This window comes from Neofelis nebulosa, chromosome 10, assembly GCF_028018385.1.
Source record: "Neofelis nebulosa isolate mNeoNeb1 chromosome 10, mNeoNeb1.pri, whole genome shotgun sequence".
Taxonomy (NCBI): domain Eukaryota; kingdom Metazoa; phylum Chordata; class Mammalia; order Carnivora; family Felidae; genus Neofelis; species Neofelis nebulosa.
The window spans coordinates 39,768,798-39,912,584 of NC_080791.1; the positions used below are offsets into that span (position 1 = coordinate 39,768,798).

The 143,787-nt window shown below is 40.6% G+C and overlaps 3 protein-coding genes and 10 non-coding genes across 41 annotated transcripts; 9 read left to right on the forward strand and 4 right to left on the reverse strand.

Moving 5' to 3' along the window:
- Positions 1–2,979: 2,979 nt before the first annotated feature.
- Positions 2,980–25,100, reverse strand: C10H11orf54 (chromosome 10 C11orf54 homolog). Of its 6 annotated transcripts, none has more exons than XM_058687472.1 (9): positions 24,988–25,100; positions 20,070–20,216; positions 17,079–17,177; positions 13,849–13,922; positions 13,568–13,669; positions 12,437–12,613; positions 11,304–11,453; positions 5,159–5,275; positions 2,980–4,191 (listed from the first exon to the last, which is right to left on the reverse strand). In XM_058687472.1, the coding sequence occupies exons 2-9, from the start codon at positions 20,122–20,124 to the stop codon at positions 4,018–4,020; spliced, it is 948 nt and encodes a 315-aa protein (XP_058543455.1). In that variant the 5' UTR covers positions 20,125–20,216; positions 24,988–25,100; the 3' UTR covers positions 2,980–4,017. The 6 variants fall into 6 exon arrangements, with proteins under 6 accessions (XP_058543455.1, XP_058543454.1, XP_058543452.1 ...); XM_058687471.1 differs by lacking the exon at positions 24,988–25,100 and adding an exon at positions 24,836–24,924; XM_058687469.1 differs by lacking the exon at positions 24,988–25,100 and adding an exon at positions 24,673–24,886.
- Positions 24,956–36,272, forward strand: TAF1D (TATA-box binding protein associated factor, RNA polymerase I subunit D). 14 transcript variants are annotated; one of them, XM_058687476.1, is made up of 13 exons: positions 24,956–25,089; positions 26,818–26,999; positions 27,707–28,085; positions 29,971–30,143; positions 30,440–30,500; positions 30,832–31,004; positions 31,822–31,857; positions 32,856–32,904; positions 33,148–33,182; positions 34,186–34,234; positions 34,635–34,677; positions 35,466–35,922; positions 36,162–36,272. In XM_058687476.1, the coding sequence occupies exons 2-6, from the start codon at positions 26,941–26,943 to the stop codon at positions 30,994–30,996; spliced, it is 837 nt and encodes a 278-aa protein (XP_058543459.1). In that variant the 5' UTR covers positions 24,956–25,089; positions 26,818–26,940; the 3' UTR covers positions 30,997–31,004; positions 31,822–31,857; positions 32,856–32,904; positions 33,148–33,182; positions 34,186–34,234; positions 34,635–34,677; positions 35,466–35,922; positions 36,162–36,272. The 14 variants fall into 14 exon arrangements, with proteins under 14 accessions (XP_058543459.1, XP_058543458.1, XP_058543461.1 ...); XM_058687475.1 differs by lacking the exon at positions 24,956–25,089 and adding an exon at positions 25,110–25,247; XM_058687478.1 differs by lacking the exons at positions 24,956–25,089; positions 31,822–31,857 and adding an exon at positions 25,110–25,247 and having other exon boundaries at positions 30,832–31,763.
- On the forward strand, positions 31,527–31,655 carry LOC131488977 (small nucleolar RNA SNORA40). The gene has a single exon (XR_009250353.1). It is a non-coding gene; the product is annotated as a small nucleolar RNA SNORA40 (small nucleolar RNA).
- Positions 32,676–32,806, forward strand: LOC131488973 (small nucleolar RNA SNORA18). Its single transcript, XR_009250349.1, has one exon. It is a non-coding gene; the product is annotated as a small nucleolar RNA SNORA18 (small nucleolar RNA).
- LOC131488984 (small nucleolar RNA SNORD5) lies at positions 32,950–33,022 on the forward strand. Its single transcript, XR_009250359.1, has one exon. It is a non-coding gene; the product is annotated as a small nucleolar RNA SNORD5 (small nucleolar RNA).
- Positions 33,976–34,113, forward strand: LOC131488964 (small nucleolar RNA SNORA8). Its single transcript, XR_009250340.1, has one exon. It is a non-coding gene; the product is annotated as a small nucleolar RNA SNORA8 (small nucleolar RNA).
- LOC131488967 (small nucleolar RNA SNORA1) lies at positions 34,358–34,497 on the forward strand. Its single transcript, XR_009250343.1, has one exon. It is a non-coding gene; the product is annotated as a small nucleolar RNA SNORA1 (small nucleolar RNA).
- On the forward strand, positions 34,874–34,946 carry LOC131488963 (small nucleolar RNA Z40). The gene has a single exon (XR_009250339.1). It is a non-coding gene; the product is annotated as a small nucleolar RNA Z40 (small nucleolar RNA).
- LOC131488972 (small nucleolar RNA SNORA32) lies at positions 35,569–35,692 on the forward strand. The gene has a single exon (XR_009250348.1). It is a non-coding gene; the product is annotated as a small nucleolar RNA SNORA32 (small nucleolar RNA).
- Positions 35,962–36,088, forward strand: LOC131488965 (small nucleolar RNA SNORA25). Its single transcript, XR_009250341.1, has one exon. It is a non-coding gene; the product is annotated as a small nucleolar RNA SNORA25 (small nucleolar RNA).
- CEP295 (centrosomal protein 295) lies at positions 36,230–92,452 on the reverse strand. Of its 11 annotated transcripts, XM_058687456.1 has the most exons (30): positions 91,975–92,133; positions 87,714–87,841; positions 86,464–86,664; positions 79,786–79,910; positions 78,817–78,910; positions 76,307–76,402; positions 70,649–70,789; positions 67,921–68,104; positions 67,532–67,699; positions 64,710–64,931; positions 60,396–60,488; positions 60,147–60,250; positions 58,404–58,541; positions 57,878–57,975; positions 54,253–57,601; positions 53,059–53,224; positions 52,778–52,921; positions 48,443–48,586; positions 44,604–44,701; positions 43,964–44,066; positions 43,307–43,558; positions 42,031–42,170; positions 40,959–41,133; positions 39,469–40,109; positions 38,475–38,615; positions 37,100–37,199; positions 36,812–36,976; positions 36,630–36,729; positions 36,440–36,539; positions 36,230–36,362 (listed from the first exon to the last, which is right to left on the reverse strand). In XM_058687456.1, exons 2-30 carry the CDS (start codon positions 87,819–87,821, stop codon positions 36,324–36,326), a joined length of 7,629 nt encoding a protein of 2,542 aa, XP_058543439.1. In that variant the 5' UTR covers positions 87,822–87,841; positions 91,975–92,133; the 3' UTR covers positions 36,230–36,323. The 11 variants fall into 11 exon arrangements, 10 of the variants coding, with proteins under 10 accessions (XP_058543439.1, XP_058543440.1, XP_058543442.1 ...); XM_058687457.1 differs by lacking the exon at positions 91,975–92,133 and adding an exon at positions 92,301–92,452 and having other exon boundaries at positions 36,230–36,539; XM_058687459.1 differs by lacking the exon at positions 91,975–92,133 and adding an exon at positions 92,233–92,443 and having other exon boundaries at positions 36,230–36,539.
- On the reverse strand, positions 44,162–44,233 carry LOC131488975 (small nucleolar RNA U2-30). Its single transcript, XR_009250351.1, has one exon. It is a non-coding gene; the product is annotated as a small nucleolar RNA U2-30 (small nucleolar RNA).
- On the reverse strand, positions 44,401–44,480 carry LOC131488976 (small nucleolar RNA U2-19). The gene has a single exon (XR_009250352.1). It is a non-coding gene; the product is annotated as a small nucleolar RNA U2-19 (small nucleolar RNA).
- Positions 92,453–143,787: the final 51,335 nt, after the last annotated feature.

Genomic DNA, 143,787 nt, shown 5'->3' on the forward strand with positions numbered 1-143,787 from the left:
CACGGTTCATGGGATTGAGCCCCATCCATGTCAGGCTCCACCCTGACAGCTCGGAATCTGCTTGGGATTCTCTCTCTCCCTCTCTCTCTCTGCCCCTCCCTCGCTCACGGGTACTCTAAGTAAATAAATAAACTTAAAAAAGTAAAATGCAGCCCTACCCTATTCTAGCTCAGTCTCTGATTACACTGAGGAAATGGGTCTCTCACTTTATCTACCTAACAAAAGAAAGATGGAAACCCTCACCGTGGAAGATACCTGAACACACAATAACCAGCATATAATAGCAGTAAATGTAAAAAGGCAGGCAAGAGTGACTGATAATAAAAACCTAAAACAATAGGAACATATCCATGGATGATCAAAACATTGGAGATGGTAGGCAAGAACTTTAAAATAACTGAACAATAATGTTAGATGAAAATGGAGAAAATGGAGAAAATGGATGAAAGGTTTCAACAGAAACTGGAAATGATTTTCTAGGCTATTGGTTTGATTGTCATCACTGTGCCAAAACCACACTCTTACTTTCACAAGTTTAAATTTTTTTTTTTTTTTCAACGTTTTTTATTTATTTTTGGGACAGAGAGAGACACAGAGCATGAACGGGGGAGGGGCAGAGAGAGAGGGAGACACAGAATCGGAAACAGGCTCCAGGCTCCGAGCCATCAGCCCAGAGCCTGATGCGGGGCTCGAACTCACGGACCGCGAGATCGTGACCTGGCTGAAGTCGGACGCTTAACCGACTGCGCCACCCAGGCGCCCCTTTTTTTAAATTTTTTTTTTTTTCAACGTTTTTTATTTATTTTTGGGACAGAGAGAGACACAGAGCATGAACGGGGGAGGGGCAGAGAGAGAGGGAGACACAGAATCGGAAACAGGCTCCAGGCTCCGAGCCATCAGCCCAGAGCCTGATTTACTTTCACAAGTTTAAAAATAAATTTTGATATCAAATGCCCTTGACCTTGTTGTCTTGAAAATCACCTTTGTTTATCTTGGCCCTTTGCTATCCCATACATTTTCCAATCAACTGGTTCTATGGAAAGGCCCACTGGCATTCGACTGGCATTGAATTGAATTTATAGATTTGACAAGAAAGGCTTCTGATGCTTCTATGATATTGCATTTTCCTAGATAGAAGTATTTATTTTTCATGTTTTTAGGTTTTCAGCAGTTTTATAATGTTCCCCATGATGGTTATATATAATTTTTGGTAAATGAAAATATTGCTATGTACTTTTGAGAGCATTGTAATTGATATCTTTTTCAAATTTACATTTTTAACTATTTCTTATTGGTATGAAGAAATGTAACGCATTATTATACATTGATTTTATATTTTGGAATCTTCTTGAATACAGTCTAGTAATTTCACTAGAAACTCTCTTGGGTTTTCTAAGAATCAATCATGCTTTCTGCCAAAAATGTTTGTCTTCCTTTTCAGTCATTATTCTTTCTTGTTTGCTTTTCCTGGCTAGAACCTCCAATAGTTGATGATATTGGACATACTTGTCACGTTTCGAATTTTAAAGTAAACATGGCATTAACATAAAACTTTCTAAATACATGTATAGCATTTACAAAACTACATTTACATGCTTCTCAGAGCATACACTAGATGTTTGCTGCCCAGTCAGGTGATTCTATTTTGTTCACAACAGCCTCTTACTGCTTTTTTTTTTTTTAATTTTTTTTTAATGTTTATTTATTTTTGAGAGAGACAGTGACAGAATGCGAGTGGGTTAGGGGCAGAGAGAGAGGGAGACACAGAAGCAGAAGCAGAAGCAGGCTCCAGGCTCTGAGCTGTCAACACAGAGTCCGACACAGGGCTCAAACTCATGAGCTGTGAGATCATGACCTGAGCCGAAGTTGGATGCTCAACCGACTGAGCCACCCAGGCGCCCCAGCCTCTTACTGCTTCTTAAATATACCAAATCCCCTCCTGTTCCTGGACCTTTGAATCTGCCAAGAAGGATGTTTCCCCAAATAACTTCATAGCTCACTTTCTCATTTCTTTCAGGTCTTTGCTCAAGTGTCTCTTTATCAGAGTCTTTTTCTGATCTCCCTATATAAAATGTGTAATAAGGAACCTAATTCCACTTTTTATGTTTGACTGCTGACAGCTGTTAGGCCTCACTCCCCTCTCTTCCCATTCTGCTCCATATTTGAGCAAGCCTGGCTGCTCCTTCTTTAACACTTGTGGGAAATTTAAACTGCATTGGAACTATCACCTTGGCCCTAACTGTTCATTACCACAGAAACCCCAAATCAGGCTCCTTTCTCTGTTCTCTCAGCCATTTTGGGGAGCTGTCCTGCTTTCCCCAGAAAGCCTCATTATGCAAGCGGCAAATCCTTTCATACCCTGTTGGGGTGTATGTGACTTTATCAGTCTTGACACCCAAACCTAATTTGGGGTGATGAGTCCATCCTGTCTCATGTGGGATGGACTCAACAAAATAGCATCCTCCTTGGGGGCGCCTGTGTGGCTCTGTCGGTTAAGCGTCCAACTCTTGATTTTGGCTCAGGTCATGGCTCAGGTCATGATCTCATGGTTTGTGAGATTGAGTCCCACCTCGGGCTCTGCAATGACAGCATGGCTCGGGATTCTTTCTCCCTTTCCCTCTGCCCCTCCCCTGCCCACGTTGTCTCTGTCTGTCTCTCAAAAATAAATTGACTTTAAAAAAAATAGCCTACTCTTTTACAATCCATCCTGTGTTTTATTTTTCTTCATAGGACTTAACACTACCTGTCATATAACACATTTGTTTACTGTTAGTTCCCCCCCACCCCATATAAACGATTGAATGATAGAGGCCCGCATCTGGTGAAGTGTCTGACATAATCTTCTGTACACTCATTCATTCAACAAATATTTATTGAGTGCCTGTTTTGGCCAGGCACTATTAAAGGCATTAGTGCTACACTGGTAAACAAAGCTCTTTTTTTTTCTGTCTGGAGGCAAGATATTAAAAAGAAACATCATATTGTGAATATACACTTTTTATTCATTTTTTGCTTCAAACTAGTGCTTCTTGTAAAAATAACATTTACAAATTTCTACTCACAGGACAGGTTATAGGTAACATCCAAAGAAGACAATCAAAAAATATTTTTTGAAGATTTAGTATGTGTTTGCTATGAAAGAGCTCCTAAATCTGCACATGCTTAGCATTAGCAAGATTACGATTAGACAGTTGATTTCTGGCTAATGATTATTAAAGAAGAATACTGAGGATAATGTCAACAATTTCAATCAGTAAAAGAGTATAATTTTTTTATTTCACAAAGGACAGTGTCATGTGTACCAACGGCCTCACTTATAAATTAAAGTATACCCACTTCAGTGTTGTATTTGGATGTTTCTTTTCCCTTTCCTTCTGGCAAATAGCCAGCAAGATACAAACTGCTTCCAACTGGCAACCCAAACAAAGGAGGCATCATGGCTAACCACCTAGTTGCCAATGTTTGTGAAAGTCAAATTGCGAACTCCTGAGTATGGTTCAACCCCACCAAAAGGGGGAAACTTGCTTCCTCTGCCCACCTTATTCCACGAAAATAAAAAAGTATACTCTGATTTCTGAAATGGATTTTTAAAATTTAATACTATAGATTCAATAACTATCAGCATTTGAAACACTGATTTTTCTAATACCCAGAAACATCCACTTAGGACTTGTGAGAGTATTTTGAAAAATTTAATAATGTTATACAAATATAAGTTATTACCGGTAGATAGTAGGTATAATCACGTGATTCCTGATCATGTTATATTTAAGGTATAAACATAAGACTGATTTTGCTGTGAATAAAGAAAAAAAAAATGAACATTTTCATTATGTATGTTGGTTCCCAATAATCTCTAAGATATATCAGATTATACAGAGTACAGAGGTCAACATACCTTTCAGTTAATGGCCAAAACAATGGGATTTAAGTCGTGAGATCATTTCTATTGGATTTTATACTAGTATCAATTAATGAGTTGATTACTTAACCTTAATTATTTCTTTTTCATTTGATTTAATCTCGCCCAATTGAATGGGTCTCTTTTGGCTGATCAATGCGATACAGAAACTCTGCAGGCAAGAAGTATCCAAGATATTCCACTGTGTCTGGGGTAGTGTCATAATGGTAGTGTCCACCTTCTCCATGATGACTGAAACAATGGGTGTGCTCCAATCGCAAATCAAACCCCTAGGACAACAGACAAGCTATCTGTCAGTATTTAAATTATCTTGGATAGGAATTGTTTAAGGGGCAGGGAGACCTTTTTATTTGTTATAATAGTTTTTATTTTATTTTTTAAGTAAGCAATATATATACTTAATTCAAAATTCAAAGAGTGAAAAAGGATATATTCCATAAAGCGTGTGTCTTTCCATCTTCTGCCTTTACTACTTCCTTCCTTCCTTTCCTTGCAGGCACCCGGTGTAAGGAGTTTCTTATATATCCTTCCAGAAATATTAACTTTTGTAATTTTTACTCCAATTTGCACTCTGTACATACTGTGATGAGTATTGCTTTTCTTCATTTAAAAATATAGCTTGAGATCTTAGCATATTGGATCATAAAAGAGCTTCTGCTTTCTTTTATACCTACATGGCATTCTATTGTACACACATACCAATTCCACCATTCTCAACTAACATTTAGATTATGTCCAATTCTGCTATTATAGTAATGCTATTATGGATAACCTTTTAACTAATAATTTTAAATACTTACACGTATATTTAAGGATACATTCCTAGACACGTAATCGCTGGATCAAAAGTCAGTACTGCGGTAGCTACTTTCTCTGAATTGGTCTCTCTCATATCTTTTTCTAGTGTCTAGTGTTAGAATATAAGGAATGGTATGATGAGCAACAAATAAGGTGATAGGAGACCCGAATCATGGTCTTGATTCTACTATTTAATAACATGACTTTGGGTGTCATGTAAAATACCTGTGCCTTGATTTGCTCGAAGGTAAAATCTGCCCTGCCTAACTAACTCATAGGGGCGTTAGCCACCTGCTCCCTCATCTTTCAAGATAATTCTGGAGACTATCCTAGTTCTTAAATGACAACTCCGAAAGTGCCTAATTTTAAAAGAATATCCTAAAACCTAAGCATAATCACTGTATTATACTGCAATATAAAAGACAGACATAAACTTACTGGGTCTCTGGAGACAAAAACTGGCAGACAAACCAAAGGAGCTTTCATCTCATAAAAGTGCAACCATTTATTCACCTCCTCATCAGAGTTCAAAGGGCAGGAAGAAAATTCTGTGGGCTACAATAAAAGATCCTTCTAAATATATAGAATATTATTGAGAATTAAAATGTAAATTATATCTAACTTCATTACATTAGAAATGTAAGCCTTCTTATACATTTGACTATTTTTAGAATCAAAACAAATTATATACCATAGTTTTCAAAAGGATCACCAATCAAGTGTATAAGCTAAAATGCATGAATGAATAAATGAAAGAATGAGCCTACTACTATCTTTTTATTTTTCATAGCTTCTCAGTTTTCCTGGAAATGTATCCTCGTCCTAATTTTAAATCTCATTACTGCTACCAGTACATCGAGGGGTGTGTGGGTGGGGAACAAGGCATTAGAAGTTGGTAGAAGCATCAAAACGAATAAAATAAACTTATTCAAGGAAGCAAAAACAAAACAAACAAAAACTTGTACTACAAAGCACTGCTAAAAGAAATTTGGGAAGACTCCGTGAGTTTGAGCCCTGCGTTGGGCTCGGCGCTGACGGCTCAGAGCCTGGAGCCTGCTTCGGATTCTGTGTCTCCCTCTCTCTCTGTCCCTCCCCTGCTGGCACTCTGTCTCTCTCTCTCTCTCTCTCAAAAATAAAGCATTTAAAAAAAAAAAGAAATTTAAAAAGACTCCAATAAATGGAGAAATATCCTGTGTTCGTGAATCGAACAATATTGTTAAAATATTAATACTACCAAAAGCAATCTAAAGATTTAATGCCACCCCTGTTAAAATCCCAATAAAGTTTTTTGCTGAAATAGAAGAATCGATTGTAAAATTCATGTGGAATCTCAAGGGACCCTGAAGAGCCAAACCAATCTTCGGGGAAAAGAGAAAAGTTGGAGGCCTAGCACTTCCTGCTATCAAACTTACTACAAGTAATCAAAACGGTGTAACATTGGCATAAAGGCAGACATACAAATCAGTGGAATAGCACAGAGATCCCAGAAATAAACCCTTGCGTATATGGTCAAATAATTTTCTTTTTTTTTTTTAATTTTTTTTTAACATTTTTATTTATTTTTGAGACAGAGAGAGACAGAGCATGAGCAGGGGAGGGACAGAGAGAGAGGGAGACACAGAATCCGAAACAGGCTCTGGGCTCTGAGCTGTCAGCACAGAGCCTGACACAGGGCTCGAACTCACAGACTGTGAGATCATGACCTGAGCTGAAGTCGGATGCTAACCAACTGAGCCACCCAGGTGCCCCATGGTCAAATAATTTTCAGTAAGGGTGTCAAAACCATTCAATGGAAAATGGACTATCTTTTCAAAAAATGGTGCTGGGAAAACTGGATATTCATGTGCAAAAGAGTGAAGTCGGCCCCTTAATTTATACATGTACAAAAAAAGAACTCAAAATGGATCAAAGACCTAGCTGTAAGAGCTAAAATATAAAACTTAGAAGAAAGTTTAAGGGAAAAGTTTCAGAACGTGGGATTTTCACCATAATTTCTTGCATATGACATAAAAACTACAGGCAACAAAAGGAATAATAAACAAGTGGGACTATATCAAATTACAAACGTCTGCACTGTAAAGGAAACAAGCCGCAAAATGAAAAGGCAATCTATGGAACGGGAAAAAATATTTATCCAATAAGGGGTTAATATGCACAATATACAAGGAACTCCTACAACTCAATAGCAAAAAACAACCAACTTAAAAAATGGGCAAAGGAACTAAATTAGACATTTCTCCAAACAAGACATACAAATGGCCAGCAGGTATATGAAAAAGTGCTCAATATCATCAGGGAAGGGAAATGCAAGTCAAAACCATGAGATATCACCTCATTCCTGAGGATGGTTGCTATCAAAAAAGCAAGGGATAACAAGTGTTGACAAGGATGTGGAGAAAAAGGGACACTTGTATGCTGCTAGTAGGTATGTAAACCGGTGCAATCATTATGGAAAACAGTATGAAGGTTCCTCAAAAAATAGAACCATATGATCCAGTAATCCCACTTCTGGGTCTATCAATGGATGAATGGATAAAGAAACTGTTGTATATATAAATAAATGTGTGATTTGATTATATATGAGTGTGTGTAAATATGCAAAATTATGACATATGTATACACACACATATACAAGGAATGTTATCCAGGCTTAGGAAGGAAGGAAATCCTGCAACATGGATGTAACAACATGGATGAACTTGAAGGACATTATGCTAAAATGAAATAAGCCACACACAAATATTGCATGGTATCACTTACTGGAATCTAAAGAGTCCAATTTAGAGAAACAGACACATAAAGTGGTGGTTGCCAGGAGCTGGGGAATGGGGAAAATGAGGTGAAGGTCAAAGGGTACAAACATTTTTCAGTTACAAGACGGGTAAGTTTTAGAGATATAATGCGCATTATGGTTAACTACAGGCATACCTTGGAGATATTGTGGGTTTAGTTCCAGACCACTGCAATAAAATAGGGGCAAGTCAAATGAATTTTTTAGTTTCCCATTGCATGTAAAAGTGATGTTTGCATTATACTGTGGTCTATCAAGGGTGCATTATATCTTACAAAATGTACATACCTAAATTTAAAAATACTTTATTGCCAAAAAACGCTGACAATCACTTGAGCTTTCAGCAAGTCATAAACTTGTTTTTTCAAGGCATAAACTCTTGCCTCAGTGTTGATGGCTCAGGGTTGAGTGATCAGGGTGCTACAGTGGTGAACAGTGCTGTTCTGTAGCATTTTACCCACAGAACTTTCAAAACTGGAGTCAATCCTCTCAAAACCCTCCAGCTGCTTTAGCAACTTAGTTCATGTAATGTTCTAAATCCCTTGTTGCCATTTCCACAATGTTCACAGCGTCTTCACCAGCAGATTCCATCTCAAGAAGCCACTTTTTTTGTTCATCCCTAAGAAGCAACTCCTCATCTGGTCAAGTTTGATCATGAGATTGCAGTAATTTAGCCCCACCTTCAGGCTCCACTTCTAGTTCTCTTGCTGTTTCTACCACTTCTGCAGTTACTTCCTCCACTTACGTCTCGAACCCCTCGAAGTCATCTATGGGAATTGTAATCAACTTCTTCCAAACTCCTATTTATGCTGACATTTTGACCCCTTCTCATGAATCACAAATGTTGTTAATAGTATCTAGAATGGTGAATCCTTTCTAGGTTTTCAACTGACTTTGCCCTGAGCTGCCATATGTCTATGGAAGCTATAATTTTATGAAATGTATTGTTTTTAATTTTTTAATGTTTACTTATTTCTAAGAGAGAGATAAGAGTGCCTGCAGGGGAGAGGCAGAGAGAGAGGAAGACACAGAATCCGAAGCAGGCTCCAGGCTCCGAGCTATCAGCACAGAGCATGACATGGGGCTTGAACACACGAACCATGAGATCATGACCTGGGCCAAAGTCAGATGGTTAGCCGACTGAGCCACCCAGGTGCCCCTGAAATGTATTTCTCATATAGTAAAACTTGAAAGCTGAAATTACTCCTTGATCCATGGGTTGCAGAATGGATGCAATGTTAGCAGGCATGAAAGCATGAATCTCATTGTACATCTCCATCAGACCTCTTGGGTGACCAGGTGCATTGTCAATGAGCAGTAATATTTTGCAAGGAATATGTTTTTCTGAGCAGTTGGTGTCAAAAGCATGCTAAAAATATTCGGTAACCCATTTTGTAAACGGATGTGCTATCGTCCAGGCTCTGCTGTTCCATTGATAGAGCACAGGCAGAGTAGATTTAGCATAATTCATAAGGACCCTAGGATTTTCAGGATGGTAAATGAGCACTGGCTTCAACTTAAAGCCACAAGCTGCATTAGCCCTTAACAGAAGAGTCAGCCTGTCCTTTGCAGCTTTGGAGCAAAGCATTGACTTCTCTATGGGTGTGAAAATCCTAGACGGTATCTTCTTCCAATAGAAGGCTGTTTTGTCTAGCTTGAAAATCTGTTGTTTCGTGTAGCCACCTTCATTAATTACCTTAGCTAGATCTCTGGAGGATAACTTGCTGCAGCTTCTACGTCAGCATTTGCTGCTTCACCTTGCATTGCTATGTTATGGAGATGGCTTCTTTTCTTAAACCTCATGAACCAACCTCTGCTAGTTTCGAACTTTTCTTCTGCAGCTCCCTCACCCGTTTCGGCCTTCATAGAATTGAAGAAGGGCTTTGCTCTGGATTAGGCTTTGGCTTAAGGGAATGTTAGGGCTTGTTTGATCTTCCATCCAGACCACTAAAACTTTCTCCATATCAGCAATAAGGGTATTTTTGCTTTCTTACCATTTGTGGATTCACTGGAGTAACACTTCTAATTTTCCATCAAGGACTCTTCCTTTACGTTCACACCTTGGCTATTTGGATGGGAGGTCCAGCTTTTGGTCTTCCTTGGCTTTTGACATGCCTGCCTCGCTAAGCTTAATCATGTCTAGCTTTTAATTTAAAGTGAGAGACATGTGATTCTTCCTTTCACTTGAACACTGAGAGGCCACTGTAGGGTTAGTAACTGGCCTAAATTTAATATTGTTGTGTCTCAGGGAATAGGGAGGCCTGAGGAGAGGGAGAGACACAGGGCTGGTTGCTGGAAAAGTCAAAACAGACCAACATTTATTAAGGTGACCATCTTACATGGGTGCCGTTTGTAGCATCCCAAAGCAAGTACAATCATTACTTCAAAGATCACTGATGACAGACTGCCATAACAAATATAATAAGAACAATGAAGAAGTTTGCAATATTGCGAGAATTACCAAAATGTGACACAGAGAGGGGAAGTGAGCAAATGCTGTTGGAAATCTGGTGCCAAAAGACTTGCTTGATGCAGTGCTGCCACAAACTAATGTATGAAAAATGCAGTATTTGCGAATGCAATAATGTGAAACACAATAAAATGAGATATGCCCGTAGTTAATAATAAAGTATCGTGTACTTGAGTTTTAAAAATTCCTGTAATTATTTGGTATTTGCAATTAGATTTATCTACAATTCTGTTTTTAACAATTTGGAAAATTAAGTAGTTTCGTAAATGTGTCTTTCTTTGCAAAATCAGCTGACTTGCTGTTTAAAATTATCAGGATAAAAAACATTAAAACCAAACATTTTTGATGAGTTTAGTGACAGAATGAAAATGAAATTAAGTTGTAATTACTTTTACACTTGATTCATTCATTCACCCACAAAACATTATTTTAAAACCTCGGGGTGCCTGTGTGGCTCAGTTGGTTAAACGTCTGACTTCAGCTCGGGTCATAATCTCATGGTTTGTGGGTTCGAGCCCCACATTGGGCCCTGTGCTGACAGCTCAGAGCCTGGGGCCTGCTTCAGATTCTGTGTCTCCCTCTCTCTCTGCCCCTCCCCCACTCATGCGCGTGTGCACGCGTGCTCTCTCTCTCTCTCTCTCAAGAATAAACATTAAAAAAAATAAAAATTAAAAAAAAAATGCCCTGGGTCTTGCTTCATACGGTATTCCATCCTTATTGTCTTATAAACTTATATAATTAGCCCATAAGATTATAATTTTCATAATGACTCCTTTCCCCAAAACCACAACCATCTAGATAGCAAAGTCAACATATGCAGTTTGGGATTCTGGCAATAAAAATGATAATCCAAAAAAAATTGATAATCTATTTCTAAGGCTTATACTATTTCTAATACTTATACTTAGACATTATCTTACAGTACGATTTACAGTATTGTTTGTCATTTAAGTTTTAAAGTAATACATGGGGCACCTGGGTGGCTCAGTCAGGTAAGCGTCCAACTGTTGATTTCCACTCAGGTCATAATTTCACGGTTTGCGAGATCGAGCCCTGTGTCGGGCTCTGCACTGAGCGTGGAGCTGGCTTGGGATTCTCAATTCTCCCTCTCTCTCTCTGCCCCTCCCCTGCTCTCTCTTTCTCTCAAAATAAAATAAACTTAAAGGATTAAATAAATAAATAAATAAGTAAAATTAATACAATCATAGTAAAAGCATTCAGGGTGTTTTAAGGGTAGAATTCTCAATGTATATTAAAAAATCTCAAGATCTTAAGTATGTGCACATACATACCCATATATACATGTACACAAAGACTCTTACCATTATGTGAGTCTTCGCTTTTCCCTTCTGAATTACGAAAGTACCTCCCATCCCTACAGGCTTATCTCCATAATGTTTTTCAAGAGTCTGTCTCATACAAGTCACAAAGTTAAGTTTTCCAGTTCTTCTTTTGGCTTTCACCTCAATGACCTAGAGAGGACATAAATATGCATTCCATCGCTCTAAGCTGCAAAATTTTATGTGAATAACTATCAAAATGAAACATATAATCTAATGCCATGAAGCAGTCACTTGTTTGCTTGGAGCACACACATAGGAGTTGAGCGAGATGTCTCAATCCTGTCTTGATCAACAATACATAGTGTGCGTGCGTGCGTGCGTGTGTGTGTATGATGAGTTATCATTTACTCTAATAAGTCTTATTCATGTTTTCTTGGACAGAGAGAGTTATAGCCAAGTCTTCTACTGAGCTCTAGAGATTCTTATCATTTACATGTCAAGGCGGCAAAAGGTTGAGAATTCCTGGCTCAAAGGGGTTAACCTCTGGTAATTCAGAAGGGAGGAGAAAGCGATTACATCTTTTCCTTTCCCTTAAAATTCTGGACTTGTGTTACCTCCACTTAATTAGGTCTTTTTACTTCACTACCTGGCTTCTCAAAGTAGCCGAAGTAGCTCCCTCTATTTAAAAATCTGAGAGTTCTCACAACTGCTAACATTGAGGTGATCTTTTCGTGTTCTAACAGGAAGTAAATACGAGGTGAGGCATTAATTTTTTTTACCTCTTTCTTGATGTAATATTTTGCTACCACAATTTCTGTCTAGCTCAATCCATGTCTGATCAAAATCAGCAATGAACAAATTACCTACATAGTAACTGCAGGTAGGTAGTATCTGTCTATTTCAGCTGCGTGGTTCATCTATTTGACTCACTCCGCACATGAATAGCATTACCTTTTATTCCTCAGAAAACAAGGTATTGCTTACTAAGTACTCTTCACCTCAGTTTTAAATAAGACTTTCACCTTACTTGTAGTACTCTCTGAATCTGTAATAAAATTTGGCTCAGCTGGTTTTGACTTTTAAGAAGACCGTACTTGTGGCAGTTAAAGTTCAAATTTTTAGCTATCTGAGAACTTCTGGAGAATACTGTGTTTTTGTGAACAAAAAATCACCTTTCCAGGTTGGCCCTCACTGGCAAAAAGATTAGCCAGTAATGCACACCCAAAATCGTGATATTTCTCACTGTATTTCTCGAGCAGGCACCCTCCATCTGCAGGGTTAACATGGGCAAAGTAACTTCCATTTACTGGAGATTTGTGTTCACTTTCTGTTTGAATAATTGGCATAAACTGAAAAGAAATGTAAATAAGAAAAGTAAATTAGTCAATCCTGGCATCAATATCCGAAGAGAAGATCTTGAGGATCCTTGACTTAAGATATTTTATTTCAGGACCTATTAAGAAAACATGAAGTATGAAATATTTAATTTTAGATTCAAAATGTTGAAGATTTACAAACATCAAAAAGTTGAAAAAACATTTTATAAAATGTCTAGTATTTCTTACAGTGTTTCAAAAACCTTGTAAACTGGGGTTTAAATTTTAGACTTTTTTTCTATCTTGAACACTAGGTAAATTATATTACTCTTTCTACAAAAGAACCTTGTATGACTATCGAGTAATGGTCACACCTGAAGAGATGAGGGAATGGGCAGACTTAAGAGGTCTTTTACTTTTCTGGTCCAGAGATGGGAAGAGACCGTGGTGTTTTTATGTTGTAAATATCCTAACACACACAGGAATCGATAGTATCCTTTCTAAATAATCATTATACCACTGGGGTAGGTCCTTGCTATTTAGTCTGAAAGAGGGAATTGATGAGATCATTAAATATTCCATTCATCTTCTCATCAAAAGCTGCTTTCATATCAAAAGGAAAGATTTACAGTGAAGGCAGCAATTCTCTGATGGATAAAGGATTAAAATCTTGCACAATCCAGGGACCTCAGCAGACCACATTAGGATGTTAGACTCATCTAACACGGAGTGCATACCCTAGAAAATCTGAAATTAGGGGCTGGTGCTCCATTAGAGTGGAGCATAGGCTATAGTCCAAATCGGTACCAAACAATATCAAATCCATAAAGAAAGAGGATACCAATTCATTCAGAAAGCAGACTTTCGGGTAGGGCAATAAAAGAAAAATAGGTAGACTAAACGTCAAATCAATAAAATAAAATAGTAAAATAATAAAACAATTAAAAAAATAATAAAATAAAGTAAAATAATTATATGTATGCTGACCTCACAGTTGAACCCAACAGTCTGAAATGGGCCTGCTCCTGCTCCAAGAATAAAAGCTCCAGGAAGCTTCATTTCTTTTGCAATCTTATTTACATCATAAACCTATACAAGAAGAAAAAATATTATTTAAATCACAACTTATACAAATCTGTACTTTTTTTCACTGAGTCCATTAATACTTCCATGCCACATTGGTCAATGGGTCTTCTAATAATAAAAAGAGGAATCAACTCAACTTCTAATAATCTTCATGTGAATGTGAAGAGTAAAAGTACACTTACTTTTTCTTTATTTGCAAGAGGCAATAAGTAAGGCACACCTCCTACTTCTGCAATTCTAGTTTTCCCACAGATGCCTAAAAAAAAAAAGTAACTTTAAAAATAGGCAAACCTCTAACTTAAGTGTAAAATGCCAAAAGGCACTAACTTATTTATTATTTAAAGGGTACATAACTCTTCCATTCTTATAGTTTTACAAATAGTAGGGATTGAAAGACAAAAATAGCTATGATCCCTATCCTATTCTAACTACTTATATATCTAATACTGTCATTACCAAGCATAAAGGCAACGGAAAGTTGATAATAGAGCAAGGGCTAGAATTGAAGCCGAAGTTCAGATAGGATGAGAATTCTACAATTAGTCTGTAATGACCTATTCCTTTAAAAATCTGTGCTTTGGGGGCACCTGGGTGGCTCAGTCGGTTAAGCATCTGACTTTGGCTCAGGTCATGATCTCACTGCTGGTGGGATCGAGCCCTGCGTCAGGCTCTGTGCTGACAGCTTGTGGCTCAGAGTCTGGAGCCTGCTTAGGATTCTGTCTCCCTCTCTCTGCCCTTCCCCCTCTTGTGCTCTGTCTCTGTCTCTCTCTCAAATATAAATAAACATTTAAAAAAATGAAAGAAAAATCTGTGCTTTTGGTAGAGGGGGAGTTGACTAAAATTGTACTTTAGTAATAACATATTTTGCTCCAGGAGAATATTAGTTCTTTAAGAAATCCATATTGGGTGGGTCACCTGGGTGGCTCAGTCCCCCACTCACGCTCTGTCTCTCTCTCTGGGTCAAAAATAAATAAACATTAAAAAAAATTTTTAAACAAATCCATATTGGGAGATCCTCTTGTCAAAGTTGTTTATTCCCAAGGTTGTTTATAGAAATGCAAGTAATTAGAGATAACTTCAGACGTTGGGAACTTCCTACTCACACTTTTTTTTTTTTTTTTTTTTTTTTACACTGACACTTTTAATTAACATCACAGGTACAGCTAGACACAACTTGGGAAAGGCACCTTCTTTTTTTTTTAATGTAAAGTAGAAAATAATTACTTTTTGTTTGAAAAAAAAGTAGTCTTGTCAGTTTTATACTAACAATATCACAAAATAAAGTATACACATATGTCGCTATTTCTTTAGCTATGCAGAAGGAAGATGTACAGGATTTTTATACATCCCACTTATAATTAGGGATTTTAGAAATTTCTTCCATGGGATCAGCAGAAATTACTCATGGATAAGAGTCTTTCTCATAAGTGATAGTAATACTGAAATTTAAAGAAACCATTAGAGGACTATTTTAGTAGTCCTGGGAAAAGACAAGTAATGTGCTAAAAATGGGGACTGTAGAGATGGAGAAGAGTAGATTAAGAAAGAGGACAAGGGAGAATAGACAACTATGGTGAAGGATTGAGCTAAATTTTAGACATGCTGACCTCAAGTTGTCCTTAGCTTATATAGTTGGGGATGTCCTGTGGACAGCTGGAATTATTCAAATATAGCCAAGAAAAAGACAGACCTACCTAGGTGAGATGTGCAGATTTCAAGTTCTTGTATCCACCCAGCAATTTAAAATCACAGGAGTAAATGGAAAAATGCAGAGAGACTGTACAGAATAAGAAGAGGTTGAGGAAAGAATTCCAGAAAATGTCAGGATTTAAGAGCCTGCCAGAAAGAGAAAGGAGCTAGGAAAAATGAGGAAGAAAGAACATCATGGAAGTCGGAAAGGTACCAAGGAAGAGAAGGCAAAAGAATCAAGGAAAAAGGAGAGAGAACTAAGGGGAGACAGAATGTCAGGCAGCCATGGCCGAATACTATGAAATATGTGAGAAACCAAATAATACTAGTAAACATATCAAAGTCATTGGTGACTTCAGTCAGACCAGGTAGAAAGTACCTAACACTTGTAAAAGATAAGATACATATAAACGTACATCTCTAGCTTCCGTAGTGTTGCAATTTAAAGGCTTACAAGTTATCATCTAGAAACCTCTTTGGATGACAGAATTAAGATGAATCATTTTTCCTTTTCCTTGTACTCTTCTGTGTTTTCTGATTTTTTAATTTTACTTTCATTGACTACTTATTTACTGGGGAGAATATATTACCTCTGGTACACAAAACTTCCAGAATTTACAAGTATACTTAATGCTTGTTTGTTTATTTATTTTGAGACACAGAGAGAGACTGCATGAGTGGGAGAGGGCAGAGGGGGGGGGGGGACCCAGAATATGAAATATGAAGCAGGCTCCAGGCTCTGAGCTGTCAGCACAGAGCCCAACGTGGGGCTCGAACTCACGAGCCGTGAGATCATGTAGAATTTACAAGAATACTTAAAATTAGAGACTGTTGAAGCTGGAAAGACCCAGAAAGAAAATGAAAGCCAAATCTCTCCATTTTAATATATCTGAAGCCCAAATATATTATTTGGCTTCCTTAGGGTAATGAAATCTGTGCATGGCCGAGAAAAAAGCAGAGTCTAGAACTTCTGTGTAAAATTACTTTTTAACAAAAAATTATAATTATGTCAGTAACATAATCAAAGAGGAAGTGTGAGTGTTTATCTCCAAATTCCTCATCACAATAGGACATAATGGGAGAAGGTCAGACTTTCAGAACAGATAGACTTGGATTTGAATCCTGATTATGATTACTGTTGATCTTGCCTAGCCTCTCTGAGCTTCAGTCTTCTCATCCCTAGACTGGGGCGAGCACTTACTTTGCAGGGTTATTGTCAAAATTAAGTCACCAAATATAGGTGTTTATCTATCATACAAATTATATTTACTCAACCAATATTTTTTCCCTTCCTTCTTACTTTAAACATCGGCTGGATGATCACTTGGCAAATAAGAATTTAACAGACGACTCAAATACAAGGCTTTCAGGATTCCTTCTGGTCTTGAATAAATAAATATAAACAGCGAAATTGACATTTCCTTAACAGTCGCTCCAACAGTTAAAAAACAAAACTCTCATGTGATATCAAGGATTCTAGCCTACTGAATATCGATGATAGAACCTGTGAAAATAACATATGTGCATAAAACAGCATTTTCCCACAAAGGAATAAAACGAAATTTGCTCAATTTAAGAAAACTGCACAGAAATTCAGCACAATTTAGTCTAAAATTTGGGACAATATCCTTTATTTGTAGGTAATTTAAGACAATCCTTCATAATAATTTTAGTTTCAGAAGAAGATGGGGACTGAAAAAAGTGAATTGCAAAAACTGTTTACCTTTTACAGGAAAGGTAAATGGCTCCTTAGTCAAATCAGGGCAATCGACCACAGACACCTGGACATCAGCAAAGTTATCTTTGAGGCCCTTCTGCAGAACTGACAGAAAAGGAAAAGGGTTAACATCAGGTAAAAATTTGCCACCATATAGCAAACCTTCCCTCAACATTTTGGGTATCACGCTCTCAGTCTAAATTTGTATAATTAAAAGGCGGGGGAGGGAGAGGGCAAGGGGAGGGGCCTGGTTCAGTTGGTAGAGCAAGGGACTCTTCATCTTGGGGTCATGAGTTCAAGCCCCATGTTGGGCAGGGCTTACTTTAATTAAAAAAAAAAGAGAGGGAGAGAGAGGAGCGCTTGGGTGGCTCAGTTGGCTAAGCGTCCGACTTGGGCTCAAGTCATGATTTCACGGTTCTTGGGTTTGAGCCCCACATTGGGCTCTGTGCTGACAGCTTGGAGCCTGGAACCTGCTTCGGATTCTGTGTCTCCCTCTCTCTTTTCCCTTCCCCCACCTGCGTTTTTTCTCTCTCTCTCAAAAATAAATAAGCATTAAAAAAAAGAGGGAAATGGTCTTACTAATGAATATAACTAGACATTAGACACACAATCACAAGGTCTTATTAATTAATACAATTAGACACCAACACACAATTAATCACAAGACAGAATTAAACACAAATAATCCCCATCAAAATCACTCTAGATCTGTAGAGATTTAAACACTGCACTAAGGTGAGGACTACTTTTCTTTTGCAGACAGAATTCCAAAGACCTATTGAAATGTCTAGATTTAAATTGTTAGACAGTAAGCAATTACATGTAACAACTTCATGGACACTTGAAGAGAAAACGTTGAGCAAAAGGAGTAAGACACAAAAGACTTTATAGGACTTCACTTACACATACTTCAAAATCGGGCAACTCATCTAAGGTGACAGAAGTCAGAACGGTGGTTACCTCTTTGGGTAGAGATAGTGACTGGCTAAATACCTGAAGGAGTCTTCTGGAATGCCGAAGTATTTTATATCTCAGTCTGGGTGGTAGTGACATGAGTGTAAGCATGTTAAAATTCATCAAGATGAACACTTAAGATTAGTGCACTTTACTGCAGACATATTATAACTCAATACAAAAAGGGAAAAAAGAAACATATTTCAAACTTATAATGCTAGGAGCAATGTACTTCTAAGGATGGAAAGTTTCCATAAAAACTTCTCTGATTAGTGTCAGTTTAAGTTTTGGAGAATCAACCTCTCCAAAACATGAAGTCACATGAAATCTAGCCACATAGACATTCCATACCAGATCTTTTATCCATATGAAAACAGAAACCAAATTGCCTGGAAAATTCCCCTAGCTAAACTAATGACAGCAGACTTATCAATATGTAAATTATAGTATTTCAGCATGTGGAAATACAGTCAAATCTATTTTTTACCGATTTCAAAGAGACCAAATTCTTGCTGTAGGACTTTATGTAAAATTAGAAATCAATTGCAAGCCAAAAAACTTAGATTCCAATCTATTTTGTACTGAAAATATCCTGTACATATAGAAAGAACATATAGAAACACAGACACACAAGCGAAGATAGATGTAGAAAGGCCCTCAAAGAAAAGATTCCTAGCTGTCCTCTCCTAACAGGGAAGACAGAAAGACTGACAGAAAGAAAATACAGGCAAAGAATACTAGTCATACAGATGATTTGTTAGCCGCCATCCAACTGACGAAAAACTAGGAAGGTCAGAAGAAGAGAGTCACAACCAAGCAAAACCCGAGTACGCTTCTTGACTTCAACCTTAACCAGGAAGACAGATGAACTGTCAGGATGGGTGCACTTTGAAAAGTAAGGGTAGGTTTTATTTATTATTTATTTATTTATTTAAACTTTTTTTTTTTTAATGTTTTATTTATTTTTGAGACAGGGAGAGACAGAGCATGAACAGGGGAGGGTCAGAGAGAGAGGGAGACACAGAATCTGAAACAGGCTCCAGGATCTGAGCGGTCAGCACAGAGCCCGACGTGGGACTCGAACTCAAGACCGCGAGATCGTGACCTGAGCCAAAGTCGGCCGCTTAACCGACTGAGCCACCCAGGCGCCCCAGTAAGGGTAGGTTTTATTCTCGCCGTCAGAATACAAGCTAGAGGCCATCAATCAAATGTTAGCTTTCTGACAGGCTATACGGTTTTGGCTTAGTACTATTGCTGGCTTCATTTCATAGTCCTATTTTTACTTTCTTTTTCTTATCTGTCACCCCACCTAATTCATCTTGCAAAGCTGCCTTAAATTCCTATTTGAACAAGGGGAAATGCAGAAAAATATATACAGAAATCTAAGCGAGTTCATTGGCAGTCTATCATATCAGGAGAAGGGGAAAAAGTAGTAATGTTAGGAACATGATTAATATACCACAGATTTTATACTTAAAGAATATTGTAACTGGTAAAAAGCTAAAACAGTGTGACTTTTCGGGCATCACACATACTTAAATATTGGATTACTATATTCATTTTCATTCTGTAAAGTTGGTATCTTAACAAGAATCTTCAAGTGGTGAGTTTACTTTTTTTTTTTTTTTTTTTTGGAGGGGCATAATTTTGGACTTTCTCAATAAAAATAGTACAGGAGATGGGGCGCCTGGGTGGCTCAGTCGGCTAAGCGTCCGACTTCGGCTCAGGTCATGATCTCATTGTCCGTGGGTTCCAGCCCCGCGTCGGGCTCTGTGCTGAGGGCTCAGAGCCTGGAGCCTGTTTCGGATTCTGTGTCTCCCTCCCTCTGACCCTCCCCCGTTCATGCTCTGTCTCTCTCTGTCTCAAAAATAAATAAATGTTAAAAAATTAAAAAAAAAAAAAAAAAGTACAGGAGAGACACCGAAAAGGAAAATGAGCTCTGCATTGAAAACACTATCACATAAATTATGTCTTACAGTATTTTTATTTTTAATTGCTTTCCTTAGAATGATTTAAAAACCCTTCAGGTACTATTGTATTTACCTCCAACAAGCTCCTCAAGACTTGGCATGTGAAAAGAATACTCAGCGCAAGCCATTTCTTCTTGAGGTGCAAGGATGTACGTGTAAAGCTATGGGAGGCTAATGGTCACAAGAGTTCCCCGTAAACGAAGCATGAACAGCTGTTGTTCTGGAAAGAAACACTAAGAGTTCAGTTATATAAAAAGGGCAGAAGGGCATTTGGGTTTCTATCCTCATAGAAAGGCAATCACAACTTCTGGTATTTAATATTCCAAGCGAGAAATGCACAAGTAACCTTTTTTAATACTGATTCTTTAAACAGTCAACACTTAAAATAGACAAGAGGAAATGCCAAACCAAGAAGGCACATGATTCTTTAGTCATATATGTGAATTTAACACGTAGTTTTCTAATGGTTGATCTAAGGAATATAGGTCCTGAGGCAAAAAGTAGGTTTTAAGGTTTATAGATAACTGTTTAAACGGTTAGAGATAACAGTATAAGATGCTCAAGGAATTAATTCTCTCATAGATAATTTGTGTCTTCTATATTTGACATATAGGCTAAAAATTAAACAAGTTTCTTAGACTACCACTTTTACAAAAGAAAATTTAAATTACTAAGAAAAGTGCAAAATTCTGCAAACGAGTAGCTACTGAAATTCAAAGTATTACTTTTACTTACAAATAAACATACTTTCTTGGTAAGCAGCTTTAACGTTCAATTATTCTAACCTGATTATAGTTTGATGTTTTAAAAATATATGCTAAGTATATTTTACAATAGGGAAACATATATACACAGAGATTAGTATCTTACCTTAAGAGTTCAGGTGAGGTGATGAAGCGTGCAAGCAGAGGGAGGTAAATAAAATGAAGGGGAAAAAAAAAAACCCCTAAAACCCAAGCAAAAATAATGTAAGGTGGGCAGGGGATCCCGCTCTAGGCCAACTGCAACAAAGAATGCTGGTAACATTCTTAAGGGTGTTTCTAAGAGCACTATTCAGATTCTCATTAAAATTGTTAATGGAACATCTCATTAATTATTAATCTGAACAGTCTCCGATACAGGCTTGCTTAGTAAGTGGAAGGTGGTCTTTCAACATCACTTGAAAAATTCTCCCTCCCCCCCATTTTTTTTTTTTTTTTTTTTTTAAATTTTCCAAAGTTTCGCAGGTTTCTTAGAAACTGGGCTTCTGGTTTTGGTGGTGATTTCAAACAACATATCCTCAACAAACATGCTAGTGCATACATGTAGGACTTAACGTTCACATAAGTACTTCATCAAATACCAACTTTTATTACCCTTTAATGATATGCATAATCTAGTCTCCCAAATAAAATATAAACTGTTGATTATGGGCCCTGAGTCCTATATAATCATATTTCAATGATCTCAAGCATGTTTTTCAGTTGAACAATTTATAATTGTTCAGGAATGAGACATTTTAACTTTTTCTCTGGAAATTAATTTCAGATGGACAGAAAACACACACAGATATTCCTGTATACCTTCACCTAGATTTTCCAAATGTTAACATCTTACGTTTTTTCAGAAAGCAGCAAGTAATAATCAAGAACATGTCAAAATCTGCTCAATACTATATTTATAATGAGGAAAGTAAAAGCACTCTAGATATTTTTATTTATAGTAGGAATAATAAAGACAAGTTTAAATTCAAATATAATCCTGATTTTATACTTTGTGCTACCTTGAAAAGGTCAGGGTTTTTTTTTTGTTGTCGTTTTTTTTGTTTGTTTGTTTTTCTTTCCTCACCAAAACAGAAACAAAGTCCAAACCCAGGAGGCTACAGCTGAATAATTGGTTTGGAAATGTAGAACTTCAGGTTAGCCAACAGCCCAGAAGGCAGTGGCAGTGTGTGTGTAAGTGTTTATGTGGGAGGTAGGGCTGGAGGTTGGAGTTGGGAGTGATGAGAGAAAGGGGTTAGAAAAGGTTTTTTTTTTAATGTTTATTTTTGAGAAAGAGACAGAGTGTGAGCAGGGGAGGGGCAGAGAGAGAGGGGGACAGAATCTGAAGCAGGCTCCAGGCTCTGAACTGTCAGCACAGAGCCTGACGTGGGGCTTGAGCTCACGAACTGAGCGATCATGACCTGAGCAGAAGTCAGAAGCTTAACTCACTGAGCCACCCAGGAACCCCAGAAAAGTTTTAATACAGGGGCACCCGGGGGGCTCATTTCGCTAAGCATTCGACTTTGGCTCAGGTAATGATCTCATGGTTTGTGAGTTCGAGCTCTGCTTTCCACACAGAGCCCACTTCAGATCTCTGTTTCTCTCTCAAAAACAAATAAACATTAAAAAAAAAAAAAAAAAAAGGTTCTGATACAAACTCAAGAGTGGCTCTAGGAGGACAGCTTTGGAAGCACAGGATATTTACCCTCCAGATTCCATTGCTGGGAGTCAGTGGCCCAGCAGTAGGGCCTGGAGATGGAAAAAATATAAATAGAAGGCAGTTGGGTAAGTGGAACTGCAGAGACAATGCCTAACAGGGTAGAACTGTAGCAACCAAGCTGATAACTTTTTATTGAGTGCATGCTATATTAACAGGTACGTACGATATGCCACTTTACATTCTCTCAAAGCCTCTCACTCCAAAGAGATAATACATTTCTCATTCTACAAAAGAGGAATAGGCCAGAGAGAATGTATTATTTGAGATCACCCAGCTATTAAAAGAAAGATTAAAAAAAAATAATTGAAAATCAAATGTAGCCCACTGTAAAGCCAGAACTCCGAGGTTAACCTGAGATAGAATGACACAGCTCAGCTCACAGACGGAGGAATTTGCATACAGTCATCTTGAGAGCACTCAGAGGTGTCATCTGTTTGCTTTGTCTCTTCCGGCTAGGCAGCGATCTTTTTGAAGATAGGACTAGGGCTCTCTTATCCGTCTTCCGAGTGGGCACCATTTCAGCCTTAACTATTTATTGAACGTTACAACGTGTCAGACACATAAGTCTCTGGGATAGGGCTGGCTTGTGGGTGTGCAACCAGTATAATTGCACAGGGCCATGTATTCAGAATGGCACTTGGTTTAGTGCTCTGCTGTCCACCACCCTGCAATTCTTAACTTTATATTTGAACTTTTAGGACCACTAGGACAATGGAGCACGTGCAGGATCAGAGGCCGGAGGTGCATCGGGCATGTCCACCACCACCATTCCTTGCTACTTCACTCCCATAATGCATTTGTGAAGCCCCAAGAACACAGAAATCTAGTGGACCCACCACCTGTGGGAGTTCAGGGAGACAAGACTTAAGGTCCCCAGATTCCATAGTGTTGGTGTTGCATACATCAAGAAGTAAAAAAAATATAGGTTAGTTTTGTGCAGTTTCCACTGTTCTGGTAAGAACAAAATACATGTTTGTATGAGCTACAAAATACATATTGTGAAATTTAAGCAATTCTGCATACGAGTTGACTTATTTCATCTGTATTTAAAACTGGCATTGCACGATAGAAGAAGTAAAACATGCTAATAATTTAAATTAAAAAAATTTTTAATGTTTATTTATTTTTGAGAGAGCCACCGAGCGCAAATGGGGGTGGGGGTGGGGGGTGGGCAGAGAAAGACAGACAGAGACACAGAATCTGAAGCAGGCTCCAGGCTCCAAACCGTCAGCAACAGAGCCCAATGCATCGGGCTTGAACTCACAAACTGGGAGATCATAACCTGAGCCGAAGTCCGATGCTTAACGGACTGAGTCACCCAGGCGCCCCCAAATTTTTATTTTGACATTAAATAGCAAATTTCTATTAACAAATGAATACTAACATGCTGTTATAATTAATAGAAAGTTGATGCTATTAGTTGAAACACTGTGACAAGCCAAAGGAGATACTACAGAAGAAAGGAGAGAGCTTAATTTTTAGTACCTTCAGTGGCGCTTCGCCCTGTTTGAACAAGGGAGCCTGTATTTTTATTTTGTACTGAGTCTCACAAATTACATGGCCAGGGCTGCTCTCAAATATAACAGCGAGTAACACGACCATACCTGTCGTGGCGTTTCCAAGTAATTCATAGACTTGTGGAAATGCCCGCCTACCTAAGGGATTCGACTTTTATGCCTGGAATTTTTCAGTATGTAGAGAGAAACTGTGTAAAGAGATCAGTTTACCTTCAAGGTCTGTTCAATCCTGAGATCACACTGACTCTACGGGACTAGGCAACTTTACGGGTCTATCATATGATACAAGAGATCTGAAAGTGGACACACCAAACCAGCTCATTCCTTTTTGTAACTCCTTTAGGAGAAAAAAAACCCCCACCCAAACTAGACTAGTTGAAACTGTTTTAACACTCAGTAGCCGTTCGGGGAACGAAGTCAAAAACCCAGAAGAAAAAAACAATCCACCGCTGGTGTCTCTTGGCGATACGCTGCCCAGCTCCAGGAGGCTGACCCTCAGTTTGGAGGGAAAGAGTGAGCTAACAAAACAAGTCCAAAGGTGGAGAGGGGAACCGGGTGTGCAATGGAGTAACACCGGCTTCCAGTACAAAGGTTACACATTTTGAGTCACGGTCAAGGCAGGGATCTGTCACAGTTGCACACAGGAGAGATTTCTGAAGACAGAAGTAGATCTAACAACACAGCCGGCACCACACTCACCTCCACGCACACACCCCCGACCAGGCTTTAGGAAATCAGACGGCGGCTCAGCAAATGTGAGACACCGGAAACAGATCAGGCTGAGTGGCTGCCTCCTGGCAGTTCACACCCACTCCGAAAAGTTGACCCCATTTGCCGAAAAGTTCTTGGCTATTCCATTTACCTATTCAGTTAGCCGAGCCGACTCCCGAACGCCGAGAAATGCGTCTGTCAACCCCGCCTCCTCCGCGTTAGGGAGCTCAGGCACCGCCCACCCCAATCGCCCCGCCCCTCGCGGCGATCAAAATGGCGCTCCCGCGTCTTGCTGCTTCCCACCTTTCACGTTCCGCGTGGCGTAAAGTGTTCTCGCGAGATTTTGGGCCCACTATTAGCTGGGTGGTGCGATGGGCCATTCTTTTCTTTCGAGAGGCCGTGGAGGTAGGTGGTCCTCGGCGCGTTGGGGTGCTGCGGTCAGGAGGTTGCTGGATGCGGACCTCCGAGGCCTGGGTTGCTCATCCCGTGCCGAGCCGGCGCTCTTGGTGCAAGCCATTTGCCAGTTTGCGTGGGTAGGAAGAGGACGTGATCGTCCGGGCCTGGTGAGCGAGGGAGGAGCTAGGTTTCCCCGGGATCCTCGCGTTGCTCGGCAGGTTGCAGCCACAGCGCAGAAGGCAGGCCCTGAGCGTGGTGGGCTCGCGGCTGTGGGCCTAGTGGCTGGATGGCGGCCCACATCTACGCGTTTGTAGGCGTGCTCCGTTGTATGTTAGTGAAGTTGTTGAAATTAAGTATTATGGGCGAGCACACGTTTTGTTAATCTTCGTAAGTTGCGAGGTAACCATTTCTGACGCCATTTTCCTTGCATGAGGTTGGGTGCTTCCTGGAGACATTCTGCTCGAAGGTCAGGCATAGTGAGTGGTTGAAGGGGTTGTTACCACCACGCAAGAGCGCCGGATCGTGGGACGGAAGCGACACTTAGGAGTGCTTTCTTTAAAAATTTATTTTAATGGTTATTTATTTTTGAGAGAGAGTGTCGAGTAGGGGAGTGGCAGAGTCGGGAGACAGGATGGGGCTCGAGCTCAGGAACGGTGAGATTATGACCTGAGCTGCCTGAGCTGAAGTGTACAACCGACTGAGCCCCTCAGGGGCCCCAGGAATGCTTTCTAAACCGTTTCCGAAAAAGTGGTTTTTGAGTTAATGCCACTGTGATATTTAAAAGGCAGATTTAACCTCCGGTATATCCCATCAGTGCCATTGGACCCAATTTTTGTTAAATTGCTGTTTTTGAGCAATTCATGAATTCGTAGATTTTGCATTTTGAAAATGCAAGCTGCAACAAGACATATCCTGAAAATTACCACGAGTCCGTTGGGTATTTTGCAGATACAAGATCTGTGTGACTTTAAGGATTTCCTGAGTTGAGATATTTTGCCATTTAATTCTAGGATTCCTTTCTTCCTTACTCAGTTGTCCTTCCCAAGTAAAGACTAAACACAAGAGCGGAAGAATGTAGGCATCACCTATGGGGGAGATGAGGTAGTTAACTAATAAGACAGTTTTTGCTTTGTTATTGTAAGAGCTTCCAAGGAGATTAAAACAAGAGAGATGAAGGGCTCCATTGTGTAGTCTGTTAGCCTTGAAAAGTTTGAGAATTCAGGATTTATCAGGAAATCCTATATGCCGAGGTAGAAATTTCACAGTGACTTGGAATCACAGTATGAATGAGAAGAGGCTACAAATAAAAAAATGAGGCCAGCGGTTTGGATTGACAGAGTAAATCGCGGGGATTATTTCTCCTGATACGCTGAGGCAGCATTGCCTCTTGCCTTCGTATGTAGTTTTTCCTGGGAGTGCTCATCTGCTCTTAACAAGTGGCTTTTTGGCTATTAATGGTGTGTTAATACTTGCACACAATACGGCTAGTGAATTTACATTCTGTATTACGGGAAGATATTTAATACTTTTTTTTGGAAATATACTATAATCTTACTCCACTTGGATAGATTGAGAAGACACAACTGAAAGATGGAAACCATGAATTCACTTTCCAGATTTTAGAATTTTTGATTTGAAATGGATAGTTCCTATATAAAAATATTAAAGGCTTTGTATTTGATTTTTTCCTTAATTTACATAAAATGGCATTATCTGACTACATGAAATTTTGTTTAGGTAATAGCTGTTTATGTTAGCATTCGTTCGGAGAAGCCACATGTTTGCCGAGTTGTCAGAAATCTGAAGCAAGTAATAAGTGATGAATAATTTGGAGAGGGGCTTGGAGAATACATAACAGGAATGAATTCTCTGAACCCTATAATGGCATCTGATTCAGCTGTGGAAATTGAAAATCACAGGTAAGTGCTTAAGTTTTTTAATTAGCCATTACTAGATTTTTATCGCAAAGCTGACTAAATTTGATGGCAATGTTTACTGTATTTGAATTACCTAGTAAGCAGTAAAGGCAATTTTCAAGAATTAGAAAAGAAAAGGAAAACCTGTTACAGGTCTTCGGCTTGTTTATATAATTAACAGTGGGACACATTCTTAACCAGGGAAGCAATACTCTTGGCCAGTTTGGTGTCTCTTCCTGACGAAATTACTCCTAGAAACGGGCAATGGACATCAGTGGGTGATCTTGCTTAAAAATTACTTTGTGATACTGCACATTATCGAGAATGCTGGCATGTATATGTATATATATGATGGAAATATCTAGTTAACAGGGAAATGAAATGGGCATTTATACTGTATTCAAGTCAAATGTTTACTTTGTTCCTCTAGTTTTATTTAGAGCAAGTTATAGCAGTAAACAAGACCGTCTTTGGAAATTAATATTCTTTCTTTTGGAAGATCATTTTTTGGTAAATGCTATGAGATCATGGCACTATAGGCCATTTTCAGTAGTTAGAACTAAATAGTTGGCTTAGTTATGAGCCCATCTTTTTAAAAATTATTCTGAACATGTTTTCCTGCTTTTGGTCTGTGGAAGAAAAGTACATTACAGTAATCAGTATTCAGTAATATAAGAGGGTGTGATGAATTTCCCCCTTTTTTTTTCCAGTGATAATTCTTCATCTGGTAGCAGCTTATTTAAAACTCAGTGTGTCCCTTCCTCACCTAAACCGAGGCAAAGAAACCCTATCAGAAAATTTGTTTATTCACCTGAAAGTGTTCAAGCAAAGGATTCCTCTAGTGACTCATCTTTAGAACCAAGACCATTGACTTTAAAAGCTATTTTTGAAAGATTCAAAAAAAAGAAACGTAAAAAGAGGAAATACAAGCCAACAGGAAGACCAAGGGGAAGACCAAAAGGAAGAAAAAATACTAGACGCTCCCAAATAAATAGGAAACAAGTTAGAGACAAAGGATCTGGGTTCCCATTTGTAGAATCAGAGAATGGAAGAAAACCACTACCTTGGAGGAAGATTTTAACCTTTGAGGTCAGTATTTTATAAATGTGGATACATATAGCCAAAATGCCTGAAATGATTTGTTGGCCACTTTTAAGTGCCCCCCCCCCCCCTTTTTTGTAAAGTTTATTTTTTTAAATGTTTACTTTTGAGACAGAGCATGAGTGGGGGAGGGACAAAGAGAGAGGGAGACGTAGAATCTGAAGCAGGCTCCATCCAGGCTCTGAGCTGTCAGCACAGAGCCCTACGCAGGGCTCGAACTCATCAACTGTGAGATCATGACCTGAACTGAAGTCAACTGCTCAACCAACTGAGCCACCCAGGTGCCCCTGTAAAGTTTATTTTTGAGTGAAGGAGCCCACAAGCGAGCTGGGGAGAGGTATAGAGAGGAGGAGAGAGAATCCCAAGCAGTCTCTGCTGTCAGTGGTGAGCCGGAAAAATGTGGGGCTCAATCTCAACGTTTGCCAGCCCCGTTCCAGGGAGTTTGACACAAGCATTCCAGGAGATGTCTGGATTTAAATTTCTCTAGAACTTAGCCCTGCTTGATTTAGGATAAATAAGGTCAGACAATACTTTGCTTTCAACTGTATCTCTTTATTCTTTTGGTAGTCTCTTCCAGAGTTAACTACTTGTGTTTGTAGGTGACGAAATGTGTAAGGAATTCATGTCTAATATTGGCACAGCTATAAGCATGGTCTTTCTTGAACAGAGTTAAGACTTGTGGTTCTTGTTTTTTATATTCCATTCCCAGAAGTAGTTTTCACCGTAGAAGTTATCTGCAGTCGGTCTTAGGCTTTCTAGCAGTAATCTACAGCCAGTCTCCCATGACCTGAGCCTAAATCCAGAATTAGATTCTCAACCAACTGAGCCACCCAGGCTCCCCTTGATGGCCACTTTTAGAATTGAGATGTACCTGGAACATAAAATCTGCAACTTTGTTAATACTCTTCTGTACTAACTGCCACTTCAAGACCACAACCCATCCTTCAGCACAAATACCACTTGGGTTCCTGGGTGGATTCTTCACTGGTCTGTCCAGTGAACATATCCATATATGAGGTGTTTCAAGGCTGTTTATATAAAATCACTTGATTTAATCAGGCCTTTAAACATTCCTAAAACTGAAATGATTCCCAGTGGTTTTATGGTAACCTAAGCCAAACCTATCCACACCTTCCATGTGCAGTGGCTTTAGAATAGGCCATTTTCTTCTGATACCAAATACTCAATTTCTGATAGAACTGCCCAACAATTACTTAGCAGTAAACTCTCAAATATTTTAGTTAAATGACTGCATAATTCATAAGTCTCTTGCTCTAGAGTTGATGATATATTTGAAAGAATATTCTCTAAGCTTTTGTTTTAAGCTAATTCTCTTATAGAGATTTGTTTCTTTGGGAGCTTCTAAAGACATTTTTTAATGGAAACAAGATTTGTGCTTAGGTTTTCTTGGTATACCAACGTAGGTAAATTTGATAATGTGCTAGGTAGACCATGAATTCCTTTTAAAAAATTTTTTTTTTTCAACATTTTTTATTTATTTTTGGGACAGAGAGAGACAGAGCATGAACGGGGGAGGGGCAGAGAGAGAGGGAGACACAGAATCAGAAACAGGCTCCAGGCTCCGAGCCATCAGCCCAGAGCCTGACGCGGGGCTCGAACTCACGGACCGCGAGATCGTGACCTGGCTGAAGTCGGACGCCTAACCGACTGCGCCACCCAGGAGCCCCATGAATTCCTTTTAAAACCAGCATCTGGCATATGTGGTCCACATATGGCAGAGTAACTAAATCAAGATCATATAAGAGTTTTTAGCAGAGGGATCCTTTCTATTTTGGAACATAAGGCATCTGCTGAGTCAGGAAAGTTTTTTATTTTGTGAGGCCATTACTTACAATACAGCGTTTTTATGTAGCAAGCAGTGGCAAGAGGATTTTTCAACTACCTTGAAAAGCTGAAGTATGAATACTACCTCAAGGAATCCTTGAAACAAATGAATGTTGGTGAAGATTTAGAAAAAGAAGATTTTGACAGTCGTAGATATAAATACTTGGATGATGATGGATCTCTCTCTCCTATTGAGTCAGAGTAAGTTTACTCACGTGAAATAATTTTGGTCATAGGTTTTGTCGAATTAAATGTTTTTGAACTTTAATGTTCCATATCATGCTATCAATTTGTTTATATTTTACAGTAAATCATTTGGGTTGGTAGTTGAGCTATGAGTTTGGCACATGAGACATCCATTTTGGGGTGTTACACATGATAGCGTAAATTTTCTTTTTAATTAGTATTGATGTTTCAGTTGTACATCATGATAGTATACTACTAATGGGTTCTAGAAGTTTTTGTCACCTGAGTGAGGATATATTTTAATGTTACAGAGCAGAGGATGATCTTGCAACAAATCTTGAACATGATGACGAATGTGATATCAAATTGGTGGTAAGTGACATTTTTGTCTCATTTCGTCTTAGAATAGCAGTTGGTACAGGAAGAATTTATTCTAGTTAACTATCTTAGATTCTGAATTTAGTTTTTGAAAAGCTCAATAGATTTGGTGCAGGAAATAAAAATAGGGATTATTTGGATACTTACCTTGTGAGAACATGGGCTTTTCAGTAATTGCTATTAGGATGTCTAGTGAGGAAAAGAAGCTGAATTTGGATTTTTAACATTTAGACCGTCTCCAGGTTTTTTCAGTAACCTAGAGTTATGTGGGATAACAAAAGCAGTAAAATTTAGTTGTTGCTCAATATGGATGTTTTTTATGCAGGACCATAATTATTTCATAGTAAGTTCTGAAGTACCAAAGAAGAAGAATGTGTATTTAGAACAAGAGGAATATACTGAAGAAGCAGCTGTGTCTAAAAGGAGAACATCAAGGTCCAAAAACATTGGACAGAGGATAGAATGGCCTGAAAAGGAGATAGGAATATGAATGTTAAGGTAAACAGCACAGAGAAAAACAGCTTTTCGTAGAAGATAAAGATGATAAATGCAAATATATATGTCAGTGATAAAAATGAATCTAAGAAAATAAAAAGAACCTGAACAAATTAGTGAAACTCTGAATTATCAGGAAAAGCATTTTAAAGCTGTGGAATAGTTTACATGTAGAAGAGAATTAAGGCTTGCATAGCAAAAATAATCACCTGATAAATAATAAACCAGGATCCTACTGTTTTTGCCCATACTTTGTTTCAGAGCAAGAGCTTAAAGGTGTCATTTTGAGCAAAGAAGTATGGAGATTATCTCCTGAAAACCTTTATTATAAATGTAATCACTAATGATTGACATCTCAGGATACCTGAAGCCGTTTTTATCCCAGTTTTATTCAAACAAAGACCTTTAGTGTCAAACGTGTTACTGTAATAAGAACTTCCTAACTACCTAGACTGTGTCAACTACAATTTTCTTCTCATCACCACTGTATATTGCTGATTATGCCACTAAATACACTGTATTGATTGCACTTGTGCTTGTTTTTGTTCAGTTTTGTGGACAAAGACTTAGACCTAAGTGCAGAAAATAAATCCTCTTTTGCAACCCAGAACTCATGGCTCAATATGAGTTTTGATACATGTAAGAAGGAACAAGATCCCTACAACCAACTAAAGTGATGGTGGGGGGTTTGATAAACTTGAAAGTTGGTTTCAGGACTGTAGAATGACTAAAGCACAAGACAAAAGGGAATTCTCAACTATGGTGAATTAGTATTACAATTTTAATGTTGACATAAAACAAAGATGCCTTCTTGTTGTAGGCTTTTCATTTGAGAGCACAATGTCTGGACTTAAAGGTATGTCTTCTGCTTTCAGTGAAGGAATGTCTTTTGGTGAATTTTTGGATCAGATTTGTTTAAATGTACTTTATCAGATAATATAAACCTCTACGGGTTTCATTGTGGAAAGACATTTGCCCAGTTTTGTCTATGACGTGATTTCAGAAAAAGATTTTAGAGTTCATACATTTTATAGTGACAAATGCAAGCTTTACTTCACTTGCAGGAAGGGGTCCCCAAACTGTAACTTAGGCTAGGCAATAATCAGAATACAGGATATTCCCACTTTAAGCATCTGCGTTAGCTTAAACTAATGCATAATCTAAAATGAGGTTTAGGACTTATTAGTGTAATGTTAGAAATGATTACACGAGATTTCCTAAATCTGAATGATGGAAAGGTTAATTCACAATCATCCAATTTGTTTTATTATCTTCCAGGGATTCCTAAATGGGAAGAACATAAGTACAGCCATATTAATATTTTCCTGAAATTTTTTAAGTCAAATAACTGTAGTTCTTAAAATGAGGCAGAATCTTAAACATTTTGCTGTAATCCTGGGAATTTCATTGGAGTTTGTAAAAATCAAGACTTTAGACATGGAAATCTTTTTCCTTTGGTGGTTCTAGAATAGCTACTTGGTACTTTGCATGTCTATCTCAGTATACACTCTTGTAACCAACCATTCAGAAAATCCTTATACGATTAAATTATGGAATAAGTTTGTTGTAAATAGGATGTTTGGCTTTTTGCACAATTTTGAACTCAGATTTAGAGCAGATCACAGGTCTAATTGTTTTCTTGTGGAATCTTCAGTTTTAAAATTGTAAACAGTGGTTGAGGTCTATCCCGATGGGGCTTTTTCTGTAGACCTACATCGTTGGAAACGCCTCATAGAGTATATGTGTGGTTTCCTTTATTCACAGAACTATGTGTTAGATCTGTGGGAAAGAACTACAAGACATATATCTGCTAAAACATTGAAAGACCTAATGGTCATATATTTTAAATCTTAGGTATTGGAGTATCCCAAGAATCTGTATAGTTCAGGGCGTGCTAGTTTAGGTAAGTTTTTGTTGGGGACAGTGTAATCTTGGGGGCACCGTTACAGTTCACATGATGAATTTAACTGTTCAACTGCTGAATGATTACAGACATGAACTAAAACTTGATTCTGATGGAGCTGACAATAGCTTAAAAAAAAAACAAAAAACCCATGGTTGTCAATTTGGATGCTAAGCACCTGTTTTAGATTTTAATCACACATTTAAATTGTTCTTAATCTTTTATTTGGTATTTTATCTGTAGGGGTGAATATGATTTGAACTCATTTACGTTTAGAGGTAGGTGGAATGTTTAATTTTTGTTGAAATTTATTAAGAATTCAAAAGTACTGAAAAAATGTGAGTTGTGAGTACGGTATCCCATTACTGTTGTGCCTCGTAGTTATTTGGGTATGCCACAGAAGTATTAGATCTTAGGGTGCCTAGGTGGTTCAGTCAGTTGAGCAGTCCGACTCAATTTTGGCTCAGGTCATGATCCCAGGGTCATAGGATTGAGCCTTGTGTCAGGCTCTGCGCTGAGCGTGGAGCCTGCTTGAGGTTTTCTTTTCTCTCTCTCCCTCTGCCCATCTCCCCCACTTGTGTGTTCTCTAAAATTAAAAAGGTATCGAGATCTTGGCAAAGGTACTTGCCATGATATTTATACACCGAATTGGACAAACTGAGGAGACTGCATGTCTAGGGAATAACATGAAAATGCCCCCTCCCGTCTTGTATCCTTATGAAACCATTGCTATGGTTCATCCTAATAACCTGTGTATTTGGATATGTTACAGTACAGATATTGAATTTAAATTCTGCCTAATAGCAATCTGAGAAGCCACAACCTTGATTTCTAATGCATCATTTCTTTTAGTATTTGACTTAATAGTTCTGTATGTATAGTATAGAGACAGGATAAAGATAATGGGGACTAGATTTATAATTTCAGATGCAGTTAATGTAGTTGCCTCATTGGAATGATAAATTAGGAATAAAAGTCAAATTACATATTACAGGAACTTAAATCTCTAGAGGTAAGTTTCTCAGTGGTATTGCAACCTTGAAGTACAGGGGTTTACAATTCAGTCATGATTGCACTGCATGGTATCTGCATTCAGCAGCTTGTTCCTGCTGGGTGTTCAAAGGACAGTGCAATATCAATTCAGTATCTGGCATCGTTGGTTTTCTTGGCTTCGTGCATGTTAAACCTGGTATTTTTATTGAAACAGTATTCCTATAGTTTTTCATATTACTGAATTTGAGATCATCTTTGATAGGAACTAACGTTTCTCTTTTTTTCTAGGGTGTTTGAAATTGAGAACCAGGGGTCCATCTAGTCTGACCCTAAACATGTAAGGCTTTCTATTTCGGTTGCTTCTGGTGGGTGCTTTTATTGCTAGCAAACAGTAGGACTTCTATACGGAATCAGAAACCTTTGTATAGCTTATACATAAGCTTGAGAGGAAATTTTTAAAAGCCTCATTCATTCTAAGGTGGAAATGGGCACTATCATTCATGGTGTCCAGGAATTGTTAATGTGGCTACATTGAGACACAGGTAATGCTTGCATCACAGCAAGTTTATTGCAGTGGTGACAATGAGACCTGTAACATTTTCTGCTAGGCCTGTGGGAATAACAAGTGGAGTGGAAATAACAAGACTTTCCCATATTGGAAGCAATTAAGGGATAACAATTTTATAGATCATTTGCCAAAACAGCAATCAGTGTAATTCTTAAAACTTGATTTCTAGGGCCCTAAAGTAAAAAAAAAAAACTGGATCCCAAAGATTGCAGGTAAGATTTCCCCTCAAGTGCCCAATCTTACAGAAGTTGAAAGCTTTTTCTTTCCTAACACTTCCTTAATGCTCCTAATGCTTTGGTTTACCTAATTTTGGCAACAGCTAATCCTGGTGGTTTATTGTATCCTAATTAAAAAAAAAAAAAAACCCCTAGATATTAACGTGTGTTTATACAACTTGCCAGTGATTTGTGATGTTATGATGATGGGCAAAATGTTCAACTGCTCTGACTGGGCTGAATGAAAGTAGCCTTTCTGAACATCCATCTAAATGAAATCTGGGGGACACTGGATGGCTCTGTCAGTTCAGTGACTTCAGCTCATGACCTCATGGTTGGTGTATTTGAGTTCGGGCTCTGGGCTGATAAGTGCTGAGCCTGCTTGGGATCCTCTATCCCTCTCTCTCGTGCCCCTCCCGCACTGGCATGTTCTTTCTTCCCAAAATAAATACAATATTTAAAAAATAAGTGGGGGCGCCTGGGTGGCTCAGTCAGTTGAGTGTCCAACTTTGGTTCAGGTCATGATCTTGTGGTTCATGAGTTTGAGCTCCGCGTTGGGCTCTGTGCTGACAGATCAGAGCTTGAAGTGTGTCTCCCTCCTCTTGCCTCCCCCCCCCCAAAACATAAAAAAAGGAATGGGTTGAAAAATTAATAATTCCAACTCTGCATTTTTAAGCCTGGAAATTTCAATACGTATTAGTTCAGAACTGGGTATCCGGCTACTTTGGAACCTAATTAAAACCACATTTTGAGAAATTTAGTCTAAACTTTAAAATCGTCCATAGGTGGGGAATTCCTGAAGTATGTCCATATTCAAGTGGAGATTAAAGAAGCCCAAGGGAAAGAACTCTGGCAAGTTAGTTCTTTATCTTATCTTTAATGGTATAATGGTCATTACCAAGGCTTTGAGAATGTAGTTTCTCATTTGCTGTGGACATGACCATAAAAAATTTTCCACTAGGTTTGCTTTCTTTATGCTACTTTGCTAGCGTTCAGCCTATTGGGAACATTTACAACAGCTATATTTCAAATTCTCATCTGACCGTACATAGTATTTTGAATGGTGCATGCCTAGATCTCTGTTGTTACTAGTAACTGGGCAACTTGTAATATTATAATAGATCTAATAGAGGGAGACTGGCTTTATTTACAGGATCATCTCTGGAAATGGAGTTTTACTTTTCTATTCCTTTTCTACAGGATGGTGACAACTGTGGATTGAACAAAAGCTCCTTTTAAAAGGTATGTACACATTTGAAAAAATTTAAAAGTCTAATTTATAGGTCATTTCAAAGAGGGCTTGTGGGGCTAAAACCAAGAGCCCTTAACGCTGTGACCAGATATCGAAGTTCTCCATAGGATATAATAGTTACTCAGTGTTGCTATGTTTTCCTGAGGAGATACAAGATTTAGCTCCTTTACAGCTACATGTGGGAAAGAAATGTCTCCCAAATTTAACCAATGTATACTCTCGTTCTCAGGGCTATTTTGAAGAATGTGATTCTGACTTGGAGGAACGACGGTGCTTGGGAGTGGAAGGAATCCCATGTTAAAATTCTTAAATAAAAATTTATTGACTTTAAATAACTTCACCTATGTTACACATAATTTAAACAAAGAATCTTTACACATTTTGTAGAAAGTCAGCATGTATTTTTGGCTCGAAGTTTCTCTAGTGTTTTCTGTGGAGGGAATAGAAAAATTAAATTAACAGTTGCAGTGCCCTGGACCTGGAAAGATTATAGGGGGCCTCACTCACCTTATGAAATTCTTTTGCCCTTGCTCGGTTTTGGGCATATGCATCTTGCTTTGCTTTCTCTTCCCTTTGCTGTTTCACTTCAGCTAACTGATTGTATAATCTGTAAGAAATTTATTCTTACATATTCTTCGTACTCTGAGTAATACTTAAGGAATGTGAGTAACCACACACAACACAGAAACATACATACCTTAAAGCCCTTTGACGCATGAGGGTTTGTGCAGTCTTTCTGTCTTCAGGAAGTGACACTCTGACCTTATTCACACCCTTCAGGCGACTCACAGATGAGCCTGAGCAGAGAATAAGTGATCTGGCAAATATTACCCTGCTATATGCTCTTTGTGAGAATTGATGCAGATGTGGGGAACATACCTGTTGGTTTCTCCTTAGCTGTTTTGATCTGAGATTTCTCAGAAAGGTAAATCTTATTCTTTATTTCTTTCTGTCTCTGGGAAGATCTCTCTATAAATGATTTTTTCCTCTTTACAAATGCTTCTTGTAAGCTCCCAGGTATAGCTGTAAATTTCGGCAGGGTTTCTGTTTAAAGATGAGACTTATTTTTAGCTTATTGACACTTTTGTGCTGGCAGTCTACGAGATTGTGGGGAATGTGAAGGCTGAGAGGTTGAGCAGGGGACCCTTTCAGATGCTCAAGGCATACCTGCCGAAACTGCCACTGGTTCCTCCACACAGTGTTCTGATACAACTGGATAATCTGAGGTTTCTTTTTCTGATATGACATGAGGCAGAAATTCATTCACCTAATTGCAAGTAAATCATAGATAAAATCATAGGTAAATGATCTTCCACTAACCTTAACAGTTTCTAAACCCCTGGTTCCCTTTGGTAAAGGGAGATTTGCTGTTTGGGGGAGATGGGAAGTTGAATGCCTATTCTCAATCCCCAAATACAGTGTAGGAATCTGCGTCCAGTGAATTTAGCTCCTATTCTGCTTTCGCCGCTTTGTGTGGTTTCTCACATCTAAATGGCAGGGCTGGAGTTTTCTGGGAAGGGAAAGTCCTTAATAAATGGTTCTATTCCTATTAAAATGCTTTACTCTCCAGCTCTGTTAGAGAATGGCTTTTGCCCAGCCTCCTCTAGCCCAAAGCTTTTTTCCTCACCTGATTCTTGTCAAGGGCTTCTATACCCCTTCTGCATCTGCACTTCTTGTCTGCTGCCTCCCCATTACCCTTCTCAGTAATCATGGAAACAAATACCAGGTGTGGAACCATTTTTTTAAGATGAATTCTCGGGGCGCCTGGGTGGCGCAGCCGGTTAAGCGTCCGACTTCAGCCAGGTCACGATCTCGCGGTCCGTGAGTTCGAGCCCCGTGTCAGGCTCTGGGCTGATGGCTCGGAGCCTGGAGCCTGTTTCCGATTCTGTGTCTCCCTCTCTCTCTGCCCCTCCCCCGTTCAGCTCTGTCTCTCTCTGTCCCAAAAATAAATTAAAAACGTTGAAAAAAAAAAAAAAGAATTCTCTAAGTCAGCATCAGGCTACAAAAACATTAGTCCTGCCACAGTAGCAGCACGTACAACCTGGGACTCTGGTAACAGGGCAACTTAATACACTGAAACAGTTGATGGGTGGTGACTTAGACTTGCTCAGTTTCCAACTGTAGTTCTGTTGTAATCCATGAATTCATCTATTATAACCTTTACAGCAGGATTTCCTCCAATGACTACCTTCTAAGAATTGAAGTGAGCCCCGTAGGAATGGTCCGCTTGTAGTGGAGAAAAGTACAAGGAACCTGCAGCTAATAGGACTATAAATCTGTTGTACTCAAGTTGATAATTTGAAAATAAACTTGCAATAGCACTTACTCTGTATCCCCATTAGGTCTGATTTCCTTATGTATCTTCTAGAGCTTCTCTGTGCCTCAGAGCTTCCTACATTTTTTATTGGGGGATGGAAGGCATGAGTTTCAACCCTTCTAAGCCCTAATGAAATCTACAGCATCATAAATAATTCCTTATTCTCAGCTGTGTGCTGCTGTATAAATGAAGTGTATTCACATTAAAGGGAGCTATGACCTTTACCTGAAAGCTGCTTTTTGCCTCATTTTCTTTCTTTTCTTCTAGGGTTAAGTTTGCAAACTCCATTTCAGCAATACTGATATCACTGGTGCTTACTAATGTAAGCTCTGGCTCTTCCATTATACCATGTCCAGACTCTGTCAACTGTGTGATAAAATTGAAAAAGAAATCATATTCAAAGTAACAGCCTTGAAATAGTAAAAATGTAAAAGTGATGTACATTGACAATGTAGTGCCTCCCCCATCCCAACCCACTTTTAGAAATACCGAAGACTTTGGGGATGGGCAAAATGTCTGAAGATAGCTACTGCAAGAATTATAAGCCCAGTGTTTATATTATAGGGCTGATGCAGGTTGACAGGCAGCCGTGCAGAACCTGAGAGTGTAACTGACCTATCTAAAGGAGCAGGAGCTAGTGGACTGTTCTCAAACTACATCTTTAGAGGGAAGTATCCAACTACTGAGTAAGAATCTGCAAAAGAACACCCCAAAAGGAGCAAAATATCTGTGACCTAGATGTCACTCTTGCTCTCAATCTGTATTACATGTTCATCTGTGGAAGGACGATACTGAAAGGTAATACTCAGGTGACCAGAGTTGAAACCAAGCAGATTAATACAATGCAGTGCCAAGAAATTCCACACTGAAAGTGCTGAAGCATAGGCCAAGCTATTCCTCAGGGAAATGAGAGGGGATATGTCGATTGGGAGCAGACCGGTTGTAAAATTTAAAGGTCAGCTTAAAACTTGAGCTCAGAACCTGCTTGGAATGCTCTGTCGTCTTCCTCTCTGCCCCTCCCCCTATGTGCCCTCTCACTCTCAAACTTCAAAAAAAAAAAAAACTTGAAATTTGGGAGTTTGCTCATTTCATTGGAAATTTCCAATGATTACACGATTGACTAGCTCAGGAATGTTAAGTAGCTTTGTTGCTTCTAAATTTGTTTCAAAAGTCTTACTTGGAAATGAATTTATTTCCACACAACACAGATTTCACTTACCCACATTGGAATAGAGCTCTGTAATGATCCAGAACTTAAAAAGAGCTCTGACTGTGCTAGTTGAGAGAGGTTTCTTAGGATTTCTGGAGTTTCTGCTTTAGCTGAATTCTCAAAATACTTTTCATTCTGAACAGAATATGGTGCTTGAACTGAAGTTCCCATCCCCACTGTTCTCAGACACAACTGTGAATCGATTTCCTCTACTTGTGAATTTATATTTAAAACCCCACAGGTTTCCTTTTTGTCTCCATTGAGTCCTTGACTTTGTAACATTGTATCAATCCCTCTTTCTGATAGTTTTTCAGAGCCCAGTGTTTCTTCTCTGCCTTCTGGTTGGGCTTTTATTGAGCATTCACTAGAGGTAGAACCACAGGGAGCGCTATGCTGTAGATTTAAGTGATGAAATACATTCGCCTCATCAGATGACCTGAAGCCTGAATTTTGTAAATTTCCTACAGAGAGCTGGAAAGGAACACTTTTTTTCCTATTTTGTAATTCAGCCTGTGCACAGTAGTTCTGATTTTCCATGCTTTGGAAAGAATCTCTTGCTTCAATGCTAAAAATACTTGGTAGATCAACATGCTGGCTCCCCTCCTGTGAAGAAAATTCTGGCAGAAGCTGTTGAAAAGACTGTTCAGAGCCTGTAAGAAATAAGTTAACCATAATTACATGTTGTAAAACCTGGATAACGGTTTGAGTAAATAATGAATTCAGCTTACTTCCTACTACTTGGGGAGTGAAAGCTGATGTATGTATACATGAATAGAGAACGAAAGGATGGTCACAGTGATTTTTAATAACTCCACTGCTCATACCATGTAATTTTCTCCTAGTCTAATAAAGAAAATATGGTTATTAGATACGCTGAGGACTTTTCCCTCATTAAGAGAGAATACCGATTTTAATAACAGACTAAATGCGCACATATGTACCTCATATATTAAAAGGTGTGCATATGTGTGTATACACAAAATTTGTACAAGAAGTATTTTTTTTTTTGAAAGACCAAAAGCGTGAGCAGGGAAGAGGGGCAAAGGGAAAGAGGGAAGGAGAAGAGACCGACAGAGACAGAAAGAGCGAGAATCTTAAGCAGGCTCCACACAGGGCTCTATCTCATGACCGTAAGGTCATGACCTGAGCTGAAATTAAGGGTAAGACACTTAACCGGGAAGCTTTACTGGCCTGTATAAAAAGTTTTATAAGGATACTTAAACTGTTAACTGGAAGGGCTGAGGTAAGGAAGTTGAGGAACAAGAGGCAGTGCTTTTGCTTTTATCAAATTCCGTACTGTAAAAATGCAAACTGAGCATTATTACTCCTGTTACTTAAACGGACACACAGAGAAACAGAAGTTGTAACACTGGGGATTGGCGAGCGCAGGAGTGGAGACATACCAAGACCTGCCAGGCACAGTTTCCAAAGAAAATGGATGTAAACCATGGAAAAAGCATTGGAGTTTCTTTAACTTTTTCTAACTTAATCATACACACCCTCAGTAATGTTTTCTGTAGCAAAAATCTGAGCTGCAGCATGAACCAAGTGAGGGTCAGGTTGCTGGTTCGGGCTTGTGTTAGAAGGATTCAGGCTGGTTCTCAGCGCTGTAAAGGAAGCTGTACTTTTGGAAGAAACGGTAGTACGGTGGCTTTCCCATGAAGAATCAGAGTTCTGACGGAAAATAAGAGAAAGGCTGAAATACTGATTATGTATTACCAACCGAATCAATAATCATGTTCTTATGATACTACTCTTCCTTATTACCACTTCTCTTTCACACCAGTAATTTGACTATTTAAATCCATTCTTCCATTTCAGTCAATATGAAAGAGGCTTTTTAAAAAAAGGTTATTTAGAAAAGAAACTGCAAATTAGCCAGATAAGAGTTTAGAATATGATGAGATCGTCTTCTAAAAGCAGGAACTATTATGTAAGGACAGCCGGGGAGGTCAGGGAGCAAAAGACCTGATTTGAATCTCAGCTGCTGAACTATGTAGGAAGAGGCATTCATTTTGAAAAATCAAAAAAATAAAATAATAGGGACACCTGGGTGGCTCAGGGAGTTAAGCATCCGACTCTTGATTTTGTCTCAAGTCATGATCTCATGAACCGTGAGATGGAGCCCTGCATTGGGCTCTACACTGACAGTGAGGAGCCTGCTTGGGATTCTTTCTCCCTCCCTCTCTTTCCTCCCCTGCTCTTTCTCTCAAAGTAAATAAACTTAAAAATATTAATAACAAATGACAATAAAAATGTTCTTGAGCATCTTATGGATTATAATCCTTAGCTGGAGATAAGGCTCACAGGACAAAATTCTAGTGCAGCTGGTTTTCAATCTTGGTTCCACATTAGAATCACTTGGGGAGCCTAAAAAAAAAATCCTGATAATCTAAAGCACTCCTGGAGATTCTGATTTAACTGTTCTGGGCACAGTCCAAGCACTGGGGTTTTTAAAGACTTTCCACAGGATTCTAATCAGCAGCCAAGGCTAAGAACCACTGTTCTGCTCTAACAGAAGAAAAACTGTTTTTGGAAACTCACAGCAATGAAGCATCTACATTACTTTACCTGGTAAAAGTCTCTGCTGTCTTGAGAAATCCCAGAGTATGATGATAACATATCAAAATCTGGATGTGGTTCCAAGGGTTTAAATAGCTGATGATGCAGATTTGGAAAAGTGTGTTCTAATTCCGGAAAGTCAAGGTCAACTGTTAGAATTTTGAGAAAAAAAGATAAAAGTTTTAGGTAACTCCCAATTCAACAAAATTCTTTCCATTTTTTTTTCATTACCAGTAGATGCTTTCAAATTAAGTCCTATCATCATGTCCAACATACAAAACATGAGAATACTCAATGACCAAAACCTTTTGACAACATTTCCATTTTTACTAGCTCTAAAGTAAGAGGTTAATAATTAGGAGTAAGAAGCCATTATGATCCCTGTTTTGCTATAAGCTTTGTTATTCTCAGTTCATTTTAGGATCAATGATTTTAAAAAAGAAAAAAAGTGTCCAACTTTGGCTACGGCCACAATCTCACAGTTCGTGAGTTTGAGTCCTGCACTGGGCTATCCGCTGTCAGCAAAGAGCTCACTTCGGATCCTCTGTCGCCCCCTTCTCTCTGCTCCTCCCCTGCTCGGGCTCTCTCTCAAAAATAAACATTAGAAAAAAATAAAAAGAAAAAAATCCTTGTTCACTGTTCTGGGTGTTACTATGGGTCAGGCATTGTCCTTCATGTGTATCATTTTGTTTAGTCTCCCAACATCCCTCTTTTAGAGAAGATGAAAGAATAACAAGCAGCCTGCCCATGGTGTCACAGCTAAAAACGATCACACTAGGACTCAATGGTCTCATCTGTGAACTCCTTTCTCAATACTGGCAATAGGGCCTCAGCTGTTAGAGCTAACTTTGCAATGGTAACGGAAGATTTGTTGATCTCTTCTGTATGTTCTTCAGTCTGATTTGTCCCAGATCCCCTCTTGCACTAAATGCCCTGTTTGCCATGTCCATGTCATAACTGCTGCAGCAGTCCATAAAAACATAAAGCTCAGGGCGCCTGGGTGGCTCAGTCGGCTAAACGTCTTGACTTTGGCTGAGGTCACGATCTCGGTCACGATCTCACGGCTCGTGGGTTTGAGCCCCACATCAGGCTCTGTGCTGACAGCGCAGAGCCTGAAGCCTGCTTTGGATTCTGTGTCTCCTTCTCTCTCTCTGCCCCTCCCCTGCTCGGTCTCCCTCTCTCAAAAAATGAATTAACATTAAAAAACAGAAACACAAAGCTCAATCACTCCTTCAAACTAAAAGGATGAAAGGTTATATACAAGTATTGTTCAAAATCATTTTACCCCGCAAGTCTGTCTTCTCAGTCATCAAATTTGCTTCATTTATGTGCTTTTCCATCATCTGCTGAAGGTGTGTCTGACCAGATGTGAATTTTTCCACTGCAGGCAACACAGGTTTATGAACTTCCCCAGGGTCCTGCCTTTGATAACTGACTTGTGATGCAGGAACTACAGAACTTAATACATTTGTTTCCTCTTCTTTAGCAGTGGTAGGTTCTTGTTCCCTGTGGTCCGATGCATGCTCTGAAAATGACCCTGAAAATTGAGTATAGGGAAAATATTTAATGGCTGGGCACTTCCTTAGAGACACATTTTGGGAGGCCCAACAATATATGTTGATAAGGGAGCAGGGCAATGAAGAAATCTGCTCAGATAGATTCCCACTGAATGGGAAAATATGACCATAGCAGATAATTGTCAAAATGTAGTTGGAGATCCACAGAGCATCTCTGTGGGTCTGCAGGCCTGTGACTTCCAATCATGGTTAGAGTATCATACTGTCCAATATTCTGTCAGGCATGAATAGTTTACTCCTGAGATTTAAAGAAACAATCCCTCTCAGCACATTGGGATGATCTCTCAATGTTTGCTCTCACCAATCTATCAAACTCCACTGATGCTGGTCCTTCAATTTATTTACAAACATTTTGACATTATTACCTGCATCTGTAAGGCTCAAATCTGTGTTTTCATAACTTAAAAAGCTCCCAGTAGAAAGAGTTATTGATGATAATGGCTCATGATAAATCTCTTCTGTTTCAGCCTAAAAATTAAGGGGAACATTAGACTACAATGTAGGAAGTAATAGCTAGAAAAAACTCAAATCAGTAACAATTCTCTTTTAGCAGTTATCAATTCTGAGCTCAGATCAAGTGTAGAAACCTTCATAGCTGTAAAGGTCAGTACTAAAAAACCTTTTCATCATTGCTCAGAACTGATTAGACTTTCATACACACACGTATCTCCTCCACCCCATCCCTATCTCATTCATCAAGTTCTCGGTTATATACTATCACCTTTACACACACACACACGCACACGCACACACACACACACATGCCAGACATAGGCCCTTACTGTTTGAAATTACTTTTGCTTCTCAGAACTACAGAGATCATGCATCAGATAGACTGGAAAGTCTTCTGATGCTCAGATTTGGCTATTTTCATCATTGATCCACTTCAGGAAGAGTAGATCTCAGAGAACACAGACCTTTTAACATTTCACAACTTGTACAAACTAAAGACAACGTAAAACCAAACAGGTCTAACAATGGGGTACACATTAAGACATTACTAACATTATGTGGCTTCACAGGTGGACTCAGATATGTATGTTCTTCCTCCACAGCATAACTTAATATTGCGTCATTCTCAGTCACAGCCTCCTTGACCTTGACTGAAATGGAGGGGAGGGGAGAGAATTTAGACTATTACAAATCAAGTTCTTAGCACCAAAGGACATCATTTCTGTTTTCCGACAATTTTCTTTCATATTTTGCTTTGTAAGATTGCCTTATCTTAGACCAAAAAGAAACAAAAACATTCATTTTATTATTCATTAAAAACATTTCCTAGTCATCTTTTCCCTGGAAAACTGTACTTGTTATTACTCTATGAAAAATAGAAAACTGCTAGTATGATGGGAAATGCTTTTGTTATTAGGTGAAGAATATTCTATCATGAATACAAGATGATCTCAAAGTTGAGGAAAATGCATATAAAAAAAGACAAAAACATCAAAGTGCAACAAGTGGTAGGAAAAAGAGGAATTTTACTTTTGGTGCTTTCTGAAATCACAATGAGCACATACTGCTTTTATTATGAATGCTTCTTAATTATATTTGATGTATTAAAAATATATAAACATTATTTTGCCTCACTTGATAATTCAGGTATTCTGAGTTAATTTCTCCCTTACTCCAAAAGAGTTTATGAGAAAACTGGCCAAAGCGTATAGTCATCTGTGGCTCTAAAACAGAATAAAATTAAAACTGTGCCACCAAATACATAAACTTTGCGTCTCATTATCATCGTGATTTTATTACAAGATATCATACACATTAACAGTATGTTTCTTAAAATGTTTGTGTGAGAAGTGTGTTCTAAAAGATAACCCAGGCCACACATGCATATTACTCATATATTCATAATATTTATATTATGGATAATGAAGCAGAAGCAAAGCTAATACCAAATATTATAGTAAGTACAATCTGTTCTTAAACACTTTTTTATTCTCTTCTAGTTCATTAAAAAATATATCATTGTGACCTAACTGTTCTAACCAATAAACTGTTACTCGGTTTCTTCAATACACACTACAATTTTCAGTAAAGAAACTAAGATATGGTGAATTGCAGGGTAAGTTGTTATTTTTTTCTTAGGCAGCTCATTTCAAAAGCTAGCTGGGAGATAGGAAATTAATCTGCAGTTTTTCAATTCATAATCACAACTCTATACGGATACCAAGAAGACTCTCCCAGAGGGAGGATTTGGGTACTGGTAAGAGGTGAAAAATAAAAATGAGAAAGGAACAAGGTCAGAGTAATTAACGATGTTTAAGAATTCAATGGACAGGTCCCCGACAGCAGTTGGCAGAGAAAAAAGGGTCACTGGTTTGTCCCCGATAGAAGGGGCCCATGATGAGATTACTCAAAAAGGGAAGTAGCATCACGAAAGCAGAGTAATGCCTTAAGCAGAGTAATCTTCCCATGCTACCCAAGAATTTCCTGCTTTCCTTCAGAAGCAAAGCCCCGTTTCCTGCTTTCCTACAAAAGCAAAGGCTACAGAGCTTGAAGTTAGTGATCCCACTTAACCTACTAAGAAACTAAGGCAAGGTGATGAAGACCTGGATAAAGAGGAAGGGAGGGAACAGAGAAGAAGTAGAAAGCTAGGACGTTCTTTTCTAAGACAGAAAAGATCTGAATCCAGGGATGATTATAAGAGAAAAGCAGTCCCTGAGAGCCAGGAGCTGACCCAGCACTATCACTGAGGCCTTGGTGTTCTGTTAAACGCGAGGAATTTCACGGTACCAACAGAAAAGGCCATTCTGTGACTATGATGGATCAAGACAAAAATCAGGCCACTGGTATGCATGTCTAAACATAAACAAAACCATGAGTATTATCCAAACCATAAAAATGATCAAGCATCTCTTTGCCATGGCCTGAATTATTGAGACAGAAAGTGTAATTTTTATATATGTTTAATCTGTCAGACATAGTTAAGAATGATAATTTAGAGGGCTGTCTGGGTGACTCAGTTGGTTAAGCGTTTTGGCTTAAGAGTCTTAACTTTGACTCTTGATTTCGGCTCAGGTCACAATCTCACTGTTCATGGGCTAGAGCTCCCGTGTCGGGCTCTACAGTGACACTGTGGATCCTGCTTGGGATTCTCTCTCTCTCCCTTTCTCTCTGCCTCTCCCGCGCATTCTCTCTCTCTCAAAACGAAAAACCTTGGATAATTTATAATAAAGGCAATAGATGCTCGTTACGATTTCAAAAGTTATGAAGAAATAAAATTCTTCCTTTTCCTACCATTCACAAGCAACCACTTACTGCACTTTGGTGTTTTCTCTCTTGCCTTTTTTTACCTGAGTAACTGCTGCTTCTTTACTAAGTGTAGTTTTCATAAGCCTTGCACCATCATTCCTACCTCCTGGATAAGTTTTTATGGTACCCAATAGTGGAATTGCCCCTGCTTCCTGATAACATCCAATACTCATAAGCAAGGCCCATTTCCTTAAAGCCTCCCCCAGATCACCAAATACAGGCCCGAATCTTACGCTAAGTCCTTTCTAATACCTGTCCTGAAACACCTCACAGCTCCCTGTGCTGGGCATTCTACCTCACTTCAACAAGTCAGAACATTCCACTTTGTTCAACTATGGCTATGTTCCTGGTCCTCTTTGGCTAGAGGATGCTTGCGGGTAGAATAAAAAGGAAATACAAGTATTCTTTGGCTAAATTTAAAAGAATGGTAACAGTTTCATTTTAAAATGTCAAAAACTAAGGGCACCTTGGTGGCTCAGTTGGTTGAGCATCCAACTTTCAGTTTTGGCTCAGGTCATGATCTCACATTTTGTGAGTTCAAGCCCCACATGGGGCCCTAAGCTGACAGCACGGAGCCTGCTTGGATTTCTCTCTCCCCCTTCCCCACTTGTGCTGTCTCTGTCTCTCTCAAAAATAAGTAAATACATTTTTTTAAAAAGTAAATAAATAAATAAAATATCAAAAACTCTAATTCACTGGAAATTATATCCTTTGCAGGTATTTCAATCTCCAATTAAAAAGAGATGTAAAATGCTCTATAAACCCTCAAAAAGAGAATGGCTCTCTCTCATCTCTCATTCTATTAAACTACAGTGATGGCTAAAATTAAAAGAAATCTGCTTGGAAAAGGTAACTGCTGAAAAGTATTGGCACTAATGAAGCAGCACTGGAACTATGCTTTGTAGGGCAAGCAATATTATACCTATAAAACAGAAATTCATAAGTGAAGAAATTAATCTGGTTGTGTTTTGGTGGCAGGATTAAGTACTTTAAAATTTTTCCCTTGCAACTCTATTTTCCAAATATTTAAAAGTGAACATAAAGCACGTCATTTAGAATACCACAGAATTTTTTAAAGATAATATTTAACAGTATTCAGTTAAATGTGGATTGTTACAAATAAGCTTAAACACAAAATTTGCAGAGGTTGCCAACTGTGAAAACTTTATATTCTCATAAGCTTCCCATCAGCATTTATTTAGTGAAACAATTTAAAAGCAAAATTACCATTCTCTAAATAAATTCCACTTCCCTCATTCAACTTTTTGTGTAAAAAGTACATGCTTTTTGTAAAACAAAACAAAACAAACAACCCTACAATACATAAGAATATAAAATAGAAAGTGAAACCTGGCCTCCAACAAAGGTAAACCTGTACCAACACTTTGGTGATGATAATTCCATACAATTTTTACACCATAAAGACAGGTTTTACCCCCTTTATTTAACAAGTACACAGAACTGCACATTACGGATGCACCATAAGGATTCTATTCCCAACCTTCATTAAAGTTATCTACCACTTGTCATTATAAATTACACTACAATAAATATCTCTGTGCACGGGAATTCCACTGGTCTCTCACCTGCTTCACTGGAGTTAGCACCACAGACGTTCTCCTGGGCAACCGGGTAAAGACAACCAAATGGTTCACAGTCCAGTGGGCTCCCAAAGAAACTTTGTTCTCGGCTTATTGAGACCCTCAGGGGATCCCTGTCTTGACAAGAATCTGCAAGGAAAAAAAAAAGATGGACTCATTACATTTCCACTTACATTTCCACAGTTAGTTAAAACAAAAATGGCAATTTAGGGGCGCCTGGGTGGCTCAGTTGGTTAAGGTGCCTGACTCTTGGTTTTGGCTCGGGTCATGATCTCATGGTTCACGAGTTCAAGCCTTGTGTCGGGCTCTGTGCTGACAGCATGCAGCCTGCTTGGGATTCTCTGTCTCCTTCTCTCTCTGCCCCTCCCCTGTGCCATCTCTCTCTCAAAATAAATAAATAAACTTAAAAAAATTAAAAATTAAAATTTAAAAAAACCCCAAAAACAAACAAAAAAGGCAATAGAGATTACAGATAAAAATCTGAAATTTTACACACCTGATATATGTAGCAAGGAAATAATAACCGCTTAAGTTTTTCACACAGGCCTTTAAATTACTTCACTTCCATTTCCCTAACTTTAAGGCTGCTCCTAGTTCAAATACCAGATAATACTTCAGTATTGACCAATCACAGGATCAAGTTCCTGGAGAATTCACTAACCACTGAAAGTATTCTAAGGTATGTGTTGATAGCATAAAGTCAAAATAACCATGGCTAATCTGTGGTATGACATCAAGACAGAGGTTTGCTCTGGAGAGAACTGAGAGGCCATAGTTGGGAGGACGCGAGAGGACAGTCTACGGAGTTCTGTAACACTCTAGTTCTTGACCTGAGTGGTGGCTACATGGGGATGGCTATTACAGCGATAATCACTGAAATAAACCCTTATGATTTGTACAATTCTCTGAATATTATACTTTGATACAAATATAATAATAAACAAGTAAGGAAATAGAGGCATGGGAGATACCCAAAAGTAGAAGCTAATCTACTGTGCACCACCTTAGAAAAACTTAGCAGTTAAAGGCACTGAATATTACATAAGGAAAGTGTGCACCAGGGAACTGAAGACAGGGACAATGTTTAAAAATATGTACTTCAAACAGACCCATCCCACCGCCTACATTTATCCCCAGAGGAGACTAATGATTTATGCTCTGGAGAAACTGAATCCAGTACACTCTGAACTCAGGGGGGGGCGCGGCACTGAAAGAAAACAAGGGTGGGAGGAAGTAAGAGTGCCAAAAGGAAGTCAGGGGTAGTAAAGTCTGCATCCTCAATGCAGATTCCCCCAGGTCTGGCTCCATAACAGCAACAGCCAGACTTGTATCAAGCTTGGCAGATCTTTCCTTGAAGAAACTAAACTCTATACTGCCTCAAGGAAAGAACCACAGATACTAAATTGAGGGTGCCTGATGAGAAACCACCTTTTCTAATGAAGTCCAGCAGGAAACAGGGCCGCCAACTGCACAATTTCTTTTTTTTTTTTTTTTTTTTTTAACATTTATTTTCGAGACAAAGAGACAAAGTCCCAGCAGAGAAAGAGCAGAGGGAGAAGGAGACACAGAATCCAAAGCAGGCTCCAGGCTCTGAGCAAGCTGTCAGCACAGAGCCTGGTGTGGGGCTCGAACCCACAAACCGTGAGATCATGACAGGAGCTGAAGTCGGACGCTTACCAACTGAGCCACCCAGGCGCCCCCAGAATTTCTAATTAGCCATGAGCATCCCACTCAAATATGCAAGATATTAGAGAAAAGCCTCTAAAAAAATCAGAAACAACAAAAAAGGAACAAAAGAATTTGGACAGAGAAAATACAGGAACCCAAACAAACAAAACACTCTCTCTCTATATATATATATAGATATATATATAACTCTCTCTCTCTCTATATATAGATATATTATATATAGATATCTATATATATAGATGTATATATTATATATCTATATATAATATATATAATATATAATATATCTATAGATATCTATATATTATATATATAGATATCTATAGAAATATTTTATATATATATATAATATAAACAAAACACTCTCTCTCCGTATATATATTCAAAGTAGTTAATTGCATTGGTGACACAACAGCAGGATGCTATGAAAAAGGAAAAAGACAGGAAGAGTAAGCTTTTAGAAAGTGCAATGTGATTGTCAAAATAAAAATTCGTAAGTGAGAAATACACTGAGGCAATTCTTCCAGAAAGTAAAACCAAAAGAAATGAACTATAGAGAAGAAAATTAGAGGATCGATATAGATCAGTGTTTCTCAACATTACTTTTATCATCAGTCTTTGTAGTCATTATTTCTTGCTCTAATTGCCTCCTACCTCCATGAAATTTTAGTAACTACAGACGTACTGCTTATCTTTTTCTGTACAACTGTGGTTTGGTACCTTTCCAAGAAGCAGTTTTTGTCCCTTCTGGAAGCGCTAACACCCTTATTAACAATGCAGAACAGCTGTCCTCCAACTTCCAAGTAGGTGTTTCACAGAGAAAATAGTGTGATCTTCCCTTACATTAGAGGTATTTAACAGAAGTATTAGTGTAAGAAGACAGACATTCAACAGAAACTTTAAGCAAATAAAAAATGACAATTTACTATAGAAAAAGAAGTTTTAGGGGGTGCCTGGGTGGCTCAATTGGTTGAACATCCAACTTCAGCTCAGGTCACGATCTCGCCATTTGTGAGTTTGAGCCCCACGTCAGACTCTTGTGCTGACAGCTCGGAGCCTGGAGCCTGCTTTGGATTCTGTGTCTCCGGCTCTCTCTGCCCCTCCCCCACTCGCACTGTGTTTCTCTCTCAAAAATAAACATCAAAAAAAAAAAAAAAAAAGAAATTTTACAAAAAAGGAAATATAGCACACTAACTGAACAGTGAACAAAACTTAACACGTTAGCATGATAGTAACTTAGCTGGATTTTTCCTGAAATGTATTGCCAAGGATAGTGGTAAATATAAGAAGAAACATAAAAGACTTGAAAAGTGGCTGTCTCTGGTAAAGTTAAGGGGTGAAGGGTGGGTAGGGGCAGGAAAACATGCTGTTTCATGTTATAACCTTTTAGCGCTATTTGCCTTTTTAAACTGTGTGCCTGTCGTATTCTGACTAGAAGTATTCCCCAAAGAAGTGTGACAAAGGCTAGGATAAAAGCTCCCAAAGGCAGGGGGCGGGACACTTGATAGCTCAGGACAAATTTACAGGGAAGTAGCAGTGAACCCCACCCTGAAGGAAGGAGCGAGATCACGAAGGGCCTGCAGGTGACAGTAGGGACTTTGACTTAATTTAGACTTACTCCTCGACTCGAAGGGAAACCCGGTGAAGAGTGTCAAACACGGAGATGCAGAGGGAGACTACTCTGAATATACCATGGGAAAATGAGAGTAAAGCTAGACTGCAAACAGGGAACACTGGAAGCTGTAGCAGCCACTCAGGAGTCTGCATGAAGTGAGTGGCAGTGGGCAGGGAAACAGGCAGGTGCCAGAGCGGAACAAGAACTGAGAAGTGGTGACGGGTTACTTACTGCGTGTCGGAGAGATCGACACAAGGATCTGCTTGGATAAACTCGATCAATTATTTGCTTGAGTCTGAAATCTAAAAATCATTACGAAACTCAAACAGGGCTATTTACTAAAGATCGCAGGGAGGAATTTTCCAGATAACTGCATCTAGGAAGAAGTAGAGAGAAGAACTATACCTGCTTATAACTGTTCATAAAGCCAGAATTTTAAGCATAATAATTATCCTCAAAAGATACACGAAAAGAGCACTGAAGGTATTGAAGTAGGAAAGCAGCAAAGAAGAGAAAAAAAGAGTTACTCCTAAAGAAACAGGTTTAGAAGGCAGATATGAAAGGAAGCACAGGGAATACAGTATAAATAGGTTTTCACCATACACAAGAAGAAATTAGTGCCCTAATGCCACATTTCTTTAAGTCCAAATTTTAAATACTGTTTATGTAAACCCATTTTTTTCTTTCATGAGCATTCGCAGTCTGTATCTTCAAAACAAAAATTTAGCATCCTGAAAAAAATGTAGAAAACCGGCAAACTATTAAATCACATTTTATTGGGGCGCCTGGGTGGCTCAGTCGATTAAGCCTTTGGACTCTTGGTTCAGGTCATGATCTCATGGTTCGTGGGTTCGAGCCCTTCATTGGGCTCTCCACTCACAGCACGGGGCCTGCTTCAGATCCTCTGTCTCTCTTTCTCTGCCCCTGCCCCACTAGTGCTAGTTCCCTCTCCCAAAATTAAATAAATGTTAAAAAAATTAAAAACAAAATCCTATTTTATCAAACTGTATGTTTACCTAGTATAGAAGTTCTGCCACTTGCTGGTGATTCTACCTCTTGTATAGCACTAAGTTCGTGTTGGTTCAAATCCAATCCACATTTAACTTTTGCTACAGGCGGCTTGGAGGATCTCCTGCCCAGTTCTTTGTCCAGATGCTTGCCTATCAAGTCAGAGACAAGGTTAGGCCTAGTACAGATCTGTTAACATACGACAAACTTTTCTTCAGCCAGAGGGTTGCGGGAGGTGAAAGCAAAGAGTAGCCAGCAGACAGTTAACAATAAAATGCAATTATCTTACCACTTTGCTTGGCACTACTTTCTGAAAGCAGCTGACGGTCATCGGAGTTGCTCCTAGTAACAGGCCTAATGTTTTCCTGATCGTCTCCTGCTAGGTCTTGGGGACGAGGAAGCCACTCTCTGAGCTTCTGACTTTGCACGTCATTTCCAACTGTGGGCTGACTTATCTGAAAAAGTGGACAATTGAGGGTGGGGATGACACAAGATGAGAGATCATGTGAAGAATTCATCAGATGTGTATTGCCCTTCTTAAATTAGAACCTCAAGCAAATAAATAATTCCATCACTCACACTATTACAGCTTTATACATTAAAAAAGATGAGAAATGCTTCTTATAGAGAAACGATATTCCATTGAAAAGTACAATGGTGGACTTAAAACTCAGCTTCCACTGTATCTTTCATAAGACATTCTACTTGAGTACTCCCCCCTGCTTTTCTTTCCCCATTACTTTTCCTTAAAAAGACCAGTAAATCCCTAGAACTCAAGTACTCATGAACTCATGAACTCAACTCAAGCTTCTCTTGAACATCAAAGGATTTAAGGAATTCTATTTAGACTAAACCATAGATTTAGGAAGTAACCTTTTAAAATAAAATAGACACCTTCACACTCAGAATATACTCCTGTCTCCCCTACTGAGAACATGGATGTCTACGTGACCGTGGTAGAGTCTGCCCTCTAATTCAGTAACAGGCAGCAGTTCTAACTGTCCATCAGCCCTAAAATCATGCGGTAATATGATCACTTAAGGAAAAAGATGGTACTAATTTTGATTCATATACAATTGTCCACAAAGTGCTATACAGAAAGCACAAGACTTGCTATCTGCATAAAAGAAATTCTGCTATTCTGCAATTTAACCTTTTGGTAAGCTCAAAACCCTTTATGATAAAACTTCAAATGACAAATCTACATTTTTAATGGTGTTTGTACTTGGCTATGTCAAACTACTGGCCGAAATCAGTTGGGATTCCAGTAACTATTAACCTCCGAAACACCATGCACGGTGGATCAATTCTTACTTTTTAATTTCCACATTGTTTAAGGTAGAAAAATAAAGCAGTTAAGGTCAAACCACTTATTCTCAATAACTAAGAACTTATTCAGGCCCGAGATTAAAAAACATTTAGCTTGTCTGAGTTGGGTTACGTCCATTATTTAATTTCTAGGCATTCAAGTTTAATTACATACCTGACTGTATTTAAAGAAATCCTTCAAAGTCTCTTGATGTTTCTGTATCTGCTGCTGCAGTGTCGTCTGTCTCTGTACAAGCAACTCTTCTTGGGCTTTTTGGCTGCGATGCAGAACTTGCTTTTGTAGATCCAACTGCTTCTGAAATTCCAGGTTATTTTGCCGAGTTAAGACAGGTGGTGAAAAACTCAAAAGCCTATCCTGAAATCTGGGGATCACAGAATTGCTGGAGGGAGCTGCATGTTCATTCTTAGAGGAATACAATCCACAACTGTTTTTAGATTTAACTTCAGCAAAAGGCAGCGGAATGAATGAATGCTCTCTTTTGTGAGCTGAAAACAAAGAGGGAAGAGCATGCTCAGAAGACTCACTTTCAATCCACTGTGTGTGTTTGTTTAATAGAAGTTCTTCCTGGACTTTCTCATTAGAAAGCACCACTTCCCTTTGTAAGTCCAACTGTGCTGTCGAAATGTCTTGCTGAGGCAGAACGGGCTGTGATAAACTCGAAGGTCTGTCCTGTGATGTGGAGATTTCAGGGTGACTTACAGGAACAGTACTGTTACATCTGGGTACAAAAGGCTTTTGGATTCTTTCACAATCAGCAACAGGCGGTGCTACCTGGGATAAGGGTGAAGAGCCAGTCTGCTCAGATGAGACCTTTTTCTCCAGTTTACTTAGTCTTTGCAAAAGTAATTCTTCTTGGACTTCCTGTCTAGATCGAATGGATCTCCTCTGTATATCTAACTGCTGCTGAAGTGCCTTCAAATCACCCTGGTGAGGTTGGATAAAATGCTCAGCAGGTAACTTTTCCTCAAATTTATACTGTCTGGGCAAAACCAATTCTTTCTGGGTTTTCTTGCTGCATGGAAGGGGATTTCCGTGTGCAGACAAGTGTTCTTGTTGAAGTGCAATCAGGTGATCTGGCTGGGTTAAAACAGGTTGTGATAAATCTAAAAGCCTGTCAGGCAATCTTGGTATCTCCAAATTATCACTCTTAGCTGAACAAGGTTCCTGGACTCTTTGAGATTCACTAAGGGGTAATGAAGCAAATGAATGCTGTGCAACTGGGGGGAAGGAAGAGGCGCCAACCTGTTCAGGAGATATTCTTTCCTTCCACTCACTCTGTTTATGCAAAAGTAATTCTTCCTGAGCTTCCTGTCTAGATTGAATGATAGCTTCTCTCTGTATAGCTAACCTTTCTCCAAGAGCCTTCAAATTATCTTGTTGAGGCTGGATAAGTTGTGATATCCTCAAAAGCCTATCCTGCAACTGTGGGATCCGAGAACGGCTTGAAAGAATTTTAGTATCACTCTCTGTTGAAAGGGCTTCCTGGGTTGTACCAGATTCAGCAGAAGGTAATGAGGTAAATGAAGGCTGTCCTAACTGGGGCAGGAATGAGGAGTCGGTCTGTTCAGAAGATAGATTCCCTTGGGTTTTCTGGCTAAAATGAAGGGCCTCCTTCCCCGGGCCTAGCCATTTGTGGTGTTCCTCCAAATCATCCTGTAGAGGTAGTATATGTTGTGGAAACCTCAGAAGTCTTTCCTGAACTCTCGGGATCTTAGAATGGCTTACAGGAACTGTACTATCACTCTGGACTGACATAAACTCCTGGACTCTTTCAGACTCCGCTACCTGGGACAGGGATAAAGAGGTGCCAGTCTGTTTAGAAGAAACCGTTGTTTCTAATTCACTTTGTTTGTGTACAAATTCCTGGGTTTCTTGTTTAGCACCAAGTATCACCCTCTGCACGTGTAACTGTTCTTGACGTGCTGTCAAATTTTCCCACTGTGGCAAACTACGAGGCTGGTCCTGAAATGCTGGGAGTACCAAGTCACTTGAAGGAACGGTACTCTCCTTCTCAGATAAAGAAATTCTTCTAGGCTCAGCTTTAGCAGAAGGTTGTGAAGCAACTGAACACTGAGCAACCACTGGTGGGAATAAAGAACTCATCTGCCCAGACGTACTGTCTCCCAAATCCCTTGGTCTCTGCAAAAGCAACTCCGCCTGGGCTTCAGGCATCGCCTGAAGAGCGCCCTTCTGTGCCGTCGGCTGTTCTGGGAGCAGCTTCATACTATCATGCCAAGGTAGGAACTGCTGTAGGAAACTCAAAGACCCATCCCGAGATTGCTGGATTTCAGGCTGGCTTGAGAGAAGTCCCTTCTCACTCTCAGATGAATACTGCTCCTGTATTTTTCCAGAATGAGTGCCGGCAGAAGGTTGCAAAGCCAATGCATGCTGAGCCACCTGAGATGGGAGAGTGGGGGGTTCAGTCTGTTCAGACCATATTCTTCCATCCACTTCACTCTGTTTATGTACACATAATACTTCCTGGGCTTCTCGCCTAGCCTGTTGGCTGTCCCTCTGAATATTTAACTGTTCTTGGAGAAATTTAAAATTATCTTGCTGTGATAAGACAGGCTGTGAAAAACTCAAAAGCCTATCCTGAAGTCGTGGGACCCCAAGATGGCCTGAGGAAACTGCAGTATCATCTCTGATTGGAAAAGATTCCTGGATTCTCCCTGAGTCAGCTCTGGCAGAAGGCAGTGTAGCAAATGAATCCAGAGGTACTAATGGAAGGGATATCGAGAGGCCAGTTTGTCCTTCCAATTCTTTTCGTTTGTGCAAAAGCAATTGTTCTTGAGCTTCCTGTCTTGACCGAAGAATTTCCTTCTGTCGGTCTAACTGTTCTTGGAGAGCCTTCAAATTACCCTGCTGGGCTGTGATATTCTCTGAGGATGGCAAAGACTTATCCTGTATTTGGCTGATTACAGAAGGACTTACAGGAACTGTACTTTTGCTTATGGTTGGAAAGGGTTCCTGGATTTTTCCAGATTCCACTGTAGCAGGCAGAGAACTAAAAGCACGCTCAGCTGCCAGTGGTTGGAATGAAGAATGTTCAGTTAGCTTAGAGGGTATATGTTCATCGTTCTCTGAGAATCTTTGCTGGGAGTCTAAAGTTTGAGAAGTTGTTGCCGTAGACGTTTCAGCTATTTCTCTAGGATCGTGTAATATTAGCGGTCTATCATATGACAAAGGCTTTGGAAGTGTATGAGAATCTTTATGAGGCAATTTATAGTCTCCCTGTTGTACTTCACTCTGTGAGAATTGCTTAGGCTGTTCCTCTGACTCCAGAGACTGCTTGGCTAAAACATCTGAACTCAACTTGGGTCTCTGACCTTGGTCCCAATGCTCTGATATAACAGTGGGTCTTTCAGATTTCTGTGGTGGTACTGTTACAACAGAATCAGATACCAACGAAGTGGCTAACACGGGTGGGTACTTTGCTTTTAACATAGTCTGATATTCGAGTAATCGTTTCCTGGCTATTTCCACAGACTGTCTGTGAAACCTAACAAAAACAAACACAAAAAACAAACATTGTTCTTTCTTGAGGAAAACATGCCCTATATTCCCAAGTGTTCAATTAACCCAAGTATTAAATTTAACCAACAGCAATTCAGGGTTGGCTATTATGACAAAAAAGGAACAACATTCATATTGACCTCTGAGAAACCTCTACGTTGTAGTTCCAAGAGAATCCCGATTAGATCTTCATATAAACCAAATAATAAATCCTGCAGATGCAGCCACACACTATCACAAGAAACCGTACCCTAGCTAATACCTGTTTTGCTGTAAAAGCTGATGTTGATAGTTACGAATCATCTGCCTGTGATTATCTTCATCAGATTTGACGGCGCGTGATGCTGGAGCAGTGCTGACCTAATGAAAGACAAAGCTACTAGTTGAAAGGGAAATCTAGAAACAAGTACTAAAGTATTTTACATAAACTGAAGTTCGGTGACTGTAAACTTTCACATAGCTTTATTTTTCATACAAAAGACTGGCACTTCCATTATGAAGAATTGAAGTAACCCACCATTCTCCTTTAGTGCCAAGCCCAAGAGCTCAATGTACACGTTACATATAAATCATGGTCATATACGATGGCACCCTCTAGAAACTGAAAGGTGAAAGCCATCAGGTTTGTGTAAGTATACCTATATCTACACACACACACATACAGCACTAAAAGAAAAAAAATTACCAAATAAGATTAAAAATACATTTCACTTTCCCGAATGCTAAGATTGCTCATATTTTCTTATCCCTCAACAATCTATGTAGGGATGAGATTTCCTGCATCTTACCCCAGTCTGTTGAGTTCTTTTTCTTTTTTCTTCTTCCAGCTGAGCCCTGAAGCAATCAGTTTCTAATCGTAACTTCTGTTGTTCAATTTGTTCAAGTAATTCCAACTGCTTTTGCTTCTGCTCTTCGATTTCCATGATCTAAGTAACAAAAATACTACTGATCTATTAACGACAAACTCAACAAAAGTTTACCTGCATTACATTGAAAGGAAACCGATCTCATCACCAAGAGTACCAGCTGTCGAGAAGAAAGTGGTAATGTTTTATCTCTTATTGCCACTGTTTTATCTGTTATGATGCTCGACCAAATTCTGGGCTCGCACCTTTAATTTTCCAGTGTTCTCAGTAAGAAAAATGACTAGAGAAATTAAATACTAAGGCCTCACAAATAATTTGATTTCTTAGGCCCACCCATGAAGGGGTGCAGTTAACTAGAGGCCAAATAAAACATGAGCAACATTCTGTGTCTTTTCTGTCAGGTGTGAAACAGATGAAGACAATGGCAGAGGGGTAACACATAAACTCTAATAATTACACCAACACACCAACACACACACACACACACAGATCCAAGTAATTAGAACATGCCAGAGGAACCTGGAGCTTCTTGAGGACGGGACTAGTGTGACTGGTTGCCTGCTAAAGAGGGCATCTCGTACAGGCCCTAGAACACACATAACAGATAAATACTTACTGAACAAGTAGAGCAAGGAATGAATGTGAAGTTTTATCAAGAGGAACACTTCCACTAGAGATAATGAAGAATGATCTGGTTTTGAAAATAAAAAATGTCTCAATCTGGTATTTTACCTATTCCTGATCAGGCAGTAGTGGCTACGGCCGAGTTCTTGTCTTCACCTTCCTTTCTTTCCCTCACTCATAGGAGCCACTGAATTTGGACCGTTTATATTTCAGTAGTACCTCTAGAAGTACACTGGCTACATGTGACTATTAAAATGTAAATGAATTAAAATTAAATAAAACTTAAAAATCAGTTCCGCAGTGGCGACAGTCACATGCCAAGCACTCAACAGCCCATGTAGCAGGTACCATACTGGACACAGATATGGAACGTTTCCACAGCAGAGAAAGCTCTATTGGACACTATTGCTTTAGAATATTGATTAGAAAACACTTATCTGAGAAGAAATACTGGCTCATAGCATTCTCACTCCCCAACTGTATTTATATAAAAAACTATGAGTATAAACTGGCTTAGTAACAATTAACCACCTTCAAGGTAATTTGTGTTAAAAAAAAAAAAATCTTTTATTAAAGCTGATGGGACCAAAATTATAGTCAAGGAGGTTGAATTTACAATTTTTCTTCTGAAAAAGAGTATTTCAGAAAAACTTTTGAGATTTATAAAGCCTAGCTGAGTATCTAATATTATGACAGGGACTCATTTATTCAACGAACACTTATTGAGCACTTACTATTATGTATAAGGCATTGAACCAGAAACGATGTAAAATGAATTGAATTTTTAAAAAAGACAGTCTCTGTCTTTAAAGAAAAATGGTAAGTTTTACAGGGAAAATAAGATACATACAAAAGTATTAAATACAAAACAATGTAGTAAGGGTTAAATGAATAGTTTATAAGTAGAGATGAAGTCCTTTCTAACAAGGTAGAAGAAACAGTATCAAAAGTAGCCAGATAGTAAGACAAATTTCATTGATCAAACAAAATTATGGTACCTAGCCAAAGAAAGAACCTCTACAAATAAAAAGTTCAGATTACCTGTTTCTGCCTTGCTGCCTTTCTAATTCTGGCTGCTTCTTCTTGAGGATGAAGTAGAACCGAACTCTGAGCTACAGTTGTGATGGGCTGAGTCTCATTTATTTCTAGGAGAATCCCCAAAACAAAAATTAGTTTCAATAATTTAGAATTTTGACACCAGTATTATTCTCTTTATTCATTTGTCACATATGTAATTGTATTAGACAAAGAATGTTAAGCAAGCTTAATCTGAGAATGTGATAAAAATACCTTGTTCCTTTTCATAGTCTGTATCCAATGAAAGTGGTTTCTCTTCGCTACTAAGTGGTCCAGAGTCAACTGTTAAAGTATCACTTTCAGCAACTGTAAGGATACATTATTATGAATGTATTATCACTGTCAAGCTTAAATCTGAACAAAGTAAAACAAAAAAACAAAAAAACAAAACAAAACAAAAAAACAACTTGCATTCAGATTAACAATTCAATTTTGGCTCATCTATATGTCTTATTTAGTTAAGATCCAGTCATGTTCCAGATGACCACATATTTTATCCATTAAACTTGAGCCTAATAAAAGAAGACTGATGGGAGACGAAAATTGTGAACCAAAAGGAAAAAATGAAGAATTGGTTAAAAAGGTGTCCTGATAGTTCCAAACACAAGAGAAAAGCATAAAAGAGTAGAATAAGCAAGGTACCAAAGTTTAAAAAAGAGAAGCTTAAGGAAAGTCCATTTTTATTTTTATTTAAAGTTTATTTTGAGAGAGAGTGCAAATGGGGAAGAGGCAAAGAGAGGAGGAGAAAAGGAATCTCCAGCAGGCTCTATGCCACCAGCACAGAGCCCAAAGAGGGGTTCGACCCCACAGACTGTGAGATCAGGACCTGAGCTGAAACCCAGAGTCAGACGCTTAACTGACTGAGCCACCCAAGTACCCTCCTTGACATTCTTAGATATCAGGATTTTGGTTATTTATGAAATCAGAGAAGGAAGTTAAATCAGTTTTTCTGATCATATCAGGGGAGCCAGGAACGCCGCATCAAGCACTCATTCATTCACTCACTCGCTCATTTATTCAGCGCCTACTTATGTGCTGCATGCTGGGGACACAGTGGCACATTTTAAAAAGGTGGACAGGAGGCTTTACAGGCAAGTGGGCAGACAGAAACATTACATATTCACCTTTCATCTTCAGAAAAAATTATAAAACTAGAAACTGGTAGGTGCTATGTAAGAGAAATAAAGGATTATATAATAGAGTACCATAAGCGAATCTGAATTGGGCTAGGGGCTCAGATGAGATTTGTCTTAGGAAATGACATTTAGGCAGACATCTGAGAGGTAAGGAGGAATCAGCTGGGTAGAGAATGTGGGGATGTCTAAGAATGAATATAAGGTGTAGTCAGACAAGGGGGAGAAAGAAGCAAGATGAAGCTGGAGAAAGCCCACTCATACAGGGCCTTTCAAAAAATTAACTTGGTTCTGACTGAAGATGAATCCCCCTTTTACTGAATTCCGAAATCATATTCTCTCGTACTTTGTTGGCCAGTCCTTTTTACTGCTTTGCTGTCTGCCCTTCTTTAGTTATCTGCTAAATGCTGGAGTCCCTCAAATGGTCTCCTAGGTCCTCTTCTCACCAAATTCTTTCCCCTGAAAGAGTTCCCATGGCTTTAAATATCATATATACATCTGACTTTCCAAACTTACCTCTCTTGCTTTAAGCTACTCAATTATTTCAACAAATACTAACAGCATTTTTTTATGTACAAGGCACTTGTCTAAGCCTTGGGGATACAGCAATGAACAAAACCAAGTTCCTACCCTCAATGGAGGTTATACCAGGATTGGAGGACGTGCAGGGTGGACAGAGTGTCAAGGCAAGAAGCAAATAAGCCAAGAAAGTAAATTTATGGTCTAGGAGATGCTGGTAACAGCTATGGAGAGAAAGCAGGGTAGAGGGGATAGGGAGTGAAGGGTAAGGGGAATGCGGGAGAGGAGTAACTTGCCATTTTGTATAGAGTGAACAGAGAAGGCCTTTCTGAGAAAGCCAGGTCTCAGCAAGTATCTGAAGGAAGAGTAAGGCACAGAAATATCCAGGAGCATCCCAGCCAAGAAGACCAGCAATCTGCAAAGACCACGTGAGTCATGTCTGCTGTGTGCACGGAACAGCCAGGAAGACAGTGCGTATGGTGAGTGGTTCAGGAGGGAGGTGTGGCTGGAAAGGAAGTCAAGAGGAAGTAGGGTGAGAGAGGTGGTGGGAGAGAGGTGCGTGCGCGAGCAGATTATGCAAGGCTTTGATGCCACTACAGGCACGTTGGTTTTAACTGCACGAATTGGGTAGTTGTTGGAGGGCCTCCCCGAGAGTAATGACATGAGGTGATTTGTGTTTTAACAGGATGACTCTGGGATTACACCACAGCAGGAAGGTACAAAATCTGAAGACAGAAGACGGTTAGCAGGCTACTTCAAGAATCTGCACTGGACAAGAAATTTAGCTTAAACTAGGGCAGTTGGTGGTGAGAAGTGGTGGCACTGTGGACAGGTTTTGAGAGTGAGGCTAAAAGGATCTGTGACGATTTGGTTGTACGATATAAAAAAGGGAACCAGAAGGACAGGCTTTTTGGCTTCAGCAAGAAAACTTTATTGCCACTTACTGAAATGTGGACCAGTGTAGGAAAAGCAGGTGGTTATTAGAGGGGATATTAAGAGTTCAGTTTTGGAAAAGTTTATGGCGATTACCCAGGAAGATGTCAAATAAGATATTTAAGTAAATGAGTGGGGTTCCAAGGAGAGGTCAAGGCTAGAAACACACACTTCGACGATGGTAACATAAAGTCATGACACTGGCATTTAGGGAGTGTGAAAGATTTGAGAAACAAGCTCGGGGCAAGGACTCATGGTTGTAGAGATGAGAAGAGCAGCAAAGGAAATTATGAAGGAGGAGCCAGTAAGGTAAGAAGACCAAGAGAAGGTGGTGTCAAGAGGTCAAGTGAAGAAACTATTTCCAGAAGGTTTCCTGTTGTACTTAGGATAAAATCCAAAATCTAGACATGAGCTATAAGTCACTTGGTTCAGAAGCTTGGTAGCAAAATATTTCCATACAAATCCAATCACATTAAAAAAAAATACATAGAAGATAAAGCTCTAAGGAAAAAAACAAATCAAAGAGGAGTTATGTCATCACGATTCATTTGTTAGTCTGTAACTTCAGACACTGTTGTGCTTGACTTTTGTAACTTCTGGAAATGTATTTAAAATAACCTTTTTGTCTACCTAAAAACCCCCTAAATTCTTGAAGAGTAACAAAGAAGCCAAATCTCTGGTGGGAATGTGAAATAAACACGTGACGCAATAGAGTCAAAAGCTGTTAACATGTTCATATTCTTTGATTCAGGAATTCAAGAGTTGTCCCTAAGGAAATAAAGATGTGGGCAAAGACTGCTAAAAGGATGCTCTCTACAGCACAAAAAATAACAAGAAAAATTAGAAATATGCTAAATATTTTAACCATAGCGAGCCGGTTAATTTTGGTTCATCAATTACTGGACCTAAAATAGACAGCTGACCCTTGAACACCACCACAGTTAGAAGCCAAACCCCCACTTATAACTTCTGACTCCCCCAAAACTTTAAAAAAAATTTTATGTTTATTTATTTTTGAGACACACACACACACACACACACACACACACACACACACACACACACAGTATAAGCAGGGGAGTGGCAGAGAGAAGGACTCGCAGAATCCAAAGCAGGTTATAGGCTCTGAGCTGTCAGCACAGAGCCTGATGTGGGGCTCAAACCCACAAACCGTGAGATTATGACCTGAGCCTAAATCAGATGCTGAACTGACAGAGCCACCCAGGTGCCCTGACTCCCCCAAAACTTAACTACTAATAGCCTACTGATGGCCAGGTGTCTTACCAATAATACCGTCAGCTAACACATATTTTGTATATTATAGATATTACATACTGTATTCTTTTTTTTTTTTTTTTTTTTTTTTTAAGTTTATTCATTTTGAGAAAGTGAGAGACCATGAGCTGGGGAGGGGCAGAGAGAAAGAATCCCAAACAGGCTTTGTGCTGTCGGCACAGAGCCCAACACGGGGCTTGATCCCACAAACCGTGAGATCATGACTTGAACAGAAATCAATAGTTGGACGCTTAACTGACTGACCCACCCAGGTGCCCCTAGATACTATATTCTTAAATACCTAACTTTTTAATTTTTTCTGTACTTTTAGGCTACACGGTTCGTATGTGAGTTTTTTCAAATCATCATCATCACCAAAAAAATCTTCTAATATGTTTATGGAAAAATCCACACATAATTGGGCCCACGTAGTTCAAACGTGTTCTATGCCAGGGTCAACCATATATAAACAATACTACCATGTTAGTGTGTATGGAAGGAGATTCACTAAGGTTTTTAACAGTTACTGCCTTGAAGTAGCAGCATCATGGGCTTTAAAGCATTTTCTTCCTTTGACCAATTATTCTTTGATTTTTCAGGTATCATATTTTTGAACAACTTAAAAAGGGTCTGTGTGCTACAAAATCAGACTCTTGGAGAGAATCACCTTGTTCCTGCCCAGAGGATAATGTTCTATCTTCGTCAGCAATTGCTCCTGATTCGACTGTTGGGGCTTTACTCTCAGTCTCACTAGCAATGGTAATCACTTCGTTTTCGTCTTCAGACGTGGACTGAATCGTCCAGAGAGATTTTTGGCTTCGGATCTTATTTAATAGTTTTTTAAAAAGAATTTTTGAAGGAACCTGGTGGGTCTTCATTGATAAGGAAGCTAAAAGAAAAGAAAAACACTTATTCAGCATCTGTTATATACCAAGCAAATTATTCTACCATTATACTTAGTACCTGCCACACTCACTAGTTATAATAAAAGCACTTTATTATTCTCTACATTTATAAATTAGCAGCATATACAATGCTATTTGGCCCCCATCACAATTTTATAACCAGGAAGAATTTTCAATTTAAATTCAAACAAAGACACCAAAATTCGACTATTTTCCAACAATATGCATGCAACACAAATTTCAAACTTAAAAATGTTTTCAGGAAGATGTTTTTCTGTTTGCTAAACGATGACAGAATGCATACCGTTTAATTAACTTGTGGACGATTAGCATTCAAAATATGTTCTATAAGGTTTTATACTCTATTCTAGAGACGAGACCCAAATATGGGATGCTCGGCGCAGAGCCGACGACATGAGGCTCGATCCCATGACCCTGTGATTATGACCTAAGCCAAAATCAAGAGGCGGACATTCAACCACCTGAGCCAAAAAGCTGCCCAGGCCCTATACTTCCTAGTAGGCTACAGAGGAAAACAGAACTAGCTAGAACCTTAAAAGACAATCAGGTGCTCCCAAATTATCCCCGGTACGATCGGGAAAATTTCGCTCAACTACCTTCATAAAGAGATCCCTTCAGTCAAAAACAAGATTCTTATTTCCCCAAACATCCTTCCATATGGGTTAACAGGACAACACCAAAACTCAGTATAGTAAAAACAACTCTCTAAGGGGACAGAACTATGTTGCAAATACATAGTTCTCTGGCTTAATCAAGGAATAAAATTAAAGCAATCTACTGAAGTCAAAAACTGGCAACTATGGTTTTGTCTGACATAGTTTTAAAAAAATGTTATAATATGGGACGCCTGGGTGGCTCAGTCGGTTGAGCATCTGACTTCGGCTCAGGTCATGATCTCATGGTCTGTGAGTTCGAGCCCCGCATCGGGCTCCGTGCTGACAGCTCGGAGCCTGGAGCCTGGAGCCTGGAGCCTGCTGTGGATTCTGTGTCTCCCTCTCTTTCTCTGCCTCTCCCCCGCTCGCTCTGTCTCTCTCTCTCTCTCTCTCTCCCTCAAAAATAAATAAAAACATTAAAAAAATGTTCTAATTTTAACTTACAAACAATAAAGTACACAAAACCCAAGTGTACAGCTGAAAACATTTTACATATATCTACGTAATACAATCCAGATCATGATGTAGAACATTACCAACACCTATAAGGCTCCTTCATACTCCTTCCCAGTCAAGACACCCCTAAAGATAACCACTGTTCTAACCTTGAAACCAGATTAGTTCTGTTTACTTTAACTTCGTATAAATATAGAATTATACTTAGGTATTCTTTTCTGTCTGGCTGCTTTTACTCACCATTAGTTTGTGATTCACTCGTATTCAAGAAATTAAATCTGTGGCCAATATTTAAAAATAAGGATTTTTAAACCAATGAGATTCCTAGATGCTTTCGAAAAATCAAGAGAGTTGGCAACATCAAGCGAGCAATTCCAAATGGGAACTGCAGGAGCTGAAAAGTAAGTGTTCCTTTGGATACGGCAAGAATTACAATTCTGACAAACTAGAGATCTGAATAGTACTCCCAATTAAAAAACTGAAAGAGCTGGATGAAACAGTAAAAATATCTTCCTCAAGGCACGGCTGGCTGATCTGGTAAGAAAATCAAAGATTCTGCAGTGGCCAGAAATGAAGTGTAAGCAGGAATTCTGGAAGGCAAGTGAGCCCTGAACCCATCTTCTCATGTTTATGAGACACCACAGTCACCGTACTGTTCAGAGGGCAGTGTGGGCACAGGGGACAGGGATAGAGCCTACAACTTAGTAAGAGTCTCACCCAGCAATCTAACAGGGGACCCACATAAAGTTGGAACGCCGAAGGGCTACCTAACCAGTGTGGGATAAAGATGATAAGAAAGCTTGAGTGGTTTTGAACAAAGGTATGGAGGGAAAAAAGAGATCAAAATAAAGAGAACTTGGTCTCTAAAGAGATGTGAAGTAAGGGGGGCAGTGTTACACGTAAGTCGCACCGGGCTGGCTTAGATAACCACAGACTGTGGGACCATTCACTAACGTTGAGGAAGACAACGTTTCAGTAGACAAGGGAGGATAGATTTATCATCAGACAGGGAGTTTTAAGTAACTGTGAGACAGCCAAGTGACAAAGTTAAGAATGGTGGAGACAGAGGGGAAGTTTAGAAGAGAGGCTGAAATTTGTGCTGCTCATCATGATACATGAACTATTTACTAGTTTTTTCCTATTAACAGAGTAGAAACTCTGTGGTGACTTGATGAAAGTCTAAAAATAATGCTGAGTTTTCAAATGAACTTAGAGTTGGGTATCTAACTTAAATAATCTAATAACCTATGTACATGTGAACAAAATGACTTTCCTCCCACATACATGAAAAGGATCGTTAATGATGGAAATCTAAAAACATGGTTTCCTTCTTCCGTCACTCCCATCAGTATTAGTTATTTGTTTGCACTAAAATTAGACCAGACTTTCCTACTGGCAAATTACTAGCATTTTTTCCTATGAAATATTGTAATATTCAGCCCAGGAGTGTTTACCGTCTGCTTCACTAGAACATATTATTTCGGCTTCTGTCACTGGAATGTTTTCAGTTTCTGCTAAATTTTCTTGTTCCATTGAGAGGTCCAGTTCTTCATCTTGGATCGGATCAGTCACAGTAGGCAAAGGTTCTGGTTCAAGGCGCAAAATCAGGTTTCCTTTTACCTCTCAATAAAGAAATAGAGAGATAATGTTTCCATTCTGAAATGACCAAGAAAAACTTGAGCATATAATTTAAAGGCCATCATGGTTTCCAAGTCTAACCCCTGAGAGCTTCTTTCAACCTGAGAAGTCATTTCAAAATAACGACTGCTTCAACAATACAAATGTATTTTCCCACCCAAACACTTCTAAAAGCATTGTTGAAAGCGTACTGAAAGGGTCTTACTCCTGTCTGCGTCATACAGGTCTTCAAAGGCGAATTCCAGCTCCCTCTGCCGGTCTTCTTTCATCTCACTGCGCTTGTACGCAAGTTCAACTAGCTGCGGGGGCATCTGTGCCACAGTCTGTCTCCTGCGTGCCAGGTCGTCTTGCTGCAGCTGTCTGAGTTCTTTCATTACTTTCTCCTGAGTCTTCGAGAACGGAGAGACTTAATCAACAACAGTGGAGGCACAGACCTTAGACAGGACCGTTCACAGGAAGGGCCAAGTGGAGAAGTCACGAGGAACAGGGACTGGGGTTCCCTCCCCACCCCCCTCCTGTGTTCTACCACAAAAAGTCATTAGTTCTTCACTCCAAAAAAGTTTACTGGAAGCCAGATACCATGCTCGATGCTAGAACACAACCTCACTCCTAGACTAGAGGAGTCTCATAGAACAGTCTCAGAGAAGCACCAAGACCCAGAGTGACTGGCTTAACAGATATTTCGTGTTACTTCACACTCCTGTGAATCCCCATGATGAAACAGGATCTATCTATAGGTCTTTGAGCCTAAGAAGGTAGGCTAATATGAAAGTTTAAGCAGGATGTTTCAGTGAGGTTATCTAACTGAATTTTAGTGGTGTAAGATAGTAAGGGAGGATAAGGGAAGACCTCTCATCCCTTGAGTTGAGGATTAAGGCAGATAAAAGTGGGTGGAGGAGTACACATAAGAAATAATTACTGCAGCACGGAGGTATAGAGAGGAAGGCATGGGGCATTTGGAGAAAATACACTGCTATAGGTAATGGACAGACAGGGTACCGAGGGCAAGGATGGTTAAGGGAAAAAGATAATATTGGAGAGGTATGCAGGGGCCAAATACTATTTACAACAGACACTAGCAGGAAATGAGATCCCAGGACACAATGGGGTCTGCAGCAAAAAGGTTCACACAGGGAAAAGGAAATCCTCTACCAGTGGTTTTGATGATTGCAGGTTTTGATGACCATTCTCATGTAAGAGACACTGAGCCTACAAAAAGGCAGAGAGAGAGCCGTGTAACAGTGTTCGCCAAGTGGTGATAGACACAACGCTACTTATTCTTTTAATTTTTTTTAATGTTGATTTATTTTTGAGACAGAGAGACAGAAAGCAAGCAAAGGAAGGGCAGAGAGAGAGGGAGACACAGAATCCAAAGCATGATTCAGGCTCTGAGCTCTCAGCACAGAGCCCGATGTGGGGCTCGAATTCACAAATCGCGAGATCATGACCTGAGCTCAAGTCGGACACCTAACCAACTGAGCCACCCAGAGGCCCCACAACACTACTCGTTCTTATTCTTATGTCAAGTTTTATGACTCATTTTTTTTATATTAAGATTCAAACAATCCCATTAAATTTAACTTCAAAGTTCTTTGAATATACTATTTCTAGCTCAGCGTGAGTCCGGCATATTATTCTACTCGAATCATTTATATTAACATCTTCCATCACCACTGACATTTGCTGTGAGCTTATGAAATTCCAGGCACAAGTCTAAGGGCTTATTAAACTCATGTAATCTTCAAAACAGACAATGAAACAATTCAGAGATGTTAGGTAATTTGCCTGAGGGCAACCAGCCAAGCAGTGAAGAGAAGAAATTCCAGGCAGACTGTGGAGTCTACCTTCTTAACCACTAAACATTACTGATTTGTGGAACAATGTGTTCAGTTTGATTGTCTTTCACATTTTTTTTTCTATCAGTTTAAGTCTTAGGATGAGAACTATTGGTAATTCAGGTAATCAGTTATTTCAGTCATAATTTACTCTCAGCTTATAAAAACCTAAAAATTTAACTGAGAAGGTTGTGTATGAATCAGTTAAAATTATACCAATGAATTTTAAGGCTTTTATTTCTTTTTAATGTTTATTTACTTATTTTGAGAGGGAGAGAGAGTGTGCACAAGCAAGTTGGGGAGGGGCAGAGGGGGAGAGAGAGAATCCCTAGCAGGTTCCGCGCTGTCAGCGCAGGGCTGAACACGGGACTCAATCTCACAAACTGTGAGATCATGATCTGAACCAACATCAAGAGTCCAACGCTTAACTGAGCCACCCAGTGGTCCCACTTTAAGGCTTTTAATTCCCACAGAAGCACTTAAAAACTCATTCTTCACATGAGTGTTTAAAACATCCAAATGCATTAGTCAAATACATAAAATAAAATCATTTGACTTCTAAAATGAATTGTTTTCTGCTATGTTCCAAGGATAAGGATAAGGATAAACACTGAACGATAATAAGCATGACAGAACTAAAGCTAAACTCATAAAGCCAGGCTTCATTATACATATTTTAGAGCTCTGTGACACTTTTTCAAAGCTCCCTGATAGGAAGAACCATGACTCTACTTCTGAATCAATACTCTGCAAAGTCAGCAAGTGCTTTGCTCAGTAAATATTTAGTAAACAGAATCCCAAAATTCGCAGAGCACAAATGCAATTCATTAAATGAGAAAAGTGATTAATTTCTCTTCAGGCCATTTTTGGCTGATTAAAATATTAAACTTTTAACAAATTCATCATTGCAAAAACTGTTAGAACAGCAATATACTACTGTCAGTGAGAACTGCTTCATCCAACCTGAATGTGAAATGGGAAATTTGCAAAGACAGGAGTCAAAGAGTGTACTTTCACATCCTTCACACCTCTGACCTCTGAGCCCGTCCACTAATCAGTTCTACAGCCTATTGGTATGTCTACAGCCAGGATTCTTACCTGAGCCAAGTGGATCTTTTTCATTGCTTGGAAACCCCGCACATGCGCCTTTTCACACTGTTCCATTCTCTCTTGTGCTGCTTGTTTTTGTCGTTCTTCCAGTCTTTTCACTTCTTCTTCAGCAGCCACATGAGGATCTGGCTAGCAGTCAATCGGTACATTTCAGAAAATTTAAAAATTGTGAAACAAAGTGATAACTAAATAATAAATTTAAAATCATGCTTCCCTACTTATATAAAATAGAGTTGTATTTTTAAATGCCCACAATTATCAACTGTATGTATAAATGAAAAGTATCAAATTGTTAGTGAAAGTTGAACAAATTCATTCACTTTAAGCCAGATTACACTATACTCCTCCAAACACATTCCTCCATTGTTGTTCTGTTCCGAAACTCCATTAAAATAACAGCGTTGTCAGCACTCACAAAGCTAGTCGTGAAGAACCCACACGCATCAAAGGTCATTTAGGGAAGCACTGAGATCTGTCTTTGGTTTTCAGTCAACAGCTGCGGCTTCACTTCAACCTCAGGGAGGCCAAGTCACCCAAACAGCTACTTTAAGATAATTTCTGACTTCCTAAAACTTGTGCATAATCACAGATTATGTGATTGTACAGTCAGCTATTATCTCACCAAGCTAACAGTGGTAGCAAACAGGAGGGGAAAGGGTATATAACCTGGATTTACTGTTGAACCTGAATGTTCGCTTTCAAGTACAGGTTTAAGCATTACAAATGTGTCTTTAAGTAAACATCTTAAAAAGCATAGTAAATGCATCCTTCATATGCTGAAATTCTAAGGTGAACTAAGAACGATGACTATGAAAGCTGTTTTAGTTGACTCTAAACTAAAACTGTGCAGGTATAAAACTGTGCAGGTCCACTTATTCATGGGTTTTTTTCCAATAATTATATTCGAAAAATTTTTGGAGATTTGCAACAATCTGAAAAAACTCACAGATGAACCAGGTAGCCTAGAAATATCAAAAATATTAAGAAAAGTTAGGTATGTCATGAATGTGTAAAATATATGTAAGGTACTAGTCTATTTTATCATTTACTACCATAACTGATATAAAAAGTTAAAATTTATCAAAACTCATACACACAAGCACTTATACACCAGATGTGGAGGCACTCACAGTCGAGAAATGTAAACAGACATAAAGATTTAATGTTTAAGTCATAACTGCATAAAATTAACTGTAGCACGTACTGAACTATCATCATTATTTATTTTTTATCTGTATTTTTTAGAGGCAGGGGAGAGGGGCAGAGGAAGAGAGAGAAAGAGAGAATCTTAAGCCCCAATGCGAGGCTCAATCTCATGACCGCGGGATCATGACCTGAGCAGAAACCAAGAGCAAGACGTGCAACAGACTGAGCTACCCAGGCATCCTGTATTAATTTTTTAGCCACTTCTGGTTGCTATTGCAGTGAGCACAAATGTTGTGTCTGCTTAAAACACTGTGACACCAATCATTTCTACATGAGCAATTTACCTCTCCAGTTAACTGCATATGGTAAAAAGTGGTAAAAAGTGATGTCTTGTGGTTCTTGTGTATTTTTCATCATGTTTATTAGGGCAGTGTCATAAACCTTGCGTAACATCATGGGACCCATACAAAGTACCACTAGTGATGCTGGAAGTACTCCCAAAAAGCAAGGAAAAGTCATGATATTACAAGAAAAAGTTGCACTGCTTCATATGTCCTGCGGATTGCGGGCTGCAGCTGTGCTCGCCTGCCATTTCAGGATAAATGAATCCAGAGTAAGAACTGTGGTTAAAGAAGAAAAGGAAATTTATATAGCTATAGTTGCAGCTACAACAGCAAGCATGAAAACCTTGCACTATTTGCAAAATAACTTTTTATCTCATACTGAAAATGAAGCTTTTATGTGGACGCATAATGGCTAGAAGAAAGGCAAACATATAAACTCGAATACAATTCAAGAAAAATTATATCCCTTTTGAGCCAATCAATATTTGTGCAAATCTACACAGAACACCAGGTAGAACAAAGGTTAGATTAAATCAATACTATACTTTCCAAAAAATTTATTTAGGGAATTAAAATGCATAAAATTAAATAAAGTAATCTTTAAGAACACCATTTCATTCCATTTAGGCCATGACTTAAAAAAATTTTTTTTTTATGTTTTATTTTATATTTGGGGGAGAGAGAGAGAGAGAGCACGTACACGAACAGTGGAGGGGCAAAGACACGGAGACAGAATCTGAAGCAGGCTCCAGGCTCTGAGCTGTCAGCACAGAGCCCAATGCTGAGCTCGAACTCACAAGCAATGAGATCATGACCTGAGCCAAAGTCAGACTCTCAACCGACTGAGCCATCCAAGCACACCAGGCCATGACATTTTTAAGAAGTGTTGTTTGGGAATTCACCACACCATTTGAAGGTGAATTAATAGCAGAATGTCAATTTTGCTAAACCAAAACTTTAAGGGAAGGAACAATTTCAAAAATACACAACATTCACGATATTCAGTCCAAACACAATGAGGTACATAAAAGATATGAAGAAAATAAAGGGTTAGAGTGCCCAAACTTCAAAACAAGATTTTACAAGCATGCTTTAGGAAGACAATCCCTTATAGACTTGTGTTACTGACACAAAATTTAGACAAAAACCTTGTTGAAATAATTGTTAAATTTTTAGCAGCTGAACTCAAAAGGTACATGAAATTTGCAAAAACTGTGAATCCCACACAAATTTTCTTTTTAGAAAACATGTTTCTAAAAAACTCTTCCATCAATTAAAATCTGCAGTGCACACAACGTGATATTATTAAATATACTACTTCTGCATCTTGTACGTCAGACATTTGGACAGATCTTTTTAAGTAGGACAGCAGGCTAACTGATGAATTCAGCTGTTTCTGCTTTTCTTGTCTACAGACATTTCTGGGTCTCACAGCAAACAATACAGTGTATTTGATTGGAAAAATACTTCTAGGGACAAAAAATCCATTTTTAACAAGTTGCTACGCAACTGTCATGGACAAAGGAACAAACACAAGGAAGGCCATGAGTAATTTAGAAAACGCAAACATGTTTTTCTTTATTGTGTGCATAGAAAGTAAATGTAGCTAAACATAATTCAGAGAATAACTGGCTCTAAGTGGGGATACAGGAGACTACCTCATCATTCTTAAGCCAAAGACAAATGTTATGACATAAAAGATTTTAGAACAACTTTATCAGGCTATTCAAATGAAACATCTTATACTTGTACATGCTAGAAAGGCTGACTGAACATATGAAAGTTGTTTATTTGCAGAAAGCTGCTAAAGAAACAAGATGCAGGGGTGCCTGGGTGGCTCAGTCAGTTAAGCGTCCAACTTTAGCTCAGGGCATGATCTCACAGTTTGTGAGTTTGAGCCTCATGTAGGGCTCTGTGCTAACAGCTCAGAGCCTGGAACCTGTTTCTGATTCTGTGTCTCTGTGTCTCCCCCTCTCTCTGCCCCTCTCCAGCTCATGCTCTGTTTCTCTCAAAACTAAAAAACATTAAAAAAAAAAAAAAAAAAAAAAAAAGGAACAAGGGGCGCCTGGGTGGCTCAGTCGGTTAAGCATCCAACTTCGGCTCAGGTCATGATCTCACAGTCTGTGAGCTTGAGCCCCACATTGGGCTCTGTGCTGACAGCTCAGAGCCTGGAGCCTGCTTCAGATTCTGTCTCCTCTCTCTGCCCCTCCACTACTCACGCTCTATCTCTCTCAAAAATAAACAAACATTAAAAAAAAAAAATTAAAAAAAAAAAAAAGGAACAAGATGCAGATGAAAATTCAGAGGTAATTTTGTTATCCTGAAAACCAAATATGCTGCTCCACTGTCACATTTTAAACCCAAGGTTTAAAGGCAGATTTTTTTTTTTCCTAAGTAATGGTATAAAGTAGCAAATAAAACAAATATCAGAATGCTTTCGTTTATGGGACTGTTTTTATAAAACTACAAGTACTGATCCAATCTTCAACCCAGAAATTAAAGAGGAGAGAGGTCTTTTATTTACTATCAAAGAGGAAAGTTTAATAACTTACTGTAACTCCATCAGCGGTACCCTATACTACAGCTAGGTAAAAAAAAATGTTTTTCTTCATCAACATCTACTTAATACTGCAAAATGTGGTATAGTAACCACAAAAGCAAGTTAGCCACAGACTGAAGTTACTGTCCCTATGTTATAATACTATTAAAGCTATAATAACAATATTATTTTAAACAAATCAAGATTTATTTTTTTTCTTAGAAGTTAATTCTATGATGAGAATATTCATCTATCTCAGGTTTGAACTGAATATTGATTTTAACATCTGCCAATAAGTAGTTAACCAAAATGTGTATTTGCTGCACTCTAAACTTCAAAAGAAAGCTATACTGGGAAAGTTTGTTTTCTTAGTAGACAAATATATCCAACATGAAAAGAAATTAAAATCCAGTTATAAAGAAATAGCAATTATAATAACAAGGATTACCATTTATCACTCTTGAGACTGGCAATAATTTCTAAACAATAATAATCCATACAAGGGAATAGATAAGGGTATGATAAGATGCCCATTTTCATATGTTGCTGATACTTTTTAAAAGGCAATTTAATGATCCATATCAAGTATCTGTATCAAATGTTATAATTTGGACCCAATAATTTCTCTTCCATGAGTCTATTCTAAATATACCTCAGAATTATACACAAAAATTTACAAGATTATTATGTTTGCATTATTTACAGAAGCAAAAAGAAATGAACAAAAGAACAATGGTTAAATAAACTCTATGATGCCTATAAAAATTATGTTTTGAAAAGTATGTGTATATGGGAATGCAAACTGGTGCAGCTGCTCTGGAAAACAGTGGGGGTCCCGTTCCTCAAAAAATTAAAAATAGATCTACCCTATGACCCAGCAATAGCACTGCTAGGAATTTACCCAAGGGATACAGGAGTGCTGATGCAGAGGGGCACTTGTACCCCAATGTTTATAGCAGCACTTTCAACAATAGCCAAATTATGGAAAGAGCCTAAATGTTCATCAACTGATGAATGGATAAAGAAGTTGTGGTTTATATATACAATGGAATACTACTTGGCAATGAGAAAGAATATGGCCTTTTGTAGCAAAGTGGATGGAACTGGAGAGTGTTACGCTAAGTGAAATAAGTCAGGCAGAGAAAGACAGATAACCATACGTTTTCACTCATATGTGGATCCTGAGAAACTTAACAGAAGACGAGGGGAGAGGGGAAGGGGGAAGAAAAAAGTTACAGAGAGGGAAGAAGGCAAACCATAAGAGACTCTTAAATACTGAGAACAAACTGAGGGTTGATAGGGGGTGGGAGGGAGGGGAAAGTGGGTGATGGGCATTGAGGAGGGCACCTGTTGGGATGAGCACTGGGTGTTGTATGGAAACCAATTTGACAATAAATTACATATAAAAAAAATTAAAAAAAGAAAAGTATGTGTATATACTTATATACAAAGGCTACAATGAATTCATTAATGTATGATCACATTACTCTTTGGTGATGACATTGGTAGTTGTTTTCCTATAGTTTATGCTTATGTGTATAGTGCCAAATTACACATATAACTCACTTCAGTGAACAGAAATAAAGTGAGGATCATGAACAACAATAAGCCAATCACCTGGTTTGTGTCCATCTCTCTATTCACAAAAGTCTGGAGGTGATGATAGGTAGAACTACTGGTTTTCACATGAGAAGTTTTCTTTAATTCAATGTTCTGAAAAAGGAACGTAGACAATGGATTATTAGGTTAACAGTATTTTCAATTAAAGCTGAACCCAATAAAAAAAGGTAATTTTGTATCTAACCAGTTATTCTTATTCATTTTTCTTACATGAGAATCATTCACTGTATTTCTATTAATGGGGAATATAGGTTGAGAAACTAGAGTGTACTTAGGCAAGAATACTAAATTGGTGATGCTGTGTAGTTTACTGCATCACATCAGAAGGTACATAATGGCAAGCTGCTCTCTTATTACGGATTCTAAGTTTGAGCACTTGGTTATGGTGGTGCACGCCCAGTGATGAGAAAGCTGTCCTTTTTCAAACAGAAGTAAGACAGTGAATAAACGTAGATGGATGATAGACACCTGTCTGGTGCCAAAGTATCACCTCCCAGATTACTTGATAACTGAACAGAGCAAAATGTACCTTTTTAATAGAGATGTCTTGTATTCACCACCATAACCAAGTGAGACAAACAGAATATAAGAAACTAGTCTCCTCAAAAAGTCTGAAATACAAAAATTGAGTAGGGTTGAGTGAGAGAATGTTCTAGATTGAGAGAGACTAAGACAAAACACGCAGAAGCAATGGGTGAAGCCCGACTGGAATCCTATTTAAAAAAGAAAGAAGTTGTTTCTACAAACCAAGAGCACACTGTATACACTATAAGCTAACTTGACAATAGATTTTATACATATATAAATATAAATATAAACATAAATACAAACATAAAAACGAAGTTGTAAAGTAAAACAATTTAGGGACAACTGGAGAATCTTAATTATGGACTATATACTAAATGGTATAAAAAATCAATATTAATTTCCTCAGTGTGATACTGTCATTGCGTAAGAGAATGTCCTTATTCTTTTTTTTTTTTTTTTTTTTTAACATTTTAAATTTTTTTTTTTTCCAACGTTTTTTATTTATTTTTGGGACAGAGAGAGACAGAGCATGAACGGGGGAGGGTCAGAGAGAGAGGGAGACACAGAATCGGAAACAGGCTCCAGGCTCCGAGCCATCAGCCCAGAGCCTGACGCGGGGCTCAAACTCACGGACCGCGAGATCGTGACCTGGCTGAAGTCGGAGGCTTAACCGACTGCGCCACCCAGGCGCCCCGAGAATGTCCTTATTCTTATAAGAAGCATAAAATATGCTACAATTTACATTCAAATGTATGCATTTATACACACAACTCTTTGAAATCTATCCACACATATAGGTGTAAACAGCTATTCATTGTACTGTACTTGCCTTTTAACTTCTCTGTATTTTGAAAATTTTCATAATAAAAAGTTGGGGGGAAAAGTACAACTACACATTTGCATACAATCCCTATTTGCCAAATCACTTACACAGATAATGCTTTGTTTGCTTTCTGTAAGTATTTGACCCTGACTTGTTAGAACATCAGTAATTACACTAAAAGTAATCAAAAGGCATCATGGATAAAATACTGCTTGTGTTTTAGTGAGGTACTGAGGGAGACGAGGTACTGAGGGAGACGGTACTTGAGGGAGTGAGCGAAATCTGAAATGCTCCCATTTGAATCTTTTGGATCAAATGTCACATGGCAGATGGCTCCACATAAAAGCAGGAAGGCTGACAAAATCAAAGCCTTAAGAGGCCAACATCTGGTACCTCTGCTGATCTTACCTACATAAGATATACTTGTATATGCAATGAAATTAGATAGGCCTGTATGTAATGGTTTTTTAATTTCTACTTTTTAGATAAAAATAACTATGTAGTTGTGATAATCATCCAAACAGCCATTTCAATAACTACAACAAACTATTGTAAAACAAAAGAACCAATACCTTTTAAAATTAATTTCTACTTTGTCTTTTCTAAAATAAGTTCCAAATCACAAAAGCACACATATTACTCCCACAGAGAAATAGACATCTCTCATCCACTTTATGTAATCTCGTGTAAATTTATTAATTTATCTAAACCAAACTTCTTTACCTCTAAGAGGCTAACCATTTACAATGTCCAAATCTTGAATGTAAAAAGTTGACAGGGTAAATAATCCAGTTTTTTCCCCCCAACAAATAAAGGGCATTTTTTAAAAAGACCAAACCATTTATAGTTTTTTAAAAATCAAAAACATAGCTTTTGAAACAACTAAAAAAAAATACAGACAACTGCTGAAAATTGAATACAGACTGGGTTTATTAGATATCACGAATATTAGTACTGTGCTTAAAAAAAAAATCCTTATACCTCAGAGATATATACTAAAGAAGGGGTAAAAAAGTATCTAGGATTATTTTTAAATACTCTAGATGTGTGTTACCTGCAAATTTAAAAATTAACAAATGATATTTTGACCTGCATTGAATTCTAATAATAAAGAATTATTATAAGTCAGTTCTTCTCAACACTCAAAGTAATTCACCTCAAAAAGAGTTGGAGGTGGTGGTGGCAGACTTGTAATTTTGGCAGATCTCTCTTTTTCCACAAGTAATGCTTCCTTTCGAGCTGTTATATGCCTTGAAAAAAACAAGAGATGTCCTAAATTAATCTCCCAGGTAATATTATAGCACAACCTTTAAGGTCTAAAATATAAAAGGCAGAGGATCTCAAGAAATCCTCCAGTTGGATCCCACAGGCTCAATATGTCGTTTAATAAAAAGTCTCTACACAACGGACGTGTAAGAACATGTTTACAAGTAAAAAGAGGTGTAGCTAAAGACATAAAGCCCTATGCTGAAACTGACCCAACAAACTAATGCTTCTTAATTTACAATGATTTAGAGTAAAAAAACTAGAAATGTTGATAAAGGTGGGCCACTGTATAAAATGAGCACTGTTGACTAGTAAGAGGCTCTATCACTTTTAAAACATGCAAAAATACACATTAAATGATTTGTCAATAGTCTGAGTCTCTTTCCATGCTCTTAACTGCACTGATTTTTCTTTTTTTATATCGGAGGCAGACAGATTTGGGGGGACATTCATTCTGAACTAGCCATACATTTTTCCAGAAACTAAGGAATTGCTAAAGTCATACTAGAAGAGAAAGCTTATTTGTTAATTTGTTCACCTAGGCAAACCAAACGCCCACCGCATTATTTTTATTTCATTTTATTTTTAAGTAGACTTCACACCCAGCATGGAGCCCAACATGGGGCTTGAACTCACAACCCTGAGATCAAGACCTGAGCTAAGATCACAAGCTGGACGCTTAACCGACTCAGCCACTCAGGAGCCCCCCAAGACATTATTTTTAAACCAAGTTTAACAAATCAATTGATATACCACATAACTTATATTTAATATCTGTTTAAATAGTATCCGATGTATTCTCTACTTCTAGCCCTATCGGTTTCAGTGGAAAATATGGTAAAAATCATTATTATTTTACCAGGTTTTTTGTTTCATTAGTTCTTCTTTTTGATTTTTCTGTAATTTCAGAGCCTCTTTATGTCTCATTTCTGCTTTTCTTTTTCTTTCTGCTGCCCGCCGTGCCAGAGCATTCAAATCAGGTTCCTAAAAATATATATTACTTAAAATGTTATGTTAAACAAGATTAACATGCCAAACAAATAATATGGGTGGTTCTCCAGCCACGGCAAAAATCACAAAGGTATTCAAATGACTGAGGTTTAGGAAACACTGCACTTAAAGCACAAAGTTAACGGTGGCATAAATAAAACTACAAAAATCAGATGTCACAATCCTAAGGCTATTACTAAAAACAGACTAATCTCAGGGATCAAGGACCACATATCATTGTCACATACTTCAAGGATGTTTATTTTCTTCACTAATTGTTTGATATCAAAGACCTTCCTTCTTTGGAACCAGGTTGGTTATTTTGTGTAACTGTATCTGGGACCACAATCTAGTATTTTCCAACCATAAATCACAATAAACAACACATGGCTTGGGAATAGTCTTAAATACTACGTTCTACTTTGTCTTTCTGAAAGTCATCAAAGAACTGTTACTGTTTGTGAATGAAATCCAAGTGTATACATATTCCACTATACATGTTCTAGAGGTATGAAGAATCATAAATGGGAAATCTGCATTCAGCCAAATGAAATCTGTCCAAAATGCTTGCAACAAACAACTTCTGATTCAGAAGGTTATTTTATTTACCCAGATAAATAAGTACTGGAAGAGAATACTTCCAATTTAAACATCATATGTTAAAGACAGATTTTACTTTCCTAATAAGTGATTCTTATTAGGAAATGCATCTAGCAGGATTATTAAATTATACTAATATATAAAAAATTGAGGCAGATCTGCTGGGGCAGCCCCACCATGGAGCACCCCAGGAACCCCAGCCTGCTCCAGTTCAGTCTTCGTGCCAGGGCGGCCCTGCAGTACAGCGCATCAGGCCTCTGGGCTATGACCACACCAGCTCCAGCTGGCCAGCAATAGCTGCTGGGCACACTCAGTCTACTCTGGGGACATTTCTACATAAGGCCACTCCCTCAAGACCAGGAGAGGGAATTGTTCCACCTAATTCCCAGAAACAAACACAAAAAGTCAGACAAAAGAAGGAGATGGAGAAATATGTTCTAAATAAAAGGAACAAGGCAAAACCACAGAAAGAAAAAAAAACAACTAAACAAAATGGAGACAGGCAATATAGCTGGTAAAGGGTTCAAAGTAATGGTGAGGAGGAAGCTCACCAAATTTAAGAGTAGATGAATTCAGTGAGAACTTAAAAAAGAGATAGAAAATATAAAAAAGAACCAACCACAGGGCACCTGGGTGTCTCAGTTGGTGAAGATGATTTCGGTTCAGGTCATGATCTCACAGTTTGGGAGTTTAAGCCCTGTGCATGGCTCCTTGCTGACAGCGCAGAGCCTGATTAGGATTCTGTCTCTCCCTCTCTCTGCCCTTCTCCTGCACTCATGCTCTCTCTCTAAAAATAAATAAATAAACTTAAAAAGAAAAAGAAAAATACACTAGAGGGAATCAACAGCAAATTAAAGGATGCAGAAGAATTAATCAGTTAGCTGGAAAAAACGGTAGCGGAAAGCACCCATAAAAATGAATAATAGTAACAATAATGAGGATAGGTTAAGGGACCCAAGATACCTTCAAGCATAATAGCATTCACATTACAGGGGTCCCAGAGGAGAATAAAGGGGAACAGAAAAACACATTTGAACAAACAATAGCTGAAAACTTTCCTAACCTAGGGAGGTAAACAGACTTCCAGGTCCAGGAAGCACACAGAGGACCTAACAACATGAAACCAAGGAGGCTCACACCAAGATACACAATTAAAACATCAACAATTAAATCATCACCTTGAAACCAGCCTTACAAGAAATGTTAGAGAGATTTCTTTAACTGGAAAAGAAAAAGCCATAACTAGAAGCAAGAAAACTATGAAAGGAAAAAATTCCACTGGTTGATCACTTATAAAGCTAGTATGAAGGTTACGGGGTAAACGTAATAAAATCAATTATATCTACAATAATTAGTTAAGGGACACATGAAATAAAACAATGTAAACTATTATACCACACATAAAATGTAAAAGGGGGAGTACAAATTTAGTGTTTTTAGAATGTCTGAACTTAAGCAACCATCAACTTAATATAGACTGCTATATATACAGAATACTATATATGAACCTCATAACCAAAACCCAAAAACCTATAATAGACACACAAAATAGAAACAAATCCAAGCATAACACTAAAGAAAGTCATCAAAACACAAAGAGAGCAAGAGAGGAAGAAAGGAACACAGGAAAAACTACAAAAAACAACCAGAAAATAACAAAACGGCAATAAGTACATACCTGTCAATGATTATTTTAAACGTAAATGAACTAAATGTTCCAATCAAAAAGACATGGGGTGCTGGGGTGCCTGGCTCAGTCAGTTGAGCATCTGACTTTGGCTCAGGTCATGACCTCAAAACTTACGGGTTGGAGCCCCTCTGTGATGACAGCTCAGAGCCTGGAGCCTGCTTCAGATTGTCTCCCTTTCTCTCTGCCCCTCCCCCGCTCACGTTGTCTCAAAATAAATAAACATAATAAAAAAAAAGACATGGGGTGAATGGAGAAAAACTATGACCCATTTACATGCTGCCTACAAGAGACCCACTTCAGATCTAAAGACACATACAGACTGAAAGTTAAGGCTGGAAGAAGATATTCTATACAAATGGAAGAAAAAAGGGGAAAAAAGCCAGGTAACAATACTTTTATCAGACAAACAGACTTTAAAACAAAGACTATACCAAGAAACAAAGAAAGGCATTACATAATGAAAAGAGGCTATAACAACTGTAAATATATATGCACCCAACATAGGAACATCTAAATATATAAAGTAAATATTAACAGCCACTTACATACACAGATCATCCAGACAGATGGACTTAAAATATAGAGAGAAAACATTCTATCTAAAAAAACAAAAAACAAAAAACAACAATGCAGAATACACATTCTTTTCAAGTTCATATGGAACATCCACCAGGATAGATCACATGTTAGGCCACAAAACATGTCTCATTAAATTTAAGAAGTGAAATCATATCAAGCACCTTTCTGACCACAACAGTATGGAACTAGAAATCAATTACAAGAAAAAAACTGGGGGTAAGGAAAAAAAAAAAAAAAAAAACAACCACACTAAAGATAAACAACAGATGGGTCAATGAAAAAGTCAAAGAGGAAATAAAAAAATAGAGAAAAATGAAAATGGAAACACAAATTCTCTGAGATGCAGCAAAAGCAGTTCTAAGACGGAAGTTAAAAGCAATACAGGCCTCTCTCAAGAAACAAGAAAAATATCAAATAAATAACCAATCTTATACCTAAAGGAACTAAAAAACAAGAAGCAGCAAAGCCAAATATTAGTAAAAATAAGGACATAGAGATCAGAGTGGAAATAAATGAAATAGAGATTTAAAAAAAAGATCAATGAAACTAAGCTGGTTCTTTGAAAAGATAAATAGAATTGAGAAACATTTAGCCAGACTCATCAAGAAAAAAGAAAGAGCATTTAAGTAAATAAAATCTGAAAGACAACTTACACCACAGAAAAACAAAGAATTAGAAAAGACTACTATGAAAAATTATACACCAACAAAATGGACAACTTAGAAAAAATTGGATAAATTCCCAGAAACAATCTTCCAAGACTGAATCAGGAAGAAAGAGAAAACATGAGCAGACTGATTACTAACATTAAAGTTGAATTAATAATAAAAAAAACTCCCCCAAAATAGAAGTCCAGCACTAGATGGCTTCTGGTGAATTTCTACCGAACATTTAAAAAAGAATTAATACTTACCATTCTCAAACTATTCCATAAAATAGAAGAGGGAGGAATGCTTCCAAATGCATTCTATAAGGCCAGCATAACCCTGTACCACAACCAGATAGAAGCTACAGGAAAAGAAAAATCATAGGCCAAAATCCCTCATCAACATAGATGCAAAAATCCTCAACAAAATATTAGCAAATTGAATTCAACAATACATTAAAAGAACTATTTACCATGATCAAATAGGACTTATACCAGGAATGAAGGATGTTCAAAAAGTACAACTCAATTACTATAATACAGCACATTAACAAAATGAAGAATAAAGACCATATGATCAATTTCAACAGAGGTAGGAAAAGCATTTGACAAAATTCAACATCTATTCATGACAAAAACTCTCAACAAAATGGGTTCACAGGGAACATATCTCAACATAACAAAAGGCGATTTATGAGAAACCCACAACTAACATCATATTCCATGGTGAAAAGTTGAAAGCTCTTCCTCTAAGATCAGAAACAAGGATGGCTACTCTATTATTCAACACAGTACTGGAATTCCTAGCCACAGAAATCACACAAGAGATAAAAGGCATCCAAACCGGAAAGGAACAGGTAAACTGTCAGTATTTGCAGATGACATGATTTTACATATAGAAAACCCTAAAGACTCCACCAAGAAACTATTAAAATAAATGAATTCAGTAAAGCTGCAGGATACAAATTAATGTACACAATTCTGTTGCATTTCTATACCTTAATAACAAAGTAGGATGAAAAGAAATTAGGAAAACAATCCCATTTACAATTATATCACAAAGAATAAAATACCCAGGAATAAATGTAACCAAGGCGTGAAGAGAATTATACTCTGAAAATTATAAAACACCAATGAAAGAAACTGAAGATGACACAAATAAATGGAAAGGTATACAATGTTCAAGAACTGGAAAAATTAATATTATTAAAATGTCCAAACTACCCAAAGCAATCTACAGAGTCAATGCAATCCCTATCAAAATACCAACAATATTTTCCACAGAACTAGAACAAATAATTCTAAAATTTGTACAGAATCACAAAGAATCCAAATAGCCAAAGCAATCTTAAGAAAGAAGAAGAAACCTGGAGGCATCACACTTGCTGATTTCAAACTGTATTACAAAACTATAGTAATCAAAACAGTATGGTAGTGACACAAACAATGGAACAGAATACAGAACACAGAAATAAATCCATGTTTATATGGTCAATTAATCTGTGACAAAGTAAACAAGAATATACAATGGAGAAAAGACAGTCTCTTCAATAGTGTTGGAAATTGGACTGCCACATGCAAAAGATTAAAACGGGACCACTTTCTTGCACCAGATACAAAAATTAACCCCAAATGGATTAAAGACCTAAATGTAAGACCTGAAACCATTAAATTCCTAAAAGAAAACATAAGTAGTAATCTCTTGGAAATCCGCCTCAGCGTTATTTTGCTGGATATGTTTCCTTAGGCAAGGAAAACAAACACAAAAATAAGCAACTGGACTACATCAAACTAAAAAGCTTTTTCACAGTGAAGGAAACCATCAAAAAACGAAAAGGTAATCTACTGAATGGGAGAAGATACCGATAAACGATATATCAGATAAGGCATTAATCTCAACTATATAAGGTAGTCATACAACCCAAAACAACAAAAATCAAATAATCCAATTTAAAAATATGCAGAGGACTTACACAGTTTTCCAAAGGAGACACATGGCTGGCCAACAGACACACGAAAAGATGCTCCACATCACTAATTAAAGAAATGCAAATCAAAAGCACAATGAGGTATCACCTCACACCTGTCAGAATGGCGCGTGTCAAAAAGAAACAACAAGTGATGGTGAGGATATAAGAGAAAAGAGAATCCTTGCGCACTGTTGGTGGAAACGTAAATTGGTGCAGTCACTGTGGAAACAGTATGGAGGTTCTTCAAAAAATTAAAAATAAAAAGTACCAGTAATTCTACTGCTGGGTATTTACCCAAAGAAAATGAAAACACCAATTTGAAAAGATATATGTACCCCTATGTTTACTGCAGATTTATTATAATACCCAAGATATAGAAGTAGCCTAAGTGTCTACTGACAGATAAGTGGATAAAGAAACTATAGTGTATGTATATACACAATGGAGTATCAGTCATAAAAAAAAAAAAAAAATGAGATCTTGCTATTTCCAACAGCATGGAAAGCCTACGGGTAATGCGCTAAGTAAAATAATTCAGACAGAGAAAGACAAATACCTTATGATTTCACTTGTATGTGAAATCTAAAAAAACAAAACAAATGAACAAACAAAAAAATAAGAAACCGACTAATCAATATAGAGAACAAACTGGTGGTTGCCAGAGGTGAGTGGGTGGGGGATGGGTGAAATAGGTGAAGGGGATTAAGAGGTACAAACTTGTCACTATAGAATAAGTCAGAGGAATGAAAAAATACATCATAGAGAATATAATCAACACTATCGCGATAACTCTATACAGCGACAGACGGTAACTACCCTTATCAGGGTGAGCACCGCATAAGGTAATTGTTGAACCACAATGTTGTACACCTGAAACTAATAAAATATTGTATGTCAACCACTTTAAATAAAGAAAAAAAAAAGACAGTAGAAAACATAAGTTTAGGATGCCCCAAATAAATTCTACACGTGCAAACATTTATACCAGACAACACTGAATAACTGTAACTTACTTCTAACCACTGCCACTACCAGACAGGCAGTCAGTAAGTGTTCACTTACATTTTCTTTGGCTTGTTGGTGTCCCTCTCCCATATTTCTTAAACTTGCCAAATACAGTTTTTCCAAGTTCTTTATTTTCTGCGTTTGTGATTCTTTCCATTCTGTCCTTAGTTCCTCTGCCAAACGGGCTAACTGCTGATTTCTCCTGTGTTTTATATCTTCTCTTATCTGAAAGGCGATATCCCTTTCTTGTTCTCGAACCTAAAGAATGCATATTTAACAGATTATATGAAAAGAGGCTTACTTCAAGTTTTCTGAAAAGCTGCTTGGAAATAGGAACTTAAATGAATTCTCCTCAGGTATATCAATTTTCCTGAATATCCATATATTAGGTAAGTAAGGCCTATGGAAAGCAGAAAATCCAAGTGATGTAAGAAGTTAAACCCTCAAGACTACTTCTAAAGTTCTAACTCATTAGCTACTATCTTCTCCTCTCCAATCTAAGCACTAACAGGATTACCATGGTCATTTTAATAACCTATAAGAGGTTAAAAAGGTAAGGATGATCAACAAAATTTCTAGCCCAGGTGAATACAGATAGAGCTGGATGAGAAGTCCATGTTTGTGGTACATCATCCCCAATTCTAGACAGAATGGCACCTACAACACGCTTCACAAGGACTTAAATATCTTACTCTAAGAAGACCTCTAGAAAAGAAAAATCTACAACTTCTTAATCAGTCTGTTACAGCAGCTAATAATCTTTCCAGTAAGTCTTCAAAGCCATTCTAATCTTCCTACTCGAATCGTCATCAATAACACATAATTTAAAAAATGTTTAAAGAACGATTTTCAAATAATTATCAAGTAATAATCCCTAACCTCAAACTCTTCTTCATCTGTTTACTATTTCAGCCTATTTTCGAATTTTCCAAAACTAGTTAATACACAAGAACCAGGGCTCTTGTACAGCCAGAAAAGGGCTTTATTTTTTAAAATGTTTTTAATGTTTATTCATTTTTGAGAGAGAGATGGAGACAGAGCACAAGCAGGGGAGGGGCAGAGAAAAAGGGAGACACAGAATCCGAAGCAGGCTCCAGGCTCTGACCTGTCAACAGAGTCCAACACGGGGCTCAAACCCACAAACTGTGAGATCATGACCCGAGCCAAAATCAGATGCTCAACTGACTGAGCCACCCAGGCGCCCCAGAAAAGGGCTTTAAATGCAACATTTAGAACTCTCTACTATAAACCCACTAATAATTTGGGGAAGACAAAGAATTTGAAACATTGTTCTAAATGAATCTTACCTGCAGCAGTCTTAGTTTTCGTCTTCTTTCATAATCTTCCTTTAAAACGTAAGCTTCCTCATTAGGACTCAGTCTCAGCTGGCGAGCATTCCCTACCTTTCTTTTCATTTCTGGGTACTTTAGAGATTCTGAATTTAAAAAAAGAAAAGAAAAAAAAATGTCTATTAAAATAGGGTAGCAAAGATTAGAACAATTTTTAAAATGTATTTAACAGTTCATATTTAAAGGACTATATACATATGAAAAAAAAATTTAGATAGACTAAGTCGATTTATATTTACAAGTAGCATTTACTTGGAAACGTTTTCCCCCATTACAGCAGTGTGTTTATCTCGAGTATCTGGAACCTGACTTCTGATCAAGATTTACAGAGTTTACCTAGCTTAAATGTAAAAAAAGCACAAAGACTTAAAAAAATGTGTTAGCATAAATGTTTTCACAATTACAATGTTACACTCGAGAACGCTGATAACTTGTTCATAACCAGCAAGACTGCTGTAATTGTAAAAGGCTCCTGCTCCCTAGATTCAACTCTCAGTCTGCTGTGTATAACTTGATCGCCAAGTGTCACTGTATCATATGGAATCACATCAACCTTCAACAATTCTTTAATAATTACTATGGTGTGATTTTTTAAAAAATCAACAACCATTTAAAAATTTTCTGAGGGGCGCCTGGGTGGCGCAGTCGGTTAAGCGTCCGACTTCAGCCAGGTCACGATCTCGCGGTCCGTGAGTTCGAGCCCCGCGTCAGGCTCTGGGCTGATGGCTCGGAGCCTGGAGCCTGTTTCCGATTCTGTGTCTCCCTCTCTCTGCCCCTCCCCCGTTCATGCTCTGTCTCTCTCTGTCCCAAAAATAAATAAAAAACGTTGAGAAAAAAAATTTAAAAAAAAAAAAAAAAATAAAAATAAAAATTTTCTGAGAATAATTCTGTTGTTTGGATGAGTCAGGTGTTTAGGTTCTCAGATCTACTCTTCTAATGCCGTTGACCAGGTGTCGTCACTCTCCACCCTAGGTTATAACATGGATACTCAGAGCTTTCGGAAGTTAGCTTATGACCCACTTCTTCATGAGACTCTATCAATTTTTGCCTTACCCACCCACCACCCCATTCCTGACTTGCTCACCTATGATGAATATTACCTTTACACTCACATGGGGACCAATCTAATGTTGTCTTGGTATTACCTTCCTCTAGTTTTTCATCTATTACAGTGTGCCCTTTCTAGCTAGATTCTTAACAACTGAAGGACAGAGGTTATCGTTTTATTTTAATATTCAAACTAATTTAACAAATAACTACCAGCCAGTATTGCACATGCTATGGATGGATACTGTTTTGGGCTAGGAGGATTTAAAGTTATCTAATAGGACTCTGAGTCCAAAAAGAAATAACGGCTTGCATTTGAAAATGTTTTCCAATGCATCCCATTCATCTGATATTCACAGGGCCTTGATAACAGTAGGTGAAGTGCTGTCTCCCTCATTTTTTTTTTTTGCAAGTGGGGGAGGGGCAGAGAGAGAGAGGGTGAGAGAATCCCAAGTAGGCTCTGTGATGTCAGCGCAGAGCCTGATGCAGGGGTCTTGATCTCACAAGATCATGACCTGAGCTGAAATCAAGAGTTGGCCGCTTAAATGTTTGTTTATTTTTGAGAGAGAGGGAGAGAGAGAGAGACACAGAGTGCAAGTGGGGGAGGGGCAGAGAGAGAGGGAGACACAGAATCTGAAGCAGGCTTCAGGCTGAGTTGTCAGCACAGAGCCCGATGCGGGGTTCGAACTCATGAACCATGAGATCATGACCTGAGCTGGAGTCAGAGGCGTAACCAACTGAGGCACCCTAAGAGTCGACTGCTTAAAGATGCTTAACCAACTAAGCCACCCAGGCGACCCTGTCTTCCTCATTTTACAAATGAAGAATCAAAAAGCCTTTTGGGTTAAAGGACTTGACCTAAGCGACAGGATCTGTTGGCAGATCCAAAGGAAGAATCTGGTTTCCTTATTCCATATGGCTCCTAACTTTCTGACATGCTAAAACATGTGGAATGAGGAAATTCTGGCTTAAACTAGTATTTTTTGTGAGTGGGGACTGATGAACAAGGAAGTACTAAACAAAGAAAAAATGAGCAAGATTAAATTCAGTCCTCACAATTTTTCTGAAGGTCTCTGAAAATTCATATACAAACTTGATAAATCTCACAAAGTATCAAGGGAAAAAAGACAAAAAAGAGAACACACTACAAAATTCCATTTATATGAAGCTCAAAAACAAGCAAGACCAATCTATGATTAGAGAGGTTAAAATACGGGTCATCTTTCTGTAGGTTAATGACTAGGATGGGACACAAAGGAGCCTGCAAGGGTGCCAGAAATGATCTGTATTTTGATCTGTATAATGATGACACAGGTGTATACATATGTAAAAATTCCTCACACGTTACATTTGGATGGTTATACTTCATTCTAAGTTAAACCTCAAAAGATGGGGGGGGGGGTGACACTATTTTTTCAGATTGCTTTGAGTATTTCTCATCTTATTTGCTTCAGGAGCATAGGAAAACATAGGTTATTTTTACCTCCTTAGATGTGATAGAGTGACTTTTCTCTTGCATATAATTTTCTTAATTTTTTAACTTATTTGTAGGTAATTTCAGACTTAGAATTCCCATATACTGTACTCTTTCCCCAGCTCCTCTAAGTGTCAATCACAGCACAACGACCAAAACCAAGAAATTAACATTCGCACAATCCTTTTAACTAATCTACAGACCTTATTCAAATTTTGTCGAGTACTCCACTAATGTCCCTTTTCTGAACCAGGACCCAATTCCAGGACAACCCATTGCTTTCAACAGTTGTATATCTCTGGATCCTCCAAGAAGCAGAGAACAAGACAGGATTAAACCCACAAAGATTTTGTTAGGAGATGCCTGTGTTTGGTAAAATGGGAGGGAGCCAGTAAAAGCTGGGAGCACTTCAGACAGACTTCCATGCAAATCCGACAATTAATGGAGAGAGGGAAATTTGGGCAGATGACCGCCATGCAGTCTAAAGAGACTGATTCAGTAGGACCTCTGAGGAGTTCTTAAGCGAAAGTCCCTGTGTCTCAGGAATAGGCCTGCCTTAATGTCCATGCCATGTTCAGTCACTGGCCAGAAGCAGCCATGCAAATGGATTCAGAATACGGGAGCTGAAGGTCGGTGAACTACATTTTCACCACTGCTGAAATCGTAATGCCTCCTTTGACTCCTCTAATCTGGGACAGTTCCTCAGTCTGTGCCTTTCTTTTCAACCTCTTGATTTTTTTTTTTAAAACTACTGGTCAGTTATTTTGTAGAACGTCCCTCGATATGGAGTCACTTAATCTTTCCTTGTAGTTGCACTGAGAGTATGCATTTTTGGCAAGAACACCGCAGAAGTGATGATACGACCTTTCTCAGTGTATTAAATTGTGTTAACATGTCTTACTGCCAGCTGCTGATGTTAATTTTGATCACTTGGTTGGGTGGTGTCTACCAGGTCTCTCCACTTCTCCTTTGTTAAGTATCTGGTGGAGAGACAGTTGAGGCTATATATGTAAGTATCATGTTCCTTACTATACGTTTGCTCCTGAGTAACCACTGATGGCTGTTTGAAACATTAACTGTGGCCTTTGCCAAAAAGCATTTTCTATTTCCATTCTTCCTCCTACACTTACCAATCGTAATCCTACTGTACGGAAGTTTCCCCTGCTCCTCTTATTCATTAAGTCATTTATTCCTATCAATACGGATTTTTAAGTTCTGCGTATTAATACCATCCAATAACAGAGATGATACTAATTTATCTTTTAAGAATTCGTCCCGAGGATTAAATGGCACATACTGTAGTCACAAAATACTAGCCCTAGAAGATTTGCGTTCAAGACTCATCATGGCTATTTACTGCAAGAAGACACTGGCCAAGTCACTTACGTTACTTTGGTCTCGTCTTCTTAAACTATATCGGAAATCACAGCATCTACCCCAAAAGGTTGTTCTGATGATTACGTGACTTAATGAATGTGAAACTGCCAATACTGTTTTAGTGTTAAAGACTCAAACGTTCCCCCACTGTTTTAAAAGCTCAGCTTGCGGCCGGACTTACTACCTGAGAAATTAAAGGTGAGAGACACCAAAACAGAGCACGCTGTCTGCAAGAAACAATTCCAGGCAGTGCTCTTAAACGGGTACAAGGTTTCAGGCCAAGTCCGCGGTTGACACGCGGGAAGGGAGGGCAGGACGCACCGAAAAGCGTTTCGTTTACAGCAGCAACCGCGGAGGCCTTCCCAGCTGCCCCCGATTCGCAAGCCCAAGGACCTCGCGCGACAGCACCCCGGGAGGGGGCGCAAGGCCACACGCGCCTAAGGTCCGGGAGCAGCCTCTCGCAGCAAGCAGCGGGTCTGCGTCCGGACGCACCTCCAGTCCCCCCACTCCTTACCGCCGCCAGCCCGACCCCAGGCAGGGCCCGGGGCCTTCCAGGCATCCCCTTCCGGAGGAGCACACCTCGAGTTCCGGGGCTTAAGGAGTTCTGCACGGCCGGGCCGCGGGAAGCAGGCGCGTCCGTCACTCACCCGTGAACCAGAAACCCGGGGTCAGGAATCACAGCTCAGACAGAAAAGGCCCCGGCGCCAGGGGCCCACCAGCTTCCCAACAGCCGTTTGTGCGCCTGCGGGGCAGGCATCGCCGACCTCCCGTCACTTCCGTCATTCAAACAGCCCGCCAATGGCTGGGCCAAGCCGCGGGAATCGGCCTAGTCCCGCCTCCCCCGAGGACAGCCGGGACTGCCGCGCCGGAAAAGCCCGCGCACGCGCACGCGCCCGCGTCAAACCCTACGCCTTGGCCCATTATTTCTCATACCTGCCGCGGATTTGAAGTTTGCTGCCTTTCTCTCAATGCGCTCATGTTTTAGATCAGGAGGCAGAGGTCCAGAAAGGGGAAAATATTTGCCCAGAGCGTTGAGGGTGACTTTAGTTTTAAGCCCTGTTATGAAGATGCCTTGGGATATATATCCTTTTGTGCACTGCCTACACAATTCATTCGGTACATTATGCCGCAGTGTCTCACAGCGTTCCTTCAAGGCCTCCAGTTTGTACAACACTGAACCGTATCATGACACTCTGTGCCTCCAAAGGTCCGATACATGTAGAACATGTTACAAATTTACTCACTATAAATAACCTGTAATCAGAAAAGGGATGCGTCCAGGTTCGTATTTATTGAGCAACTATTATGTGCCAGGTACAGTGTGGTAGGTGCAGGGGAGACCAGGGTAAACGGATTATGGCCCCTCTCCTAGATTTTGTAGCCTGCAGTTAAAACACGAAAAATCAAACAATTAGAAAATGGAGAGTGGGGAAGAGGGAAGTTGCTGCCATGATCAGATTCAGCATCATTGTGCAGAAGAGGCCAAAGGGACTGAAGGCTGAACACTATCAATTTAGGATACTACTACAGGAACTGAAAGATGATCATAATGAGAATGGAGATAAATGAGTAGATTTAAGAAGCAAACGAGGCCAAACATCAGAAATTGGTGGTTACCTGGTTATGGAAAGCAAAGGGAGGGAGAAATCAACCATGATGCCTAAGTTCTATGTATGTTTGGCAAAATACAGTGCGTGGATAAGGATAACATCCTGCTAGAACTCATGAAAAGCAGATTTGAGGGGGAATCAATGAGTTCAGTTTTGAATATTTTGAATTTGAGCTTTTTATGGGATATCTAGACGAAGGAATGAATTGTAGAAATATTTCGGAGGCAAAATTAGTATTACTGACAAAGGACTGTGGGTGAGGTTGGGGGGAAAGTTGAGAGTGAAATTAATCTCATAGGTGGTGCCACCAACCAAGGGAGAACTCAGAAGTGGGAGTCAGTTAAAGTGGGCAAGGAGACGAGCTCAGCTCTGGACGCATTGAACTTTACTTGCCTGTGGAACATTTAGTGATGGGCAGTAATAGATGACTACAGAGGTAGATAGCCCACAGAGCTGGGCTAGCATATAGACTTGGGGTTCATTTCCATATGAGTGACAACCAGAGCAGAGTGATAACCGGAGGACGAGATCACTTGGCGAGGGTTTGCAGAGTGAGAGGAACAATGAACTAAGGACCAAACTCTGAGGAACGTCAAAACTTAAAGGGAGTTAGAGAAACAAACTGTCCAAGGACACAAAGAATAAATAGTGTGATCCCACCTCAGCTTTGCAAATAAGGAAGCTAAGTGAAGGGGAAATTCAGTGACTTGGCCAAAAGCACATGTGCATGGAGGGTGAAACCAGGACTAGAATTCATGTCCTTATCCTAAATACTAGAATTTTTCCTCCCTTTCCATTTCCTGTCATAGTTATCCTGATGAATAATTGCTTCATTCTTTTTTTTTTTAATTTTTTTTTCAACTTTTTTAAAATTTATTTTTGGGACAGAGAGAGACAGAGCATGAACGGGGGAGGGGCAGAGAGAGAGGGAGACACAGAATCGGAAACAGGCTCCAGGCTCCGAGCCATCAGCCCAGAGCCTGACGCGGGGCTCGAACTCACGGACCGCGAGATCGTGACCTGGCTGAAGTCGGACGCTTAACCGACTGCGCCACCCAGGCACCCCAATAATTGCTTCATTCTAAACATATTCTTCAACATCCTCAACATAGACTCAGAAATACCCTCTTACACCCAACAAAAGATGTGCCCATTATTTCATGCTGTTCATGTAGGTTTAGTGCCCACCATGTTTTTCAAAAGTACTCTGTACATTTCCCATCATAGCACTTACCAGTTCTTATTGAAATGAGCTGTCAATAGGCCTCTCTATTGATTAGACTGAGTTCCTCAAGAACCAGTAGTGCATTTTGTTCAGTTGCTGGCCACATACATCTTCTTAAATGCTTGCTGAGTGAATTATATGCTTCACTTCCCCAACCTGCATCCTGGGCAGAAATTCTGCAATCGGAGATTTTAAATTAAGGCTTGTTCTGTTTTCAATAGAAGGCAGTTAGGAATCAAAGAAAGCCCAGTGGGCTTAGAGTCAGAGCATCTGGTTTAGCATTACAACTCTGAGACTTTCTAACTGTAGGACACAAAGCCAATGAGCCCTAGTTTCTGTTTTGGTTCTCTTGTTGCCAGCCAAACCACCCTAGAATGCCCACAATGGCTCACTCTTTATGGCTGGCAGTTGACTCTGGCTGTCAGTGGAAGGCTCAGCTGGATCTGGTGAATGGTATGACTCTTTGTGGCCATTCTCTGTGGGTTGACTTCTTACTAGCAGAGTTTAAAAGGGAGCATCGTAAGTGTGAGTATTCCCAGAGAAAGAAAGTGGAGCGTGCAGGGCCTTTTAAAGACAAAACTGATAAGTAGTTATTGCAAGTTCAGCCGTATTTTATTAAATATCATAGGGCAAGCCCAGATTCAAGAGAAGAGAAGTGAACCCTGTCTCTCAATGGAGAGAGTGATAAAGAATTAATGCCATTCATCACCATTTTTTTTTTAAGTAATACTCGGCGTGCCCTCTTTGTAGGCTGGTTGTGAGACTCAAAAGGCAGGAATCATGAGAGCATTTTGCACACTCCAAAGAGGTATCCCCATGTTACGTAATATAACAGCTATTTTACATTTTGTCTAGCAACTTTCTCTCCTCCTCTGGTATATATCCACCCCTCCAGGCCACAGGGGGAGACAAGTGACCCAGACTGGGCAAATTACAGTCCTCTCTGCCCCTTGCCACTGGGATTGATGAAAGGATGAGTACATGACCTAAATCAGGCCAGTCAGAATCTTTCACAGGAATTTTTCTTACTGGAGCCAGAAGGGATGAATTTTTTCCTCTCCGGGCTAATCTTAGAATATGAAACCGGATGGGGCGCCTGGGTGGCTCAGTCGACTAAGCGTCCGACTTCGGCTCAGGTCATGATCTCACGGTTTGTGAGTTCAAGCCCCGTGTTGGGCTCTGTGCTGACAGCTCAGAGCCGGGAGCCTGCTTCCGATTCTGTCTCTGTCTCTCTGCCCCTTCCCTACTCGCTCTCTGTCTCTCGGTCTCTCTCTCAAATATAAAAAATAAAACATAAAAAAATTAAAAAACAAAAATAATATGAAACTGGAGCTTCTCTAGCGAGGTTCCTAACATGCGGTAGTTGAAAGAATGAGACTGACTGACATTCATCCCAAACACAGAGAATCCTGATGTTCAAGTCCCTGGACACAGTTCATTCTCTAGTTTACTGATAGGAGCTATTAAATCCACCCCCTTTTATGCAAATTGAAAGAGTCTGTAGATTTATTTATTTATTTATTTATTTATTTATTTATAGTTTATCTCTTTTTGAAAGAGAGCGAACAAAGCCGGCGAGGGGCAGAGAGAGGGAGACAGAATCCAAAGTAGTGCCCAAGCTCTGAGCTGTCCATGCAGAGACTGATGCAGGGCTCGAACCCCCGAGCTGTGAGATCATGACCTGAGCTGAAGTTGGGCACTTAACTTACTGAGCCGCTCAGGAGCCCCTGATTTTATTTTTTAACAGTAGGCTTCACACCCAGTGTGGAGCCCAACGCGGGCTGAACTCACGACCCTGAGATCAAGACCTGAGCTGAGATCAAGAGTCGGACACTTAACTGACTGAGCCACCCAGGTGCCCCTGTAGATTTACATTTAAGTTCTCATGGACAAACAACATCTGGGCATCCCAGGAAATAGTATAGAATAATAGTTAAGATCTTGGACCTCAGTCCCACTGCCTAGATTTAAATTTCTGGTTTAACAACTCTTTGACCTTGAGCTAGTTCCCGAACCTCCTCAAAAGTCAATGTGCTCGGCTTTAAAAAGGATGTAGTATTGTTGTGAGGTTTAAAGCTCTTGAGACAATGCCTGGCACAAAGTATGCGATAAACGTTAAGTTTTTTGGCTTCTATTTTAATACATTTATTTCAGGCGACAGGAGGCAAAAACAAAAACAGAAACACACACACACACACACACACACACACACACACACACACACACACAAACCCCAACCGCATTTAAGTGTCTATTGGTGTTTTGGGCTTAATTTTTAATTAGGTCCTTTTGTATTTTGTGGGGTAGAGGCATGTGTATTTAGCTTCTCGAGTGTTGTTCGGCCATCAGGAATGAATGTTAGTGTGCGGTGATCAAGAGGAAGAGTGGCCGTAGGCAGTGATGACTTGAGGTAGTCTAGTGAGTTGCCGTGTGATGCTGCCCCTCCTTAAAACGCAGCTGGAGCCCTCCAGGATTGGAGCCCTTTAAGACATTTCTCAGATGGCAGGAGCTTTACTGTTCTGAATGCACAGGAACCTTTGCCCACATCCAGTGTGAGTGTAACGTCAATTACAGTGGTGGGGAGTGGGGAGCAGGGACACTCTCAATAATTGTCGCGTGTCGACTCCGGAAGAAAGAGAATCCCTGCAAGAACAGAAATCATGAACCATCCTACCATCTGCCAACTGCCCCCTCTCTCTCTCTCTCTCTCTCTCTCTCTCTCTCTCTCTCTCTCTCTGGCATAAACACCGCGAGAGTTTAACGAGTGATAGTATCTCAAGAGGATAATTTAGAACTGCTACCAGCCGTGAGATTGAGAGTGCCCGGCGGGAGAGGAAAGATGGGCTGAGAAAGGCTTTTAAAAGCTATAAATATTTTTTTTTAAAGGTGTGTGGGTAGTTCTGGGGTGGTGAGGAATTGGGCCATTTATTTGAGGAGAGTGAGAAAGGAGAGGAGAGTTTGGGGAAGTCGGTTGGTCGCGTTTCGTATTTCCAGTCTTTTTTAGCACATCGCTGATACAGTATTTATTAATATACTAATGTTTATTAAGCCATTAGTGGGTAGACTGTGAGTTACATACCTAAAAAGTGAGGGAAGTCTAAGTGAAAAGTTGTGGGGTGAGTGGGAAGGAGATTATGTACAACCCAGACGAGTACATAGCAGTTGAGGAGATGGCGTGGGAAGAGTTTTTCAGCTGGAAGCAGCTGATGTGGGTTTGAACATCTGCTGGACAAACAGTTAACTCTCTGAGGCTCAGCCTCTCTATATAAAATAGAGATAGAAATACCCAACGTCTATTAGGCACTCTGTGTGCCAGGAATGTTAGCACCCACGCTATCTTGCGGAGAAGTTGTGAAAATTACATTTTTAAAATTTAAGCTATAAACATCCTACATAAAAGCAAAAACATAACTCTAAAAACATTGTACTGCAGCTTGGCCACCAGTACAGGCTTGGGGCAGGCAACTTTCACAGGTTTCTTTGTTACTGCCATTCAACCTGCTTTACTTTTTTTTTTTTTTAACGTTGATTTATTTGTTTTGAGAGGGGGGAGGGGCACAGGGAGAGTGAGAGAAAGAATCCCAAGCAGGCTCCATGCTGGCAGCGCAGAGCCGAACTCAGGGCTGGATCTCATGAACCGTGAGGTCACGACCTGAGCCGAAATCAAGAGTCGAACTCTTGACCAACTGAGTCACTCGCCCCTGACCTGCTTTAACTGATCTAGCTTTATACACACGAATCACCACTGTTTGCTCAGAGTTCCCTTCATCCAAAATCATTTTCATTTACCTGTGAACGTAACGGTAATCTACACCCATGCTTCCCAAGTTGTGGTCCAAAGATCAGAAGCGTTGGCATCACCTTGTTAGAAATGCATCCATTTCAGGATCCATCCCAGATCTACTGACTCAGACCCTGCACTTGAACTAGATCTGCAGGCAATCGTACGCACATTGAAATTTGAGAAGCGCTGCCTTACACAGGGCCCCATGTGAGGGGAAGTGAGGACAGAGCAATTTATTATGTCCAAGTAGGAAGAGAGAAGCGGAAGCAAATGGGTCCCAATATGAATAAGTGATCGAGGTAGATCATGACACTATCTAAAACGTGGGTAGTGTTTTCCTTTACTGATGTAGACCTTGGCCACTTGCTGGTACAGGCAGGTGGGTGGTTGAGTGAGTATAATGAGTTTGGAGTTCTTACCCTAGCTCTGATACTTACTTATTTAGGAAATGGGTCACCTTGAGGTCCCCATTTTACAAACGAGGAAGCCGAGACTCAGAGAGGTCACATCCTAGGAAGTGAGCACAACAGACTTCCAAGTTAGGACTTTTTAGTCCAAAGTGAAACACCTAAGCTTGATGCTATACTGTATATTTTGGAATCAACAGATCCGTTGATGGTCATTTCCTAACTGACATTGGATTATGGCAGACTCCTCAGTGCCGGTCTCATGTTTCCAGATCTTATCTTGGTAGTACTGTTACCTGTTGCTGTTCAGAGTCAGAGTCATCTTTTTAAAATGTTTATTTCTTTTTTGAAGGAGAGAGAGAGACAGAGGGCGAGTGGGGGAGGGGCAGAGAGAGAGGGAGACACAGAATCCGAAGCAGCGTCCAGGCTCAGAGCCGTCAGCACAGAGCCCAACGAGGGGCTCGAACCCACGAACAGTGAGATCATGACTTGAGCAGAAGTCGGATGCTTAACCGGCTGAGCCACCCAGGCGCCCCCCTTTCTCAAATTCTTAGCACCTTTCAGTATTAGTTTGCTAGGGCTGCCATAACACAGAACCACAAACTGAGGGGCTTAAACAACAGAAATTCCTTGCCTCGCGGTGCTGGAGGTTAGATGTCTGAGATCAAGGTGTCAGCAGGGCCATCTTCCCTCTGAAGGGAAGGAGCTATTCCATGCCTCTCTGCTAGCCTCTGGCAGTTTCTTGACTTGTAGAAGCATCACTCTGATCTCTGCCTTCAGCTTCACATGGTGTTCTCCCTGTGTGTGTGTCTATGTCCAAATTTCCCCTTTTCATAAGGACACCACTCAAAGACACCATATTGGATTAGGGGCTACTCTACCCCTAGTGTGTCCTCATTTTAACCAGTTATGTCTGCAATGACCCTATTCCCAACAAGGTCACATTCTGAGGTGCCGGGGGTTAGGACTTCAACACAGATATGCTTGGGGGGTACAATACAACCGAGAATGCTTCCTCCTGAAGCTAGTGCGAGGGTGTGGAATACATGAAACAACTCTCTTCATTGGCTCATCACTCAGGGTTTCACAGGATAAAATCACAACATTAGAGAGGTGCAAAGTGTGGGGGATTCCTTGTTCCCTAGTAGTGTGGGACCAATGTTGTATGACTTCTGGGGCTGCTCTCCTCTTCCTACCATGCCTCTGTGTTGCTAGCTTATAATATGAACATCTTGGCGGCAAGGATGATTCCTCCAAGTATCAAGACAAGTATATGTTTGATAAGTCATGGGACACAAATGCCCTTCCCTTCTTTTCCACTCATCTATAATCTGCCCATCTTTCAAGGCTAAGATAGTCTTTTATTTTTTAGTATTTCTTTTTCTTTTTCTTTTTTTTTTAATTTTACGGAGGGAGAGAGAGAGTGTACGAGTGCGGGAGTGGGTCAGAGGGAGAGGAAGAGCATCTTAAGCAGGCTGCATGCTCAGCACAGAGCCTGATGCCGGGCTCGATCCCACTACCCTGGGATCATGACCTGAGCAATCAAGAGTTGGAAGCTCAACCGACTGAACCATCCAGGCACCCCTAGGCTACAACATCCTAATAGCTACCATTTTATTGAGCCCTTATGTTGCCCGGAGTACGTGGCTCAAGTCACAGGACTGAGGTTTTCACCCAGATGTTTCCAACACCAAATCCATATTCCCATTCCTCTGTGTTAATGCCATTGTTTTCCATTCCACTCTAATCACTCAGTACGTATTTACTGAGTAGTTGTGTAAACAATGCTCTGTACTTCCTGTGTTTCTCTTCTAGCCAGCTATGACCTGACTGTATCCCAAACTTTCTCTGCTCGACGTTAACAACCCTTCTACCTAGTTTTATAATTATTTTATAACTGTGCCATATCCTCTGGTGGACTGCAAACATCTTGGAGGAAACTGCCACGTCTAATTTATTTTGCACTTGTATGGGGCTGGGTAGAGCACAGGGTTCAAACCACTGGTGGTCCTAAATATATTTCTAATAAATAAGTGAAAGAAAGTATGCACCCACAAACATTAGATATGAGACTGTTTTCAGCTCTGTGTTCTGATTATTATAAGATGATCTAGCTTCAGAAATAACTGGGCTTTAATTCATTGGTTAGCAATGAATTGCTGTATTTCCCTCTATATTTCTCATGTGATAAAACTTTGACCATGAGACCATTTCTGGCATACCACTTTTTCCTTGACTTATTTGTAAGTGAATGGCATTTGATGACCCAATATTCTGTCAGATCAGTTAAGAATGAGTTTGACACCACTATTACAGAACCACCTTCTCTGGAGCTCCCCGAGACCCTTCCAGCAGTTTCTGTCTCTCTCAGACCATGTCTGTGGCTTTCACATTTGGGATTTTGTTGACTCTTCTGTAGACAAAGCCCTTATCCTATTTCTGTGAGTTGAATCTCATCTCCAGTAGCTTTTCCTAGATTTCAAGCTTCTGTGTTCTTTTTTCTCCTTTTCTTTCTCTTCCCTCCCATCTTTGCTCCTAAGACTTCACTATTGGGATTCTACTACTGGAATTGCACCCGAATCTTCTAATAGAGATCTATTCATCTTATACTCCCTCTCCTTAGTTTTTCCAAGAGCCTAAGGACTTCATAATCTATCCCCTGATGTCGTCAAGCCACCAGGCCCAGGTCAGAAGAGGTGTGCATACCCCCTCTCTGGTACGTGCCCCCATCTTCAACACTGGTCACAAACATACCACATTCAGGAAGACTTAAAGGAACAAACAAAACCATTACATGATCTATGGTTTGCCAAATATTTCACCGAGAGCACGGTGATCACCATTGTACCCATTCTACAGATGAGAAAGCTCATGCTCAAAAAGACTAAATAGCTTGCCTGGTATTACACATCTTGTCAATGGGATGAGTAGCATAGGTCCTTTATGCCGGCACGAGTGCACACTAACATAGTAAAGACAGTCACCTTCCAGGCTAGATAAGTTTTGCATTCCTTTCCTTTAAGACCTAATTTCCAGTATTATTACGTTAACTCCTGTTTTGAGGTATTACTCCTAGATAGACAATTACAATTTTTGAGGGAACAGAGAAAGCATTTGGGGGAATCATGCCTCCTGCTTTCCGTCCTTTGAATAGCCAGCAGCCAGCCCCCTTTAGGGTTCACCTGAATGGCTAACTTCCCATAGACTTTCTCGACCCTTATATTACTAGGTTTCATTCCTCTGGCTGTCTAATCCAAGCTCAAAGATTCACAGGCAGACCACTCCTTGAAGGCGTAGGCATTTTAAGGTTTGCATTTTAAGGTCTTTCAAAGCCTTAACCCAAGGAAGGGAGCAATGAGCCAGTTTTAGGCACCTTCTCACATTTACATGGTGGTGGCAGGACAGAGGCAGCACCTCAGATAGTTCAACTCCAATTTGGGGGGTAAGTGGTAGAAATTATAATGTCTGCCACTAGAGGGCGGATTTGTCAAATTTTGAAATGATCGCGGACAATGGGAAACTGGGAATTTTTTTTCTTCCTTTCACAAGTCCCCTTGCATTAGACAGAGAAGAGAGCAGGGTCACCAGAAATAGGAAGAAGCAAAGGCAGTGCCAGTGTTATTGATACGAGTGGGTCCCCTTCATCATCTTCTTCTCTAAGTGCGTATAGCGTAGTTGGACTGCCCTAGGGAAGCAAACCGGACCACACCAGATAATAATAGCCTAATGTACTATCCATATGCCCATATGCCCATATGCCCATATGCAGGCACCATACTAGGCGTTTTACCTACATTATCTTCTTTGATCCTCACAACAGACTTCCGAGGAGATGTGCCTGGGTGGCTCAGTCTGTGAACGTCTGGCTTCAGCTCAGGTCATGATCTCACAGTTCGTAGGTTTGAGCCCCAGATCTGGCTTTGTGCTGACAGCACGGAGCCTGCTTTGGATTCTGTCTCCCTCTCTCTCTGCCTGCCACCCCCCCCCCCCGCCCCCACCACTTGTGCACACACTCTCTCTCAAAAATAAACGTTAAAAAAACCCAGCAATTTTTGAAGTCATTATTTTACAAATAAAGAAATAAGCTTATTAAGATTAAAAAATATTGCTCAAAAGCAAGTAGCTAATAAATGACAGATTTGAATTGATGTTTGTGGGGAAGGAGTTAAGTGGGAAAAGAAGTCTTGAAAGGGCCTGAAATTAAATGGTAAATCACCATTCAAAGCCTCTAAGAGGGCTTCAGGGCAGGGCATTTTCTGTTTTAGCAGCTCTAAGTGGAGAAAATACCTTTGAGCAAATTATATGTGTTCTTTGTAAAAAAAAAAAAAAAGTTATCAACACAAAATATCTAAAGAATAAAGTGAAAACAACCTTTAAATCTTATCATCCAGATAAAGCATTTTTAATCATTTTTAGTCCGGATCCTACTATACTGGTTTTGTTTTTTGTTTTTTGGGTTTTTTTTGGATATGTTATCATGTAGATAAATACAGAATCCTCACTATCAATATTAAAGATTGTGTTTTATTTTATTGTACTTAGATCCCTTAAATCACTTATCCAGTTTTTATTGATAAACTATTCCTTAATTTCCTTTTTTTTACCATTATAAATAATTGTGTAACCATTTTTTGTGTCTAGTTCTATCCAAGAGAGGCTCACCTTTGTTAATTGGATCCCATCTTATCTCTCTGAATTCCTTTGTCATTTTTCTTCTCTGTCATATCATTTCTTTAGGAGCAAGATTCAGATAATAGCTCCATCTTTTAAAAAAATTCTTCCCTGATGTCACCCCACCTCTAGCTACAGCCTGTTTTCTTCTTTACCTAGACACCTAGGAATTCTTGAGAGCACTGTTTATACTTGCCACCCTCACTTTCTACTCACCTTCTACTCACTTTCTCTTGAATCCACTCCAATCGGGTTTTCCTCCACAAACAGTTCTTGTCAAGGTCCCCAGTTGGTGACCCAATGGTTGGTCCTCCATTTATATCTCTCTCGCAACATTTCACCTACTGACCATTCCTTTCTCTCCTGGAATTCTTCACTGGCCTTCCAGAAAACCACTTCTAGTAGGAGTGTTTTGCTCCTGTTTCATTGGCTACTGCTCTTCACACTGCTTGTTTCCCCTGGCCTTCCTGATCTCTAAATTTTGGAGCAACCCAGTGTTCACATCTCAGACCTCTTCTCTGTCTACATTCATTCCTCAGGTGATCTCATCTGGCCTCAGGACTAAATGCTAGCTATATGCCCGGACCTGTCCCTGAGCACCAGATTCCTAATCCAACTACCTCCCTGACGTCTTTACTGCAAAGTCTAATACATACCACACACTTGATGAGTTGAAAGCCCTTTGTTTCTCTGACTTCATTTCACCTAATTTCTCCTCCTAAAGGCTTTCCCATCTTGATAAATATCATACTTTTCAGCCAAAACCTTGAGTCACCCTTGACTCCTTTCTCTTCTAACTCACATCTGCTTTGTCAGGAAATCCTGGTGGCTCTACCTCCAAAACATATCTAGAATTCAGCCACCTTCAGCCGCCTCCACTGTCCCCTCCCCCATCATATTTCAGCTGGTTTATTGCAATTACAACCAAGTGGTCTTCGTGCTCACGCTCTTGGTCACTTGCACCCTATTTTCCACCCAGCAGCGAGAGAGAGTCTTTACAAACTCATGTCATTGACCATCATCGCTCTGCTCAAAGCCCTCTGATTCTGTCTATTTCGTTGACGGTAAAACCCCAATGGCCTTACTGTGGCTGACAAGGCCCTGAGTGATTTCAGAGCATTGTCCTGTCAGATTCCACATCTTTACCCCTCCCCCGCTCTGCTCCCGTCTCACTGGCCTCCTCACTGGCCTGCCTTTCCTGCCACCCTTCCCTCTGCCTGGAATCATCTTTCCCCAGGTATCCCTACACCCTGCTTCTCTACTTCCTTCAAGGGTCTGTTCAGTATCTTCTTGTCGGACAGGCCTTTTCTAATCACCCTGTTGGGAGCGATACTTTCCACCGCCTGTTGCCCTTACCTTTTTTTCCTTTTTTTGCCCTGCTTTATTTTTCTTACCATTATCACCACCACCCCCCACCACCCCTACACACACACACACATGCACATCAAACACATACACAATTTATTTGTCGTTTGTCTCCCCTGACTATAACATATGCTCCTTGAAGGCAGGCATTTTGTCTGTTTTCTTTTTGGTTATAACTCTAACTCCTCATCTAATGCTTGACAACTATAGGAGCTCAATACATATTTATTAAATGAATGAATATTCATCTTGTAGTGCAAGTATCTCCTTAGGGTAGATTTCTAGGAGTTGAATTACCGACTCAAAAGGTATGAATATTAGGGTCCCTGGGTGGCTCAGTCGGTTAAGCATCAGACCTCGGCTCAGGTCATGATCTCACAGTTCGTGAACACGAGCCCCACTTCGGGTGAGCTCTGCTTCTCTCTCTCTCTCTCTCCCTCTCTCTCTCTCTCTCTCTCTCTGCCCCTTTCTCATGTGTGCCCTCTCTCTCTCTTAAACAAGGTATGATGGGGCGCCTGGGTGGCTCAGTTGGTTGGGCGTCCGACTTCGGCTCAGGTCATGATCTCGCGGTCCGTGAGTTCGAGCCCCGCATCAGGCTCTGTGCTGACAGCTCAGAGCCTGGAGCCTGTTTCGGATTCTGTGTCTCCCTCTCTCTCTGACCCTCCCCTGCTCATGCTCTGTCTCTCTCTGTCTCAAAAATAAATAAAACGTTAAAAAAAATTTTTTTAAAAAAGGTATGAATATTAAAGACACATTTGACACATTTCGTCGTTATTTGACATATTTGACCAATTTATGTTCCCATCGGGACCTGACAGTGCCATTGGCTCGATGCTCATTAAAAAGGGTTTTGTCAATACTTTTCATCTTTAGTAATCTCATAGGGAAAATATTTTCTTTCCGCCTGCATTTTGGGATTATTTGCATATTTTAGGTATAGATTTATCGAGCATTTGTACATGCGTTGTTTGTGTGAATTCCTAGGTGATGTCCTTCATCTGCACTTCCACGAGGAGTCTTTCCCTTATTGATTTGTTTTTTGTGTATTAAATCTTTTTTAAATTGCCAACCTTTTTTCCTGTTTCTTACTTGCCTTTCATCCTTATTTTAGGTGTTTTTGACAAAAAGAAGTTAACAATATATTATGCAGTCACATGTATTCATTTTCCCTGGTGGTTTTTGATTTCTCCAATAAGAATATAGTTATGTGATGAATGTTTGAATATTGAGCTTGCCGAGGCTTTCTTAGTAGTGTTTACTCGGGACATTCTCTTCTTGGAGGTCAATTTCTTGCTAAAGTATTATGAATCCAGGTAGAAGGAGGTGGTACCACACTACCCGGCCCATCAAACATATACCCCCAGGAACCTGGGAAGTAGGAACGCTCTACCAAGGCCAAGTGTCATGAAACCAGTTCCCTAGGGAGTTCGCGGAAGGGTGAGCTGCCACGGTTGTTAAACATCTACGCGTAAAGCAGGTGCCAGGGAGAGAACCTTGTGCAGCTTCTGGAAACTGTGCACTCATTGTCTTGCTCCAAGGAGACATATGCAAAGGAACCCAAGTACGAGGTCCTGGGGAACCAGAAAGGTTTACCTTGACGGGTTTCCCAGATGGCACCGCCATGTAATCACTGGCTATTTCCCTCCCTGTCAGCGCTGTTGACGGACATACATCTCACCACAAAGTGGTGCTTATAACTTGTGCACCGGGCAGGTGTCTTCCCAGCCAGCCACCCTCACCTCGTGTGCATTAGGACTAAAGATGTCCCCAGGAGCAGGAGCGACCCTCAAATTAATGTGAGGATACAGCTTCCTATCCGTTGCACCCCGGATATGTTAAGGTGTACGCAGATATTGCTTTTTCCCTGGCCCTCAGGGCCGCCGGTATGGGGCCTGGGGGGCCTGGGTCCTCACAGCTTACTCCCTGAAGTACTGTCCATGCACCGGCATCATCTGGGAGCTTGTTCAAAATGCAACGCTTCAAGCGTCATCTCAAAATCTGCATTCTTGCAAGACACCTAGCGATTGCCTGCCCATCTACCTTTCAGAAGCTGTGCCCAAGACAATGGATCTGGGCTTGAACCATCCCATCCTTTTATCCCACCGCGATGTGTAACTATTATCATTATTTGCTCCTCCATCACGAAAACATGTGGAAAGCGCTGACTATTATAATCAGAGCTGGAAAGAATGTCAGCTAATGGTGCTGTTGCTGCTGTCGTTTTCTGGAAACGTATGGACACTAGCGAGCACTTGATTTGGGTGGCCTCGTCCTCATCTCTCATTGTTCAGGTATAATATAAGGCTTGTTCCTTTCCAATGAGAATGTAGGGCTATTTCTTCTTATAATATCTCCCTCCAATTTTTTTTTTTTTTTTCCAGCATCATGCAGGCTTTTGTAAACTTTGCATTGGAATCACTGGGTGGGTAGGGGTCTCTTGTTAAAATGCAGAGGCTTATTCGGTAGCTCAGAGGGTCTACATTTTAAGCGACCTTTTGGGTGATGCTGATACTGCTGGTCCATGGACCACACTTTGAGTAGCAAGGCTTTAGAGTATCCCTTTGAATCTCACAATGAGCTTATGAGGTGGGTAGACTAGATGTTATCTCCATAGCTTATAGATGAGGTATTTGAGGAGCATGGAGTTAAAACACGTGTCCAAGATGCCATAGCTATTAAGTGATGGGGTTGGCCGCCCTGTGGTGTTTGCCTCCTGCGGCCCTCTCTTCCTTTGTACCTTAAGGGACAGAAAGGAACTGAGACCGGCCCTATAATGAATTGCTAGAACAGTCTAGGGGCTATGACCACTGTTCCCTCTTTTCCCTACTAATGGCCATGACTCGGGCAGTACACTTTAGACCGGCATCATAGTGTCGGTATGTTTGGGCTGCTATAACAAAATACCACAGACAGGGTGGCTCATAAACAACTGAAACTTATTTCTCACAGTTCTGGAGGCTGGGAAGTCCAGACAAAGGCACCAGCAGCTACGGCGTCTGGTAGAGACCCTCTTTCTGGGTTGTCTTCTTGCTGTATGCTTACAGGGTCAGTCGAAGGGGCAAAGCGACCCTCTGGGGCCTCTTTTGTAAGGGACAGTAATCCCATTGATGAGGGCTCCACCCTTATGACCCAATCACTTCCCGAAGGCCCAATTCTAAATACAATCCCCTTGGGAATTAGAATTTCAATCTATAAATGTCGGGGGAGACACAAACATTCAATCTGTAGCAAGAGTGAATAAGGGTTTTGTACTAGGGGGACATTTTGACATTCTCTCAGTGGATGCAAAATAAATTTCATCAAAGATACTTACAACTTCAGAATCAAATTTCTCAATCCTGGCTCACTTGCTGCACTTTATAAAAATTTTTTTAATGTTTTCTTTATTTTTGAGAGACACAGAGCATGAGCAGCAAGGAACAGAGAGAGAGGGAGACACAGAATCTGAAACAGGCTCCAGGCTCTGAGCTGTCAGCACAGAGCCCGACGCAGGGCTTGAACTCACAGACCGCGAGATCACGACCTGAGCCAAAGTCGGACGCTCAACCGACTGATCCCCCCCAGGCACCCTTCATTTGTCGCACTTTAAAAACATAGATTCCTAGGTTCCACCATAAAAATACTGAATTAGAATCTTTGGAGATGGGAGCCCAGGGATCTTTTTAAAACACCACAGGTGATTATAATGGATGAGCAGGGTTTAAAACACAATGACACTGCTCCATCTTTTCACCCTTGCCCAGCGAGTTCTGGTACGGTGGCCCTTGCCTCTCTTAGCCACAGGGGATATGTTTCAAGATCCCCAGTGGATGCCTAAAGCCACAGATAGTACTGAAACTTACATGTGCTATATTTTTCCTGTACCTACATACCTATGATAAAGTGTAATTGATAAATTAGGCACAGTAAGAGATTAACAACAGTAAGTAAGCACAACAGAAAAATTCTAACAGTATACTGTAATAAAAGTTATATGATGTGGCCTCTCTTTCTCAAAGTGTCTTATGGTACTGTACTCACCCTTCTCGCGATGACGTGAAATAATAACAAGCCCACGTGATGAGATGAAGCGAGGCGAATGACATAGGCACTGTGACGTGGCATTCGGCTACCATTGACTTTCTGACCATAGGTCAGAAGGATCACCTGCTTCCAGACCGCAGCTGACCACAGATAACTGAAACCCTGGAAAGCGAAACAATGAATAAGGGGGCAATTGAAATGGAACAGTTAACATTTATTCAGAATGTACCCTGTCGGGCAGTCTCTCCAAGTGTGGCCGGGGGGACCGGCAGCGTTGGCTTTACCAGGGGGCTTATTAGAAAAAGTCAGAATCTCAGGCTCCGACCCACATTCCCTGGATCAGAATTTGCACTTTCTAAAGATCCCCAGATGATGTTTCTATCCACGTGGAGTTGGAGAAGTACAATATGCACAATTGCATTTCATTTTATCTTTCCAACACACTGTGGGGCACTTTTTCGGGTGTTTGGGCACTGGGGTCTAAGGAGGTTAAGTAACTTGCCTAAGGTCACATAGCTAGTAAGAATTCAAACTAGGTCCCATCTGACTCTGGAACCCAGGCTCCAAACAGATATACTAATGATTTTCACAACTGCATGTGCTGAAGATTTCCCTAGGATGCTTATTAAAAATAGTGATCCCTGTACTTCCTTCTCTTAAAATTCTGATCCAGCCCATCTGGGGTAGGGCCCAGAAATCAGCATTGAAATCCACCCATCCCAGGGATTTTGAGGCACAGGGTCAAGGAATACAATTTGCAAAGCACTGCACTTTACTTTCTGAATGCGCTCTTGGGGAGAGAACCACCGTGTGTTTCCAACGCGCTTTTCCAAAGCACTTCAAAACGAGGGCTTGGCTGACTGTGACTAAGACTTTTTTCCCACCCAGATGGACCCAGATCCCCTGGAAGCCTCTGGAACCCATGCTGCGCTTCGGAAGAGAGCGCGGAAGAGTCCCACTCCAGCTGAACACACGTACCAAAGCAGGGTTTGGTTGGATGCCGGGCAGACACCGAGGCCAGGGAAGATCTGAGATCTATTTAAGAACAAAACCAAACGCTTGGTATTTTTCACAATCTACAAAATTGCAGGCAGGGGTGTTGGTTACCTTTTTAAATTTTTATTATGATTTCATGTATAATTTAGATCACTGGATGGCTGTAAGTCCTGCTAATAAATTGTGTACACTCTGAACACAATGAAGATCAGCCGACACAGCAGAATCGATGTGTTCTTTGCAGGACCCCGGGGGACATGGCGGAGTCGAAATGGGGTAGGCTGTGACTCGCCACGTGGGTGCAGGGGCTCTCCTCTCCAATTTTACTTTAACAGAATACATTTTTGGACATACCTTTTTTCTTCCTTTTTTTCTTTTTGACACAAGACTCTCCCGAAGAGCTCAGGGCATAACACACGTACACACACGTGCACACACATTCACATTTCCTTCATTTGATGACTGACACAAGTGAACACAGGATTGACATACGAACAGAAGGAGAACTAAAGGTGAAGAAGTGGAAGGAATAAGTAGTTGCATATTATTTTGTAAGGCTCACCATTCTGGGTCCATTCATTCATTATTTTATTTCACAGCCCGTACTGAACATTTATTACACTCTGAGCCATCTGGTAGCTACTTGAGTCTATTACGGCCTCTATCCTCCTGAGGTGTGGGGTGAGGCTAGGAGAGAAAATACTGAAATACACAATTTTAACACAGTACCTTAATGAAGGAAAGGCCTCCTTAAAAGACAGCTTTTTGGAATTTATCTGTTGACAGTAAGGAGGAAATGCAGGGCTTGGAAAATGTGATACAGTGAGCAGCCCCTATTTTGGGAATGCCTTCTTACTCCGTGTCAGAACCACCATCCAGCAAGTCTCTGAACGGTTACCCCAGATTTACAGGCAAGGAACGGGAGCCCCAGGAAGGTACAGATGTTCTCAAGGTTACACTGGGGGAACATGGCATAATCAAGACATATGTTTGTCAGATCCTAGAGCTATGGTCTTTTGACCTTGCCACCTTATTTTTATGGTTGAGAACGTGATAAAGAGAAGAAAGGAAAATCTATACGTGAAGAAAACTTGACATAGAAAGGAGCACCTCTAATGATTACTACTGGGTTCTTAGAAAATTCATCTCTGTAGTGTCAGATAGAGTTTGGTAATTTTCTAGACAAGTAGATGGTCTGGGCAAGGCCAGATGGATGATTCCCTCTTATAAAGCCTGAAAGAGACCCATGCCATGACATTCTACCTTAGCTCACCCACAGGGGACCTTAGCATCATGTAGGGTTCTAGATTCTGGGATGAGACTTTGTTAAGGGACTTAAACCCAGAGAAACAGATGAAATCTAGGGACTCAGAACATTACATACCGCTGCCCAGGTGCTGAACCGTCATAGAATACATAAGTAGGTTGCTTTTCCCTGGCTGATGGGTCTATCCTCCCTTTCTGAATATCATGGTGGACTGGGGCGAGAGCCAAGTCTGGCAGTCTGTCTGGCAATCTGTCTAAAGTTGCCGTAAGTGGTGGGAATCCAAGGGGATGTGAATCAGTTATGCTACAGTAACAAATAAGACTCCCAAATCTCAATGTTTATGATAACAAATGTTTATTTCTCACTTCTGTATCCTACATGGATCAGCTGCCACTCTCACATCTGCATCTTGAGACCAGGCTGATGGAATTGCCTCTCCCTTGAATGTTTCCTGTCACTGAGACAGAGGGAATGTTCCTAGTGTCCTTTCTGCCCACTTTTTATGGGCCAAGTGAGCCTGTAGCTACTCTGGGGTTCCACAGGGCAAGCTTTTATAATCCTCTCTCTCGGGGAGAAGAATCAGAATATTGGGTGATGAGTAAATCCAATATATTACAATGAGTACAGAGTTCTGAGCATCAAATTTGGGATCTCAATTCAGAGGTCGAGTTACTCTAAGGCCAGAATTGGGAGAGAAGACCAGTGAGGTTAGAACCCACCAGAACTGGAGGAGCAAAGGAATTTGGATCAACGGTGGGGTCAAGGGTGATTGCCATGGATACCCTGGATCATTTGTGTTCATGACCAGTGACTGGCTGGGACATGGAGGAGCTGGCTGGCTGATTTAAAGGTTCACAAGTGTGCAGGCTTGGGGGACAGAACCCATCAGGGTCCATCAGGGAAGTGTGAGCTATTCATTTTGTGTTTGCTTGGATCAGTACTGTCCTCTGTAGTCTGATCTTTAGCTCGCCAGACACTGATCACCCTGGGAAAACTGAGGTAGCATGTTACACCCCTAAAGGGTTCTAGAACACTTCCCATGCCTACAGCCTTTGAGGATCATTTAGAACCCTGGATGCTTTTTTTTTTTTTTTTTTGAAGGTAACTTATATTGGACCAAAGCCTTCTAACCCACTTTAAAGAACTTTTTGATAAAAACAAGGTACACTTGGCAAGACTTACAGATAATTGCTCGTCTGCGATAAATAACGATTTGCAATGAGCAACAGTCGGGATTGTTAAATTAGCTTTGTTTTCCCACTTTCTGAAGCAATAGCAAGCTAAACTCTGCCACAAAGAGGAAAAGGCAAATAATTGGCCCAAAGAGGGAGGCAGATCAGGCAGGGGACCACAGGATCCAATTCTCCTTTTAGACCTTGAGAAAAAGTAGAGTGAATTCGGCTCAGCACTCTCTACACACTTTTATTTAGTGTTCACCTCCCTGGTTTGGGGCTTTTACCTCCTGTGAGGCACCCAGTGGCCCCTTGCATCCCTATTCAGGTAGTGGGTCTCAAGGCAGGGTCTCAGCCTCCAAAATTCTCTCTTTTCTCCACTATGGAAATCACCATTCAATTCCCTTCGTTGGGAAATTTAAGAACATTATCTGAGGAATCTGTGGATAGACTAATTCAGACTAAAGTGCCAGAGAGTAGTTAATATGTTAACCTTTTCTGGGAATATTTGCATTTCAAAGCTCCCCAAGGACAATGCTTCAGGGAAGCAAATACAGCCAGAATAGTGGAATATGAGGCAATGTGACTTGCCAGTGGGGCTGCCTTAGGGGGCTTTTCTGGATTATTCCCTGTCCCTTCTAAACAACCTGTGTTTATTACACCCTCTAGTGTTTGTTAACACCTAGTTTGGCACACAATTCAAGCAGCCCAGAAACTAATGGCTTCTGCATAGCGCAGGGCCATTTTTCAGCACCAGTGTGAATTTCAAGTGTCTGTGCCTGCATGGCCAAGAAAAAAGTAGTAATTATATGCTATACATATTATCAGACTCTGTGATGATAAAATCATGAACTCCCAAGCACTTTTGCATGGATTAACATAGCTAATACTCAAAGAAGCTAACATAGTTAACACTCAAAGAATCTATGGCGGACAAGACAGGGTTGTTATCCTCCATTTTAAGGATGTAGAAATGATTTGGAGACATTAAGTGACTTATCTAAGGTCACACAGCTAGTTCATCTTCCCATACCTGTTCCAGTGCTTTTCCTCTGTGTAGTGCTACTCCTTCAGCCTCTGGCACTGCCTGGATCGTGGGTGCTTAGAGTTTGGATCAGGCAAGGCAAAAATGCACGATGGTGGGGGTGATATCATCAGTCAGAGCCCCTGCCCTGCGTTTGGCCCAGCTAGGACCTGGCCAGTGTTTTGCTGCAGAACATCACCCCAGCAGCAGGGGTGAGGGGGGCAGGGGTGTTTCCTATATTGGTATTCTGCATCTGTGTACGTATTGATTTCTTTCTCAAAGGGTTCCGTCTGCCTTCTATCTAATTATGTTACTAATCTTCATCCCAGTCCTTTGAGGGTTTTTATCCTTGCTCTATAGAGGTGCAGGTTTCCAGGGTTACCAGAAATCCATAGATTGAAGCCTTTCTCCAGCTTTCTTGTAGAGGTCCTTCTTGGTGAAAATCTTACTTTTTTGTCATCTTTATTTCCTGGATGCTGTGTCTCCCACAACTTTTCTCTTTTACTTCCGCTTGCAGTTTATCTGTTAAGAATAATCCCTGCGAAGCTGCTTCGTGCTAAAGAGGATGCAAAATAAATTATAGACACCATGTCCTCAGTGATAGTTCAAACAAACAAACAAACAAACAAACCCTACAAGGGGGTCTATGTCATGAGCCAGAAAGTGCTCTGCTGTTGGAATCAGCAGATCTGGGACAGTCTCGGTTTGTCCATAAATAATGGTGTGGTCCTGACTGAGTCCTGGACCTAGCTGCTCCCATCTGAGTCTCAGTTGATTCATCTGTGAGATGGGGAAGTAACTGCCACAGTGGTCTGTGAGGATTTGATGAGACAATTCTGTCAGACAGGGCTTCATGGCATAAGAATCACCTGTGGGGAAATACAGGTTAAAAACGCAGATTCGGAGACTCTAAGTGTGAGAGGTGGGGCCTGAGACTCTGATTTCTACCAATTCCCAAGTGATGGGGCCAAGACTGAGTGCCACTGTCTAAGGAAAGGTTGGAACAGCGTGCAGTGACAGTCCCTCACTTCAACTTTCTTGATGTTGAAAAACCCTCCACAAAGTAGTGTTTAAATGCGACATTTATTGTTTTCCCTTATAACAGAAGTAATGGGTGGTTTTTGTGAACGCAGGGCTGGCTTACATCTCAACACTTTTCTTGGCTGACATTCAGGCTGATTTACAGCGCCAGGGGCTAAAGATTTGAAAATATCCTAGCATCCTACCGCACAGGCAGCTAAATTAAACTCAATACCCAGGGCCTGCGTGATTAGAATAATGAACTATTCCAATCTACCTCAAAGACCTGTTGGTGGGGGAGCATTGTAGGAGCTGGAGGAAGCCAAATTTGGGAAGCAGAAACCGTATTGCAAAAATAAAAAGTCCCACTAGCTGTTTATATATCAGATAAATCGTTGTTTGGGACGGTGAGGAATTTGCTGTTTCAATTTGCCTTGAAGTCTGACGGATTTTTGACCCAGAGAAAAAAATTACTCTTTTCTCATTTGGAGAATGCCTTTCTCAAAGTCTTATTACAGTCCACACCATGTCCCTCTGTATGCCCAGACTCTCCATCCCAACTCTCCATCTGGCCCCAGGGCCTGGACAATCTTGGGAAGGTTTGTAGTTAACCATGACGCTAACCCAAGACTTTGTCGCCTCCGGAATGATAACTTAAAATTGCACAAGGTCTGATGGTTTCAAAAGCACTTTCGCCAACGTTATCTTTTTTGATCTGTATGACTACCCTTTAAGCCAAATAATATTATCTCCATTTTCAATTTTGGAGAATCTATATGATGTGTCCAAGGTCATACTGAAAGTGGCAGAGCTGGAGGGCAGAACCATTTTATTTATTACTCTTTCTGGAATAATATATCTGTCCTTGTTCTAGGACAGTATCTTTTCAATCCTGGATTCATCTTAGAAGCTTTTTAAAAATCCTGATGCTCAGGTCCTATCCCAGATCAATTAAGTCAGAATCTTTGAAATGGAGCCAATATCCATCTGCATTAAAAAGAAAAAATTCTGAGAGTGACTTTCATGTGCATCCAGAAGTGAGAAGTCACTGCTCCGGTAGAAGTTTTCAGGACTGCTAGGGGGAAAAATGTTTTCATCCAAAGGGAGGTATCTTTATGAAGCGCTGGATACTGTCATGGTAATTGATTCTTTGTATGTGTGATTTCTGGCATCTAGCTCAACGCCTGGCAGAGTGGGGAAGAAAGAACCAAAGGTACTGTACCTCTACTATGGGTCTGGTGCCCTGCTTGTCATTTAACTGCCCTACACCTCAGTGAGATTGGTACCGCTACTTCATTTTCCTGGTGAAGGCACTGAGACATACCCAAGTTAAATGATTTATTAAAAATCATGCCCCTCATCAGTATCATGGCTGGGATTTGAACCTACAACCCGCCACGCCCAAGTGTGTTTCATCGTGCCAGTGGTTTTAAACCCTGGCCAAGACTCTGATTGCCTGGACTGAGTAAGGGCAAGACATTGGTAAGTTTCAGGAGCATCCCAGGTGATGCTAATCTGTAGTCAAGATTGAGAGTCACTTCCCCTCACCTCTCTGCCTTTCCAAATACATTTGTTGAAATTGAAAGGTCCTGGGAAAGGACTTCCTTAGGCATGTAGACACATGCATGTGCCCACATCAACATACACATCTCTTCACCTAAATTAGAAAGGGACAGGGGGGCGCCTGGGTGGCGCAGTCGGTTGGGCGTCTGACTTCAGCCAGGTCACGATCTCGCGGTCCGTGGGTTCGAGCCCCGCGTCAGGCTCTGGGCTGATGGCTCAGAGCCTGGAGCCTGTTTCCGATTCTGTGTCTCCCTCTCTCTCTGCCCCTCCCCCGTTCATGCTCTGTCTCTCTCTGTCCCAAAAATAAATAAATGTTGAAAAAAAAATTTTTTAAAAAAGAAGGGACAAAGTCATTCATTCCACAGCGAACACTGTTTGGAATAGGAAATCCAGGCACCTGAGTTTGCATGCCAAGCCTTTCCTGGGAACTTGTATCTGAAGGCCTATTTAAGGGTGGTTGGACAGAGGGAGGGGGCATGAAGGGGCTAGAAAGTTGAGTTGGAGGGGCCACAAAGACAAACTTGGACATCTTTACAGTTTTACCTGGAGTCAGGAAGCACCAGGAAAGCAGCCAAGTCTTGGTGAGCAGAGGGGATCTTTCAGACTAGACTGCAGTGTGGCAGATCACTTGGAGGGTTAGGAAATATCTGACTAACTCCCTGGATCTGGGCATGCTCTCTGAGAGAATGGACTGATATTTTGAGGAAAATATGACAGCTTTTCCCCCTGGGATTGGGTCCTGGCTCCGCTAATATTCAGTGGGTCCCCTGTACGTGTGTAACACTGTCTGGGTTTCATGAAAGAGGTAGACGCGTTTCAGTCTCAGATAAAGTGGTTCTCAGGCACTGCCCCTGCTTCCAGAAGCCATATCCAAGTCATCGTTGTTATTCAAGAATCCAATTAAGTGCTTCGGAATTACTCTTTAGAGAGAGAGAAGAGAGAGAGCGAGTGTCCTGCATCTCCCCATTAACATTCCCATCGTGTTAGCAGGAAACACAATATAATTTTTACATCATTGTTTGAAATTTGTCCACATGAAAAATTCTCAGTCAATTCCATTCAATTGTTTGCTCTTAACCTTAGCTGGACCTGAGGCTCCGACCTTCGAACACTAGACTATTATCTGAGGGTCACAGCTCAGTGACACCAACATTACGAAAGGAAACCTTAAGATCCAGACTCTCTTGGATCCAAATTAATTTATTTTGGGCCAACGATGATATACGCTTCCTAAGCAGAAGGAGAACCACTGCTTTAGTTAAACATTTTGGGTCTCCTAAGCCACGATTTTAAATTTTTTTTTTTTCAACGTTTTTTATTTATTTTTGGGACAGAGAGAGACAGAGCATGAACGGGGGAGGGGCAGAGAGAGAGGGAGACACAGAATCGGAAACAGGCTCCAGGCTCCGAGCCATCAGCCCAGAGCCTGACGCGGGGCTCGAACTCACGGACCGCGAGATCGTGACCTGGCTGAAGTCGGACGCTCAACCGACTGCGCCACCCAGGCGCCCCAAGCCACGATTTTAGACAGGCCCCCTAACCTCTGTTAGTGATACTTGAATTCGAGTTGATAAGTATTAATTGAAGGAATACTTAATTGGAAGATTCAGAATGGAGTGAAACAGAGTCTTAATCATTTGTTCATCGAACATTAATCAAGCTATTACTACATACCGGGTATTGGCCTAAGTATGGGGGTATGGAGATATGTAAGCTGCTGCCTCCAGCCTAGTGGCTTCTAATCCAGTGGGGAGACTGACAATATTTCCTCAGCATCCCCCTGCAGAGTAGGTCCCGCATTCTTATATCTAGCGTACCTATCAGGAGAAAGAGAAGGAAGGCAGCTAGCGTGGACTGTCCCCCGTGTTGCTCCACTGTTCCTTCCTCATGCAGACCCAAGCCACACAATCAGACCTCAGTAAACCCAGCCTGCTCGAGCTCCTAAACATTTAGAGGGCTTTAGCTGTGGTACTTCTCGGACTTTTTCAATGTGTAGTTCAAGGTAGGCAATACTTGCTGACTTCCTCTGTGGTGTTAGTTCATTTTGTAACTAGAGAAAGGCAGAGACTCACTCTGGTGTGGTGACTCCTTGGTTGGTCTCTTAAAGCCACAGAAGCCTATTTCTGGATGCCAAATCTTAAAGGGATTGGTTGGTTGGGTCATTTCCCTATTTTTCCATTATTATCATGTACCTCACTTAACTGGGGCAAGAAGGTTGGATCTTGACATTCCACCGACAAGCCATAACTCGGACTCCATCAGGCCGAGGGCAGGGGAAGGTAGGAAGTGTTGAAGTCTGGGCATTAGCCAGATCACTAGGTGGGGGTGAGCCAAAAATCTGCGAGAGTGGGCTATCAGTGGACAGGAAGAGCCAGAAGTCAGCCGTCCCTAACGTCCAGGCAGGGGCCAAGGAATGAATGGGTCATTCTGGTTCGAAGTATGCTAAAAGTGAAAAGCCTGGGGAACCACAAGAGACCAAGGGGCTATCAGCTGCCAGGGTCAGGGACAGGCTAGAGACCTCAGAAGTGAGGAACCTGCAGCTCTCTTGGCAGAAGTCATGTTGGCATTTGGGTGGGTGTATGCCCACACATGGGAGCTGGAGGTGAGAACGGAATGCAGCTGCTTAGGGCAGAAGACAGTGGGGGCCGTAGATGGTTAGGAAGCTGTTTCTATTCATTGAAGCAGAGTGACTTCTTCTCCATATTTTCTTAACCTTATTGTTGCACTTATAAGTGTGTTTGTGTGTATTTATAAAGGTGTATATATATATATATTAACATGCTATTAACATAATATATATAATCTATATCTATATCTATATCTATATCTATATCTATATCTGTATCTATATCTATTAACATGCTACCTCCCCAGCAGAGTTTGCAGCTTCCAGGGCGAGGGTCTGCAAACTTGCCCCCATAGATTTGGCACACAGCACACGTCGTTGGCTTTACCTGACTCCCAATCCGGTATTCTTTACTGTCCCCCCGAGGTTTCCACACGGATGCTCAAACCCACAGAGATCACATTGCTAAAAATTATCCGGGTTCTTTTTGTCACTGTCGTCTCTGACACAAGGGTCACACTGGCATGCAGATCAGCGGCATCATGTTGGAGACCTTGCGTATATGTTCCGTCCAGATACCCAAATGAAATACTATTTATTGAAAACTGGTGCAAGCTTGGCCATGTGCTCATGGTGTTAACCTCGGTTAACGTACTCTGAGGATCTGTGAGTATCTGTTTCCATCCCCTCAGCCGATGAAACAAAACTGCCCCCAAGGATGCAGCCCTCCCCATCCCAGCGATTGTGAGTGGCTCTCTGACAGCTCCTGGTATTTTGCTTCCAGGTCTCTTATTTGGATCCCTCTTTCTGGGCTGACGGTCTCCTAATGAGGTATGGCATTTATTTTTTTCTGATTCCCACACACTGTGATAGAGGGAAAGCAATGTTATTGGCTGTTCTGTCTTTTGTTTTTTTGTAAAGAAAGAAAAAAAGAGAAGAAGAGTAGAAAAAGGAAAGGGAAGGGCGTGCATTGGGGGAGAAAAGAAAGAAAAAAGCAAAGAAAAATGAAAAGAAGGGTGAGGGAAAGTAAGAAAGAAAAACAATGTGAATCTTCTTGACGGTTTTGAGTTTGCCTTGCGCAGAAAGCTGTTTAAATCCTTCAGAGTTTCTCTTGTATGCCAGTCCCCTGTCAGAAACTTGACACGCCTCTTCTGCCTAGATACAAGCTATAGGAAACTTAAGTGATATAAAGATACCTATCTAGATACTTGTATTTAAGTTCTCTGTGGTGTGCATGTTCCTTAGTAGGGTTGTGATGACCCTTTCTGAGTTTGAAAACCAAAGATAAACTCGGTGGAATTTTTTTTGCTTTTTGTTTTTTTTTTCCAGGACGTAACCTCTGCTTGTGGTTTTGTTTCACTGTGTAAAGGCTGAGAGGACAGTATTTCAGTTATTTATTTTCAGTTCGTTGATTAGGGAGGGGGCAAGGGGAGGAAGATGATTAACTTTCTTATGTCTTGAATTAATTTGCACATTTGGAAGACAGAAAAAGATGTCCTTTCCTCCTTCTGTCCGCTTGAACTTCCCAGACCCTGGTTCTTTTCTTCTTTCCTGTTTTAGCCTATTGCTGGCCAGCTTTTGTTTCCATGCCCTGGACCACACCTGCTCCCAATCCCGCGCAGCCTCCCCACGTGAGGAGGTCTTCCTTTTGGTCCATTCAGCGGGAATCCACCAGGTATGTCTTTCTGTTCCCCCTTCCAGGGAGTCTTTTCGTGATGCTCCTGATAAAAGATGAAATAAAAAGTCAAAGCACAAAGTCCTAGGAAGAAGAGAAACAAAAGTCTGAACAGTGGAACCTGTGGATGTCAGGGCTTCAGTGTGGGTGTTTGTGATTATGAGTGTGTGTGTGTGTGTGTGTGTGCGCATGTGCGTGCACATGTTGGGGAAGATGTGATGATAGACAATGAGGAGGCAGTGCTTGGATATTCGTAGTGGTGATTTTTTTCCTGATTGTTTTAATTCTGCTTCCCTCCATCCAGAGTGGCCCTCCAACCTTCCCTCCCGGCCCTTCCACACTCCCGTCCCTCACTCCAGGATAAAGGTGAGGTCAGGAGAAGAGGCAAACACCATGTCACCCGGAAAACTCTTCAGTGAATGTGGGGGTGATGCAGTAAACAACCCACGAGGAAGGGAAGGGAGCATCATGATGGAATTAGGAGTGCAGGCGTTAGATACACCTGGGTTTGAACCCCAGTATTAACACACGGTAGCCAGCCAGTCACTTAACTTTACTTGTTTAAGCTTGCCCATCTATAAATAAGAATAAATTGGAGTATTTAGAGCATTCAGAATGCTATACATTTAGTAAAATCTCAGTAAATGTTGATACTATTGGCACATAATAATATGAGCAAGAGTGCAAGAGTTTTGAAGGGCGAGTTTTTATTTGAAGATGCACAAGCAATGATTTGGCAGCCGCATGAAGGACCCTGACCCCAGCCCACCCCCCCGCACCCCCACTTCCCCACTCTTGAGACAGTCCTGTGGGCAAATGCGGGGCTTGGGCCGGACTGTCCCCATTCGAGAGGACTTCAGAGAGGTCTAGGGGAGAGGCAGGTGAACAGTTGTCAAGGATCCTCTTTTTAAAAAATCGTGCCTGACATCTTAGCTTCAACTAAATGACCCTCGAGGTCCTTTAAAACCTAATTAAAAAAGAAAAAGACCAACACACAATACAAAATCCGAGCTCTGGAAGAGGATTTAAAGGCAGTGACAATCAAGTTCTGCCTCCACCCCCCAGTCTTCCAGTTCCTCTCCCCAGAGGCAACCACTGCAAGCAATTTTTTTTATGTTTATTTTTTTTTTTATTTTTTATTTTTAAATTTTTTAATGTTTATTTATTTCTGAGACAGAGAGAGACAGAGCATGAGCAGGGGAGGGGCAGAAAGAGAGGGAGACACGGAATCAGAAGCAGGCTCCAGGCTCTGAGCTGTCAGCACAGAGCCCGATGTGGGGCTCGAACTCATAGACCGCGAGATCATGACCCGGGCTGAAGTCGGACGCGTAACCGACTGAGCCACCCAGACGCCCCTTTAATGTTTATTTTTGAGAAGGAGTACGTGCTCGTGCAAGCAGGGGGAGGGGCAGCGACAGAGGGGAACAGAGGATCTGAAGCGGGGTCTGTGCCAACAGCAGCAGCCGGATTGGGGCTCGAACTCACCAACGGTGAGATCATGACTTGAGCTGAAGCCGGATGCTTAACCAGCTGAGCCACCCAGGCACCCCTACAACCAACTTCTTATGTAGTCACATGTATTCTCAGGGTTCTAGTCTGAAACCACTTTCACACTTTTTTTTTTTTTTTTAAAACTTCCACACGCTGTCATAGCTGGTCCGATTAGGACCCGGCCAGCTGCTCAGAAATACAGGGCACTGTGCTTTGGGGAGCATTCAACACAAGAACGTGGAGTAGGTAGGAACGAACCTGAGCCGCAAGCGGGCCGGCTGCTGAGTGTCCTGCCCACGCGCCAGGGCGGCCTGCCCACCCGCTCTCCCACCGGCGACGTTTGCTTCCTGCCCTCTGATCCCCTCACTCCCTATGACCCAGACCTCAGTGAAGCGAGATAATTCTAAATTCTGCCAACACGGTGGTGAGGAAAAGAGAGGCAGAAAAGCAAGTATTCGTGCTGAGGAGTGAGTGGGCAGAGGCATGGAGGGGTGTTTCCTTCTGTTTAAGAGCCTGGGAAAAAGGTCTGTTGGGCCGAGGAAAGGAAACGCTCAACGGGGAAGGCAGAAGGCAATGCAGGGGACAGAGTGTCACTCACGGAGGTTGGTGAGAATGAAGCTGAAGGCATAAATGCTTTTTCTTCTGTTGCCCCAAACTACCTAATCTTATATTTTTGCCAAAGGTGACTTCATTCCTTCTGCCATTCCACATGGCGCTGTCCCTGTCCAGTGACACAGCGTTTCTCGCTTGTTGATTTTGTGGGGAAGCCCTCACAGGACTGGTCTGATTTCACTTTACAGCATGGTCTGATTTCACTAATTTTATAGGGTCAACTCATTAGAGGCAAGTCGGGAGACCCCAGAACAGACCAATAAATAGTCTGCTAAGCCATCCGTTTAAAATGACAATAATAAAAATGTTATGAAACATCAATATTTGCACCATGGCTTATGATCGCTTTTAACAAGCAATTCTGCTGTGATCTTTGAATGATTTCCATTAGTAGATGACTTCCCTGTTGTCAGCTTTGATCTTGACTCGGTATGATTATGCTACCCCCACCACACGTGTGTTTGAGTTAAAACGCCTTTGGCTTATTTCCACAACTGAACTCAAGAGTCAGACTCCCTACGGATTTTTATAAGTGGTCATCACCTCTCTGCATGATTTGGGGGTGGAGGTTGTTGCTGATTTAAATTAAAACCCATTTAGAGGAATGACTAATTCAGACCCTCCAAAATCCATTTCTGGGTCAGAATCATCTGGGTGGGGTCTCTGGACACTTTTCACTTTTATTTTCTGCCTTTTAAACATTGACTTAGTAGGCCACAAAAAGTCCTTAAAATCAGATTGGGTTGGGTAATCAAAAGGTTTTATTCAGGGGCGCCTGGGTGGCGCAGTCGGTTAAGCGGCCGACTTCAGCCAGGTCACGATCTCGCGTCTGTGAGTTCGAGCCCCGCGTCGGGCTCTGTGCTGACAGCTCGGAGCCTGGAGCCTGTTTCCAATTCTGTGTCTCCCTCTCTCTCTGCCCCTCCCCCGTTCATGCTCTGTGTCTCTCTGTCCCAAAAATAAATAAAAAACATTGAAAAAAAAAATTAAAAAAAAAAAAAAAAAAAAGGTTTTATTCAGTCTTTGAGACTCAGTTTTCTCATCTGTAAACTGAGGGTGACAATAACTCCTACTTCTCAGAGTTATATATAAGACATAAATGTATATGTATGTGTACGTGTATATGTATATGTGTGTGTATATATATGTATATGTCTATATGTGTCTTATTTCCATAAGATATTATACACTAAGTACCTAACATTGTAGTGCCTGGTGTGTTAACCATCATTATAATTACTATGCCATGGTCCCCGGTAAGATTTTCCCAAAGTTCCTCAGTCAGATGCATAAAAACAGTAGGCTCGGTTTGGTGTTTCCCTATCTTCAGATGTCGTAACACAGTTTAACAGGTGCCTGTAGGTCACGCAGGCAGCAATTAATCGGATTGTATGTACTATCAAACGATCTTGCTCCATGAGGTTCTTTTTTGTTACTGTTGTGTTTTTGCTTGTCTACTCTCATTGACGCAAATCTTTTACAGTAGGGGCTTCGATGGGGGAACGAAGTGTTCTGTTTAGTAAGAGGTTAACTGAAAATTAACCATGAAGCCTCTTTCATCCTGATCTTATTAAAAATTACTTCCAACTAGATAAGTTCATTTTCCCACCCTCAGACAGTTCGATGGACATGGAAGTTTATCTTTCTTGGTGATAGAAGCTCTTTGGGTACCTGGGTCATGGCTCTGAAGGCTGGCCTCTATCCTACAGGCTTGAAAATATAAAATCTGAACAGCAGATGTGGGCAGCCTGTGACCTGTGCCAAAGGTGGCACCAAGACTAAATTTTGGATTTATTAGAACTGTTTCTTATCCCGTTTTGTAGTGTAGACACTCAGTAAACATTTGTTAAGTAAATGATCATTGTATATTTGCTCCCCAACATACTCAGCCTCTCTACCCACTCTCTCTCCCATCCCTTCCTAAAAGTGTTTAAGAGGGGCGCCTGGGTGGCTCAGTCAGTTGAGCGCCGACTTCGGCTCAGGTCACGATCTCGCGGTCTGTGAGTTCGAGCCCCGCATCGGGCCCCTGTGCTGACAGCTCAGAGCCCGGAGCCTGTTTCAGATTCTGTGTCTCCCTCTCTCTGACCCTCCCCCATTCATGCTCTGTCTCTCTCTGTCTCAAAAATAAATAAACGTTAAAAAAAAAATTAAAAAAAAAAAAAAGTGTTTAAGATAGCTTACAAGGATTCCTAGAATATAAAGAGTCACTACTCTGTAGGAGACATTACTTAACGATAAACCAGTCTCAGGCACCTCTTCCCTTGCTCTCTGCTGTGTGGTCAACTGTATCGGGCCCAGTTCTGCAGCCAGTGCAGACTAAACTGGGCACCAGGGTGGGCAAAATGTTGGCTGGATAGAGCTAATCAGATTCTGTCTCCTGAGAGAGAGACGGTTCTTAATGTCAGTATGATATTTCCTTGCAGAAACTTTCTTTCTCAGTTTAGTTAGCTTGAGTGGGTCCTGTTCTTTACAACAGAACAACCCTTGAGTAAATCTGAACATCAGATTTGGTTCTCAGCTTTCCACAGGATGTTCAAAGTCCGGAAATGCAGAGTAAGCTTATTTTCATACAGTACATCAGTTACATTTTCACATAACATGTTCAACCTCCAGACACCTTTGCAGGTGAAGTACCTCTAAATTTTAAGCAGTGGATCCAATTGTTAGCCTGGAAAGAAAATACAATAAATATACAGCAGAGGTGGCAAAAAACCATTTCAAAACACCAGGACAATAGTGTAGTCATTATAATTTTTTTTTCACATGAACGGTCTGATATTCTATGGCGCGTTTAATTTGGACACAAAGCCATGTTAGCATATTGTTTTTAAAAGTAACTAACATTCTGTATAAAAATAAGTTTATCCTACATTTTTCAGATGTTTCAGACACCCTTTGGTAGCCGATGCAGATGTGAAAACTTCCTCGTTATATGTTCATAAGAAGGTCATGGGATAAAGCAGAATATTACCGCTCAAGTAGTGATAGTCTACCCGGAGAAAGAAATTTATTCTGAACATCTTCATAAAGTCTCACTGTTTAACACAGTGAACAACATCCTCAACTACATCTTTTACACTAACACAAATTTTTCTTGTTTCTTGTATTATCTTCTGATACAGGCAGATGGTGTTATTCAGGTAATTCAGGAAAAGTGCCTAAGGTGACAAAGGGGCAGTGGGCACCACTCTCTTTTCATTGGCCTTGCTTCAGGACATCTTGCCAACTTTTATTCAATTCATCTCAAGAAATATTTACTGAACGCCTACTTTGCATACTGTTCTTATTGCTAGGGATGCACATGTAAATAAGGTAGAGTCCCTGCCTTCATGAAGTTTATAGTCTGGCAGGGATTGGAGACATTAACAACAGAACACCGCTGTGATGCATAAAAAGCACCTCGGCCTTCTCGTGGACACTTCACATCCACTACCTCTGTTAAGTAGATCTTATTATGGCCATTTTAGGATACTGGTGCTCAGAGAAGTTAGGTCACACACATTTGGGATTTGAATTCAAGTCTGCCTGATGCGATTGTCTAGACTCCTGTGCTATCCAATATGGTAGCCGCTAGTCATGTGTGGGTATTTAAATGTAACTTTAAAGCAACACATAAGGGGCGCCTGGGTGGCTCAGTCGGTTAAGCGGCCGACTTTGGCTCAGGTCATGATCTCGCGGAACATGAGTTTGAGCCCCGCGTCAGGCTCTGTGCTGACAGATCAGAGCCTGGAGCCTGCTTCAGATTCTGTGTCTCCCTCTCTGTGACCCTCCCCCGTTCATGCTCTGTCTCTCTCTGTCTCAAAAGTAAATAAAATAAATAAATAAAATAAAGCAATACATATTAAATAAAAACATATTAAATACAAATTTAAAATTTAGTTGCTTTGTCCCACTAGCCACATTTCAAGCGCTCAATAGCCACATATGGCTAGCAGCTAACGTATTGGACAGGGCACATTTAGGGCATTTCCATATCATCATAGAAAGTTCTATTGGTCAGCACGGGTCTAGACTCTAAAAGTGAGGGATTGACTTCATGTCAACTTCAACATCCTAAGTCTGGAACAGATTTCCAAAATCCAGGAACAACTATAATTGGCATTGTTTCTTTGCCCTGAGCCGTCAGAAGAGAAGCTTCTGAACAGGGACCTATGCGGCACCCTCTCGGAGTGTTGGTCACCTTGAATGTAGACATGTGGAGGTGAATTGGAGATTTTTTAACAGCAGGGAGTGTGGAGAATTAAAGCTCATTCCTCAGCGTGAAGCCTGGGACACAGTAGGCGCTCAATAAATGCCAACGCGATTGGCTATTAGAGAGTGTGGACCGTGGTGTCACAGCGACGCTTTGAGGCCCAGTTTACCACTTTCTAACCACATGGCCTGGACGAAATCAGTCAATTTCTCCAAAGCCCAGTTTCCTTCATTGTAATTGAAGGTAATACCTGACCTTCCTATCATGGAGGGTGGTGAGACGACCATGAGGCAACAGACACGAAAGCACACTCTGCCAAGGCTTTGTAAAGTAACCTCTTACTTCTGCCCTCCTTTGTGCCCTGAAAAAAAATGATGAAAATAGTAAATCCCCAATCTTAGCCTGTTTAGCAGTGATTTACCTCTTTTCCCTGAAAACAGAGGACAGAAAAGATATGGTTTATCGAGGGCCAGAATTACATGAGATGACGCAGATTTTATGGCAGGAGAAAGAGAAAAGAAAGCAGCGGGGGACAGTGTGAGCCAGAATAAATCTTTGTGAATTCCCTAGCAGTCGGGGCCGGGGCTGGGAAGACTGCCAAGGTGTCTGGGGAGTAGATGCTGTCCCTGGGTCTCGTGTTGTTAGCAAGACTCGATAGACTTCAGTGGAGGGCTCCAAGTGGACCCCACTGACCGCCCATGACGGCCTAAGGGTTCGCATACGGTCGTGGAGAACAGCACGTCTCTGTGGGTCTCTGTCCTCTCCTAAACAGAGCTGTGTCCTGAGAACCGCCAGGCCGAGACTGCCCGGCATGCAGGAGAAATGATCCACGTTAAATCTAGCTCTTTCCATTCAAGATGACAAGTAACAGTCATACAAAAGCAATTCAGGTTAATTATCATTTCATGAGGAATTTTTAGCCCGCTTTTGAAAAGACTACTTAGGACAATTCCTTTCCCCCCCACCTGCAACTCACACTTGTAACCCTAAAGCCAGGCTCGTGTCCTGAAGGCCACTTCCCTCCAGTCATGCCCCGGAGTCACCCAGATCCTCATTTCTGTGTCACCCATCCTTCCTCACCGCTTCCCAGCCCTGGTGTGGGTCACCTCTCACTGGGCTGTCTACCTGCCCCCCTGGAGTACAGTCCTCCCAGTAGGACGCACCCCTTTGTGTGGGCATTCACAGAGGGGTACGATTGGGTGGTGTACCTATCCCCTCTACTGTCCAAACCTTTGCTACCCACGGCACCATCACCCAAAGGTCGATGAGTGAGTGTGTCAGACATTACCAAAGAGCTGGTATAACTAAAGGGAATTATAATAAATAGGGCATGAAGGGAAAAATATCTTTTTAAAAAATATTTATTTGTTTTTGAGAGAGAGAGAGAGACACAGAGCATGAATGGGGGAGGGGCAGAGAGAGAAGGAGACAGAATCTGAAGCAGGCTCCAGGCTCTGAGCTGTGAGCATAGAGCCCCAAGCTGGGCTCAAACTCATGAACCATGGCATCACAACCCAAGTCAAAGTCTGATGCTCAGCCAACTGAGCCACCCAGGCACCCGGAAGTGGAAAAGATCTTAAAGAAAAACTGCTAAGTGACTGTCTTGAAAGGCAATGGAAAAGCATGAACAAAGTCCACTCGGTCACAAGGGGATGCTCAGGAGTACGCCCCAGTTCCCCGCTGTCATCCCCATTCTGAGGTGGAGCACACTCTCTTCTTCAAAACTCCCAGGTCACAAAACCATCACCCTTAGGGGTTTTCCGGCTTTCAGATCAGTTCCCTGACCCTGAAAAAGCTGCAACATGGAAGTCCCATCAGTACATTTCACAAGCTCTGAGTTGTGTGGTCTGGTCTCAAATTCAACGGAATAGTTCAGGATGGACTTTAACTGGCCCTCCCAAGTTCTCTTAGCTGAGATGAGGTGCATATGGGCCTCTTCAGTCTTCTGAGAGACCCTACGTACAACTCTGAGGACTTGCACACTAACGACACACTTGCACACTAATAACGCATACACACCTACCTAAATCCGTATTGAAGGGGCGCCTGGGTGGCTCAGTTGGTTAAGCGTCCAACTTCAGTTCAGGTCATGATCTCACAGTTCGTGAGTTCGAGCCCCGCATCGTGCTCTGTGCTGACAGCTCAGAGCCTGGAGCCTGTTTCAGATTCTGTGTCTCCCTCTCTCTCTCTGCCCCTCCCCTGCTCATGCTCTGTCTCTCTCTGTCTCAAAAATAAATAAAACATTTAAAAAATATATAAATCTGTATTGAAGAAACAAAACATTTCTTATTGAAATATGGCCCACTGAAATGCAATGATGATTGAACATTCTATCGTTACAAAGAGTTTGGTCAGGCTAAGTTCCTTTTCCTGTGCTTTCTTGGTACAGAGGAAACCAGACTCATTATGGCCATCTACCACTTAGAGGCCGTCACTCACTCAGAATACCTTGCCCGTGTTTGAAAATTAAAGTTGTTCAGTTTTTACTTTTGGGAATGCATCAGTTTGCTAGACTCCCATAACAGAGTACCGCAGACAGCATGGCTTAAATAGAAGAAATTTATTTTCTCTGTTCTGGAGGCTGGAATTCTGGGATCCAGGCATCAGCGAGAGTGGTTTCTTCCGAGGCTTCTCTCTGAGACGTGTAGATGGCTGCCTTCTCCCTGTGCCTCCACGTCATATTCTCTCTGTATCAGTGTCCTAATTTCTTCTTTTTATAAGGACACCAGTCATGTCGGATCAGGGCCCGCCCTAAAGACCTCATTGTAACTTAATTACGTCTTTAAAGACTCAATCTCCAGATACAGTCACATTCTGAGATTCTGGGGGTTAGGACTCCCACATATGAGCTCTGGGGTGAGGGGGGAGACCAATTTTGCTCCTTCCATTTATTTAATCCAAATGAATTTAATCTTTAATCCAAGATTAAATTCTTGTGTTGGATATTTTTCAGGGTGCCTCTGAAATCAGCGGCAGGAGATGCTGTCATCCCCCGGTCCTAGTGACCCCCAGGGGCACAGAAGGATTAGAAAGGGGACAGAATTGCTCTGGTGTCTTCACAAACAGCCAATTCATCCTGCACAAGACTACCAAATCCTTGTTCTCACCAGCAACGTATCACTGAATGCCCATTCTCCAAGAATGCCAGAAGATTCTCCGTGACCTCTAACCTCAATTTAAAGTTGGATAATGAGTTTTCCTCTCTCTCTCTTTTTTTTTTTTTTTTTTTTTTTTTTTTTGCTGAAACAATGCTTTGCATACTATTACTCCTTGATAGAAAGCCTCAAATAGAGCTTTGGAATCAAACGGACCTGAACTGGCGTGTTAGAAGCCTCACCCCTTACTAACTGTGTACCTATGGGCAATTCACTCAGTCCATTCCCGAAACATTTACCAAGCACAGACCATACGCCAGGGATTGTGCTAAATTTGAGGGACACAAAGATGGGTAAGATCAAATTCCTCTCTGCAGGACTCTAGTAGCGGCTGGCGGAAAAATAAACAAGGAATTTCCTCAGAGCGTAAAACAAGGGTTTTAATAGTGCTAAACGCAGACTGCTGTAGTGTTCAGAGGCCCAGGCGAGAGGAGGTGGTGGAGAGGTGGTAAGGACCGAGCCAGTCCTTAAGGATAAAGGTAACCAGATGATGGGGGGCGCCTAGGGGGCTCCGTCGGTTAAGTGTCTGACCCTTGATTTTGGCTCAGTTCATGATCTCACAGTTCATGAGTTCAAGCCCCACAACAGACTCTGCACTGACCGCGTGGAGTCTGTTTGGGATTCTCTCTCTCTCTCTCTCTCTCTCTCTGCCCCACCCCATCCGTGCTCTTTCTCTCTCAAAACAAACAAACAAACTTAAAAAAAAAGTTAACCAGGTGAAGGGAACTCGGGTTGGTTAAGGAGGAAGGTGTTCCTGGTAGAAGTGAGGTAACCACTCAGAGCACGGGGCTAGGAACACCCCACTCCCAGCGCTGCCGTGGAAAGTAATGGTGAAGATTCTGTACAAAGTGTCTAGCACAGTCCACAAGAGGTGCTGCAGAGGAGCCCCATCCCGTCCCTCTCCCCTGCTGTTCTCTCGACTTTCCTCTCCGGCAAATCCGAGCTTGGGACTTAGCAAGCCTCCCCACGGGCCATGTAAGTGCAGGGTCTGGCAAAGATCCTACCTTCTCCGCTATGTCGAAACTGCTTCTCTTCCGTGCATCTTAATTCGGAGGTTGCAAGGGAATTTGGCCACCTTCTCAACGTTTCCCCACAGCACATAAATTATGAGTCCAAGAATGCGAGTAGAATCACGATGGAAAGGTCTGAGTGGGCTGATGCAGGCACCAGCTTATTCTCTGCACGGTAATTTCTACCACTGTAATTAGACTCTGTAATTAAAAATCACTGATGTTTCATGACAGCCCGCAATTGGATCTGGGGCACAAAGGAAAAGGTTGGGGCGTGCTGGTATGTGTGGGGACACCACACACAGAGATGTCTGGGCTGGGAAATGGTATCACCCTTCAGAGCCATTTGCTAATAAAAAGTGTTCCCATTTATATACGGAAATAATGAAGCAAAGGAGCAGCCGTTTGAAGAAGAAGGCAGAAAGAGAAGATAAGCAAAAACCCTGCAGTTCACTTAGAAAGCCACAGTAATTTACCTGCCTGCTTTCCTTTCCTGGGAAGATTTTTATCTCTGTTGGCATTGTTGTAAATTACTTAGTAAAGCTGGAGTCAAAATTGGTTTTCAGTTCGTTCCACCTCCATTTGACCCCTGTGTAAACAAGAAACCACACTGGATTTTCTCACACTCTTAGCTGTGTCACAGCTCCCAGGAAACCAGGATTTCTGTTTCCAATTGACCATGACTCTAGGGCTAAGAGATCAGTGATGGCGGGGAATCAAAAGCAGGCTCCTGGCCGAACCACGGAGGGATTCTCCATGCTTCCCACACACGGGGCCACCTGCGGGGGTAAACAAGGCCAGTCCTTGGGATCCCTGACACGTGCCAGGAGACGGAAGGAAGGGAACCTTGGAGGAAATCTAGTTCCATTCTTACCCTTGTCGGAAAGGGATTTTTCCCCCGGCCTCTGAGAAGGTCTTCGTCCTGTGAAAGTAAATTAGGTAGAAAATTACTTTTTGACAAACTTGAGTGAAGCAGTGAAAGTCATTCTGCCTAAGTTTGAAAAGTGGAACCGAAGGGTGGTTTTTTTTTTTTTTTTTAAAAGATTCTTTCTTTCTTCTTCTCTTTTTAAAAAGCAGATTGCCCTAGGGCATTGACTAGGAATTCAAGCAGATTGTGAATGCTCTTCTAGTTTGTCTGATTCTGATGGGGAGTGCTCTTGTCTTCATTTGCATGTCAAAACCCAGGGCCCTCCTGAATTTTCTCACCCTTCTGGATCAGTATATAGAATTTTCTGTTATTTCACATTGCAAAGTGTGTCCTGTTTAGCGATTAACCGGGCTTTCCTGCTAGTCTTAGGGGAATGCAGCCATCATATTTAAGTGGTTATGTCTCTGATGGTTTCTGTTATCTACTGCCAGGTAACAAAACACCCCAAACTTAGTGTTTTAAAATAACAACGATTTATTATTTTCCTCTGTCCTGTGGGTTGACTGGGCGATTCTTCAGCCACACGTGGTGCTGCTTGAGGTCACTCCTGCAGCTGCATTCAGCTGGCAGATGGATGGGGCTGGAAGGTCCATGAAGGCCTCTCTCACATGACTGGGGTGTGGGTGCTGACTGTCAGCACGGGCGCCTCTGATTGTCTGTGTAGGCTGTCTCCCCACAGGGGTGTCATCCCCCAGGCCCTCTGCACCTCCAGCAGAGCAGGCTGGATGTCATCTGCACCCCTCCCCCACCCAACCCCCTACCAGCTTTCCACGTTGCCCCATCTCAGCTCTTCACCTGCCTGACTCTCGTCACCGGTCCCTATATGAAGGCCTCTTATGTTGAGGATCTTTTTTTTTTTTTTTCAATGTTTATTTATTTTTGAGAGAGAGATAGAGCGAGAGAGAGCGAGTGCACACAGTAGGGGAGGGACAGAGAGAGAGGGAGACACAGAATCTGAAGCAGGATCCAGGCTCTGAGCTGTCAGCACAGAGCCTAACACGGGGCTCGAACCCATGAACCGTGAGATCGTGACCTGAGCCGAAGTCGGATGCTTAACAGACTGAGCTACCCAGGTGCCCTGAGACTCTTTCTAAGCCTGCTTTTTGCTCAGTGACAAGAAGTACTAATGGGTTTTTAGTTAAACTTATTCCATCTAATATGTTATTCCTTTAAGTTGTCAGTTACTCTTGAATTACTGAGTTAAAGTTCTTTATTAAGAAGTCACTTGGCCCAGAAAAGTCAAGGGAATTTGGAAGACGTTAGAAGGGAACTTGCTATGTAGCTATTAAGACTTATTATAAAGTGGGGCACCCGGGTGGCTCAGACTGTTGAGCAACCAACTTTGGCTCAGGTCGTGATCTCATGGTTCGTGGGTTTGAGCCCCACATCGGGCCCTCTGCTATCAGCACAGAGCCTGCTTCGGATCCTCTATCCCCCTCTGTCTCTGCCCCTCTCCGGCTCTTTATCTCTCCCTCAAAAATAAATAAACATTAAAAAGGCCTTATTATAAAGCTACACTAATTTAAAAATGTGGTATGAGGGGATGCCTGTGTGGTTCAGTGGGTTAGGCGTCTGACCCTTGGTTTTGGCTCGTGGGTTCGAGCCCTGCATTGGGCTCCGTGCTGGCAGCGTGGAGCCTGCTTGGGATTCTCTGTCTCCTTCTCTCTGGCCCTCCCCTGCTTGTGTTCTCTCTCTCTCTCTCTCTTTCAAAATGAATAAACTTAAAAAAAATAAAAATGTGCTATGAATTCTCAAGAAGACAAGTGGGACCAAATAAAGAGCTCAAGGTGAGCATCACCCCTGCTTTAGAACGGTTACCCCTCAGGTTAAAGCACGTATCACTGGAGAAAGAATGACACTTCCAGGAATGGTTCTGGACAACCAGCCATTCAGATGGAAAAGCACAAAATTAGACACTAACTTCGCACCAGGCACAAAAATAAATTTCAGGTGGATTAAAGGCCTCAATGTAAACAGGTGAAAAAAATATGTGACTATTTCTAGAACCATAAGTGTTGAGAAGGATTTCTTAAATAAGACCCTACAGTTCAAACCTTCTTGAAGAAAATGATTAATTCAAATGGCATTAACACTCAATGTCTGTGAGGTTGAAGATGCACATACCTATAACCCAGCAATTTGGGTTATGGATAGATCTAGAGAAACTCTCATACATAGGCATGAGGAGGAACACAAAAGGTTGTTCACTGGTGCGTTGGTTATAATATAAAAAATTAGAAACAGCCTAATTGTTCCTCAGCAGGGGAGTAGGAAAAACAAACTGTGGTTTATTCATGTAATGCAATAATATTTAGCAGTTGAAATGAATAGATTTCTATGTAGCCACACGGATAGATTTCAAAATCATGGTGAGTGAAAAAAAAAACAAGTCCAAGAGGATATGCACAGAATGATGTTTTTTTATGAAAAGTTTTCAGTGTAGGAAACAACACTGAGCATTTTTCTTAAGTTTGTATTTTTAAGTAATCTCTACACCCAGTGTGGGGCTCAAACTCACAACCCTGAGATCAAGAGTCGCATACTCTACGGACTGAGCCAGCCAGGTGCCCTGACATTGAGCATTTTTTAATCTAGCTATCGACATTTGGAGAAACACATCAAAACATGCAAGCAAGATACACACAATCTTCAAAGTAATGGAAAAGAGGGAGGAAAATGGGATTTTATGTGTAGGGGGCTTCAGTTGCATTTTTATACTTTGTTTCTTAAAGAGAATATGGATTGAAGATGGCGAAATATTAACGTGCTAAGTCTGGGTAGAGGCTACATGTGCTTTCATTAACTTACTTATTATATGTTTCTTACATTTTAAAAAGTGAATGTTTTTAGAATCCCTAAAGAATGATAACAAGGCTGTGAGGTCCAGGGCAGTATGGAAGCTTCAACTGGGAAGAGCTTGTGCAGTGCCTGGTGGCCTGCCTGGTGGCCTGCCACCCTTCCATCTCGGGGTCATTTCCTGCAGACTCAGCCATGGTCCAACCACTCTCTTCCTTTGTCCTGACCTGCTCTGTTTTCGGGAACACCCCCTGCAAGCAGAAGATGTCTCGACTTACTGATTCCAGCTCCCCAAGCTCATCCTTTTTTTCCTTTTCACCCTTAGACATTGGAAACCCAGAGATGAATGATCATGATGCTCTTGAAGAAGGAGAGGAAGTCCAGAAGGCCTTACTCCTTGAAAATCTTCGTGGTTTTCAAGGCTGTGTCATCTACATTATCTCAGTGGCTTTTCTCATCAAGCTTGTCCACAGAGCAGGTGTTTTTATTGCTGTGTTATGATAAAGAAACCGAGTCACTGAAGAGCTAAATTACTTGGCGAGGGCATTGAAATGATTAGTGAGGTGACTGAAATTAGAACTTGGTCCGAAGTCCCAGCTTGAGGCTCTTTCTGAAATAATGAGTTGAGTGTCATATGTGGTAATGTAATACTATGGGTCCCCAAGGGGGCAATAGGAGGGAGTCCATCACTGTAGGTGGGTTGAATTGTGTCCTCTGAAAATGGTTTCAAGCTCTAACCTCCAGTACCTGTGAATGTAACCTTATTTGGAAATAGGATCTTTGCAGATGTAAAGGGTAGGCCCTAAATCCAGTGACTGGTGTCCTTATTAAGAAGACAAAGGACAGAAATACACACACAGGAAAGAAGGGTGGGTGGACACAGGCCGAGATTGGAGTGATATAACTGTAGCTGAGGAACGCCACGGATTGCTGGGAGTAACCAGAAGTTAGGCAAAGTGCCTGGGGGATAGTTTCTCCTTCAGGGCCTCTTGAAAAATCAATGGACAATCAATCAACTCTACTGACACTTTGATTTTGGACTTCAGGCCACTTGAACTATGAGAGAATAGATTTATGTCGTGTTAAGCCAGTTTGTGGCAATTTGTTTTGGCTGTCCCAGGAAGCAAAATATTCACCAGGCTTGGGGTGATTCCAGTGGGGGTGTTGCCTCAGCTGAGGGCCGAAATGCTAGTGGGCTTGTGTAGAGACAGAGCTGGGAATGGGTTCAGCCAGAAATAACAGAAGACGCATCCAAAGTGGCTTAAGCAAACCGTGTTCATTTATTCTCACGTAACAAAAAGTTCAGAGGAAAGCAGTCTGGGGGGTTGTGTAGTTGAGCAATGCCGTAGGGGACCCAGGCCCGTCCCATATTTCTACCCTTCCGTCTCTAGCTTTGTCAGCACCTTTTATTCCCATCCTTGTTGCTTCATGATCTCCAGATGGCGATGGAGCCACTCAGCTACACATCTGCCTTCCAGGCAGAAAGAGGAAGGAAGAAAAAGGTAGTCTTTTTCAAAAATCACCAGTGGACTTCTCCTTTGATTTCAACGGCCAGAACTGGCTTACATTTCATATGGCTTTCCTAGCTGCAAGGAAGGGAGATAGGTATTTGTATACATAGGTTTCAAGCCTTTGTAAGAGAAAAACGCAAATAAGAAGTTGATCACTGGTGTTGAGTAAGCCATTCTACAATACCTCTAAAATACCATCATTCTAAATCAAGGTCTGGTAGCATACAATAAGAAAACTAGAATAATAGTGGTTTAAACACATAAGAGTCTGGATGTAGATAATCTAAGATTGATATGGAGGATCCGCAATCATTAAGATAGCAGATTCCTTCTTTCTTTTCCTTCATCTTTGGTGTTAGCTTCCATTCTCATTGTGGTCTCATAAACCAAAGTGGCTGCTGAAGCTCTAGACATCACAGTTTCTTTCCAGAAAGCAGGAAGGATGAAGGGGAAGGCGACATAGCACACCCCAGGCAATTGTCTTTTTGAGGAGTCTTCCATTCACTATCTCTCATTATATTTTATTGACTAGTGTTAGAGGAGAAGGTGAAAAATGTTCCCTTTACTGAGTAAAAACATGGCTGCTCTACTAAGTAAGAAGATAGTTAGATACTGGGTAGGCAATAAGTGGCTTCTTCCTCCTGGAGTAAATAAGTTTCACCTCAAGTGGCAATTTTGATTTATTTGTAGTGATTTCCTAGAGCACTGTGTGAAGCAAGATTCCGAGGCAATAATCTGGGCTCAGTGGGTAGAGTGCAAGTGTTGACTATGGATCTTGATCATGGTCATGAGAGTTGGGGTATAATGACATGTATATACACATACCTTGAATTTGCTATTCCTGGATAGGTGGGGAATTAAGAAAGAAAAGAACACACATGGTGATATCACTTTCCTTTGTAGCTCCTGTGCCTACACACAGTGCCTGATATCCTACTGGTTACCGTACAACAACTCGTTGTTGCATGGGCTCTTCTTCCTTGGAAAGAGGCAGAGAGGCTCATTTGCTGGTGACAGGGGTGACAACGTGGAGATCTATTTGTTTGCTAGGGTTGCCATAATAAAGTGCCATGCATGGGGTAGCTTAATAAGAGACATATATTTTCAGGGCACCTGGGTGGCTCTTTAGGTTAAGCGTCCCACTCTTGATTTCAGCTCAGATCATAATCTCCTGAACCATGAAATTGAGCCCCAAGTCGGACTCTTCACTGACAATGAGGAGTCTGCTTAGGATTCTCTCTCTCTCCCTCTCTCTCTCTCTCTCTGCCCCTCCCCTGCCAAAATAAATACATAAAACTTTAAAAAAAAAAAAAAAGGAAGAGATTTATTTTCTCATGGATCTGGAAGTTCAAGGACTGAGATCAAGGTGTCAGCAAGGTTGGTTTCTACTGAGAGCTTTGAAGGAAGAACCTGTTCCAGGCTTTTCTCTTTGGCCTGAGTCTAAATCCTCCTCTTCTTAACAAGAACACCAGTCAGATTAGATTAGGGCCCATCCTAATGACCTTATTTTAACTTAATGTCCTCTTTAAAGACCCTATCTCCTAATAGACGTACATCCTGAGGTATTGGGGGTTAGGACTTTCACATATGAATTCTGAGGGGGCTGTTGTCCAAGAACATGTTTCTTCTCCCTGACTGAACCCTGTTCTGTCTCATGTCAGAGACCACTGCAAAATAGGGATGTGTGCCTGGAGTGGCCACTCTGTATGTGTGCACAGGGAATGCATTTGGGTACAAACTGGGGGTGCGTGGTACTCGCCTATTCACCTCACCACGATTTCCTTAGTGACTGATGCTGTGGCTATTGTTATGCTATCCCCTCTTATTTTCACTCACTAGTTTACTTATGTTGAAATAAGCAGACCTTGCCCTACTAATCATGGGAGTGTTATAAGCACATGACTCTGGCTGGAGCAGTTATAATAGCCTGTTCCCCTGTTCTCAGAGACTGGTTCATGCCTGGTCATGTCGCTCAAGCTAAGCCAACCAGCGCCCTTCCATGGAAGTTTTCAACTACCTCCAGGATGGGGAAGTTCTCCTTCCTTGAGGATCGTTAAGCTAGAAGCCTGGAAGCCCAGAGCAGCCTGTGCTTTGTCTCCTGTCTCCCTTGCCATGTGGAGAAATTCCACCTGCAATAAAATGTATGAAGCCAAAATACAGAAAAATGCAGAGACAGAGAGTAAAGTCTCCAGAGCATTTGAGTCCCTGACTGTGGGCGTCCCTAAGACCAGCTCCATTTTACTCCTTCCATGACCGTGTAATCCAGTACATCCCCTAGCTTTGGATGGTGGGGTTGGGTGCCTGTCACTGGCAGTCAAAGAATCCAGATGATCCCCCACAAGACGTAATGCGAACACGTTCAGCAAATTTTCTATCTAATTGGTGGGATAATGAACCACAGGCCAAAAGCTTACATTTCTAGGTTTGTTTCTTTGGAGCCCTTTTAAATTTGTGTTTCCCTAAATTTTAGTGAGCCTATTTAGAGCAGTAGCTAGTCTATAGCTATGGGCCAGTGGTTCTCAGAGGAAAATATTGTGCCTTTCATTGGTAGATGTTTTAGGGAACAGAAAATGGGATAGTATCAATATTAATTCATACAGGAAATTTATTATGTAAGTGCCATTTAAATATTTCTCTTTACCTTGTGACTTTGAACCTTTTTTTCTTTATAGATGTGGAGTTTCTTCGATGGGCTTCTTAACAGTGTCCAACTCATGACTTCCTTTTTTTGCTTTCAACTATCAGATATTTAACGCAATTAAAAAGCATTTACAACTGAGTGCTGGTTATTAGATATGATGGCCAAATTATATTTTGGATAAAGCATCCCGTCTAGATTAACACACTTCTATCTCCGCTCCGAAAAATATTTGTAAGAAAACCTCGTATTGTGACAAAATATGCAAATTGCATTCTGGGGAGGAGTGACATTGCTAATAGCAGACAACAGTGGCCTGACAAGTCTGTTTTCTCACTTGCCATTGAAGATATGTAGAAACACTTGCCATTGAAGTTTTGTTTGCCCTTTAAGTTAATGAATTGCATGATCTAATAATAACTAATTGTACCTCCCTGCTGTCATAAAGCTCTTAAAGCATTTCACAATCAATTAGCAGCTCAGGGACATCATTATTATTGGCCATTTTGCAATATGAATGGACTCAGAGTTAATACAGAGTAGATTTTACTACCAAGCAGCTCATGGTGAAGCTAGGCTGCAAGAAAAACAAACAGGCTTTGACATTTGTAAGGAAAGTTTTCAAAGTCTCACCAGCAAGGTTTTTTGGTTCCTTGCTTTTATTTTTCATGTACTGCCTTTCTCATTACTTATGCATTGTCCATTAAATCCAGCACTTGAGCTGAGCTCTGGTGTTTCTTCTTTTCCAAGTTGCCTTGCTGCATTACCGCTCTTGATTAAATAAGCTAAATGTGTGTACCCAACTGAGACAAAGTCCAATACTGCATAATTACCCAGTATATTTGGTTGGCACAGGCGAGCAGGCTGGGTGAATTAGGTCAGAGTGGATTTTAGGTTAAGGTCGTGCTAGAGACCGTCCAAGACTCGTGGGCCAAATCTAAACATTGGAAGGCCACCAGCCTCTGGTCCAACCCCTTGAAAGGTTGTTGAATCCCTATATGATTAAGGATTTGCTTTCATTACCTGAAGGATAATGAAATGATATGGTATGGTTTTCCTAGAATCTTCAGATGTGGACACTGCCTGGGACTTTTTTAGTTTACATGATATGTTTGTTTGAATCAAACACAGGCCAGTTTAGATAGCTCTTTGTGGATCCACCTAAGGAAGGTTTTACGGTAGCTTGAAAAACTTTCTATAATTTACTTCTATTCTTTGGAGGCTCTCGACCTGACTAGAAACTGAGTATCTTGTCTTATTGGATAGTTTAATCATAAAGGACCCTAGGAGCCTGGGATGCTCTGTGAGGTGCCCCAAGCTGGGATATACTACTTAGCTTTCTTCTATTGGCCAGTTCCTGCCTTCAAGTGACAAAAAAAAGTTGTTTTAGCAACCAGTAACAGTGTGGTAGGCTGAGTAATACCCCCCATCCCCCCACCCCTCCAAAAGATATTATTGTCTCAATAGTGGACTTTATGAATGTTACTTATATGGCAAAAAAATTTTTTTTTAATTAAAAATTGCAGATGTGGTTAGATTAAGGTTCCTGAAATGGGGAGATCCAGGATTATCTGGGGGGCACTAAATGCAATTTAGGTCCTTATAAGAGGGGAATTTGACACAGATCAGAGAAGGGAATGTGGCCAACAGAGTCAGGGCTTACAGTGACGCAGATACAAGTCAAAGAATGCCAGCGGCCACCAGAAGCTGGAAAGGCAAGGAACACATTCTTGCTGAGCCTTTGGAGGGAGCACAGCTCCACCAACACCTTGATTTTGGACGTCTAGCTTCCAGAACTGGGAGGGAATGAATTTCTGCTGCTGTAAGCCACTTATTTGTGGTAATTTGGTATAAGAGCCCTAAGAAACTAATAGAAACAGGGAGGTAAAATGGTATGAGGGGCAGAGAGGAGGGTTCACAGCTGTGCCAGATCTGACTCACTTGAGGAATGCAACTGTGGTCCAAAACTGGGCTCCAAAAGACAGTCCCAGACAACTTGTTTGCTTAATTGCTAAAGAAATTAAGGTAAGTTTGAGCCTGACGGTAGAAGTTTGGGGACTCCCCCAGACTTGGATGATGCCCACACTGAAGGCTGTGCAATCTCTCTGTCTGCTGTTGTGTGTGTGCAAAAACGTTGGATGCTAATGGTCTGTGGAGGCATCGATTCACTTTGACTTTCTTTTATCTCAGCTTCGCCTGGAACTTCATTTTTTTTCCTCAAAGTTTTAAAGGTTTTATTCTTTTTTTTTCTTTTCAAAGTTTTATTTACATTTTAGTTAACGTACGGTGCAATATTGGTTTCAGGAGTAGAACCCAGTGATTCATCACTTACATCAACACCCAGTGTTCATCACAAGTGTCCTCCTTCGTGCCCATCCCCCACTAGCCCATCCCCCCCACCCCACCTCCTTCCATCAACCCTTAGTTTGTTCCTGTATTGAAGAGTCTCAATGGAACTTCATTTTGAGCATCGTTTTCTGTTTCACTTACCTTTGTTTTTAGTAGGAGACTTTTTCCAGGATGGCTCCTCAAATGGTACAAGCGAACCGTGAAAGTCTTTGTGAAATCCAGCATCTTGGTGGGCCTTTCAGGCAAAAAGGAAAGTCTGGTGATCTGGGGGGTCTGCCTGGTGGGAGTGGGCATAGTCTCCTCAGCAGACTAGGGGGTTGTCGGCGCCTGGGAGGCAGCCGGAAGAGTGAGTCTGGGGCTGCGTGGAGAGGATCTGCTCGGCTGTCCCCGGGCTACGCGAGTTTAGATATGAAATAACACGTCTATGGCGCAGGGGCTCTAACTTCTGACAGAAAGCCCCCCAGGGAAGCATTGGATGTACTGCTCACTATTAAGGGCTGGAAAAAATTCAGTGGAACAGAACAGAGCGATTCTGAGGACAAAATGGCTCAATCAAGTGAAAAGTGATTTCAGAGCTGACATCAGCCTGACATTAGCAACCAGGTTCTTCTTATTATCTGCTTTTGAACCTCAGTGGGAGAACTTGTCTATCTTTGATACTGTAAGCACGATGCTTCATGTTTAAAGATTAAAGCAGCTCCTCGGCTTGTTAGGAAGAAATCACATGGGAATGGGTTTCACAGCCAGAAGCTGGGCTCCCTCAAAAGGATGTCACTGTCTCCCCCTTCCATGAATATCAAAAAAGCCCGTGATTAATTCTTTCCATTAGGAGCCCCATCTCCCACTTCTGCTATGTGTAGGATTGAAACAATATAGTCTGATTACCATTGTGTCCTGTGCAGTTTAGATTGTAATTGCCAAATGTGAAATGTAAGAATTTTTTTTACATCTTGTCACTCCAGATGAGGATATACTTTGGAAGTGGAATTAGAAACAATGCACCGGTAATTAAAGAGTGGTGTCTTCCCTGAGACTAAAACACAGCCCACGGTGCCAAGATTTTGATTGGCAGTATGTAATTAAAAGTTGCTTTAAACGGCTACTAAACATTACCAGCTACGAAAAGGTGGCAGAGAGGAACCATTTTAATATAGGAATTTTTAAAAAGCTAGACACACTTAGAATACGTGTAAAACATCTGATTAAACATTTAAAATTAAATCCCTAGGGCGTACTGAAAGGGTTATAATCTAGTTTCTGCGTTTTTGTTTACATAAAACAATCATTTACTGTACACTGTATTTACCAAAAGTTACTGGTTAATATGTACAAATTTTTAGGGAAATAGGGGAAGTTTTGAGACTACCAAATAATGGTGTTTTAGAAGATAAAATCCAATATGCCTGGATTATCCCTTTTGTTGTTGTATTTGTTTAATATAATTAAAATAATTTAAGATTTTTAATTGTTGATTTCACTGCATATAAATTATATTGCGAGTAAAAGTTTTAATTGTTGGTCAATGTCCGTACAATATTTTGGTGGGGAGGAGGAAGAGGCTAAGGGAAGTCCAAATGCTTCTTCCTGCTCCCTGAGCAACATTTAAGTGAAGGCCCATTTATGTGCAAAAGCATCTCTGTTACCATGTCACTAGGGAGTTGCCAAAATGCGGAGGAAAGCATTTTATAGACTGGAAAAAAGTAAGTTGATTTAATGTATGTATTTATGAGTTTAGACTAGTCCACACACTATGTTAGTGGGAGTTTATTTGTTTTTGCTAGAAATCCTTCCCTGGATGGTCAAGCCCAAGGCCCCTTGGTTGTCCATATTTGGTCCCACAAGCTGGGAAAAGGCACGGCTGGAATCAGAGAGCACGCATCCAAGTCCGCCAGGCCCTGCCCTGTCCCTGTAGGTGACTGTGGTGTTCGCCCAATGGCACTTACTGTTAGTTACTCATGTAACCAACTGCGAGCTTCCTGAGTCTTTGCTGCTTTTGGAACTTAGGATAGAGATGGAACTTAACTGACAACAGGTAAATAGGCATAGAAATGCCTGATTGGCATTATTAATCTTCCCTAAAGAGAAACATTAAAATGTCAAGTTGAGAGCATTTGGCAAATCTGAACAGCCAAGAGAAAAAATGTTGCTAAATGAGTTCACAGCCAGTGCCTCGCATCCCGCCTTCCATTATAAATCGCTTTGTGACAATGGAAGGGGTGAAGACCTTTGTTCCCACTCAAGCGATGGAGGCTCTTTGTCAGGCTCTTGGTTCCATCCTGACTCTCAAATCAACTATGGTGACAATTCAGATTATCATTTGAGAAGGACTCGCTGTCTTTTGCAGCATTAGCGGAACACTTTGTAGTCTCATCAAGCAGCCCACTCACCCATGGCAAAGGCTGGTGGCGCTGGCACGTGTTATGGGGGACAAAGGAAGTGGAAGCCGTGGTCCCTACCTCAGGGAACACTGCACCTGCCCAAGAGGACTACACCTCACACAGTGCTCGTGCGCCACGGAGAAAGGATGGAAGGAAAAAGGGGGGTGATTTAAAAAAAAAATTTTTTTTAACGTTTATTTATCTTTGAGACAGAGAGAGACAAAGCATGAACAGGGGAGGGTCAGAGAGAGGGAGACACAGAATCTGAAACAGGCTCCAGGCTCTGAGCTGTCAGCACAGAGCCTGACACGGGGCTCGAACTCACGGACCGCGAGATCATGACCCGAGCCGAAGTCAGCCGCTTAACCGACTGAGCCACCCAGGCGCCCCTGGGGGGTGATTTTGAAATAAAAACCACTGCTCTCTATGTGATCTTTGTTCACTATTTTTACGTTGAATTAAAAGGAATTTACAAGAGGCTCCATGCTTAATTTTTTACACTAATAAATTCTTAGCCTTTTAAGAAACAACAGTTAATACCGACTGGTGAAGGTTCAGAACATGATACTACCAATATCTGAATACCTATTTTGCTCATAACAAAACAAACAAAAGCGTTTCCCTTAAAAAGCTCCTCTTTTACCCACCTTCTCATCCTTATTGCTTATGTTTTTATCTTTTTATTTTTTTTATTTTTTTTTTAACATTT

Excerpts from the sequence above, each read along its gene's own strand:
- C10H11orf54 (XM_058687472.1), bottom strand. The coding sequence starts at position 20,124 with ATGGCTTGCGCTGAGTATTCTTTTCACATGCCAAGTCTTGAGGAGCTT. Across the intron at positions 13,923-17,078 it reads ATTTACCTTTCCTGTAAAAG|GCATCTGTGGGAAAACTAGA; the intron begins GTAAACAGTTTT and ends TTTTTTTTTTAG. Across the intron at positions 4,192-5,158 it reads TTTTTGTCTCCAGAGACCCA|GGGTTTGATTTGCGATTGGA; the intron begins GTAAGTTTATGT and ends CTGTTGTCCTAG.
- TAF1D (XM_058687476.1), top strand. The coding sequence starts at position 26,941 with ATGAATTCTCTGAACCCTATAATGGCATCTGATTCAGCTGTGGAAATT. Across the intron at positions 27,000-27,706 it reads GTGGAAATTGAAAATCACAG|TGATAATTCTTCATCTGGTA; the intron begins GTAAGTGCTTAA and ends TTTTTTTTCCAG. Across the intron at positions 30,144-30,439 it reads CTCTCTCCTATTGAGTCAGA|AGCAGAGGATGATCTTGCAA; the intron begins GTAAGTTTACTC and ends TTAATGTTACAG.
- CEP295 (XM_058687457.1), bottom strand. The coding sequence starts at position 87,821 with ATGAAAAGAAAGGTAGGGAATGCTCGCCAGCTGAGACTGAGTCCTAAT. Across the intron at positions 79,911-86,463 it reads ACCAACAAGCCAAAGAAAAT|GAACCTGATTTGAATGCTCT; the intron begins GTAAGTGAACAC and ends ATATATTTTTAG. Across the intron at positions 60,251-60,395 it reads AGACTATGAAAAGGAACAAG|AAATAAATGAGACTCAGCCC; the intron begins GTATTTTTATCA and ends GGATTCTCCTAG.